The sequence below is a fragment of the Protomyctophum parallelum genome, assembly GCF_964188405.1.
Source record: "Protomyctophum parallelum genome assembly, chromosome: 10".
Taxonomy (NCBI): domain Eukaryota; kingdom Metazoa; phylum Chordata; class Actinopteri; order Myctophiformes; family Myctophidae; genus Protomyctophum; species Protomyctophum parallelum.
Window position 1 is genome coordinate 3,548,455 of NC_139704.1, and position 144,179 is coordinate 3,692,633.

A 144,179-nucleotide genomic window follows, 5' to 3' on the forward strand; every position below is an offset into this window, starting at 1 on the left:
GAGCCACAGGTTGTGGGTTCATGTCCTTCTGCTCAACACATGTTTTAAAGAGTGACATCCAGAAGAACACCCTGAAACTGTTGTATGTTACAGAGAGCATGGTGGCTCCCTCTGTTAAGACACTGTGTATTATGATCCTCAGCCAGATTGTGGGTTAAAAACTGAGCTTTCCCTGTGGCATAAAAGCAACATGTATGTAGTTTGGGGTGTCAGGGGCCACTTTGGACGCAAATAACATGGCAGCCAACTTCATTACCCAAGTCTCTGCAAGCATGTCCGGCAATGACGTGCCAGTCTTTGCTTTGACTGGCAATTAAACTCTGTCTCTCCTATCAAAAGTACCATTATCTAATCTTTGACTGAAGAGCACAAAAGAGTACAGATTATGTATGAACCATGGTGGTGCAGAGGTTAAAATATAGAGATTAGGTGCCAGGCTACTGTTCAAAAGATACTTTATTGGTCACCAAGACATAAAACACAAGAACTTCTACTGAGCATGCTCACAACTCAGCCGGTGACATTACAATATTATCAGTATTCAGTACAGAGGAGAAAGAGAACACGGGGGGGCTGGAATGTGCGCCCCAAGTTGGCACCCCAAGGCTAACTTGTATTTCTATTAATTTGTGCTGTACAATTCATAATAGTTTAAGCAAAGGAAAGCCACTGTTCTTGGCTTGAACACTTTTTTTTTAAATACACTAGTTTGTCTGGACAGGTTTAAAAAAAAATCATAATTAGTGCCAGTATGTTTTTTTGGGCATAGAATTTATAATCTCATCGGATCTCAAATGAACGACAATCAGAATAAAGGCCGTTACACACCAAGAGCGTTGTGAATAAATTATCTGAAAATGTGTATGGGGATATATAGAACACTTTTCATGAATTGAAAGCTTGTAGATTAGCCGTTTTGGCATTTTAAGAATTGTGAACAATTTAGAACAGTGGTTTTCAACCAGTACGTGAGGGGGTTCCAGGTGGTCCCCAGAAAAATGAAGAGTTGGTAAACAAATGGACCCTTAATAGATCTTTAACTCTTGCGTTTAAAATCAAGCTATTTTTAAGCTCTCAATTGTTAAACATCTGCATTACTGCTCAATTTACTACACAATAGAGCACCGAAGGCTGACGTCAATATCGAGGGCACAAATCCACGGGTTCATGTACTTTTTATTTACATTGTAATCCCGTCCCATAGGGGGATTTTAGACCGCCTCATAAGAACTGTGTTTGAAAAATAACCATGTCATCCCAGCCGTTACACTCATATGGATATGAAGAATCAACTGACTGAGAGAAAACGCTATTGTTACTGCTACTGAATTAGTTACATTTTCGCTAGAAACAGACTATCATATATGAGTGACTGACAATAACTCATATATGAGTGACGCATAACGCAGAGACAGCTTGTTTATTTTTGGACCACAATGCTTATATGAAACGATTTTAATTAAAAAAATGAGTTTTCTGAAAAACCTAAGTTTCTATGTCAGTGGTGCTCAACCTTTCTCATGCCCCCATAATTATCTGTATTTAGCTGCGGAACACAACAAGTTGGCTAGCCAACAGTGACGATATAAGATGTTTGCAAGGAAAACATTTTTAAAATCTTGGGGGAGCCAACTTCGCACACAATCCCAGTGGTTCTCTAACGTTTTAACTTAGAAGACCGTCAATTTGGTATGCATGGATTAGGCCACGGTGTAGCCCCATAACAGAGTATGCAAATGGTACCAAATGTACCCCGTTCCATTTGCACACTCTCTGGAATTACAAACCTGGAAGTGTCCATTTGATTCCTACCCATCAATCGTTTCACTGGGGACCCCCTGGATCCCTTCAAGGGCCCCTGGGGGTCCTCCAGACCCCACTTTGAGAACCACCGAACACTGAAAGTGTTCTGTGTGATCAGCGTTTGTACATAAAATAAAAACCCAAATAAACGGTTGAATTATCTATCATATCACTGTCACATATCACATGAGTGAGTTTGTATGTTTGCTGTCGTTGCTGTCGAGCAGAAACCTTTAACCTGCATATTTCAAATCTTTGCAAATGAACGTCACACTTCGTCACATCACAACTTTGTCTTAGAAACTTTAATGTGAAAATGAAACATTTATCGGACCAATGAAAAGTATTAACACCAGATTGTGACTAAATAATAACTACATTGGATCCATTGGAACACAAGGATCTTTCTTCCGGAAAGTAACGTTTCTTTGGACATACAAGATTTCCGCCCGACAGCGACGCTATATTTATGTGGATGTAGTTGACGCGTGTGCATCATCGTTATGTTTCTCATCGTCACAGTTTCTCGGCGGGAGTGGCGTTGAGAAGAGTCTCTTTGTCCAGCAGAAGCTCTCCGAATCTCTGCTGTAGCTCTTTCTCTCTCTGGCTCTGTCTCTCCACGTCCTCACGCAGAGCCTGTGAGAGACACACACGTTGATGCTTAACATAAACAAATCCCCCCCAGCCCCCGCTCCCACAGTGAGGGGGGGATGAAATCATGTATTGCATGAGATGCATCTGTATTGAATTTACAATCGAAGCCCTCTGAAAGCCTTTACACAAGAACAGTGTTCATAGAAAACGGCAAAATAAAGTATCGTTTGCTGGGGTCCCTTTAGACGAGAACTGCGCAACAAAGTGAAAACACCTTCCAGGGTGGAAATCTTTGAAAACACGGTTTCCTCCCGTCTCCATGTAAACGGGCAAAACGATGAATCCGCAAAACTTGTGACATGGCTCACGTGCGTTCACAACGCACATTTTTATTTCATAGATGCAGATGTAGGTGATATATGGATTTATTAAAATGAGCAAGCACGCCCAGGCCGTAGCGTAACGGTCTGGGCACCGGACTGGTGATCCAGTCGCGGTGTGCCGCGGGTTCGACTCCCGAACCCGACACGGCCTTTACCGCATGTCATCCCCCTATCTCTCTCCCGTTTCCTGTCAGCCTACTATCTGTCCCTTAAAAAATCAATAAAAGGCGTAAGCCGCAAAAAATATCTTAAAAAATAAAAAATAAATGAGCAAGCACTCCCTCGCCCCGGTCATCCTATACAAATGTAGCGACTAGTGATGGTGAATGTTAAACAAACAGTATGATAGGAAGTGAACGGTGCTGTTCTTCTTGTACATGGGTGACTGGTCTATCTGGCCGTCCGTCACCGCCACATGCCAGCGACGTGGCATGTTGATGAACACTACAGCGTGTTCATCAATGTTGGGTTCCCATGTAAAAGGTGAATACAAAAATGAGACCGCAAGGGGACTTTACCGTTTTCTCTGGCGACCATTCTCGTGCAACGGTGGCCTGAATCGAATCATCAGGTACCTACAGATTTCCACCCCTACGATGTCATAGCTCTTGTCTCCTGGGTATAAAGTAATGTATATAGTATGAGGTCATACCTCCTTTCTCCTGGGTATAGCGGTATCTTCTTGTTTCTTCAGCTGACTGAAGGTCTGGAGCTCAGTCGCTGCTTGTTCAACCTATTGAGACAAAAGGAGAAGCTTCTAAATAACAGCTGTATTTCTTCTGTAGAGCAGCAGCAGGGGTTGACACCAAGGTCTCACTTGCTCAAAAATCATGCCCACTTGCCCAAAAAGTTCATTATTATAGTGTTATAAGTAATTGAACACTTTTTAGTTTTAGTTTTTTACTTTCTGGGGGTGTGCGATAACATGTGATACGTACATCTTTCACACTTATTTCCTATTTTTAAATGTAGCAACAGTGAAAACAGCGAATAGGTAAACAGTGCTTTGATTTTACATTCCACAGACCAGAAGAGCTCTCTGGCCACTTTCAGCTGTTATCTCGTGTTGTCATTATAGACTGTTGCGTCCCCTCTCAAAACGAGCACTTGCCCGGTCGGGCAAACTGAAAACAAACTCCACCTGCCCGAAAGTTTTATTTACCTGCAAGTGCCAGGGGCAGGTGGGCAACGCTTGGTGTCAACGCCTGCGCAGATATATCACACGATAACATAATGTAACATACAGTTCTGAACCCGCATGCATTTTATCTGACGTGTCCTAAACCAGTCCTCCTTGAGAAGCAGTAGTACAGGTAGTGGCACAGTGTGTGTTCTACCAACCTGCTCCCACAGCTCGCTGTGCTGCTTCAGAAGGCCCAGCGCTCTGGACTGGAAACCTCCCAGGAGGACCTTGAGTTTCTTCTCCAGCTTAGCGGCTCTACGAGCTTCTGCCGTCATGTGACCACGGTTCACCTGCAACGGACGACGAGCACACGCACGGATGTTAATGCTTTTAGGACAGTTCCAGACTCCACAACTCAGGCTTTTGAATTTGAATCCACGTAGGGCATAATTTACAGAAAAACACACAAAATGTTGGAATAATGATGGTGTGTACTCTCTCTCACCTCTAGCTTTTTCTCCAGGCTTTCAATGCGGTCTTTCTTGGAGGCCAAGTTCGCTCTGGTGTACCTGGCCTGACCTGCTAGATACAGCACCTACACACATGACATGGGGAGAGAGAGCAGGGGGGGGGGTCATCACCGTGCTGGCTTGTGGTGGACATTTTGGTCCAAATTCAAACTGAGTGGACAATAATATGACCAAAGCGGGGCCTGCGTGTAATTCAGAGCTAACCCTGAATGACCACGACAGGTCTGTAACCCCGAGTGTACAAATGGAACCAAATGGACCCTTATGGCCCCTCAAGAGTTGGTACACTCAAGAGTTAAGGGGATCCTAGCAAATAAAACAATTGAGAACCACTAGTACTAGTTGGACTCCTAAAATGCCATATTAGTGGCATAGTAAATCAGTGTCATACATATTCTGAAGTAAAGCCTAGAGAGTAGAGACTTGACATTCAGTAATTGAGTCTATGATCAAAATAGAAACATTGTAATAGTTTTGTTAATGGTGTAACAAAATCTGCCACAGACACAACCAATTCTTTGCCTCCTCTCCTCTCGTCCCATTTCCCCTTCTCGTCCCATCTCCCCTCTCCTCCTCTCCAATGTCTGAATGTTGTTAGGCTAATACATCCTTGTGAAACGTCGTGAAAAGAAAACCCCCACACACACACACTAGTGTATAAAACATTGGCAAAAAAATAGTAGCGAACCAGTTGAATAAATCACAGATTGACACTTCAAACCTTTGCCTTGATGAAATATTAAGAGATATTTCTGGGAGGGTCTTCTGGGAGATTGAACGTGTCTTCTATCGCTACTTTGATCACCTATTTTCGGTGCTTGACATGCTTCCATCAAATACATTAATATAAAGTCATCCAAGTGACTGAAGAACTGTACCTGTCCGTAGCATTCTTCCCAGACTTGGCAGTACGCCTCCATGCTGAGGTCACCGTGTCCCATTCCAGCCTTGACCACGTCCATCTCTGCCGTCAGCAGCGCCGAGGCCTGCAGTCAAATTGTAGGCGCTTGCTCAATGTGCATGTACAGTACACCACCGTTAATGTATCATATTCATAACTGCATCTACACACAGTGTACACCATCACCCACCATCAACATGGCGAGGGGGGGGAGGGGTTTACCCAGGCTAGGCAGTCCCCGCCCCCTCAAGAGACCCGGAAAATAAATCCAGGCCTGACCTCAAAATTAAAAAAGGTTCTTCTAAATCCTCCAGTTTTCTGAAATAAATATTTCCACGATTTTTCAAAAATAGCAGACCTACAAGCTCGTAGCGCGCCACTCGGTGGCGCGCTATGAGCTTGTAGATCTGCTATTTTTCAATAGCTAAATTATAACAATGTTTAAAACACCAAAAGGGGTTCCCGCCCAAAATGAGTTAAAGACGTTTACGCCGCGGACAAAGCCAACTCTTGTTGTGACAAATCATGACAATAAACACAATGTTTTGGGCCAAACAAAGAATTATAAAGTAGAACAAAACGGCAGGTTACACTTTTTTTTGTATTTCTTCTTTGTAATTATTTGTTTGGTCCAAAATATTGTGTTTGTTGTCATGATTTGTCACGATTCGAGTTCGTACGACGACGCTTAACCCATTTTGGGCTGGAACCCCTTTTGGTGTTAGCATTATGTTATGCTTTAGCTATTGAAAAATCCTTTTGCTTTTTTGAAAAATCGAAGTGACTGACATAGAAACATAGCTTTTTAAGAAAACTGTAAGGATGTAGAAGACATTTTTTTAATCTGATCTTCAAAATGGGTTAAAAGGTATTTAAATAAATACTTTTTTAAATGTCTATGGGAAAAATGCATTGGGAAACATTTCCTGGGCCTGGCGTCGTCATGAAAGGGGGCGGGACTGGACTAATAAATAAACAACATCAGTGTGTCACCTGTTCCATCTCCTCGGTGCTGATTGGTTGGTAGGCGTGCGAGTCCAGGTAGGCTATGTGAGAAGCGTTGTTGGACGTGGAGGCGGGCCCCCGGGCCTTGCCGCGCTGCAATTGGCAGGCGGCGCTGAGTGACGGGTGATGCAGGCAGTCGTGGTGCAGCATGGTGATCATCTCCTGTTTGATCATCTCCTCGGCCACTTGGAGGTCAGAGAGAGGCTCCAAGGAGGCGGGGCGAAGGATGGACTCATTCACCTAGACACAAAATAAAAGATGCCTCATTGGTCGCTACAGTTGGTTGGAGCGATGTGTGTGTAAACGTAGACTACATTTTATTTTGGCCATAATGCCCGATTTTAACCCATTTTGATCTGAGATCAGATTCTAAAAATGTCTTCTACATCCTGACAGTTTTCTGAAAAAGCTACGTTTCTAACTTTCTATGTCAGTCGTTCTTTCGATTTTTCAAAAATAGCAGACCTACAAGCTCGTAGCGCGCCACTCGGTGGCGCGCTATGAGCTTGTAGATCTGCTATTTTTCAATAGCTAAAGCACAACATGATGGGTACCCGCCCCAAAACGTGTTAAACTTGGTTGTATGCTGAAAATAGCCAATCTACAATCTCATCGCTGCAAAGACTTCTCTTTTAGTTCTACTGGATCTCTTCTCCACTAGTCTAGTTTTTATTTGACAAAATTGTTAATAAAAACTAAGCTGATGATGAATAAATACAGTACGTTTTTATTGTTTGTCATCGGGAAAAAAAGTTAGTCGCCGAACATTTATCGTTGACGAAATCGACACTAAAACACATTCACGATTAAAGCAAAAATATTTGCGCGGCCAACAAGTCCTAACAGTGTGAAAGGAACCTCCAAAACACTACCACTGCTTCCTAAACTATTAACACAATATGTAAAATGATGCTTTAGTAATACTAGAGCGCTGCCCGTTGGGCAAGTTAGAACTGAATGCCCCACCCAGTTATTATGTTCTTTGTCAGGCATGCCCAAAAATATGGAGTCTATGCGCATGTCAGAACATCAGAACAGGCCAGCTCCATATATGGAGACCAAGGGTTGATCAATCGGCAGATTTGGGGCCCTGTCCAGGGCCTGGGGCTTTTGTGCCGGTTCTGGACAACCATGTGTCCGACCGACTCAAGGCTGGGCACTGCACTCCCCTGTGGTGGTGTTGAATTTGAAGTCGTGAGGCGAAGGGTTCTCGAGTTACAGTATGTGGATTACAGACGTACAGTATGTGGGTTACAGACCTACACACACACACAGAGACATGGTGCATTTATAGATAGATTGTTCCTGCTGTTCTAAATACTGCCAATGAAATCATCAATCATTGAAGCTTTAAACTTTTGCTATTATGAAATATCCGACACAATTGCGGTTGTATGGAAGAGGTTTCTGATCATATTGCTAGTTTGACCACTTCAAATGCTGATGTTAAAATAATAAAAACGGAAAATAGCCCATCTACACACTCTTCCATAGAAGTGTGTTCGCTGTGATGACTAAAACTATGACAAAATATATATCGACAATTTCCTCAACAAATACAAACTAGACTAAAATGTCAGGGAGGAACTAGTGGAGAAGAGATTCAGTAGAAATAAGACATTATGCTGGGATGTGTGTGTGTGTGTTGCCTCCAAAAATAGCATTTGTATCCTATGTCCTATTTTAACAGGTCGAAAAATGTATACAAACTTTTCAAAAATGGTATGCTGCTATATACTGTTGTATGGCAACAAGAATGATAAATGATGATGAAGAACCCCCAAAGGGGTTCCCGTCCTGAATGGGAAAAGTGACTAAGCTCACCTCAGTAGGTCTTGGTAGACTCCTCTGAACAGCAGTGTGCCTCAGCCTCAGTTCCTTCTCTTTTTCCAAGTCACGAACAGCCTGTAAAAACACGCGCACACTAGGGTTGGGTGACGATACGAATACATCGTCAATCGCGAATATACGAATCCAATCGCCGAATATTTTTATTAGGCGATTTCTCGGGACGATTTAGCCCAATTAACATGTAAAGTGTGAGCAACATGTGAATCAATTTGGCCCAGCAAAGTAGTAACTTGGGGGGGGAATAAAAAAACTGTCTACTAGTGTAAGTGTATAGGCTCGGGGATCATAAGTTAGCTTAAAGTTAGCTTAGCGTGTAGCCCCTACTGGTGCTGCAGCCTGCAACCCACTGATTGAACTTCATATCCGCCTGTAATCTAAGTTATTTTTATTGACAACGCTGCAAAAATAGACAGATCTACAAGCTCTCAACGCGTAGCGAACAGCACTGCAAAAACAGGCAGGAAGCGATGCCTTGAGAGCTTGTAGATCAGCAGCAGCCAGGCCGCAGCAGCTTGTGGGCTCCGCTGCTCCTCTCCGAGCCTCCGACGGACCGCCGTTGCGGGGTAGCAAGGGAGCAAGTTACCCTGGCTGCGCAGCTGCGCTGCAGTCTGCAGAAACAGACTGATCTACAAGCTCTCAACGCCTAGCGAACAGAGCTGCAAAAACAGGCAGGACGCGGCGCCTTGAGAGCTTGTAGATCTGGCTTTTTTGCGACCTGCAGTGAGCTGTTCTCACTTTACTTTTATGACACGAATACATCGTTAATCGGCGAATATTTGTCAGACGATGGGCGGTTGAAAAAAATTGGCATATCGCCCAACCTTAGCGCACACACACAGTAAGTTAATTTCCTTTCGATACTCCAACACCAGACAGGTTATGTAGCACAACATCCGTACAAGTATGTGTGAAAGGTGTTTTGTAAGTCGTCTACCTGCTTGCGGCACTCGATCTCAGAGGCGTCCTCTACGAAGCCCGACTCCATGTCAGTCTCCTCCATCTCGCTCTCGGCGTTTTCGGGAAGCACGATCTCAAAGTCGTTCTTGGGGAGTGGCAGCGACAGAAGGCCCTGTTTGAGCTGCTGCAGGCTCTCTCTCTGCTGCAGGGGGGGACAGACAGACCAGAGGGAATCATTTGACCAACTCAGGAACTAAAGAAGTGTTTAATAACAGGTGCAGTGGCAGACAAAGTACTCAAACACCAGTACTTCTATACGTTCTTCTACAAGCCTGTATCACATTGCAGCGGGACGCATTGTGAGCTTGTAGATCAGCTATTTTTGAAGAAAATATTTAGTGCAGTGGGGGGGGGGGGGGGGGGGGGGGGACAAAAAGAGCACACCAAGTACAGAGGCAACTCAAATGTAGGGCAGATGACGTGTGCATTGTCAAGGAATAAATCAAAATAAAAAACTCAAAACAGGCTGACCAGCTGAAGAAATCATGACATTTCTGAGACCATTCATGGTCTCTGGAAGATGCTTCTAAAGACTTGTATTTCTATTGCTAGTTTGACCACTTTCATCTTAAAATAACAGATAATTAGCAGTCTACAAGCTCACGTCACGCTGCGATGTGTTGTTATTTTCGGTGTAGGGACACGCTGGCTCCTGATAACTTTAATCCATGATTCCGTGCGTAATGTTACCAGGTGTAAGGTTACCAGGTGTAATGTTACCAGGTGATTCCATGCGTAATGTTACCAGGTGTAAGGTTACCAGGTGTAATGTTACCAGGTGATTCCATGCGTAATGTTACCAGGTGTTTGGCGTATGCCGGGTCCGCTAGTTGCTCCTCAGAGTTGATGTTCAGCTTGTCCCGCAGTGGCGTGCGCACAGGGGTCAACCCAGGGGTTGACGCGGGGCCGCGCGGGGTCAACGCGCCTCCCGGGGGTTGAGGGGTCATGCCCCCCTCTGCCCCCTGACCTGCTGTGGGGGTCCTACAGGAAACGACCAGTCAAGACACAAATCAATAAATCCATTATGGTGAAGTATTTAGACAAAACAGGGGCACACACAGATCAAAGACTGTGTGCCCACCAAAGTTAAGCTCTCTGCAAGCATATGAACAGTTTCCAAAAATGTCCACCACTGGAGCCCATAAATCACATCAAATAAATCCATGCAAGAGTTGTATAGAGTAGAGCCGTATTAATCCAAACCCCACAAGGATTTAATGAAAAGTGAAATGTTTGGCTGACCAACAGCCAAACTTTTTGGAGAGAAAAAAAACATGTAACACAGGACGTTATATCAAAGCAAATAATGTATTTCTGCAAAGATTACATTTTGTTGTTATCGTCTGTACGTCGAAACAGGGCTCCACTGTTATCTGTGAACCTTGACCCACCTGAACGGAGTGGTGAGGACTGTGTTGGGTGTTTGGACCTGCTGCCGTGTAGGTGTGACTCCACTGAAGTCACTCTGGTGCAGAGGGGTGTTGAGACCACCTTTCAGGGGTGTGTCGATGTTGGTCAGAGCCATTAGGTTCTGAGCTTCCTGCACACACACACACACAGACACACACACGGTTAAACTCTTCATAAGGCTGAATTAACAGCAGCAGCGTCACAACATTGGTACGCTCTGCATAACCATAGAGTTACGAGGCAAAGTCTATGGTCTGTTGACTCAATGCTTTTCACAACCGGATGCTCGACAGCATAAAGCGTGGCGTCTCATTTCTGAAAAACTGATTAAGGCTGTAGACGAATATTCCATATTAGAATATTAAAAAAACCTTTTAACGGCAGCTGGTCTTGTGAGATAAGAGAACAGTCAGTCGAAACAGAAGAGAGAAGTCTCGAATCTTTCTTTTACTTAAGGTTGTGCGTTTTTTGGGGGTTTTACGTTTAAATACATTTTATGAAATCTTGGCAGCCTTGACAGCCAAACCGTTGGTTTAGACAACCAGTAGAGAGAATGGCAGTGCGTCCAATAACAGCTTTTAGACTGAGTCTAAAAGTAATGATGGACCGCAAGGACCTTTTTTTTGGTGCTATTCCTTTTGGACTAAGTGTTTGACTGTACTCTGTTGCCGTTTTTACATTTCTGTCTAATAAACTATTCAATCAATCAATTTCTACTAAGGTTGGGTGATAGATCTACAAGCTCACAACATGCCGCAAGCTTGAAGGTCGGCTATTTTCAGCATGCAACGAAGTGTAAAATCTAGAATTACGAATATATAGTGCATTTTCTTTATAATAATAAAAAAAAATTAATAGTTCTGTTCCGTCTGTGTATTTATCTATTATGAAGATGGTGCTGACTGGCGTTTCACTTTTACTCTGTGTAGAGTTCTCAGTTTTAGTGCCGGGCCGGGCCTAAACATCCATGCTAATTAGACGTGCCGAGCCTCGGGCCTGATCAGTTAGGGCCCAGATAGGTTCGGGCCTTAATTTTCAGGCCCGTTGAGAACTTTAGCGTGTGCATGTGTGTGCGTGTGTGTGCTCACCTGCAGTATCTTGTCCTGGACAGCAGGGGTCCGAGGCGTGCGCAGGCCCGTTCCCATGGCGTTGGTGACGCTGTACTCCGACAGCAGCGTGGAGGAGGCGGAGTCAGTCAGGTCGTTCTCCTCCGCTGCCTGGCGGGCCACCTCGCTAGCCACGCCCAGTTTCACCACTTCCTCCAGCTCCGCGTCGCTGATCTACCCAAGAAACGATTTAAAAAAGAATGAAAACGTAGAGTCAAAACACCCGCTGGTGTACCATCATGACAAATAGGCCGGTCACAAACTTGTAAATGAACTACTTGATCATACTACAGCATCACACACACACACAATAGTCTAAAGTAAAGTTCTCAAACTCTGCCCGAACCCGACCAGGCCCGACCAGGCCTGCGTTTCTGCATTTTTTTTATTTTTTTTTTAATATATTTTTTGTTTTGTTTCATTATTTTGTATATCATAATAATAATAAAAAAAACATTTTGTTCTGTCTGACTCTGTAAGTAGTAAGTACTCTGTATTTATTTATTATGAAGCACTTAGTGCATTAGTGCATTTCACTTTCATTTCATTTGTTTGTGCGAGAGAGAGAGAGTCAGTCGGAGAGTTTGTGTGCGCTGTGCGGCTGGCAGACACAGCAGGGTGCTGCTTTGTTATTGGACCAGCCAGTAATGAGCAATTGAGTATACAACTTCATTGTAAGCTGGTGTTGCGCACCAAATAGCCAAGCCATTCAATCTACAAGACCACTGAAGTCTACAAAGCATCACGATCAGACACGTTTAGAACTTGCAGATCAGTTCTTTACACAGGGCCATAAATCAGACAGTAGCAGAGAATGTGATGGTGGGCGTGTATCGGACAGGTTAACAACAGGTCAGTGTCCGAAACAAAACAGAATACAGATGCACACAGATGCAAAGAGACTATGATTAATGAGCATTGCAATGGATATCGCTAATATTAAAAGAAAACTTGCAGCCGGTGAATATGGTGTGATCGCTAAGGAGGGAGCGAAGGCAGCGGTATGGACAACTTTTAAATTAGTTGTAGACTCTGCAGGGAAGGTCTTAGAATATGTTCAATGCATTAAATGCAAAACAGTGCTGTCCTATGACAGTAAAAGGACCGGAACATCCACGATGGGCCGTCACAAAGATAAAGTCTGTGCATCGATGCCACAGCAGAGCACCTCAGGTCAGTCATCAATGGCCACATTTGTGAAGAAGAGTGCAGAAAGTGTCCCGCTGAGAGTAAAGCAGGCAGTGACCGCAAAATGTGTGTTATTTTGCGCCATGGACATTAGGCCGTTTAATGTGGTGGAAGGCGATGGTTTCATGCTATTGGCCCAAGAGCTAATAGACGTCGGAGCGACTCACGGAAGGGTACCTGCTAGCTCCGTTATTCCATGCGCCAACACGGTGACAACCCACTGCAAGGCCTCAGCAACAGTCAAAAGAGAAGCCTTCACTGCCCAGATTAAGGCCCACCTCAAAAACGGAGGCACAGTGGGAATGACGACGGACATTGTGGACTGACGATTACAGGAAGGTCGCCTATCTTGCAATCACTTGCCATTTTATTGGGGAAGACTTTGATTTGGTGGGAAAGAATCTGGCCACCGTGCAGTTTCCAGCGGAAGAAAAAAAAACGGGTGATAACATTAGAAGGGAAATCATCAAGCTCCTGGTGACGAAATTCAACTTCGAGGCACTGTCACTTAAAAACATTGTTTGGGTCACTGACCAAGGCGCAAACATCATTAAAGCCCTTGAGCCCTACCGTAGACTTGACTGTCTGGATCATGTGCTAAATACAGTGCTCAAGCACGGCCTGGACAACGACGGTGCACTTAAAGAACATGCCGCCGGCATCGCAGCAACAATAACAGCAGCGAAGGCCCTCGTAAGGTATATATTGTTTGTTTAGTGTTAATGTTATTATAATTATATACAAATAGTATGATACTATAATTAGGCAATTATATTATATCTAGTTTTAGTATTTTTCTTATAGTTATAGTAATAACACTTTATTATTATTATTATTTCATGGAGTCTGGTTTTAATTGTTTATTTTTTACATTGTTAGGTATGTCAAGCAGTCGGGAGTGGCATCGCAGCTGACCAAGACCCTGCTGCCGATGGTGGACACCAGGTTCAGCACTGTGTATCTGTCACTGAAATCTATTCAGGACATTTACGCAGAGCTGCAGGAGAAGATGGAGGCTCGTGGAGAAGGTGTGAAAGTGGATTGTGTGGCCCCTGACGCGCTAGCGTTTCTGGTGTCATTCCTGACAATATTTTGGGACGCACAGCGTGAGCTGGAGGGGGACAAATATCCCACTCTGCAACTCGTCTGCCCATGGACAGCCAAACTGCTGCTACACTGCAAGCCGAATGTGGATGACACAAACCAACAGGCCTTTGTGCGTCAGCGCCATGCCCAATGGAAGGAGAAGAAAATAAAGAAGGAAGATCTGCACATGGCGGCAACGTTTTTATGGCCAAAATACAATCAGCTGCGCATGCTGGACGCGACTCAAAGGGCACATGTGCATGACTACATAAAGAGGCGTGTGGCAGCAGCAGCCGCTGTTGTTGGAGAAGACGGGAGTGGGGGGGAGGAGGAGGAGGAGGATGGCCAAGAAGAAGAAGGTGCTGGTGGCGCTGCTGCTGGGGCACCCCCCCCACCGGTGCCACCACCAGCTAAGAGAGCGCGTCCATTTGACGAGTGGGAGAATGTGTTTGAGCCAGAGCAGGAAACTGACGATGATGAGGTGGAGCGATACATTCGGGACGGGCAGAGGCCATTAATGGGTAATGATGAGGATGTGCTGGGCTGGTGGAAGAAAAACATTGTCACCTATCCCAAACTCGCTCAGTTGGCTAGGCAAATTCTTTCAATCCCAGCCAGCAGCAGCAGCAGCGAGAGGGTGTTTAGCGCAGCAGGGCGCATTATTGAGGAGAGGCGAACACGCCTGAAACCAGACACCGTGGACGCACTTTTATTTCTTCATGCGTATGGTCAAGGTGAATAGAATAGGGCAGCTATAAGACCTTTGTGAAGAACTTGTGTTTGCACCTTTCTTGTGTTTGTTTATGTAAATTTATTAAAATAGTAGTGTTTATTTTTTAGATGTGTTTATTTGCAATCAGAACTCGGTCTCTATTGCTTAATTTGCTTGCTTTTATTCTTAATCTTAATTCACTTTATTGCTGCTGTTTTTAAAGCACTGTGCATAACAAGAAACGCGGTTTCTGTTATTTATTTTTGCACCTTAAATTGCTGCTGTTTTCAAAGCACTGACTGACTGCACAACAAGAAACACGGTTTCTGTTATTTTGTTAAAGTTTAGCCCTATATATTTGTGTGTGTGTGGAGTTTGTGGACCTGTGTGTGTGTTTAGTATTTCATATTTAGTATAGTTTATGTGTGTGCACTGCTGCGTGGCCTATTCTTTGTCAATAAAGTGTTAAAGTATTGTTTGCTTTTGCTGTGTTTGTGTTACATTTTATGAATATTATAAATAACTTATGGTCAATCATGAAATAGGAAGGAAGAACAAACGGATTCAAAGCTTTTATTTGTCCCAAAATGATTGATGAGTGTATATAATTAGAAACGAGTGCCGACTGAGTCTGCCAAGTGCCAACTGCTGCAGAAGAGTTCCTCTCGTCATGATAAGGTAATGCGATGCGAGAGCAGTGAGAAGACGCATCATGACATATATGCGCTTCAAATTACACTATCTGACTGTGAGTGTGACTGTCTCACGTCGAGGCGGGGGGCCTGCAGGGGAGGCGGAGAGAGAGATGCAGGATAATAGGATTTAACAACTTCCAGCATCTCTCTCCGCCTCCCCAGGCCCCCCGCCCCGACAAGAGAGACTATCACAGTCAGATAGTGTTATTTGAAGCGCATAACATATACAGTATGGTGCGTCACTGCGTCTTCTCTGTAGCCTATAACCTATATACCCCTATAGTGTATACTGTAACTATTACTATACTATAGGCCTGCCGCCTAATAACAATTTACAATGTGAAGTTTCCATTTTAAGCGACTAATACTATTAGTCCGTTCTGCAATTAAAATCAATTCAGGGCTTTTTTTTTGCACTGCAGCGTCAAAAGGAAGCCAAATGAAGCGCGGTGGCCCCGCCTAGTGGCTATCTTCTTTTTTTTCACAGTCGGGCTTTTGTCGGGCTTCGGGCCCAACATTATGGTAATCTTTAGGGCCGGGCCGAGCCTCTGGCCCACCCAGTTAGGGTAGGGTCGGGCTGGGCCTCAATATTTGGGCCCGTTGAGAACTTTAGTCTAAAGTAGCACATCCAGAGGCTCGCAAGCTTGAAGATCTAGTAACCATTTTGGACAGTTTTTCACCCGACAAGAGACGAACCCATTTAGACCCGAGACCGGTTCCAAAAACACCTTCTACCCCATTCTGACCTGAGATCAGATTCTAAAAATGTCTATTACATCCTGACAGTTTCATTATTAACCCATTCTGACCTGAGATCAGATTCTAAAAGTGTCTTTGATTTTTCAAAAACAGCAGACCTACAAGCTCGTATCGCGCCACTCGGTGGCGCGATATGAGCTTGTAGATCTGCTATTTTTAAATAGCTAAAGCACAACATGATGCCGACACCAAAATGGGTGCCCGGTCATAATGGGCTAAAACCACGTTTTCTGAAAACCTTCAAATTCGTAGTGTTTTGCTACATGTATAGCAAAGGCTAATGAGACACAGAGGTAGCTCCTGGATTGAAAGGTATAACAACGTATAGGTTACAGCAGGTCTGTCTGTATTTCGACTGGGCCTTTTGACTCAAAGGCTTTCAGCTTTCAGGAAGGAACCAAAAATACACAGGGAAGGCATATTTTAATATTATAACCATACCCGGGGGTCTATTAACCCATTCTGACCTGAGATCAGATTCACACGAGGTTTCCACTGGACACACACTGGTCTGATGAACCCATTCTGACCTGAGATCAGATTCTAAAAATGTCAGTCGTTCTTCGATTTTTCTAAAAATAGCAGACCTACAAGCTCGTATCGCGCCACTCGGTGGCGCGATATGAGCTTGTAGATCTGCTATTTTTCAATAGCTAAAGCATAACATGATGCCAACACCAAAATGGGTTCCCGTTCAGAATGGGTTAAGAGTAAGAGCAATCTTTAACCCATTAAGACCTGGAACGCATCTAGTTTTTAACGCACTGTTGTGCTTGTACAAATTTTTGTACAAGCTGTAGATCTGTTATTTTTGAAAAATCGTAAAATGTGTGCAAATCTTTGAATATAATTATATTTTCCACAACAATCTCCAAATTTCCACAATTTTTAAACTCACAACCGTGCTTCTGGGAGGTCCCTGGAACTAGTAAATATTTTGAGATGAATGTCAGCGGCCAAATACAGATAATTCCATAGGTGTTCTTGGCATGAAAAAGCTTGAGTACCACTGATATAGTAACGTGGGTTCTTTTTCAGAAAACTGCCATGAATTAGAAGATATTTTGTAGAATCTGGACTCAGAACATAATGGACAATGGGCAGGTCTGAGCGGAACTAACCTGAGGGGCGGGCAGCACCAGCTTGGATCTCTAACTAACCTGAGGGGCGGGCAGCACCGGCTTGGATCTCTAACTAACCTGAGGGGCGGGCAGCACCGGCTTGGATCTCTAACTAACCTGAGGGGCGGGCAGCACCGGCTTGGATCTCTAACTAACCTGAGGGGCGGGCAGCACCGGCTTGGATCTCTAACTAACCTGAGGGGCGGGCAGCACCAGCTTGGATCTCTTCTTGGTGAACTCAGCCACGCCGCTAGTCTGCAGGATGGCCGACGGCAGGTCACTCTCCTTCTTCTTCTTGATCTTGGACTTGTCCTTCTTCCTGTCCCTCTCCTCACGCTCACTGGGGGCACACACACACTTTTTAACCCATTCTGACCTGAGATCAGATTCATACGAGGTTTCCGCTGGACACACACTGGTCTGATTAACCCATTCTGACCTGAGATCAGATTTAAAAAAATGTCAGTCGTTTGATTTTTCAAAAAAAGCAGACCTACAAGCTAGCGCCACTCGGTGGCGCGCTATGAGCTTGTAGATCTGCTATTTTTCAATAGCTAAAGCACAACATGATGCTAACACCAAAATAGGTTCCCGTTCAGAATGGGTTAACCATGTGAAATGTGCATGAAAATCCTTTTCATGCTGCACAAACTGGTCTTTTAAACGGCACCTTAAGAAACAATGTACCTCCACCTTCATATGACGCTAAGGTTTCAAAATAACATACATGCACGCCACACAACTGCTTTCACGACATACAATCTAAATGTATAGATCATTATTTGTTCCATTTAACCCATTTTCTCTCTTTTTCATGTTGCTCTCACTCCACCTGTATCTTCTCACTCATTGTGTGTGTGTGTGTGTGTGTGTGTGTGTGTGTGTGTGTGTGTGTGTGTGTGTGTGTGTGTGTGTGTGTGTGTGTGTCACTCACTTGCGCAGCTCTCCATCTAGGTGCTGCTGTCGGAGGCGTTTGAAGTTTGGCTCCAGAGGGTTGTACTGCTCCATGCTGGTGTCATAGAATCCCTGCAGAAAACAAACACAAATGGTGCATATATAGATTTGTTCTCAAAGTGGAGACCCAGCAAAAGCAGTTAACATAGCATCACAATCATTTTAACAACTTTATCCATTTATACATTTGATATTAAAGAATAAGCGGATGTACAAGCTCAAAGTGTGCCACCTTGTGCAGAGCTGCGAGCTTGTACATCTGCTATTTATGAATATTTTCTTTTTGAAATCTTGGATTTGAAGTATTGGATTTTTTAAATTTCAGACGGGGATCCGCGGTGAAATAAATGTCATATTTCATGGGGGTCCATGAAAATGTTTTGGAACCACTGATACCCCAGGGAAGGGAATGTTTTGACGCCTGGTGTCAAAAACACGCCTGGCTTTTGTGTTCCGCCCGTGACGCGATGTGATGTGTGTGGTCAAGTCTATGGACTTTGTATGATGAAACTTCAAACGAGTGTGAATTTTATTATAATCAATTGAATTGATTAGTTTGATTTAACCGTTAGTCGTTAGCGGTGGGAACTCTGTACCGTAGGACCTGCTCGTTACCTGAGATGGTTTCTTCTCGAAGGGGATTTCGGCGTTGTAATCGACACCTCGCTTCTTCTTCCTCTTCTTCTGGATGTCTATTCCTGCCGCTCGCAACTCCCGGCGCTTCTGCAGCGCTGCCAAACGCCTGGTAGAGAGAGAGAGCATGAGAGTAGCGTCTTATCGATTGTGTGTGTGTGTGTGTGTGTGTGTGTGTGTGTGTGTGAGAGAGACGATACTTCCCCACAAGTATAGAAGAATTTGAGAAATAGACTAAGGATTATATTCCTGGTACTTACAAAAACAATGGTTGAATCATTCAAAAAAAGATGTTAAAAGATGGGTTTACAATTGGACAAAGATTCATTCAGGTTGGTCTTAGGGTCAGGATCAGGCATTTAGAAGTTAGGTGTGTGTTGTGTGCGATACCCTAAAAACGTTAAAAAGTTTGCAAAGAACTGGTGAAGCAGAGACAACAGTACCTGGCTTCCTCCAGCTGTTTCTCTCTGGCCTTCCTCTTTGCCTTCTTGCCCTGAGTGTTGGCCAGTCTGGCCCTGGCCTCTGACAGCATCTCCAGCTCATCTGTAGTACGTACACGCACACACGGAGACCATTATTCAGCTAACATTCCCACCGTCAGATGAAATATATTTCTAGACGCTTGAATCACTTCACGTTGGTCCGGACGCTGGCTATTGTGACGGGACAAGAGTGTTAACGTGCAAGTGTTCAATAGATAACTCCTGTCTTAGCTGCGCTGCATGGGTTCCATTTCAGAATAAATGCCAATGGTCATCTAAATGAGAACTTTAATGTTTTTCCTCTTTCCCAGACAGCAGTAGCCTACTGCCCGGCACGATTGAGCAGGCCCTCCCGCAAATTCCATTTGTTGACTCAAATACCAATTCAGGGGCTTGATTTGATAGCTATAAAATTGTACATAGGGACCCCTCCCATCTTATTTCCCGGTGTTAATTTAACTCTGGGAGTGTAACCAAATAGACCAGTCCAGTTATTAAAGGTTTAAATTATCGTCATGTTGATTTAAGTGATGTGGCCCTGTCCTTATGCTCAGGTACCTTCGTCCATGTCAACAGGGTCAGGTCTGGCAGGCTTGGTTTCAGGGTTGGGGTCAATCTCTCCTGGCTTTAACTTTCTGGGGTCATCTCCAGCTTCCTCCTCGTTGTCCTTCTGAGCAGCCTTGTCTCTGGACACACGGACACGGGCACACACATTTTAGTCAACTGAAATAAAAATGCTCGTAGTGTGAGTGCCGCGAAAATGTGGCGCAAATCTTTGAAAAAATATATATATGCTTTCACAGCGTTAAATGTTCCGTACAGCAGGAACTCGTAGTGCTCCAGGCACTGTGCGGCCGTGCGTCCTATGATGGGAGCGATGGTCCTCCACTGGGTGGGCATCAGCTTGGCCAGGTGGAGCAGCTTCTCCTCCTCCTCCCTGGACCACTCCGTCTTCTTGATGCTGGGGTCCAGCCATTCATACCTGCACAGTACACACACACAACATACTGTAAGCTTCCACTCTGACTCACAGTATTTATGGATTCAAGTACAATAAAAAAATATTACGACTTACCATCTGGCTTTACATTGTTTGGCAGACTTGCGATGCAGCAGAGAGGCAATACGAGACCATTGGTTTTTGCCATATTTCATCACAGCCGCCTTCAAGATCTCATCCTGGATAAAGAAGACAGAATTTGGAAGTTAGTCAGTCACACGCCGGTCAGTATCATGGTATCTTTATAGGACAGTGATTCACAACTGAGCCTTTTAACCCATTCTGACCTGAGATCAGATTCATACGAGGTTTCCGACTGGACACACACTGGTCTGATGAACCCATTCTGACCCGAGATCAGATTCTAAAAATGTCAGTCGTTCTTCGATTTTTCAAAAATAGCAGAACTACAAGCTCGTATCGCGCCACTCGGTGGCGCGATATGAGCTTGTAGATCTGCTATTTTTAAATAGCTAAAGCATAACATGATGCCAACACCAAAATGGGTGCCCGGTCAGAATGGGTTATAGGACAGTGATTCACAACAGTGATTCACAACTGAGCCTTTTAAACGTGCTCATTTTTAAAGGTTTTTAACCCTAGGACCACAATATAATAACAAGTGTATTGTTAGACGTGATTTGGTCCGTCATTGGGTCCACGATTCCTTTACTGACATGATGCACACTAAAGCAGTGGTTCTCAAAAGTGGGTGCTGTGGCACCGTAGTAGCCTGGTTAATAAACCAGACCGAATCAGCCGTTGGCAAAAAAAAAATTGCCTACCGGCGGATTTCGGTCTGGAGAGGCTCAATTGTACGCCCATTTTCTACACACGAGAACGTGTGCGCTCAATAGGGACACGGTATGCAATATGGGCGGGCTTTGGTACAGTGACGTTCAATGCTTGAGACCTTTGACTGACAGTAGCTCTGACCAATTGCGTCAAAGAGAAAATGTTTCCCTGGAAATGAAATCCAAGCTGAGCCTCCCCAGACTAATATCCCGCGGATCCGTGCGATATTAGTCTGGTTTATTAACCAGGCTAGCACCGTAGGGTGCCTTGGCGCAAGTCCAGGGGTGCCTTAGAAAGAACACTTTGATCATATTTGGAATCCATCAATATCCCTTAAGTTTAACCATCAATACTCAGTCAAACGGACCTGTGTTGCATGTTCTTTTTTCAATCTACACCAGGGGTGGGCAACTGGCGGCCCGGGGGCCACATGCGGCCCCCACCTTCACTTAATGTGGCCCTCAGGTTAATGTCAGAATGCTGATATAATGTTGGTTTCAGCATGTTTACAATTCCACAACATGCAAACATGACCCGCTTTATTTACTTCAGTCTAAATTAGTAGCTCAATGCTCAACACACGTATAATTAAAGGCATTTGAAATTACATAAAAATGTAAATTTTCAGGATTCCAATTAGAATATAGCAAAAATAGACGCGTTTTGAGCTTGTAGATCGGCTATTTTTGCTACGACAGTAATATATGGCCCTAGGGAGTGAGTGTGGAAATATAGTGGCCCTCTCCATCGTCAAAGTTGCCCACCCCTGATCTACACCAAAAGATTAGCCATCAGTCAGCTGACACACCTCTGCCCGGGCCACATGTTGAGAAACACCAATGTGTTTTGATGAATTGAATATTAAGGACACTCTAGCCTAAGATTTAGACTCTCGTAGATTTATTTGTCGATTCTGACATCTTCACTATGTCAGAATCGATAAATACATCTACGAGAGTCTAAATCTGAGGCTAATGACACTTAACTCCACCTCAATGGAAATAAGCCATGATAGGCTTTCTTCTTGCGTTTAAATCCACTTAGCAGACCTCTTATTAAACTCTACTTTCTTGTGCTTTTTTCCCCTGCAAACTGTAAATAAAGTATTCAACCAATCAATACCACTGCATTAGCACATAGTGCAATGCTGCTAAGTGAAGTACCACTGACTGACATGACGTACGAGTAGCTCTGGTCCATAGCTCTATGCAACGCATTAGAGCTATGGACCAGAGCTAATGTACGAGATGCATACAGGCTCCAGAAGCTAACGTATTAGCTTTACTGCATGGTTTTCTGTGGTATTTTTTGTTGTTGCAATAATAGCATTTGTATTATAATAAAGCATGTCAATACAACGTGTAAAAGTAAACGAAACTGTTAATGGGTCATTCAATAGCAGCCAAACACTGTTAGCCAAGTTGGCTATTATTCTGGAAGTAGCGGCTACATGCTAATTAAACCCCGTTGACTTTAGTTGCTGCTGGTTAGCTTCGCAGCTAACCTGTGTTAGCTGCTAACCATGTAAACACGTACCTCCGTGTTGCGCCAAACGCCTCCTTTAATCATAATTCGCGGCATTCTTGCGGCGGTTTATTCCTCTCCTCCGTTCAGTAAAACAAAAATAAATAAACACTGGACCTCAGTTAATCCAGATATTTAATGTAAAGACGTTGACAAAACGACCGGGCAGACAAACAAACCCCAAACTACATGAAATGAATAAAGCAGCGCTGCGCTCGAGCGTGTATCACCACACCGGAAACAGGAACAATTTCTAACGCAATGCAATCCGGTTCTTCTTCTTGGGATTTCCGGCAGACTCCGGATGCCTTTCGACACAATGCTGCCTCCTACTGGTCGGGAGTACCTCCTTTCTGTCAGTGTTGCTGCCATGAAATTAAGCACCGCTTTTACAGTCTTTGCCTGGTTAATGCATCATGGTTACAAACGCTTGTTATTTATTTATTCTTCTTTTTCCTTTTTATATTTTATGTGAGGGGTGACTTCTTTTTTTAAGTAATAATTAATGCCACAATTAAAAAAATGAGAATGGCAATGAAATTAACAAAAGACATAATGAAATAAAATTAATAAAAGAAAGATAATGATTTCATTGTCGTGTTTATTTATTTAGTTATAGTAGGCCTACGTAGCCTATTTATTAGTATTTATTATTAGTATTATGTCATCATTATCTTCAGAAATGTAGCCTATGATTGTGGAAAGGTAGGACATCTACTGGTTGACAAGTGGTATTGCATGAAGGTCAAATCAAGAGTTTTATGCTAAAACTATATTTAATCAGAGATGGAGAAGTACCAACATTTTTTTTATACTTAAGTAAAAGTATCAATAGGCTATCCTATTATAGAAATAGTCTGTGACAAGTAAAATTTGATATTCAATACTTTAAAGTAAAAGTAATCATATGCAGAAGGTCCCATTTCACACGTTTTCAATAAATGTATACAATGTATAAAAACTAAATTCTTTGTCTGGGCTACTCTTGAACTAATTATGTCATCAATGGGGTGTGGCATGGAGGTGGTCAGCCTGTGGCACTGGCACTGTGGGCAGTGTCAAGGAAATCATAAAGTTTGTCAACATATGGAAGCACACAGTGCTCCAAGTCTAAAACAGGGGTAGGATCAATTGACTATCTGCTTCTGAACTGACTTGTAAACACAGAAACAACAGCTGGTCGTCGGGAGTGCGATCATTTTTTTTATACTTTTTTATTTTTTATTTTTTTATTTTTTTGTATACCGAGATACATCATATGATTACTGACATTTGCACAAAATGATACCAGGCTACATGTACAGTATGTTCAAAACACATTTACCACAACACAGACACACGTAGATCAACACGACAAGAGACATGCAGAAGCAAAGGCCCCGGAGTCTGAGGACAGGGTGAGGGTTAGCTAACAACTGTACACCGTCACTGACCAATGGCTGGCCAGAACACAAAGAAGTGTAACCAATCACGTTATCACGATGAGCGACGTCACAGATTGACCAGGTCCAAGTGATTAGGATCAGGGAGAGATGGAGAGGAGAGAGGTAATACCGAACATATTAGCACAAATTATTAACACTGAGCACCATAACAAATAAGTTCCTCATAAATAATGTGTCTTCAATTACATATAGATATTTAACTCTGATAGAAGTTGCACATCATCCCATATAATATTGTTTTATAATTTTCCATACACCCCCCCACCCCCCGCCCACACACACACACGCACGCACGCACGCACGCACGCACACACACACACACACACACACACACACACACACACACACACACACACACACACACACACACTCTCTCACTCTCACACACTCTCTCTCTCTACACCTTTGTACAGTTTTATTTTCGGTCAACAAAGAAGTAATACTTCTGGACACAGTAGGGTCACAGCAGGGTTAGTTGAAGGTCATGTCAAGGTCTGGGGAGGTTTGGGGGGGGGGGGGGGGTGATTGGGGTCAAGCTTGGGGTGGGGTGGGGGGTGGGGTGGGGGGTGGGGTCACATGCAGACTGATATGTACACCGTTTTATTCCCCCTGTCCTTCATCCACCCCCATCCCCCTCCTTCCCTCCCTCCCTCTCTTATTCTGTTCATCTCTCATGCAGTGAGTTCACACTGGTAGGTACAAAGCTATACAGTCTACCATTCCTTTTCGATGGAAGCCAGCGACATCATGAAGATACAAAGCCACAGTTCGCCCGACGTCCGTAGCTGCTACAGAAAAAGCGACAACAAACACCAAAGCTACAAATCCAAGTTGTGCTGGCTTGAACAACTTCAGCTACAAAGCTAATTTACAAAACGACAAACTGTTGTTCGACCATTTGCTCGCAACACAATATTCTTGCGTGTCCGACGCACACCAGGCGAAGTCAACGAGCTCGTTGTGCGACAGATAAAACAGCAGCTCCGTGACAGGTTATGCTGCTTTGCTTCGTATCTCTGCGTCTTTCGTATATGCCAGTGTGAACGCAGCAGCAATTATACTTTGTTGTACAGCGGTGTGAGCATGACTATAGGCATGCCGCTTCCTTTGTCCCCCTCTCTCTTCCCCTCCCTCCCTCCCTCCCTCCCTCCCTCCCTCCCTCTCTCCGCCCGTCTCCCTCTATTTCAGGTCGCCGGCGTCCCCTGCGATGGTCTTCTTGATGCGCAGCAGCATGGTGGTGAGCCACTGGTCCAGGCGAGACACCGAGTCAAAGTCCTTCACCGCCTCCGTGAACGCCTCTGCGTTCTGCTCCTCGTGTGCATCCAGAAGTTTCTGCATCGACAAAAAAACGTGAACTTATTTTACTTTCTCTTTAAAATAAGCCACTCCCGACTCACATCAGAGTTGGGACACCCCCCCGCCACGTCCGAAAGCACACTCAAAACCCACCTTTTCATAATTGCATTCCCTACATAAATCCCAACGCCCTTTTTTGTTTACAGTTCTTTTCTTTATTTTAGTTTTTAACCATTTTAACTAGTATCTTCTAATACAGTTGGTTTTATTCTTTTGTCCTGTAAAGTGACTTTGAGTACCTAGAAAAGCGCTATATAAATGTATTATTATTGTATTATTAAATATATTATTATAAAATAACGTTGAGCTAGAAGATGAGCTACAGTATATGGTTTGTATATAAGTAACTGTCAGACTGCTGAATTATGCCTGACGGAGGTCATTAGTGCCTCTCCTTCAACAAATGCACTCTTGTACCGTGCAGTTTGGCAGTGTGTGACCGTATTCTTTTATTATTAATATGCACTTGTTTGCCTACGCACCTGCACTTTATGCTTTTATTCTAGGTGTGCAAACGTCTTTCTCAACACTTGACATGAGCTATCACAAAGGTGAATGAAATCATGATTCATATTCGCGTTTGACAGGAAGTAATTAAGGTTGGACTTTTAGGTACCTTTGACATTACACGCGTATGCTCTAGTAGTCTAATTGTGTCTCTTTAATGTCTTTAACTCCTTTTTCTGTATTTACCTTTGACCTTTTGAGGGAGACGGGACACAACACTACACCTGCTCTGAAGGGCATGGGACAACACATGTTTTCAGACAGAGGCATTGACAAACACAGATACAGCCACAGAAAACAAATACAACTACTGACAATGATGATTTACTGGTTACTGATGGTAAATACATGGCCAATGTTCTGCCTAAAATGATATCAGAAGCTCTTTGCACGCATACATTTGCACTCAAAACATCCACAATAGAAATACGAGTGTTTGTGTTTTATCCTTTTGTAAGTTACGTACAAATGTACAGCATGTTCATGTGTGCATTTTATCAATAATATGTCTGTGTCTCTCTCTGAGAGACACAGACAGACAGCAGGAGAGAGACAGAGACAGAGAGAGAGAGACCATTACCTTTAAAAGTTTAAGTTCTCTGGAATCTGAAAATGCTGGGAACATCTCTTCATACTTCTCAATGGCCAGCTGGAGTGGACGCATACACACACACACACACACACACACACAAACACGCACACACGCACGCACGCACACGCACACATCTTATTAAATAAATCTTCGCCTAGTCATTTATTAGAGTTCCCCAGCTCACACTGGGTAGGGGTCAGAATAGTGAAAAATAGCAGATCTACACTTCACAATGCATTGCAGATGATGCAATGTGAGTGAGCGTGTGTAGAACTAGATTAGCTAACTGTCACTAGTTTAGTTCTGGGCTTATGTGGCTAATCAGCACACGAAAAAGGTAATTGATGGAATAGTCGCTATTAATAATTGAAGTAAGTAATACCTTTGCATTGAGTTCATCCACGATGAAGTGGCACAGCGACGCTTTGAAGAAATATTCTTTAGCGTTGTACTTCAACAGAGGATTGTCCATCGTGTTGGTAGCCACCTGTTGTGAGAGCAAGCACATAGGGCTGTCACAATTACAATTTAGTTATTATATTTAGTAGACGCTCTCGTCCAGTATCTTACGAAGTGCAAGAAGATCAGACTAAATGGCTTGAATCCCGAGTCAACAAGGATAAATCACATAAGTAGAGAAGAAGAAACAATTAGCGTTATGGCCACCATGTAAACATCAAACCTAATGAAAAGGTGAAAAGTATATAGTATAGTTAGTATAATATAACTAACATCTATCAAAATAGGCATCTTGATGACATCATCAAGATGTACTTCACCATGTTAATGATTTTTTTCAGACCTCCAGTTCTAGGCAACACATCATGGGGGGACTTTTATTTAATTATTTCCACACAACAGCTCTAAGGTATAGAAATGACATAGTCAAAAGTGGGTGTCCTACTTGATCATACTACAGCGTCACACGAAAGCATCAAAAGTAGCAGATACACAAACTCAACACGCGTCGACTTTCTAGCTGGTAGAAAACGTTTCTAGCTTGTAGATCTGCTACTTTTGACGTTTTCGAATTTGAACCCTGAAAGGTACCGTAAGTTTAGTACATACAGTATGAGGTTTCCACCTGACAGAGACGAAATACAGTGTACACACACACACACACACACACACACACACACACGCGCACGCGCATGCGCACACACACACAGGTGCACGAGCGCACACACAGATTTTACCTGTTCGTAGATCTCGATAGCTTTCGGGTACTGTTCTAACTGGGCACTGTAGTGGCCCACTTTCAGAAGACACTTGTTGGCTGAGCTGAAACGCAAACATACATGTTTGTGAAGCTTGTGAAGCTTGCACTAGACCATACTTGCACTAGGCCCTACTTATGAAATTAAATCACTTTTCCAGAAGTTTCCCAGACTTTCCAAAACAGTGAACACGCTACAAGCTCACAATGCATTGAAATGCAACGCCTTGTGAGCTTGAGATACAGAATTGTCCCATAACTGGAAACAAAAACACGCGTCCCTTATTGAACTGATAATGGACACACTTTGTTCCTGATTTCTGGCAATCAATCAATGACACACATCTTAAAAATTCAAACAGCTCATAAAATACTATAATACATTGGTTTATTAACCATGGTCTGGGGACCAACACCTGTTATCTCTCCCCAATACAGCAAGGAATTGTGGACAAAATCTTATCCAACGATAACAAAATATTCTAAGTCTGGAGTCTGAGAGGCAAAATCTCATCAAAATGGTCCATGGCTTAAATACCGAATACAAAATGGACCTTCTAGACTTGGTAAACTTGACCTGGAGATGGATTGGACCGGTTATTTCTGTTTTCACACCAAAACATAGCAGATCTGCAAGCTCACAGCGCATTGGCTAATGTTCCCCCCAGAATATGGATGCTTTGGTTCAGCGTCTACGTTAGCAGATTTGTGGAGACTCTGTCAAATCATTGTCTTAGGAATGCAAAAAAAACTAAAAATGGGATTACAAATAACAACACTTACTATTGACCCAGACAGAAAACTCACCTGTTGGATTCTTCTCCCTTATAGTAGTCTGCTGCTTGCTCATAGTGGGCAATGGCCTGCACGCACGCACGCACGCACACACACACACACACACACACGCACACAAGCACACAAGCACACACACACACACACACACACACACACACACACACAGTGAACAGCTGTGGCATGAAATTCAAACGCAAATTACAAAGTTCTAATCTAAACGTACGGTATAGAGCACAGCATCAAAACATGCAATTGGTGGGATCACACAAAAAAGCAGAACGCTCTCCCTCTTTACCTTCTCAATGTCGACCAGCTCAGACTCGTACACCTCTGCTATGGTGATGTGGTGCTTGGCTGCAATGGTAAACCGACCCTGTGAACACACACACACACACACACACGTGCGCATGTGCACACACAGTGTTAGTGATAAACATGTTACGTACTGTACAGGACTACAGGTACAGTATATGAAGTCCAGTAGTTAGTGGAGTAAATGTTTCATTGAAGTCATTGAAGGTCTCACCAACTAGAGATACCATGTTATACAGCAGTGGATCTCAAAGTGGGGTCCGGGGACCCCCAGGGGTCCTTGAGGGAGTGCCAGGTGGTCCCCACTCCCCAGCTAAATGATAGATAGTTGCGAACGCAGTGAGCCACTTACTATGACAGCAAGGGCTGAATGTCTGTGTGTGTGTGTGTGTCCCGCTGTTACACCACCCGCCCGCCACCAGAGGGCGCAGCTGTAGCACACACACACACACACACACACACACACACACAGGGCGCAGCTGTAGCACACACACACACACACACACACACACACACACACACACACAACCACACACACACGAGCTGCGTTCGCTTCCCGCGTTTGCGCGTCTTACTTGTTAGGAACCAAATTAACCCTCATGGGTCTGACCCTTATGGACCCTTATGGACCAAATGGTCCCTGATCGGTCCATTTGTTTCCATTTTGTACACTCTTAGGGTTAAATTAACATTGCTTTTGCAATATAAATTGGGGTCCCAGTGATAGTTAATGCCATTAAATAGGGGTCCGTAGCCTAATGCATGTCAAACTGGGGGGTCTTTGAAATAAAAATGGTTGAAAATCACCGCTAGAGCCGTACACATCTTGTATCTCGTAAAATCTCTTACGGGGGTGATCCTGGGCATAGGTTTTCAAATGCGGGTCAATTTGGGGGTCCTTAACACATTCTGACCGGGCACCCATTTTGGTGTCGGCATCATGTCATGCTTTAGCTATTGAATAATAGCAGATCTACAAGCTCATATCGCGCCACCGAGTGGCGCGATACGAGCTTGTAGGTCTGCTATTTTTGAATAATCGAAGAGCGACTGACATTTCTAGAATCTGATCTCGGGTCAGAATGGGTTAATCAGACCAGTGTGTGTCCAGTGGGAAACCTCGTATGAATCTGATCTCAGGTCAGAATGGGATATATATATCTCATCTCACCATGTCAGTGTAGATGTCGATAGCCTGGTTGAGACAGTTGATGGCCTCTGCAGGGAGAGATTCAAGAGAAAACATGTTGAAAACAGTGTTGCCAGATTTTTGACTTGTGTATGTTTCATATTAATATAATACATATTAATTTGGGGTACTTCATGTGAAAATGTTTGAGAAACACATCTGTCATGCGTGTGCGTGTGCCTGTGTGTGTGCATGTGTGTCTCACCCTGTGGGTCAGCCTTCTTGTAAGCGTTTCCTGCGTCTACGAAGCTGGTGGCAGAGTCCAGTTTGTTCTGCAGCTGCATGTGGAGCCTCGCCGCCTGACAGAACGCACTCCCTGCAGCTGCACGCACGCACGCACGCACGCACGCACGCACGCACGCACGCACGCACGCACGCACGCACGCACGCACGCACACACACACACACACACACACACACACACACACACACACACACACACACACACACACACACAATTTAGACCATTGGTTCTCAAAGTGGGGTCTGGGGACCTCCAGGGACCCATGAGGGGTGTTTCAAGGGGTCCCCAGCAAAATGTGTTAATATATACAGCATCACATCATTTGAACAACTTTATCCATAGCTTGCAGCGTACATTTGCTATTTTTGAGCATTTAAAACGTGTCAGGGGTTCCTGGCACTAAACATTTTCAGATGGGGGGGGGGGGGGGGGGGGGGGGGCGCGTCCAAATATCAATTTGGGGGCCATTGGCACAAAAAGTTTGACGGCATTTAGTTGCCATACATACATACACTAGAATGCAGAGTGTTAGTTAACCCAAGATGTTGAAAGAGCCATTTTCGACCAAAAATAAATTCAAAATCTATCTGGAGCCGGAAAGAAAATTACGCATTATAATGCAGCTTGCCAAGCTTTATTATCTCCCAGGTTGCAACGAAACTAGCAGAATTTAGCATGCTTTCCCTGGAAATGTCTTTTTCAACGTTACTTTTTTAGTTGTTTGATAGCTTCTCACTGCAGATTAAACATACAGGCAGTCAATCTGCATTGGCTGTGAAGGCAAAAGCCTCTGTCCACGAACTGTTAAATCCTCTGTTTTTCGTCGGCTATCTTTATTTCTCTCCCTGTAGAAGCCATAGCGTAGCAGGCAGCAGCCTCACACACCCACCGGTTTGTTTATAATAGACACCTGGCTGGCACGGCACTGAGTGTGTCGCATGCTATGACGCAAATTTTAGTTTAGTTAAGTTTTCCAATTTTGTAAAAATGTGTAGAATAAATATTAAGAATGCTTGTCACGTTTACCTGTGATCCTAGACGGTCTAGGATAACAGGTAAACAAGAACGAATTATTATGAAAAATATCATCTGTACATTGAACTGTAAGCAATCACCAGGTAAGCAATCACCCTAGCATCAGTCTAAACTCTAAACGAAACAATATACTATCAAAAATAATAATCTATACTGTACATTGAATTATTAGGATAGCAGGTAAACTATGCGTGACCTACCACTCCAGTTCTTGGCCATCTTGAACATGTTGGCAGCTCTGGCGTACATCTCACAGGCATCCTCCACCTTGTGGTTCCCACTAACATGCACACGCACACACACACACACACACACACACACACACACACACACATACACGCACATTAAAGTTACATCTGCAAAGTCACAGCATGTGTTTTCATGTTACAACAGGCATGTCACTCAGTACTCTATATGGGTATAAGTAACAGCGTCTCCGCCATATATGACGGCTGCCAATTATAGCAGAGACACCACGATACTTTTCCAGCCTTTTTGCCTCCACGTTGTTGGAACCCTCTAACAACCAGTCTGTGCGGATGCCCTAGGCTGCCAAATATAAAGACAAATAGTCTGCACCTATAGCCCAGCTCTGAGATGTTGTGTAGAAGTGGTTGGTATTTTAAGGCTTCCTCTAGGCTGTGGTCAAAGGTGCAGGCTATCTCTAATACAGACACTTCTCTGGACTCTTCATCAACCACAACAATATCTGGTGTATTAGCTGCTAGAGATGTAAAGGTATCTGAGTTATCACAGAGTTGGAACATGGATGGAATGACCCTGGAATGTTTGTACATTCTCACTGAAGAAGATGCATGATATTTTCATATGTCCTTTGCTACGAGTTCCACTATTCTATCATGGCGTGCTACAGTATGTACATTCTTTTGTATGCATAACATCCATTCAAGATGCGTGACAGCGTTTCAGACAGTGATCTGTTCTGTGGTGTGGTGCAAGTGTAGCCCCCCAGCCAAGACCCAGCCTGCAGCAGCCCTGCCAATCGGGCTCAGCCCTATTGGCACGACGTGGGAGAGCCCGGGGTTCAATCCCCGCTTTCTGCGCAATGCTACACAAGCAATGAGGGACCTGAGTGGTGGGGAACCAGATGGAAAGATTGAGTCTGGTGGGAAGGCCTTGTAGTCTGGCCTTAACCCATTCTGACCTGAGATCAGATTCATACGAGGTTTCCGCCGGACACACACTGGTCCTGATGAACCCATTCTGACCTGAGATCAGATTCTAAAAATGTCAGTCGCTCTTCGATTTTTCAAAAATAGCAGACCTACAAGCTCATGTGTCCTCATTGAGTGCAGTGTTCTTAATGAATGCGTGTGAGACGGAGTGATCAGCATAGGGAAGACATGCAAGCTTCCCTTGGACACACACACACACACACACACACACACACACACACACACACACACACACACACACACACACACACACACACGCACGCATAAATGAATAGCAGATCTACAAGTTTGAAGGTCAGCTATATCAGCTATTTCAACCTTTGGGACCCCCACATGATTTGTAAATCAAAAACATCCCAGTGCAGTAACTGCAGAGGGGAGGGGCGCCATAAACAAGTAAAGCAGGCCAGTTCAGTCTAATTGAAACTGAGGGTGGGACAGGCTCATTAAAACACATTGATTGGGTCGGTCTTGGTGCTGAATGAATGGTGTCTCTCACCTTGGGACCCCAGACTCATTAACCCATTCTGACCGGGCACCCATTTTGGTGTCGGCATCGTGTCGTGCTTTAGCTATTGAAAAATAGCAGATCTACAAGCTCATATCGCGCCACCGAGTGGCGCGATACGAGCTTGTAGGTCTGCTATTTTTGAAAAATCGAAGAGCGACTGACATTTCTAGAATCTGATCTCAGGTCAGAATGGGTTTAATCAGACCAGTGTGTGTCCGGCGGAAACCTCGTGTGAATCTGATCTCAGGTCAGAATGGGTTAAAACATGAGGTCAGAAGAACGGAGGTACTGAAATCTCTTCCCCTGAGACCGAGGCACATTATACAATATTCCATTTTGTTTACAGATCTGTTTGTCCCAGAGCTACAGACTCCCAAGGGAACGCCCTGTAGGAATTGTTAACCCATTCTGACCTGAGATCAGATTCTAAAAATGTCAGTCGTTCTTCGATTTTTCAAAAATAGCAGACCTACAAGCTCGTAGCGCGCCACTCGGTGGCGCGCTATGAGCTTGTAGATCTGCTATTTTTCAATAGCTAAAGCATAACACGATGCTGACACCAAAATGGGTGCCCGGTCAGAATGGGTTAAGAGGGAATCGCAAGGGAACCGGAATTGCTCAAATCCTAAAGGATCCCATTCCCAACGCGTCACAGATAGGGATTGGAGACCCCATTTGAAGGTTTGAGACTTCAGAGCTCCCAATAAATCTTTTGACCCTTTTGCTCTCCCAAATCAGTTGTTGTTATGCCAATGGTCCCCACACACATTGTAAGACAATATGGACGAGGGGAGCTGTGAGGTCACCCATTGCTTTCTAGTGGTTCCCTATCCGGAACGCTTTGCTTTTTTTTAAGGGTCCCAGATATAAAGGGCATCAAATGGGGTCTTGCCCTGAAAATGAATTTTCAGGGCAAGACCTCGACCTCGCGCGTGCAGACTCGGCCCCCAGCCTGGTACGCTAGTCAAAATATGGCCCTTGAGGAAAATTAATTGGGGAACCCTGAGATAAAGCATAACATGATGCCGACACCAAAATGGGTGCCCGGTCAGAATGGGTTAAACAGAAAATGAATTTTCAGGTCAGAATTCCAATTTTTATCCAATCAGGATAGAGAACTCAGTCAGGATACAGAAGTGACGACACCAAATAAATGAGCAGAGACATTTTCAACTGGAACGATATGAAATTAAGCCGTACTGGTAGGACTGATTTCAAGAAATCAGACGACGTGTGACGAAGAGAAGATGACAACAATGTGTGAAACGTGTCCCCAGACGATTAGCTTATTTTACTTCTTATTATTTTCATTCTTTATTTACCCAGGGTAATAGCTGAGCACGAGCGCTCATTTTCAGCAACGCCCTGCTCATAGAAACACAGACAGAAAAACCTGGGAGCTGACCAGTACTGTTGTACTGGTCAGCTCCCAGTACAACAGTACTGGGAGTCTGATACCAGTCTGATACTGGTCTGATACTGTTGTACTGGGACCTGACGAGTACCACCACAGTCTGATACTGTTGTTGTAAGAGCCATTTGAGCCACCATATTGTTTTCCATGATTCCTGTCAATTTGCCAATCTATGTTGCCATGGTTACAGGGAGGGAGGGTATTTAAACCCTGGCCCTAATCAGTCTCGGGTGTTGCCAGTGGCAGAGGTAAAGCAGTTTTTGACTGTGTTCATGAGGGCTGGTGATCTGTATCCTATCCTGTGCGTTTGATGGTTTACGTTATGTTTATTTTGTATTACATAGTATAGGACTTTGAGCGGCTAATAAACATAATTACATTTCTACTCGACGGACACTTTTTGGACATCGGTTATTTTGATCAAACGTCTGAACTTCCTCGGCAACCAGCATCACCCAAGTATAGGGACTTGGGCGTTACATTAGGTCAAAAACTGCCTCAGTTCAAGTGTTGACTGCTTTTAGGGAACTACAAGCGAGGTTCGTTTTTGGAGACGCACGGACAAGGCGTGCGTGACTGTGTGTTGGCGTGGAGCGGACTGATCGTCCACTGCTCTACAGACAAGTTCTGCTGACTGCTGCTGTTACCTGAAGCAAGCGATTGATTTCCACCCGGAGCTACAGGGTGCCACCGGGGACGCCATCACTTCAGCAGGCCGGGCCGAGATCGGGTCGGTACTGGACCGAGCCGCAAAGACACAGAACGAGGAACATCTTTTGCGCTGACCACCGTCGGCGCCGTGGTCAGTGTTTATCCAGTGGCGCACACAGTACACACAGACAGGGTGTGTGTGTGTGTTTGGTGAGAAACGGACGGATCTGCAGAGATGGCAGCAGCGATCGTCTCTACAAGTTGCTGTGAGGTGGTGGTGATCGATTGCAACTCGGAGCTATAGGGGTGCACTTTTAACTGACTTTTTGTTAATTTGAACATGGATTACTGGTTGGATGATGAACCTCCAGTAGTCACTCAGAAAACAATTCATGACTATCTGCATGAACAAGTATTTTCAAGGTCAAAAGTGCCATGATGATGATGTCACATTTGATATAGAGTATTCTGTTGCCGCCGATGACTGTGATGTCATATTTCGTATTATTGGGGCTCATGAGTGTGACAATGGTGATGAGGCTCTGCAGGGAACACAGGAAATGCAGGCAGGTCTACAAGATGGTACGATCAGCAGCCCAGCTGTTGGTGAGAGGCCCAAGCTGAGCAGAGTGGTGGAAGAGCCACTCATACAAAAGCATCCATCCTTCTCTCCAGCCCCGGCCAATGAAGGCAGCAGCTCCACCACCAAAGAAGACCAGCCCCAGCGTCGCTGAGCAGGTCGTCGAGGCCATGTCCGCCCCTAAGGAACGGAGCAACAGCATGTCCCCGACTGTGGTCAAGAACATGGCAGCTAAAAGCTCAAAGGAGAGAAAGAAGGGGAAATGGCAGAGCCAAAGAAGAGAAAGAAAATATGGCAAAGCTCAAGAAACGGGAGGAAAAGAAGATGGGAGAGCTCAAGAAAGAAAGACTCGAGTTTAAGCAGGTGACAGGTCTGACTCAGTCATTCGTCCCCTCTCTGAAAATCTGCTTTTTTTGTAAAACTGTTTGAGTTTTGAAATGAATATGAGTTATTGCCTTAAATGATTTGTATTTTGAGTTTGTATTTATGGCTCTTTGTATTTTTTGTTTTTTAGAATTGCTCTGTCTTGTATGCCAGTAGCAATTAGGGGTGGGTGGGTGTGTAAGAGCCATTTGAGCCACCATATTGTTTTCCATGATTCCTGTCAATTTGCCAATCTATGTTGCCATGGTTACAGGGAGGGAGGGTATTTAAACCCTGGCCCTAATCAGGCACGGGTGTTGCCAGTGGCAGAGGTAAACCAGTTTTTGACTGTGTTCATGAGGGCTGGTGATCTGTATCCTATCCTGTGCGTTTGATGGTTTACGTTATGTTTATTTTGTATTACAAAGTATAGGACTTTGAGCGGCTAATAAATATAATTACATTTCTACTCAACGGACACTTTTTGGACATCAGTTATTTTGATCACCCGTCTGAACTTCCTCGGCAACCAGCATCACCCAAGTATAGGGACTTGGGCGTTACAGTTGTACTGGGACCTGACCAGTACAACCACAGTCTGGTACTGTTGTACTGGGAGTTGACCAGTACCACCACAGTCTGATACTGTTGTACTGGGACCTGACCAGTACAACCACAGTCTGTTACTGTTGTACTGGGACCTGACCAGTACAACCACAGTCTGTTACTGTTGTACTGGGAGCTGACCAGTACCACCAGTCTGTTACTGTTGTACTGGGAGCTGACCAGTACAACCACAGTCTGATACTGTTGTACTGGGACTCTGGGAGTTGACCAGTACCACCACAGTCTGTTACTGTTGTACTGGGAGCTGACCAGTACCACCACAGTCTGATACTGTTGTACTGGGAGCTGACCAGTACAACCACAGTCTGATACTGTTGTACTGGGAGCTGACCAGTACAACCACAGTCTGATACTGTTGTACTGGGACTCTGGGAGCTGACCAGTACAACCACAGTCTGATACTGTTGTACTGGGAGCTGACCAGTACAACCACAGTCTGATACTGTTGTACTGGGACTCTGGGAGCTGACCAGTACAACCACAGTCTGGTGCTGTTGTACTGGGAGCTGACCAGTACCATCACAGTCTGGTGCTGTTGTACTGGGAGCTGACCAGTACCACCACAGTCTGATACTGTTGTACTGGGAGCTGACCAGTACCACCACAGTCTGGTGCTGTTGTACTGGGAGCTGACCAGTACAACCACAGTCTGATACTGTTGTACTGGGACTCTGGGAGTTGACCAGTACCACCACAGTCTGGTGCTGTTGTACTGGGAGCTGACCAGTACAACCACAGTCTGATGCTGTTGTACTGGGAGCTGACCAGTACAACCACAGTCTGATACTGTTGTACTGGGAGCTGACCAGTACAACCACAGTCTGATACTGTTGTACTGGGACTCTGGGAGTTGACCAGTACCACCACAGTCTGGTGCTGTTGTACTGGGAGCTGACCAGTACAACCACAGTCTGATACTGTTAGCCACTGAGGCAGCTCCACTGGAGCAGTTGCTTGGGGATTCCGTGCTTTCCTCAAGGGCACTTCAGCGGCGTCGGGGCAGAGGTGACCATTCCATTCCCTAACCCAGATTCTCCCTGCGGGTCAGGGGAATCGAACCGGCAACCTTCCCGGAAACAAATATGCAGCATTGTTTGCTCACTCAACAACAGTACACAAATGAAATTAGTTATTGTATTGAGTTGTACTTGAAATGTACTGTAATTCTGCAAACTGTAAACCCATTCTGAACGGGAACCCATTTTGTTGTTAGCACCATGTTATGCTTTAGCTATTGAAAAATAGCAGATCTACAAGCTCATAGCGCGCCACCGAGTGGCGCGCTACGAGCTTGTAGGTCTGCTATTTTTGAAAAATCAAAGAACCACTGACATAGAAACATAGCTTTTTCAGAAAACTGTCAGGATGTAGAAGACATTTTTAGAATCTGATCTCAGGTCAGAATGGGTTAATAAATCACACACTGGTCTGATGAACCCATTCTGACCCGAGATCAGATTCTAGAAATGTCAGTCATTCTTGTCGATTTTTCAAAAATAGCAGACCTACAAGCTCGTATCGCGCCACTCGGTGGCGCGATATGAGCTTGTAGATCTGCTATTTTTCAATAGCTAAAGCATAACGTAATGCCAACACCAAAATGTGTTCCCGTATAGAATGGGTTAACACTGTCTGCCTACATTCAAAATGTTAGGGGTGCATATACTTAGTTTAGACTAGTCATTGGTTGTTGGATTGGCTCCAATGGGACCGCTCCCGCATAGCCTATATGGCAAACAACGGGGTCCGGGGTCCCTCCTGGCCCATTGGTCCCAGCTGTATGATTGATAGTTAATTAACCAAATGTATTAACTACAGAAGAGAACATACAAGAATGTCTATTTTGCTCAGTTTCACTGTTATCTCTATCTACTGTATACATAATATGACAGACAGACAGACAGACAGACAGACAGACAGACAGACAGACAGACAGACAGACAGACAGACGTTATCTTTATAGTAACAGTTCATTCATTGACCAAATGACAGACCATAATCAGACCAATTCAATCAGTCCAGTCCAACAATATAATCAATGTTCATCTTACAGATTGTGGTTCCAGCTGATATGAATTAAATCAAATGGAAGGTTAATTCTTTGATCTTCTTGACACAAAAGGTTAAAGAATCACAGTGGCTATAGGCATATACTTACACAGCATATAGGCTATAGGAACCCTCTATCACACGCACACGCGCACGCACTCTGCCCCCGCACCGCCGCACGGCAGGGCAGACTGCGCCACCACCAGTAGCCTCGAATCGATAGCCAGGGCTTTCATTTCCACCACCAGTAACACACACACACACACACACACACACACACACACACACGCAGCGTCCCAAGCTCGGCCTTATAATTCCTTTCGGCATTTAGGCAATTTATGTAATTATATACGGGGCTATTAGGCCTATTACGTTAATTAATTACCCCGCGCGTGGCAATAACACCACGACGCTTTCCAGTTGCATAACAAACGTGTCTGTCAAAACATGAATTCACGTGTCTTCATTCATGCGTGACAACCCCGTTGATTAGGAGACGTGACTCGGTCCTCCCCGCATCAACCACCACCATCAACAATCGGAGGAGGAAAAAAAAATCCCGAAAATCTGTAAACTCACGACCCGTCGCGGATGCGACGCGTTGTGAGCTTACAGATCGGCGATTTTTTCGACCCGCGACATAAAATAAAATTAGGCTTTTTATGTTTTATTTGTTGTTGTGTTTTTTTTTACCCGAACATGCCGCCTAGGAAGGAGCCGGAATTCTTGACCTTCTTGTCGGCCTCGGCCATCAGCTGGATGGCCTCCTTCTCCTTGCCGGAGTTGTCCATGTTTGCGTGTGGATGGTGCAGACAGACAGAGGGAGGGAGGAGAGAACGGGAGGCCGATGAGGGTTGCTTCTCTGCAGTGGCTGGAAGGACGGCTGGAAGAGGACTGACTGAGAGAGAGAGAGAGACTGCTGCTGGTTGTGGTGCTGATGCTGCGTGACGTGATGATGATGCTCTCTGAGCACCGCCTCTTCCTGCCTGCCTGGTGGCTGCCTAATGTTGACTCAATACTGCCGCCGGGTGGCCGGGAGAGGAATCCCAGAATGTGTTCGATTGATTGATTGATTGATTGATTGAAAATGTTATTAACAGTTAGAATGGGTATACAGTTGGGGCACAGTCGGTATAGTGCTGTCGCCATCTCTCATGGGTACGATTGCCGCTGGGGACGTTGTGGGCGCTGGGGGCGTGTTCTCTCCTCCGCATCATCAGTGCCCATATCCGAGGCGGGGTTGACGAAAGGGCCTTTCTGTGAGAGTTTGCATGTTCTCCCCGTGTCCCCTAGGCCTAGGGTAGAGGTACCCTCACAAAAAACATGCAGTAATCCTGGTCTAAACTATACCTCCCCCTGGCCAGCCGGGGCGCCTGATGGAGGGGAAAGGAACTGGTCGGAATAACGTGTTCCTTCCACGCGCTACGTCCAGGCGGGGAAACTCCCCCCCTGTTAGGTGAAAAGAAGCAGCTTGGACTCCTCACGCATATAAGGAAGCATGAGTGGATGAAAAAATGGGTTGCAAAATCATAGGATAACTAGAAAAAGTGCCCTTCTGGGCACAGGTCTCCACCAGGAGGATAGGAGTGTTTGTAAATAATTACTTGAGTAAGCATAAGAAAGTATGTAGTAGAGTTAATATTAATACAATCTGAATTATTATTTAAACTAGAGAGACTGTGTACCAATTTGCGCGATGTTTGGACAAAATCTGTAGGTGTACTGTGCAAAAACTTGTTTTGCACAAAGCGGCCTCCTGGTGGCGCTATAACAGGCCGTTCTGGAAATTGGGGCAGAGGTTCATCGTTGGCATCCAGGGAGTGTGTGTGCAGAGGCCAAGATGTCAATACAAAATCTGCTAAGAGGATAAAAGCACAAAAAGCACAATAAGACTTGTCATTCACTGCCAGTTTTTTATGTTTTGACTTTGCTCTTTATAGGCCTATAGTGTTTTGTATTTGTTGATTAAATGTAGGCCTATTGTGTAATTGTTTTGATGAAATACTGATTAATTGAATACACAGGATCACAATGGAAATGTTGGTTTAATCTTTCTGTTTTTAATCAATCTTTGACCTTCATGAAATACCACTTGTCAACCAGTAGATGTCCTACCAGACTACCTGACCACAGGATACATTTCTCAGCGCAGGTAGAGTCTATATACTCTCCTATTTATTATATTAAGTATATTTCATGGAAAAGCCATTTGTGTCGAATGTTGTGATCCAAGTCATAAATGACATTGTGAAGCATATTGAACATCACGTACAAAAATCACGTACAAACATCACAAGCAAAAGTCATGTACAAAAATAAATTTTTGTACGTGATTTTTAAAATATGGATACGTATCCATATTTGGGCAAAGGTTTGTGCTATACGTCCGTGCTTACTTCACGCCCCTAAGGCATGATATAATCCTGCGACAGCAAGAATCACAACATTCTCAGCAGCATTTAGTGCAGCTTTGTATAGTTTAGGGGTGAGAGCAGTTTATAGGTTCTGTATTTTTTTGAGATAACAATTTACAACCATGGGGGACGAGGAGAAGAATCGCACGACTACAGCCATGGAGGACCTGACACTAGTAGAGAGCATGGTTGTGGAAGACCTCCAGAAACAAATGGTCACAAAGTATACATTCCTGATCTAAGTCGCAAAATAGGCTACACGCCACACACAGAGATCTGCATAATTTATAGTAGGATGTTATATATCTTGTTCATTATGACTGGCATTTTTGCTCCGCTCCAATCGAATCGTCAGCGGTCTGTTATGCTAGAAAGACTAGAAGATTTTGTCTGCAAAATAGGCCGTGTTGGGACCCATGAAAAAGTGCTTAGAAAATGAGTTTCGTTCCCATGTCAAGCGAACTACGCATTCAATGCATTTTTTCATAGATAATACCCTTCTAGACTTTGGGTAAAAAGTTCTACTCATAAAAACCTGCTGTTTTTTTTTATAGCCATAAATGTATAAACAGTTTATAACCAAAAAACGAAAATCGTGTGCTGCTGTTTTTGCTTGTAAAATGTGTTTTTGGCAACAATTTTTTTTTCTCAAATGTCAAATGCATATACATAACATCTGACATAAGTATTGGTGCCTTTAGTTTACTCAGTCATATGTGAATTTATATCATGAAATGTAGCATATTTGTTAAAGAATATGCTTCAACTTAAGTGTTTGCCACACAGTACAATGAAACCTACACAGTAAATTGTGTCAAGAGCTTATGTTTCATACATAGAAAATGTCTCATCCTAATGTGTAATGAAAGGTAGAAAAGAAAATCAGGGCACCTTGGACCAACATGGCAGAAAATCTATCAAAATGTTACCACGCCCCCTAAATTGGAATAATGCAACAAATGGACAAGACTAAGAATTAAAGTAGTAGAGGTCAGAATTATTACAACATATGGTATGAAACATTTATTTATTTACAAGTGGGTCACAGCAAAGGGTCACAGCATCTGTCATCTGTACATCCACCCCCCCGGCCAAGGAAATATATGAAAATTGAAAATACAAAATAACATACAAATGCATAATAATTGTTGAAAAAAAAAAGTAGTAGGCCTACATGGTAACATGTTGGGTTACTCATCCCTATCACTTTCATCAGAGTCATCATCCCATGTAGGCCTACCTCTTTCTTCTGTTTCCTTTGACACATTTTCACAGTCCTGGCAGTGACATAAATCAGTGCAAAACAGTTTTGCAGACATACATGAACATCTTTCAGTCTCACATTTGCTTTTTTTGCAATTACAGTGGACTACCTGCAACACACTATCAGGGGCAGGATTTCTAGTCATCCATTGTACTGTTAACTCCCCATCCTCCATGACCCATCCACTGCCAATGGGTGAAGGAGCACACATCCTACTAGTCAGAGAACGTCTCATCACTGCTGCTTGGTAGTTTGCCCTTTTGCAATGTTGGTGGAGAGCATCACTTGTTGGGGGAATGTACAGTTCTGGCAAAGCTGATGATGCCGTACAGAATGATTTGTACCTTGCATCATTCACGTTTTTGGCAGATGATTGGCCATACAGGTAGCACACATATTTGCTCAGTGTGTTGAAAGTTGACTGGTCAAGGTTAAAACTGCTGCCAAGATGAACCTGCTTGGCTTACCTCAGTTGACTCAAAGAATGCCAAAGAGGTAACCTAAAAGTTCCTCAGACAGATTGAGGCGCAGCTTCCTCAGTGTAAGCAGAAGTCTCTGAGTATCACTAAGTGACTGTTTTGCAGGAGGTGGTAAACTTGGTGACACAAAATTGAACAACAACATGAAAGTCCTGTGAAGAATTTCATTTTGCTGTCATCAAATTCTGAAGGATCAAGAGTACGATGTTTCAACTCACTTTCTAATTTGTTGACTTTATCCCTAAGTGATTGACATTCAGCATTTAAAGATTTAATCTGTTCATGTAATGAGGCAATGTCATTTTGTGTTTCCTCTGTCTGGACCCCAATGCCTGGGACTTCAACAACAGTCTGTACCTCTGCTGTACTTCGATCAGTGATGGAGGTGAAACCAAATAACCTTGGCACGTAGTCAGGATGTAGAGGATCATCACTCTTTTCCCCTTAAATAACAAAAACATTTACTAGAAATATGATATTAATTTGTTTACATATATGGGGTGTTTTCACATATGTCCTGTTTCAGACATCAGCCTCAAAACAAACTCATCCGGGACGGGGCTGCCAAATCATTGTGAGATTATTTTTTTACATTAACCACTGGAACAATAGCATCCCTATTCTGGAGGGAACATTTGCAGAAAATAGCAGATCTACAAGCTCACAACATTGTTGGTGTAGAGCAGGGGTAGGCAGCTTTAACCACGGGTGCTAAGGGTGACCACTGGCACACACTGGAAATGCCAGTGTCTCACTCTAATGCCAGTCTGGCATTAGAGTGAGAGAGGATTAGCCTGCATGTCTGTAACTGTGTACAAATGGAACCAATGGACCCCATTGGACCCCAAATGGACCCTTCTTAGGAACCAAATGGACCTTACAGGTCTGTAACTCTGAGAGATGGAACCAAATGGACCCTTACAGCCTGAGTGTACAAATGGACACATGCAGGTCTGTAACTCTGACACTATGGGTCCATTTGGTTCCATTCGTACACTCTCAGAGTAAGTCCATTTGTGCAATAACAATCAAACGTTATGTGGGTCCTTGAAAAAAACAAACAAAAAAAGTTTGATATTAAACCACTGTAGTGGTTATCAGTGGACTCTTAATGTGTCATATAAATCAGTGTCATACGATATTCTGAGGGAAACCATGGAGACTTAACATTCAGTAACTGCAGGGTGTGTTGATCAATAAGAACATTAACATTAAAGTCTTTCCACGGACTCACGTAACATGTTGATGAGTAATTACTCCTGACCAGATCTCTTTCCGGGTAACGGACTATGTTAATCCACTAATTGGTCCACAAGAAGAGAACTCCGTTAGGTTCGTTTAAAACGGGACATTGTGTGAAAAGGCCCTTTTACATTGAACGTATGGTTTTACAAAAAAAGCAACATACCTGACACAAAGTGAAAGTGGCACCCCCAAATCCATGTAGCCCTGAAACATGACTACATCGGCGAAGTGCAGCGATCCATTTACTTCTTTTTTCTTTACATTTCGGCAGTCTGTAAAAGGATAGCTCCGAGTTCTTTTTTAATCTGTTTGTACAGTCAATCGCACAACGGCTCTTTCCCATTTTCCCAGTTTAGAGAATGAAAACAGCGTCGCAACAGTGAGTTGCTAGGTTGCTATGGACAACAAAAAGTTCTTCCGCATACGAAGACGTTACGCGCATACTCAAGGGAATAAAGCGGCTACGCGATTGGTCCACGTGACCAAAACCACACCACTCCCCTTGCACATATTATTACGCCTTGTAAGAAATAGTCCCGTTTTAGATCGCGGATTATAAAATAACTGCAGCGTCGGACGAGTAGAACTTTTTTATTTAGACTGTCTACCTATAAATCTCTTTTATGGAGAAAAAATTGTGTAGTCCCCCTTCCGTGGGAACGGACCTGAACGAAAAGGGACCTCACAACACGGCCTAAAAAGACAAAACTAAGAATGTATTCTTGGCCCAGGCCGTAGCGTAACGGTCTGGGCACCGGACTGGTAATCCAGTCGCAGTGTGCCGCGGGTTCGACTCCCGGACCCGACACGGCCCTTACTGCATGTCATCCCCCCATCTCTCTCCCGTTTCCTGTCAGCCTACTGTCTGTCCCTTCAAAAATCAATAAAAGGCGTAAGCCGCAAAAAAATATCTTAAAAAAAAAAAGAATGTATTCTCTCCATCTCCTATGTGGTCTTCATCAGAGTCATGACTCTGATGAAGACCACATACAGTAGCTCGAAACGTTAGTCGTTCTGTATACTAGCACTTAGCACCTAATAAAAGGCTTTAAATGTCTGTGCTGTTCCAGTGTCTTATATCCTCCTTTTGCAACTTATGTCCTTGTTCCTGTGATGCAAGGGACCAGCCGTTCCAGGCTTGAGGTGCGTTGGTAGACTCCCTTTGTGGATATACGTACAATCGGTATCCCATTCCCAGTTTCAATTTAATTTATGCATTTTCTGTTTAATAAAAAGCTATAGAGACATGGAATACTGAACAATACATATACTGAACAAAGTCAACAAACAGTGTAGCGCTGTCACATATTTCACAATATATAGAGCTTTTTAACACTTATTTTAACCAAAGCAAATCACTTACACTACCTTTCTGAACGGGCACCCATTTTGGTGTCAGCATCATGTTATGCTTTAGCTATTGAAAAATAGCAGATCTACAAGCTCATATCGCGCCACAGAGTGGCGCGATACGAGCTTGTAGGTCTGCTATTTTTGAAAAATCGAAGAACGACTGACATTTTTAGAATCTGATCTCAGGTCAGAATGGGTTAATCAGACCAGTGTGTGTCCAGCGGAAACCTCGTATGAATCTGATCTCAGGTCAGAATGGGTTAAGGTCCTTGCAAATAAAACATTAAAGAGAGCCGCTAGCACTAGTGGACTTAGCTCTGGTCCATAGCCTTAATTCTGACCAGGGCTATAGTGGACTCATATTATGCCATAGCGGCATAGTAGTGTCATACTAGACTTGACATTCATTAATTGGGTAATAATTCTGAAAATTATAATGAAGTCAAATCAAAAACTTCCCACAGACAATTATGTCCGTGTACGGGCATATTGATGAGCACTAAATTAGATTGCTGGGTGACCAAAATGTAGGGCTCATCTCCCCACACCCCCTCCAAAAAAACCCCACTCACAGTCACAGTCACACCTTTGAAGTGTTAATAGTTCATTGCAAGTTCCATTATGGGCAATGGTTTGTGCTTACATCACACTAGAGGCATAGGCCTATTATATATAATCAAACAACCTAGGCAGAATTTAAAACAGCATTAGCTATTTTTTCATGTAATTTGGATGATAAAATACAAACGTGCAATTCATATTTGGTGCTAGCTGGCCTGTTCTGACATCACTCTGACGTCTGCATAGACTCCATATTTGGGCATGCCTGACAAAGAACTCCATTTATGGGCATAAAAGGGGCACAGACATAATATCTGGGTGGGGCATTCATTTCCAACTTGCATCGTTCGAAGTACTTTCGCTATAGATGGGCGGAACAAACTGGCGCTGGAAACCGACGCAGACTTCCTATTGGTTCACCAGCCTATGAGGCCGCCTGACGCCTCCCCTCCCCTCCCCAGTAGAATGCAGTGGAGAACACTGATGTTGACCCCTCCCCTCCCCCCGCTCCCCTCCCCAGTAGAATGCAGTGGAGAACACTGATGTTGACCCCTCCCCTCCCCCCGCTCCCCTCCCCAGTAGAATGCAGTGGAGAACACTGATGTTGACCCCTCCCCTCCCCCCGCTCCCCTCCCCAGTAGAATGCAGTGGAGAACACTGATGTTGACGCCTCCCCTCCCCCCGCTCCCCTCCCCAGTAGAATGCAGTGGAGAACACTGATGTTGCCAAATGTAGAGCGACGACACTCTGCAGTTCTTCGTTTAGCAAAATACAAGGTTCACTCCCACTCCTATTCCACTTTTCCTGCCTGGCCCTTTGAAAACAAAACACCTGCGGTTTCCGAGGCTATACTTTGGCTATAGTTCCAGAGAACTCACAGACACCTTTTAAGGTCAAGTGGCTGCAGTGTAAGAGGTGATATTGGTGACTGCTAATAGTTCAAGCCTAGAGATGGATATGCATTAGGCCGTGGACCCCCATGATACCATTTGTTGAATCTCAGGGACTCCATCTCCAATCTAGGCTGTAAAGAACAAGGACCCATTCCAATCGGTATACCTTCTTATGAATCATTTAGCTGGGGAAGTTAAGAACCACTGGTTTAAGATGTGTATCACATATAAGTACATTTCTTTAATCCAAATGTATCTTACATAATCACGCATGCATGCATGCACGCACGCAGCCACACACACACACACACACACACACACACACACACACACACACACACACACACACACACACACACACACACACACACACACACACACACACACACACACACACACACACACACAGAAAGAGAGATTAGGTATAGTGCAGCCAACAGCCGGTGGAAAAGGACAGCACGCTATGTTGTTTAGTTTTTTTCTTGCATCCAATTTAGGCCTACCACTGCTAAAAGAGTTACCGTATGCATTTTGGATGAACACAAAACATCCTCACAGGCATGGAGGATTAACCCATTCAAACTGGCATCTGCTGTCATTTTAGATCTTAGAACATTCGTTTTTTCAGAACAGTGGTTCTCAAGAATAACAGGTGTACACAAGCTCACGGCCCTCAGGTCTTAATGGGTTAAAGAGTACAAGTACTTAGGCCTACTTAAAGAGTAAAATTACTTACGTCATGTGACAGGCAAGTCTATGGACTTTTAATGGCGTGAAAAACAGCACCACTCAAGACGTCATGTGGCAGCCAAGTCTGTGGACTTTTAATGTTTGTTTAGAGTACGGTGTTTGTTTAAAGAAGTGAGGTGCCGCTCACTTCACACAAGTGAGATTTATTTTACTCAAGTAAAAGTATCAATACTGCAAAAGTGAAAAAAATACTGCAAAAGTACAATAATTTACATTATAATACATGTAGTGGAGTAGAAGTAAAAGTATTGAAAATTAGAAATACTCCAGTAAAGTAAAAGTACCTCAAAATTGTAAGTACAGTACTTGAGTAAATGTACTTGGTATAAGGACCTTTTGAACTGCAGCAGGCAGTCAATGGACCGCTATAACTTAGATCAGTGATTCTCAAACTTCTTCCCCAAATCGTACTGTATTCATTTGGCCCACCGTCTGACAATATTTTGGGCCAGGGAGCCCCTAAAGTTTATACAAGATTTGAGTTCTTATACAATATATTCCAACACTTCCAAGCAATTAATTGTAAGCTTGTAGCTCAAACATGGGCTACTGCTACTGCTTGGACCTTTGAAAACGTGTGAAAATATGTGCACAGCAATAAAGGGATGCAGATTGTCTTTTTTTGAGACGGTCAAGGAAAGACAACTAATCACATTGTGTATCCAATAATGTTGAAATGTTTAATTGTTTTAAAATGACATTCATTAAAACAATTCATTTGAAAGGGTAATCTACTTAAAGTAGCGGAGAGACCCACCACATATCATGCTCAGATTCACAAGTTAATTTGTTGGGGACAATACATGCCACTGTATGCCAACATTCGCTAAAGCAGTGGTTTTCAACCATTTTCATGGTCTACCATTTGACCCAAAACTTAGAATGTTTTGTTCTCGTTGAATAAAATGTTGTCCACAATTCCATTCTGCATTGATGTTTATAACATTAGGAGAGATAACAGGCAACCGTTGATCAAAATAACAATTATTGTACGTTCTCTAATTGTGTAGTCTTCTTGTAAATTAAGTAATGCAGATGTTTAACAATCATATAACTCTTGAGAGGCCGAGCGCCCAAATGAAATCATTTTACATTCTCAAGGGTTAAAGAAGGGTTGGTTACCAACTCTCCATCATTTAGCCGGGGACCACCTGGAACCCCCTCAAGGTCCACTGGTGGTCCTCGGACCACTGGTTGAGAATCACTGCGCTAAAGGAGAAGGGAAGTGGCATATTCTATATGGTAACAGTGATAATTTTAACATAAAATGTACAAATAAACAACAACATGCCAATACTTGACATCAAATATAAATATAGACGACTAGCTATATTTTAGAATATTGTCTTAAAGTCACATCATTAAAAGGTCGGCTACAAATCGATGCATTCAGTGCGTATTAAAGATCATTCAGTGGCTTATCATTCAGTGGAAGCAAATTGAGTTCCTCGATATAAAGGCTTGTTGCACACGGCAGCACGCGCCTTGTTATGTTGCATAAACCCAGAGGGGGGCGCTGTCGGGTGACAAAATATAAATCAGGTGTAACACTTTGGAATACATTCTGTCAACCAACCAACTGGAACCACAATCAACTGGAAGAGTGTTGTAAAAAAGAGCAACAAGCTGCATTCATTTTACATAATTATGTTACAAGTGAGTCAGGCAAAAGTGAGAAACCTCGACGAACAAAATAACTGGCGCAGGCAATATATACAGTAGGCTAGTGTAGTGTGTAGCTATTTACAGTGATGAAAAGTGCATAAATGAACAGGACCAGAGGCAGAGAGTGGCGCCAAAACAAGGGTTGAAACCAAAACAACATGACTCCCTATCAGTCCAAATAAAACCCTGAATTTGTCCATCTAATAACATAATATACTGTAACTAAAGCTCTACTATATAAACTATAACAACACCATAGCCTACAAACACTGGCAGTGGCAACTACTGTCTTAGCTAGTGTGTCGGGACCCAGGGAGGTCCCCAAATGCGGTGGTTCAAATATGATCATTTTGGGCAGCTGTTCATTGGAGTGATGCATCAACGTGGTTGCCAGGAGACAGCGGCAAGCCATGCCTCCTAAAGGGCCTTTCATACGGGTAGCGACACTGTCCATTATGGAAGATATCGTTGCTGTCGGGTATAGTTTTAACACTGTATACTTGTATATCATTTCTATGTATTATACTGGCAAGGGGGAGCTATGATTGGCCGGTCGGTCATGGGAGGTAGGAAGTAGGAACCAATGCAGGAGGGACCACCGAGCAGATCAATTACAAATGCTCCAATTAGACCCTCCAATCGCGGACAAAGATCTTGAATTTGCGGGCTTAATGTGATTTTTATCCAGTGAAATTGTGGGATGTGGAAAGTTGCGGAATATCTGAAATATGCGAAATACGCAGGGTTTTATGTGATTTTATGCGGTGAAATATGCAGGAAGTTGCGAAACATGCACAAAAATGCGAAATATGTGAAAAGTTGTGAAATACGATCGCATTATCACATTTTTCTGGAGGGTCTATGACCATCATCTGCACAATGCACGCTCAGGCAGAGCCTATACAACAACGTCGCTAACAATGTATGTACATATTATATATATTATTTATTTTACTAAAAGTAGACTTTGCACATTAAAACATTATATAAACTCATTATTAATTATTATTACCATAAATTAACATTTCAATATATAAATAACATATTTTGAATTGTAATGATGCCACCATGGCGTTCACATTAGAACAATCATGTTCAGTCATGCAGTTGCAAATAGCAGCCAACATCATTTCAACTTTCAGGGGGTTTTTTTAGGGGTGGGTGGCGGGGTGGACTATCATTCGGGGGTACGAGTTGAACCCTGCATACAGCTTAAAACACAATGGCCGCCAGGATCTATTCATCTTTTTTATCATGCATTGCATCAAGGTTTTCCGCTTGCAACCCTTATTTTGAAGAGCCAAATATCCGTAACCGGGTGTTACGATGACATCATGCTGTATGTGGCGTCTTGACTCTTGACCGGTTGTTCTCGCGCTCGGTGCAGAAAAAAGCAGACTGCGAGTATCACAACGTACTACGACTACGGTTCTGGCGGGCTGCCAGACAAAAGTCATTCTACGCTTACTACGGTTCTGGTGGGCTCCGTGTTAAACAGTCAATCTGTCCATCAAGGCCATGACTACATTGAAAGCTCCCCAGCTACGTAGGGTGCTCCAGTCTGCAGCAAACTAGGACTCAAAGGAGGAAGAAACGCGATGAAAGAATCAGAACTATGGTTAGAGCAGTGGTTTTCAAACGCTTTTATATCAAGGTCCATTATTTATTAAGCATTTGACCCACATAGCACCATTTGATGAGATTTAGCCTATCAGACCCAGAACTTAGAATATTTTGTTGGTGTATTGATGTGGTACCATAGGAGACATAACAGACCAACATTGCTCAAACATATAACAATTCTTCTACATTCTCTAATTGTGTAGAAATTAACTAATGCAGATGTTTAACAGTAATTTAACTCTTGAGCGAGTAAAATGGAACCAAATGGACCCACAAGGGACCATTTGGTTTCATTTTACGTTAACAAGAGTTAAAGATCTACAATAATAAGGGTCCATTTGGTTACCAACTCTCCATCAGCTGGGGAGCACCTTGAACCCCGGCCCTCAAGGACCGGACCACTGGTTGAAAACCACTGGGTTAGAAGACAGACAGACAGAGAGATCAGGCTTGCTGGGTTTCTGTTTGGAAAAGAGAGAGAAAGAAAAGAAAAGGATAACTATTCCACTTAAATACTATAGTTACTTATCAAAACACTTCCGCCAAAAATGACTAGACTAGACATTTTCCACTTTCAATGTCCGAACGTAAATCATTGCACTTTGTTTATTAGCAGAGTTCGACCTAGCGTTATTTAGGCCACATATAAGACCTCCATGTAATTGTAAAAGTCCACAAGATGGTCACATATTTTGGCAGGTCACCAATTTCACCGTAACACCGCCATGCTGGAGTGACCAATTGTGAGTGAGCAGGTGGCCAAGATTGGGTATTTGAATTTGGCTTCTCTCTCTCTCTCTCTCTCTCTCTCTTCAGTCCTCCTCTGACAGTGGGTCATGTGGGGTGAGTGGGCGGGGCATGCTGTGACCTCTGATCCACTTCCCATCCTGCAGGAAGTCTCGTATGTCGCCGGGCAATCGGTCAAACTTCTCCTGAAACTCTGCCTCCAAGGTCCCCTGCAACTGGACAAGAGAGAGAGAGAGAGAGGTTTGGGCAAATCTGACCGTCTGACCACTTCAATTCCTCGCCGTTGACGTCATTTAAAATACCAAACTTAACCGTCCGCCATTGACGCTCAAGGGTTTTAAGGGTTTAAGGGTTTGTTTATTGAGTAAGTGGTCAGATGGGTCATGCTATTGTGCAATATCCTCACGTTGAGAACCACTGGTGTACAGAGTGTGTGTGTGTGTGTGTGTGTGTGTGTGTGTGTGTGTGTGTGTGTGTGTGTGTGTGTGTGTGTGTGTGTGTGTGTGTGTGTGTGTGTGTGTGTGTGCGTGTGCGCGCGCGTGTGTGTGTGTGTGTGTGTGTGTGTGCGTGTGTGTGTGTGCTGTGCGCACGTGCGCGTGTGCAGGTGTGTTGTAATTATGTTTGTACTTTTGGTTTGTGGTCCAGGATATCTTGAAGCAGCTTGTTGTGCTGTTCCACCAGCTGGTCATGACGCTTCGCCTGAGCATCCTCTAGCTACATTAGGACGGACAGACAGACAGACAGACAGACAGACAGACAGACAGACAGACAGACAGACAGACCTTTTTTTTAGAGACACTTGACACTCGAGCAGACATTTCTTTTATATCAAATGTCAAAAGTGCACACATTGTCTAAATGTATCACCTCTAAATGTACATAAACAATATTAGGATTTGAGTACATATACTTGACAATATAGAGTTTGTTTCTTTTAGCTACACCTAGCTCCCCCGTCTCACCCGCTTGATATTCTGGACCACTTCGTTGACGTAAGACTTGTTGATCTCCATCTTCTCCCTGCAACACAGCAGGGTTAGGGCATAATACTCATGTAACGTACAGGACTCATTTAAGGACATGTTTTGTGTTATCCTTTTAGCCTTAACCCATTTTGGGGGCGGGAACCCCTTTTGGTGATAGCATTGTGTTATGCTTTAGCTATTGAAAAATAGCAGATCTACAAGCTCATAGTGGCGCGCTACGAGCTTGTAGGTCTGCTATTTTTGAAAGATCGAAGAACGACTGACATAGAAACATAGCTTTTTCAGAAAACTGTCATTTTCAAGCAGACATTTTTTTAATCTGATCTCAGGTCAAAATGGGTTAAAGGGACAGTTCACCATTTTTGAACTGTATGAAATACTTGCCATTAATATCCCATGGTGGGAGTTCTGCTCATGGTTTTGGTGAATATTAAGTAGTTCCGGTCATTTTGTGGGAGGAATGGGGCCACGCATTAAAAGTAAATTAATCCACAAAACTAGCATAATTTGTATTGTTGACCTATTTCTAAAATATTAGCGCAACTTTCGTTCAACTTTGACCCCTCTATCACATGGGACTATGTTTTTGGCGTAGTGATATGGACACAAAAAACATAGTTCCGTGTGATATGTATGGTAGAAATAGGTCAACAATACAAATTACGCTAGTTTTGTGACTTGATTTACTTTTAATGCGTGGACCCCAGTGCCCCCCACAAAATGACCGGAACTACTTATTATTCACCAAAACCAGAGCAGAACTCCCACCACGGGACTCTGTCAATGAATTAATACAGTTGCAACCACTATATGAACGGCAAGTATTTCATACAGCGTAAGTTCAAAAATGCTGAACTATCCCTTTAATGTCTTGCCGTATCACGTGTGCCGTTTACAATTCTGACGAAGAAAGTATTCAACACAGTGAGAATAGATGAACAGAGAGCGATTGTTTGTTGACATGCAGAGTGAGTAGATGATAGTGGCACAAGATTATAATGGCCATTAACAAGGACCAATTATATGAAGGCATGGTCGAAAATGCGTGAACTCTCCATTTAACCCATTCTGACCGGGCACCCATTTTGGTGTCGGCATCATGTTATGCTTTAGCTATTTAAAAATAGCAGATCTACAAGCTCATATCGCGCCACCGAGTGGCGCGATACGAGCTTGTAGGTCTGCTATTTTTTGAAAAATCGAAGAACGACTGACATTTTTAGAATCTGATCTCAGGTCAGAATGGGTTCATCAGACCAGTGTGTGTCCGGCGGAAACCTCGTATGAATCTGATCTCAGGTCAGAATGGGTTAAATGGACCTGTGTACTGTGTGTGCACAGTACACAGGTACACAGGCAGATGTGGCGAGCTACATAAACAGATGTGTGCCTGTGTCGTACTCTTCAGCCAGATGTTTCTCTTTGGTCCTGGCCTGGTTGATCTTTTCTGTTCTCCGTCGGTCCATCAGTCGCTTCATCTCTTTCTTCTCCCTTGGCAGTGACAGTAAAACATTGACAGGCAGAACATCCTCAGTGTTAGTTAACAACACAAACGTTCATTTGTCCATTTCCGGTAAAAAGAGATTAGGGTAGACCATATAATACTGCTAAGAGTGGGGTCAGGTGACCATTATTAGCGCTCCATTTGTGACTGGCTAGACAGACACGGATTCACAAACTGCATTAAAATTGAGCACGGTCCATAATGCTTCTGCATTTGGCATGTTGAACGATTCATATGAATGCTTGTTAAGAGTTCTTGTTTAGTAATGTAAGTAAGCCTTGTCGAGCTGAGGCCCATAGGGCAGGATCCTATATCTTCTGTTTCTGTAGCGTGAGGCAGTTTGACATGACCCCCTTGACATACTAATAATAATAATAATAGATCAAATGTAGCGCTTCACATAAAACACTATAGGAACAAACTTTATTCAAGAAAACAAAAAACTAAGCAAAACAAGTAAAATATCAGTGCTAGGTTTAAAACATAAAAGGCTAAGCAAGGGATGGGGGGACATCTTAACCAGACCTCAGCTGGGGAAAGCTATCTTGAAGAGGTGGGTTTTGAGTGAGGTTTTAATAATAGATCAAATGTATGTAGCGCTTTTCTAAATACCCAAAGCATAACATGATGCTGACACCAAAATGGGTGCCCGTTCAGAATGGGTTAAAGGAGAAGAGGGAGGGGGCAGCTCTGAGATGGTTGGGGAGATCATTCCAGAGGTTGGGGGGCCAAAACATAGAAGGCCCTGTCCCCCCCAGATGCGGTACTTGGCCTTGCGGACCTTCAGGAGGTTGGCTTCACTAGACCTGAGGGGGTGGGAGGGGACGTAGGGTTCGAGAAGATCGGAGAGGTAGGGGGGAGCCAGGTTGGTGAGCGCTTTGTAGGTGGTGAGCAGGATTTTGTAGTGAATCATTTGTTTGACGGGGAGCCAGTGTAGGTCGTGGAGGACAGATGTGATGTGGTCTCTGGAACGTGTACTGGTGAGCAGACGGGCAGCTGAGTTTTGGAGGTGTTCTAGTATATTGAGGACTTTGGAGGTGGTGCCGTTAAGTCTGCATGGCGCTATAGTATGTCGTCACAGGGACTTATCCAACCCTTGATGCTGAGTGCCAAGCAGGGGCGCTGGATTACAACTTTAGAATCTTTGGTATGACCGGGCTGCGGTTTTTGCAAGACTTTTAAGAGCAGTTAAACACTTAACAATAATAATTTAAAAAAAAGGCTCATCTTACTTGTCACAGATGTCTTTCAGTTTCTTCATCTGGGCACTGTGACTCTCCTCTGCCACTGTGCTCAGTCTCTCTGTCAGCTACATAGAAGAAATCACACCCGTGTGAACTGAGTGGTGCAACCCCCCACGTGGCCACATAGGTAGTCACAGGCATAGTCACATATAGGCACAGGCATAGGCACGGACATTGCTGGTTGTGGGAGTGGTTGCACCACTCAAAAATGAAACAGTATATTGACACACATGTCCACAATCATTATGTCAAGTTGAAAGGACCTAAAACGTTGATGCCAGAGACATACAGTACCTACCATTTTAATATGCTCTCTCTCTCTCACAGCCACAGTACTAGAAGGAGCGAGAACAACCATCTGGTACCACCCACTAATAACACAAACATGGGTAAACTATCCTTCTAATCTACAGCAGTGTGGAATGCTCTGACCCCTTTGAAATAAGGACTGCTATCCAAACAAGTGTTTGACTGTACTCTGTTGCTGTTTACATTTCTGTCAATCAATCAATCAAGGTACTGACTGTTGACGGTATAGAGACCTACCTACCATTTTAATGTGCTCTCCCTGTAGATATCTCTGACTGTAGTATTGTTGACGGTATAGAGACCTACCATTTTAATGTGTTCTCCCTGTAGATATCTCTGACTGTAGTATTGTTGACGGTATAGAGACCATTTTAATGTGCTCTCCCTGTAGATATCTCTGACTGTAGTATTGTTGACGGTATAGAGACCATTTTAATGTGCTCTCCCTGTAGATATCTCTGACTGTAGTATTGTTGACGGTATAGAGACCATTTTAATGTGTTCTCCCTGTAGATATCTCTGACTGTAGTATTGTTGACGGCATAGAGACCATTTTAATGTGTTCTCCCTGTAGATATCTCTGACTGTAGTATTGTTGACGGTATAGAGACCTACCTACCATTTTAATGTGCTCTCCCTGTAGATATCTCTGACTGTAGTATTGTTGACGGTATAGAGACCTACCATTTTAATGTGTTCTCTCTGTAGATATCTCTGACTGTAGTATTGTTGACGGTATAGAGACCTGCCTACCATTTTAATGTGTTCTCTCTGTAGATATCTCTGACTGTAGTCTTGTTGACGGTATAGAGACCTACCATTTTAATGTGTTCTCTCTGCAGGTACTTCTGACTGTAGTGTTGCTCCTGTCGTAGAGCCAGTAGCTGCTGCTCCTGCTCGTCTCTCAGCAGCTGAAGACGCTCGTCCCTCCCGCTGTCGGACTGTGCATGAACACTCCTAGATAACATAAGATTTCCATTTACTTAAGTACTGTAATTAAGTACTACTTTTGAGGTACTTTCACTGTACCGGAGTACATCCAATTGTCAGTACCTTTACTTCTACTCCACTACATCTCAGTGGCAAACATTAAAAATCACACCCGTGTGAAGTGAGGATCATACATCACCGTCATCTCATTCTCAACCAATGGCACATCTCCCATCCAATCATGCCGGCCAATCACAATTCTTGTCCTCACTTTTGCCTTCAATGTTTCAGCGTTTGTGTTCACACACCTTTGTCTTCAACGTTAGTGTCAGTAAGTGTACAATACTGGCGTTTACACAAACCATCAAAGCTTAGTCACCAGAGGCAGCAGCGGCAAAGATACAAATATATACACATCACACTCGTGTGAAGTGAGGGGGCGCCCACTGTGGCTGCCACATGACGTCACTGTATGAAACAAAGATGTATTTATATCAGCCACATGACGTCTTATGTTGTCATTATACTGCCCTAAATAAACATTAAAGTCCAAACAAATTACATCATAACTGGCCTACTTTAACCCATTCTGAACGGGAACCCATTTTGGTGTTAGCATCATGTTATGCTTTAGCTATTGAAAAATAGCAGATCTACAAGCTCGTAGCACGCCACCGAGTGGCGCGCTACGAGCTTGTAGGTCTGCTATTTTTGAAAAATCGAAGAACGACTGACATTTTTAGAATCTGATCTCAGGTCAGAATGGGTTCATCAGACCAGTGTGTGTCCAGTGGAAACCTCATATGAATCTGATCTCAGGTCAGAATGAAAGTATAGACTTGGCTGCCACGTGACGTAAATTTGGAAAGCCATGCATAGGAGAGGGGCTAGCGCCTCTCCAAAAGGTACTGTAGATAAGGCAGGGTATACTATAGACACATCACACACATGAGTTGACCTGGTCTTGCTCTGTTGTCTGGAGCTCTTCTTGTATCTGCTGTTGAAGTCTTTGAGGAGCTCCGAGGTCTTCTTCTGGTGTCTCCTCACCAGCTCCTTCAGCTCCTTGAACTGCCGTCTCTGCTGCTTCTGGTAGCTCTTGGTCTGCTGCAGACTCTCTATGGTGGCCACGCCCACGTCTGCTCAACACATTCACATAGAATGTATAGAACAATACTAGTGTAAAATGGTAAATGGTGCATTTATATTAGCGCCTTTATCCAAGGCGCTTTACATATAGATCGTGCATTACATTCACCCATTCACACAGACATTCGCACACCGATGGCATCGGAAACCATGCAAGGCACCGACCAGCACATCGGGAGCAATTAGTGGGTTCAGTGTCTTGCTCAAGGACACTTCGACACTAACTCTGGGGGGAGCCCGGATTCGACCTGGCAACCTTGCGGTTACCATCCGGCCACTCTCTACCCCCTGAGCCACCGGCGCCCTAGTATCGATTTAAATGGAATGATATAATCCTCAGCTCAGCAGATGTATGATGTTGACCGTGACTGACCCAGCAGCACACTTAGCACCAGGTCTTCAGTCTTGGCTGCTTGCTTCGTCGCTTCTGAAACACAAAGACAGTGACAATAACGAGGCGCTCGGGTGTAGTGCTGATTTCGGCTACTAAAACTACCGTATGACGTTATTTTTGTTCTCCTTATACGACTACTGTTTTCACAAAGAAAAACTCAATGAAAGCGAAATAGACATTAACCCATGGCGACTAAAACTGAGACTAAATATAGGACTACTGACAATTTCATCGACAAATAAAAACTAGACAAATATTTTCTGTCACTCCATGCTGGGTTTGCACGCATGTGTCACGTTCCAAAAGTATCATTACGACACCATTTACGGCCTCCCAAAGACGTTCTTCAAAACAACGACAGGGCCTTAACCCATTCTGACCTGAGATCAGATTAAAAAAATGTCTATTACATCCTGACAGTTTCATTATTAACCCATTCTGACCTGAGATCAGATTAAAAAAATGTCAGTCGTTCTTCGATTTTTCAAAAATAGCAGACCTACAAGCTCGTAGCGCGCCACTCGGTGGCGCGCTATGAGCTTGTAGATCTGCTATTTTTCAATAGCTAAAGCATAATATGATGCCAACACCAAAATGGGTGCCCGGTCAGAATGGGTTAATTTGAACCACCAGGGGGATTCCCCCTTGACCGGAGGAGATATTAAGGCTTTTGGTAGTCAGACAGAGGAGGAGATATTAAGGCTTTAGGTAGTCAGACAGAGGAGATATTAAGGCTTTTGGTAGTCAGACAGAGGAGATATTAAGGCTTCTGGTAGTCAGACAGAGGAGATATTAAGGCTTTTGGTAGTCAGACAGAGGAGATATTAAGGCTTTTGGTAGTCAGACAGAGGAGATATTAAGGCTTCTGGTAGTCAGACAGGGGAGGAGATATTAAGGCTTTTGGTAGTCAGACAGAGGAGATATTAAGGCTTTTGGTAGTCAGACAGAGGAGATATTAAGGCTTTTGGTAGTCAGACAGAGGAGATATTAAGGCTTTTGGTAGTCAGACAGGGGAGGAGATATTAAGGCTTTTGGTAGTCAGACAGGGGAGGAGATATTAAGGCTTTTGGTAGTCAGACAGAGGAGGAGATATTAAGGCTTTAGGTAGTCAGACAGAGGAGATATTAAGGCTTTTGGTAGTCAGACAGGGGAGGAGATATTAAGGCTTTTGGTAGTCAGACAGAGGAGGAGATATTAAGGCTTTTGGTAGTCAGACAGAGGAGATATTAAGGCTTTTGGTAGTCAGACAGAGGAGATATTAAGGCTTCTGGTAGTCAGACAGAGGAGATATTAAGGCTTTTGGTAGTCAGACAGAGGAGGAGATATTAAGGCTTCTGGTAGTCAGACAGAGGAGATATTAAGGCTTTAGGTAGTCAGACAGAGGAGGAGATATTAAGGCTTTTGGTAGTCAGACAGAGGAGGAGATATTAAGGCTTTTGGTAGTCAGACAGAGGAGGAGATATTAAGGCTTTTGGTAGTCAGACAGAGGAGATATTAAGGCTTTTGGTAGTCAGACAGAGGAGGAGATATTAAGGCTTTTGGTAGTCAGACAGAGGAGGAGATATTAAGGCTTTTGGTAGTCAGACAGAGGAGATATTAAGGCTTTTGGTAGTCAGACAGAGGAGATATTAAGGCTTTTGGTAGTCAGACAGAGGAGGAGATATTAAGGCTTTTGGTAGTCAGACAGAGGAGATATTAAGGCTTTTGGTAGTCAGACAGAGGAGATATTAAGGCTTTTGGTAGTCAGACAGAGGAGATATTAAGGCTTTTGGTAGTCAGACAGAGGAGATATTAAGGCTTTTGGTAGTCAGACAGAGGAGATATTAAGGCTTTTGGTAGTCAGACAGAGGAGGAGATATTAAGGCTTTTGGTAGTCAGACAGAGGAGATATTAAGGCTTTTGGTAGTCAGACAGAGGAGGAGATATTAAGGCTTTTGGTAGTCAGACAGAGGAGATATTAAGGCTTTTGGTAGTCAGACAGAGGAGATATTAAGGCTTTTGGTAGTCAGACAGAGGAGGAGATATTAAGGCTTTTGGTAGTCAGACAGAGGAGGAGATATTAAGGCTTTTGGTAGTCAGACAGAGGAGGAGATATTAAGGCTTTTGGTAGTCAGACAGAGGAGGAGATATTAAGGCTTTTGGTAGTCAGACAGAGGAGGAGATATTAAGGCTTCTGGTAGTCAGACAGAGGAGGAGATATTAAGGCTTTTGGTAGTCAGACAGAGGAGATATTAAGGCTTTTGGTAGTCAGACAGGGGAGGAGATATTAAGGCTTTTGGTAGTCAGACAGAGGAGGAGATATTAAGGCTTTTGGTAGTCAGACAGAGGAGATATTAAGGCTTTTGGTAGTCAGACAGGGGAGGAGATATTAAGGCTTTTGGTAGTCAGACAGAGGAGGAGATATTAAGGCTTTAGGTAGTCAGACAGGGGAGATATTAAGGCTTTTGGTAGTCAGACAGAGGAGATATTAAGGCTTTTGGTAGTCAGACAGAGGAGATATTAAGGCTTTTGGTAGTCAGACAGAGGAGATATTAAGGCTTTTGGTAGTCAGACAGAGGAGATATTAAGGCTTTTGGTAGTCAGACAGAGGAGGAGATATTAAGGCTTTAGGTAGTCAGACAGAGGCTCTGTTACTCCTACCTGTGACGGCTGCTTGGTGATTGGCCGCAGAAGCCAATCTCGGTGTGGTGGCGATGGGGGTGTGACCTGCGGGGCAAGAGGCGGGGCTAAGGCCATTCTCCACTGGAGCGGTTCGTAGATCCTTCTGACGCTCAGCGGAGCTGTCAGCCTGGTCCTACATACAGTATGAACAGTCGTAACAGTATGAAACGTGTGTTCCTGTGGGCTACTATACGTACAGGTTTGCAACGTGAAGCGAAACAAAAAAATCACACCAGTGTGAACCAAGTGGTGCAACTCCCGTGCGTCCAGCAGGTGGCAGCCATGTCACATACTTCTCTCGTTCCATGCTCACACAGACACACACACAAACACGTACAGGGCATTGTAAGCTGGATGTAGAAGTGGTTTGCACCACTTAAAAAGAAAAGAACAATGTTGTATTAGGGGCCCTAATATAGAGCCCTGGGGGACAAGTAGCGGAAGTTTACTAGTGTTTGAACCGGAACTGATTGTCGACCATATTAGGACTTTTTTTTTTTTAAACGTCTGGCACTGCCGCGCTAGCGGCCACTACAGCACTGGTGCTGATCCAGTTAACAATAAAGAGACAATATGACGTACATTTCCCCGTCATTGTCAATGGCTTTAAAAAAAAACCTTTACATTAAACCTGTATATATAGGAGGGGCTAGCGTCCCTCAAAAATGAACAAACAAAATGTACCTCAGTGTGAGTGTCCTCGTCAGCATCCTCCAGAGTCAGAGCTGCCAGCTGATTGGCTCGCTGCTCCAACAGGTTCACGTAGCGGATTGGATTGGACAGCGCCTCGATCACATCTACATAAGACACGTATGATATAAATGATACGTAGAGTTAGTTCAGTGAGATATACTCGAGGGGTTTCACCTTAGAGTATATATGAATAGAGACGGCACCCGGAGGAAACCCTGAGGCCAAATGGACATAGTGGCCGAATTTGGTATTGCAGCTCGAGCCAGCGCTGGTCCGTTGACTATCATTGCGCGCGTTCATGTGTTTGAGGCCGTGACACGTGAACGAATGTTTCATACGTGAACGCGCACAAACGGCACAATGATAGTCAACGGACCAGCGCGTTCATGTGTTTGGGGCAAATCCATCCCAGAATGCACTCTGTTCCTACACGGAAGGAGGAGTGAAATCGCCTCATGCGCTTTTGAGCAACTCAATGCAAGTGGATGGGAGGAGGAATCCGGTGCCGTCTCTATTCATATATATACTCTAAGGGTTTCATGCTGTGCTCAAGGGCGCACACATATACTCAAGGGGTTGTTGCGTGTGGCCATGACATCACTCACACACACACACACACACTCAGTCATTCAATCATTGTCTGTGCTAATTCTCTGTCTCTCCTCCCTACTCAGACTGACACACCCAGACTGGCATACCTGCAGCAGATTCCCCTAATTGTCCTCTGCTGCAGCCCTCTGCTATAAAAGCCAGCCAGCTTCAGGGTCATGGCAGACACAGACCCAGCAACAACTCAGTCCACACTATGTCAATCCTTGTTTTGAGTTTATCTTAATTTACTTTAGTTTGGCCTGGGGATGGCCGGCAGTCTTTGTTTTCGTTATTAGTTAGTTGGTTGTAAGTTAGGGGAGGGGGGAAACAGCTTCGACGTCCCTACAGGGGGTGGCCTGGGCCCCCCCTCATTCTCCTGTTTTGGCCGGCATCTCCAGGTCTTCCTTTGTTCTAAGTTGGTAAAGTACCACTGAAATCTATATTGTTTGATATTTTGGTTGCTCACATGTACCCAGTGATTTGATCCCTCTGTGGGGAAGTTGGTTAATAAAAACCGTTAAACTTGTGATTTTGTGATGTCCTTCCTTTATGTTGGGGTCTCCAATTCGAGCCACTTGTTGTACTTGCATACTTTGTTTGGAGACCGTAACATGATGGGGGCTCGTCGAAACTATAGATCTGTTTAATTTCCCTAACTTTGAAATTAATTGAATTTGTTGGTGTGCATATTTGAATTTTTTTTTTAAGGTTTGGATTTATTTTATCCACCTTAATCAATTAATTGGCTTTAGGCTATCTCTTGTTTGCAAATTATTTTCAGTAATTCATTTCAGTATTTAACTTTTTACTGAGTTCTGAATTTTGTAACTTGCCTAAGTTGGTGCACACCCCTAATTAGGACATCACTTGTTGAGAACTGGTTTGAGCAGGTTTTCTTTTCTTGCTGGTCTGTGTCTCATCGTTTTGGCTCATTTGCCTTACATTGTAATTTTGCGAGTGTTTTGTGGTGGTCTTTGACCTTAAGCCTACACTGCTTTTTGCAATCTTATTTTGCGCTTTTGTCGCTTTGCGGTAAAGTTTCCATATAATTGGTAAAAGCCATAATCCAAAATGGAGTTTAAGTTGGAGGATTTTGTTAAGCAGCCTTCCCTTGATGTTTTCCATATTTGCACAAAGGGGGATTTACTTGATATTGCTGATCACTACAATATCAAAGTCCCAAGTACTAGAGCAAAAAAGACAATAAAGCCTGAGTTATGGGCAGCATTGTTTGACCAAGGGTTTTTGCCTGACCCTAGTATTGCTGCTTCGCCAGGAAAACTAACTGAGTCTGATGAAAGCATTAGGAGGTTGGAATTGGAGCTAGAAGGGCGCCGCCTAGACCTGCAGTTTAAGGAGCAGGAAAATGCAGTTAGAATTAGGCAGATGGAGTTGGAGGAGCAGACCAAACGAGAAATACGGTTGAAAGAGTTAGAGCTTAACCATGCCTCTCCTCGTGTCATTGGTGCCCCTGATTTTGATGTTAACAAATGCATCGGTATGATTCCTCCATTTAATGTTAAAGATGTGGACAAGTACTTTACTCTTTTTGAACGTACAGCTGATACTTTGAAGTGGCCCAAGAAGGTTTGGCCATTATTGTTGCAGTGCGTGCTAACTGGGAAAGCCCAGGAGGCCTATGCCTCGTTATCACCAGATGACTCTCTCGATTATGAGAAGGTTAAAAGTGCGGTACTCAGGGCTTTCGAGTTGGTTCCCGAAGCCTACAGGCAGAAGTTCCGCAGATTTAAAAAAACTGACAATCAAACATTTGCAGAGTTTGGCAGAGAGAAGGAGGCCCTATTTGACCGCTGGTGTCAGTCATCAAAGGCCACAGAATTTGATCAGCTGCGTGAGCTCATCCTACTAGAAGAGTTTAAGAACTGCCTATCAGATAGGATTGCAACCTATGTTAATGAGCAAAAGGCTACAACTCTCTCTGCTGCAACTGTCCTTGCGGATGAGTATGTGCTCACCCACAAGGACAGTTTTGACAAGACTAATGTGTCTTCTGAGCGTGGTTACAATACTCCATGGCGGAAGCCTAACTCTTCCCACTCAGACAAATCAGACTCTTCTCACACAGCCTCAGCAAAATCCTTTGCTAAACGGGAGAGTGAGGGGAAGCCAGAAAAGTCAGAGGGGGGGGAGGGGGCTACAGAAAGGCCTACTTGTAACTATTGCAAAAAAGTTGGCCACACCATAAATAAATGCTATGCTCTCAAAAACAAGAATCAGCCACCTAAAACTGTTGCTTTGATTAAAAGTCAGTCTTCCTCAGTGCCACCTGTTGCAGTAGGGCCGGTGCGCATTCCTGATCCTGAATTTCAGCCATTTCTGATGAAAGGTTTTGTCTCTCTGACAGAGGGGGGCCCTAAGGTACCTGTTGATATCATCAGGGACACTGCGTCCAATCAGTCTGTAATTCTAGAGCATGTGTTACCGTTTTCAGAAATGTCTGCAGTTAAATCTGATGTGCTAGTGAGGGGGTTTGATATGCAGTATGTGGGCCTGCCGCTCCATGATTCTGATTTGGTCAAGGGGTGTGTTAAGGTGGGGCTCCGTGCTCAACTCCCGATCGAGGGGGTGACTCTTCTCTTGGGCAATGATTTGGCTGGTGGTAAAATGCTCATTAATCCAGAGGTAATTGCTGTTCCTCTGCCGGCGAACAATGACGATTTGGCGTTAAAATTTCCAAAAGTGTTTTCAGTCTGTGCCATGACACGGGCGATGGCTGAGCGTCAGAAGCTGGAGGCTGAGGTGGAGCTGTCTGACAGTTTTCTGGTTGACTATTCAGCTGCTCCACCTGCCTCTCCAGGGGCCCCTACCCATTCAGTTGTGTTGCCTCAAATTGATTCGAGAATATGCATGTCACGTGAGCAGCTAGTTGCTGACCAGAAACGGGATGCGACACTAGCTCCTCTCTTTGAAAGTGTTGTTTCAGGAGAGGCGTTGGAAGATTTGTCAACAGGGCTTTTCCTGAAAAGTGATGTGCTCATGCGTAAATGGACACCTCCGCGGCTGTCTGGCCATGATGTTTGGGGGGTGGTGGAACAAATTGTTATCCCTCAGTCATACCGAAGTGAGGTGTTGAAACTGGCTCATGATAACCCACTTTCTGGTCACCTGGGGATTAACAAGACTTTTGATCGTATCTTGCGGTACTTTTTCTGGCCAGGCCTAAAGGGTGATGTGCGTCATCATTGCAAAACGTGTCATGTATGCCAGGTTGCTAAAAAGCAGTTCATCTCTCCTTATCCACTTTATCCAATCCCTGTTATTGGTGAACCGTTCGAGCATGTGCAAATTGATTGTGTTGGGCCTTTGCCTCGCACTAAGAGTGGTAACAAATTCCTCTTAACTATAATGTGCACAGCGACTCGTTTTCCTGAGGCCATCCCATTGCGTTCCATTACAGCCCCAGCTGTTGTTAAGGCCTTGGTTAAGTTCTTCTCTATTTTCGGTTTACCTAGGGTGGCCCAATCTGATCAGGGCTCGAACTTCATGTCACGGGTCTTTGCGCAGGTCATGAAACAACTTAACATCACTCATGTGTGCTCGAGTGCTTATCACCCACAAAGTCAGGGAGCCATCGAGCGTTTCCATAGGACATTAAAGTCTATGTTGCGTACCTACTGCTTTGAATTCGACAAGGACTGGGACGAGGGTGTCCATCTCCTCCTCTTTGCCGCTCGTGAGGTGGTACAAGAATCCCTCGGCTTCAGTCCCGCCGAACTGGTGTTTGCACACACAGTCAGAGGGCCCCTGAGGCTTTTGCAGGAGAAGTGGCTGGGCGACAGCAAACCTCAAAATCTGCTCGACTATGTGTCCAAATTCCGTTTCAAACTTCACCGTGCTTGTGAATTGGCTAAAGAAAACATGACCGTTGCACAGGGAAAAATGAAAAGGTGGTTTGACAAAGATGCAAAAAGCAGGAGTTTTAGTCCAGGTGATAAAGTTCTGGTTTTGTTGCCCATTCCTGGCTCTGCTTTGCAGGCACGTTATGGTGGCCCTTATCTGGTCAAAAAGAAGGTTGGCGATCGAGACTACATCATTGACACCCCTGAACGTCGGCGACGGAGTAGGCTGTGTCATATTAATATGTTGAAGCCTTATTTTGACAGAGTCTCTCAGCCTGATTCCAACCCTTCTGATGGCACAGAGGTCAGTGTGCCACCTGAGCTGTCCAGTGGAAACGGTGATCCTGACAAGGTAACTCTGGCACTGTCTAGCAATGCCAGTGTTCCTCCCTCTGAATCTCAGGACGACCAAGATGATATTGTAGGTATCTCCACTGATGTTACTCATGGGCGACTTAGGAATTCAGAAATGCTTGCTAATCTTCATAATTGTCTTCCAAATTTGGTTCAGTCTCAACGTGAGGATGTGATCGGCTTAATTGGCTCTAATGCAAATCTCTTTTCAGACGTGCCGACCCGTACGCATGTGTTGCAACATGACATTGATGTCGGTAGTTCCCCGCCAATTAAACAACACGCATATCGCGTTAATCCTGAAAAAAGGCAACGTCTCCAAAAGCAGGTGAACTACATGCTGGAAAATGGCATAGCTGTACCTAGCATAAGTGCTTGGAGTTCACCCTGCCTTTTGGCCGCTAAGTCTGATGGCTCGGATCGGTTTTGTACCGATTATCGAAAAGTTTACCTAGGATCGATGATTGTGTTGATAAAGTTGGCTGTGCCAAATATGTCACGAAACTCGATCTACTAAAAGGATATTGGCAGGTGCCATTAACACCTAGGGCTCAAGCTATATCCGCCTTTGTGACCCCTGACGCTTTTCTAGAGTACACGGTAATGCCGTTTGGTGTTCGAAACGCTCCAGCAACGTTCCAGCGTTTGGTCAACACCGTTTTGTCGGGTTTATCGGGTGTCGAGGCTTATTTGGATGACATTTGCATTTATTCCACTACGTGGGATGAACACATCCAACAACTTCGTGAAGTATTTGGCAGGTGGAGTGAGGCAAATCTCACTTTAAATCTTGCCAAATGTGAGTTCGGGCAGGCTACAGTGACATACCTCGGCAAAATTGTGGGTCGGGGTCAAGTTAGGCCTGTACATTCTAAAGTGGAAGCCATCCTCTCGTTTCCTCATCCTGTCACTCGCCGTGGTCTAATGCGGTTTCTAGGAATGGCAGGATATTATCGAAGTTTCTGCAAAAACTTTTCTGCCGTTGCAGCCCCGTTAACCGACTTGTTGAGCCCGAAAGTACGCTACAAATGGTCTCCGAGCTGTCAGCATTCGTTTGATTGTATTAAAGCCTTGCTAACTAGTGCTCCAGTTCTTGCAGCACCGGCGTTCGAGCGGCCATTTAAACTCGCTGTGGATGCATGTGATGCAGGGGCGGGTGCGGTCCTACTACAAGATGGGGATGATGGGATTGAGCACCCGGTCTCGTATTACTCCAAGAAATTCAATCGGCATCAACGTGTGTATTCCACAGTGGAGAAAGAAGCGCTAGCGCTTATTTTGGCCCTAAAGCATTTCGAGGTTTATGTGGGTTCCTCCAGTGAGCCTACCCTCGTCTTTACTGATCACAACCCTCTCGTTTTCCCTGAACCAAATGCGGAACACAAACCGAAGGTTAATGAGGTGGTCTATCTTTATGCAGTATTTCAATGTGGAGATCAGGCATATCCGTGGCAAGGATAATGTCCTGGCCGACACATTGTCACGCTCTTTCTCTGATGAGTGAATGACCTCACGTTGCACTCCCGGTATTCACCATCATATGGTGGGGGTGTTGCGTGTGGCCATGACATCACTCACACACACACACACACACTCAGTCATTCAATCATTGTCTGTGCTAATTCTCTGTCTCTCCTCCCTACTCAGACTGACACACCCAGACTGGCATACCTGCAGCAGATTCCCCTAATTGTCCTCTGCTGCAGCCCTCTGCTATAAAAGCCAGCCAGCTCAGGGTCATGGCAGACACAGACCCAGCAACAACTCAGTCCACACTATGTCAATCCTTGTTTTGAGTTTATCTTAATTTACTTTAGTTTGGCCTGGGGATGGCCGGCAGTCTTTGTTTTCGTTATTAGTTAGTTGGTTGTAAGTTAGGGGAGGGGGGAAACAGCTTCGACGTCCCTACAGGGGGTGGCCTGGGCCCCCCCTCATTCTCCTGTTTTGGCCGGCATCTCCAGGTCTTCCTTTGTTCTAAGTTGGTAAAGTACCACTGAAATCTATATTGTTTGATATTTTGGTTGCTCACATGTACCCAGTGATTTGATCCCTCTGTGGGGAAGTTGGTTAATAAAAACCGTTAAACTTGTGATTTTGTGATGTCCTTCCTTTATGTTGGGGTCTCCAATTCGAGCCACTTGTTGTACTTGCATACTTTGTTTGGAGACCGTAACAGGGTTAATATGCTGCATTACTATGTGGGTGTATTCAGTGTGTCATTCGCTGACGTGTCAGTCAGCTGACCAATTGGCCGGGGTATTTAAGCTCACTAGACCTCATGCTTCTTCCTGCCTTCCTTCTGCATATGGTTCCTGGTTCCTGGTCCTGGTTTGCTCCCACCGCCACCCCAGCACCACCGGTGGGCTCTGTTATTTATGTTCCCCATGGGGGGGTTGTTATTGTTTAAAGTCTGCATACTGTATGCGCGGTTTGCGTATCCGTGTGCCTGGTGTAGCCGGTGTCATTGATATCAATTGGATCTTTCCAAATGCGATGTATGCGTGCAACATACGTGCACTTTGTAAAGCCTGGTGTAGCTGTGCGACTTACTGTAAGCAAGCTATAACACAAGTTGTTACCTCAAATGCATATAGTATCATCCTATATCATCAGTCTAAACAGTATGATACAATATCAAATTAAATCAAATCTGTACATGTACTACACACACTATAGGATGCCAGTTCAACAAATGAACCTGGCACAGCTGTTTTACAGTCCATACAATGCAATTTAAATGACATCTTAACCCATTCTGAACGGGAACCCACTTTGGTGTTAGCATCATGTTATGCTTTAGCTATTGAAAAATCGAAGACATTTTTAGAATCTGATCTCAGGTCAGAATGGGTTAATCAGACCAGTTTGTGTCCAGCGGAAACCTCGTATGAATCTGATCTCTGGTCAGAATGGGTTAATCAGACCAGTGTGTGTCCAGTGGAAACCTCGTATGAATCTGATCTCAGGTCAGAATGGGTTAACCGTTGCAAAAGCCTTCATGTTCATAGAGGCGCCGCTAAGGCAAGTGCTACGGTGTGTTTGTGTGTGTGTGTGTGTGTGTGTGTGTGTGTGTGTGTGTGTGTGTGTGTGTGTGTGTGGGATTGATTGGGGTGATGGGGAATGCATTCCTCTGCATTTGATATTCCAATGGTCATTAATTTTTATGGCCACTGGGGCCATTATTTTAATCTTTTTGACACAGAGAGAGAGAGAGAGAGAGAGAGAGAGAGAGAGAGAGAGACAGACAGACAGACAGAGAGATACCTGCGAAGGTGTCCGGGACATAGTCTTTGACCTCTATGTAGACAAACACAGCGGGAAGAATCAGGGATTGGTTCTTCTCGCTCCTCAACCCGATGTAGCGATAGCCTACGGCAAGGAAATAAATAGCACAAACATTATGCATGGTGCATACTGTACTGTGTGGGTGGTGGTGGCATGTCAGAGAACTGATGGAGATAAACAAGAATATTCAGTACACAATATTTTCATGGTAGAATGTGTTTCAAGGACCTCTTCTTCACACCCATTTTTAACCCATTTTGGTGTTATGTTATGCTTTAGCTATTGAAAAATAGCAGATCGACAAGCACAGAGTAGCGCGCTACGAGCTTGTGGGTCTGCTATTTTAGAAAAATCGAAGAACGACTGACAGAAACATTTTTCAGAAAACTGATTTTTTTTCCCCCGACGTCAAGCCTAAATGGGTTAACCCATTCTGAACGGGCACCCATTTTGGTGTTAGCATCATGTTATGCTTTAGCTATTGAAAAATAGCAGATCTACAAGCTCATATCGCGCCACCGAGTGGCGCGATACGAGCTTGTAGGTCTGCTATTTTTGAATGATCGAAGAACGACTGACATTTTTTAGAATCTGATCTCAGGCCAGAATGGGTTAATCAGACCAGTGTGTGTCCAGTGGAAACCTCGTATGAATCTGATCTCAGGTCAGAATGGGTTAACCTGTCTTCATAATAAATGGTCCTCGCTGATGCTCGTGATAACATGGCACCATTTCTGTCTATTTATGTCTCAGAGGAGGGCTGTCGACAGTTCAGAAACATCTCTACCAGAGACGTCGTCGCTAGGCCGGTTTCAACATTTCAAACAACGATTTCAACGTTTTGTTTTTCATTTAGCGCAAGAGCATTACTAATAATAACACAACATTACATTGTGTTTGTGCGTGTTTATTTAACTTTCTTTTATATACCGGTAGTCTAAATACAGTGTAAATACTGCCAGAAGTCACCTATACAGTATTTGCGTCTCTTGTTAGGTACAGTCTCAAACGTCCCTAGAGCCATCGCCATGTTCTTACATGCAAACATGCCCTGTCCCAGCATGATAGAGCATATTCACAATCATTAGTACTGCAATGCATTATGCATTTTAGCAATGTTGTTATCCCATTCTGACCTGAGATCAGATTCATACGAGGTTTCCACTGGACACACACTGGTCTGATTGACCCATTCTGACCTGAGATCAGATTCTAAAAAACGTCAGTCGTTCTTCGATTTTTCAAAAATAGCAGACCTACAAGCCACCGAGTGGCGCGCTATGAGCTTGTAGATCTGCTATTTTTCAATAGATAAAGCATAACATGATGCTGACACCAAAATGGGTGCCCGCCCAGAATGGGTTAAAGTCATATCTAACCCTGCAGTGCAGATACACTGTTACGTGTATTTTTCAGAATGGACAAAATGATGATATATTTTTAATACAGAATGAGATCATATCAACATCGGCAATGTCGGATATCGGCACGTCACTTTGTGCCGCGCTGCAGGAAGCGGCCTCAGGTCTTACTGGGTTAACCCATTCTGACCTGAGATCAGATTCATACGAGGTTTCCACTGGACACACACTGGTCTGATGAACCCATTCTGACCTGAGATCAGATTCTAGAAATGTCAGTCGCTCTTAGATTTTTCAAAAATAGCAGACCTACAAGCTCATATCGCGCCACTCGGTGGCGCGATATGAGCTTGTAGGTCTGCTATTTTTCAATAGGTAAAGCACGACATGATGCTAACACCAAAACGGGTGCCCGGTCAGAATGGGTTAAAGCTGAGCTTTTCATTTCGTTGTACCTTAAGGTATACAATGACAATGAATTCAGATGCTGGGTCAGAGTCTGGATTTAGTGGGCTTTACTCCTCACTTTAACAGAATAAATCGTCACTGGTGTTCAAGGGTTACGCGTCCCACAGATAAATTAACAGATATATTAACCACCTGGTCGTCACACAGATAAATTAACAGATACATTAACAGATACATTAACTACCTGGTCTAATGGCCGACACTGGAATGATTCTATGACCGATGAACTTCCCCCCTTCTTCAAAAGCTGCAATTCTCAGAGACGCCAAGGTTGGGAGAATCACCTGGCAAAGACATGACATCAGCACTTACAGTAACAGGGTTAATGTAGTACAGTCATGTGTAAGAAAGGAGGGCTCTGAGGAAAACAAGGTTGGGAGAATCACCAGGCAAAGACATGACATTAGCACTTTAATGTAGTAAGTCATGTGTAAGAAGGGAGGGCTTTGAGGAAAACATACATACCATACAGTTATTTTGTGTGGTGGAAAAACGGCTTGATATTAAAATGTTTCAACGGTTCATATTTTGTCAATACTTTTTGACGGTGTAAACATTTTCATCAGTTAAATATTTCTAAAATCCACGGAACACTTTCGACCTGACCTCCCAATTTAGGCATTTCATCATCCCATATTAAAATGACCTTGAGGCTGGTTCGACCGCAGAGCACGGACGTCACAAAAGAAACATCCGGACATGTGATGAGGCACATGTCTGGATCCCTGTTGCTATCACAACACCAGGGACCACAGGCCCCTTGGTGGACAGCAGCTGCAGTGACAGCTAGTTAACTGCAGAACTACGGACAGCAATAACGTTACTTCAGGACCATGGACAGCAGCTACACTTACTTCAGGACCACGGACAGCAGCTACACTTACTTCAGGACCATGGACAGAAGCTACACTTACTTCAGGACCACGGACAGAAGCTACACTTACTTCAGGACCACGGACAGCAGCTACACATACTTCAGGACCACGGACAGAAGCTACACTTACTTCAGGACCACGGACAGAAGCTACACTTACTTCAGGACCATGGACAGCAGCTACACTTACTTCAGGACCACGGACAGAAGCTACACTTACTTCAGGACCACGGACAGCAGCTACACTTACTTCAGGACCACGGACAGCAGCTACACTTACTTCAGGACCATGGACAGAAGCTACACTTACTTCAGGACCACGGACAGAAGCTACACTTACTTCAGGACCACGGACAGCAGCTACACTTACTTCAGGTCCACGGACAGAAGCTACACTTACTTCAGGACCATGGACAGAAGCTACAGTTACTTCAGGACCATGGACAGAAGCTACACTTACTTCAGGACCATGGACAGCAGCTACACTTACTTCAGGACCACGAGCAGGTGTGAGCATTCGATCTGCATGCAACTTGGCACAAACATGGCCACAGGTGCACTGTTATTTCATTCCGCATCAAACGTGGCACAAACACTGTTGCACAACATGTGTGATGAATAATACAGTGCGGAAGTGATCGTTTTCAATAACGCAACGTGCTGCTGCCTTCTGCAGTGCATGTGCAATTTAGAAACAGGTGCTACGCAGGACCGGTGAGTGATTTCCAACGAGCGCTTCCAAACGCCAACGCTACATGCTGCTCAATGTTTTGCCACTCAGTCTAGATGAGGGGGCGTGTGCCTGTGGAAAAGTGATGCTCGTGTATTCTCTCTATACATGTACATCACAATGAAAACTGTTAAGGTTCAAAACACATAGACACTATGCCCATTTGCTCAGACATTAGGTAGTAATGTAACATCCTCCATTGATTGTCAATGGGAATTTTAAAAGTTTGTGAGCATACAATAAAAGCTGGATATAGGAGGGGCTATGGCGCCTCTCAAAAAGAAAGAAAAACAGTTACCTTTTTGAAGACGATGTGCTCCTCGTCCCAGACGGGGTTGATGGCGTTGCTGTTCTGAGAGGTCTTGGTCTTCAGGGCTTTCCTCCTGGTGTCGACAGGCAGTCCAAACATCTCCACCTCCACGTAGACGCCCACCCTGCGCTCGCTCAGGAGCTGCCCCGAGATCACCTGCCAGGTGCCGCGCACATGCACACACGCACACACGCACACATGCACACACGTGTTTCAGAAATCGCTTGCGCTGCCAGCCTGTGTAATATCTGCTATTATTGAACAGCCAACATATAAATGGATGAAAAGGTTAAAATGAGACGACTAAAATTAGAGGACTCTTCTGGTTAAACCCATTCTGACCGGGAACCCATTTTGGTGTTGGCATCATGTTATGCTTTAGCTATTGAAAAATAGCAGATCTACAAGCTCATATCGCGCCACCGAGTGGCGCGATACGAGCTTGTAGGTCTGCTATTTTTTAGAGCGATTTGAGAGCGACTGACATTTCTAGAATCTGATCTCAGGTCAGAATGGGTTCATCAGACCAGTGTGTGTCCGGCGGAAACCTCGTATGAATCTGATCTCAGGTCAGAATGGGATAAATAAAGTTCACATACTGTACATGCATGTATGCATACATGCAAACATACCGATGCACGCACGCACGCACGCACGCACGCACGCACGCACGCACGCACGCACGCACGCACGCACGCACGCACGCACATACCTTAACAGACAGAGTGTTGGCCACAATGCCGTCCACCGTGGTCTCTGTGAAGGGGTCAAAGTGTTTGTCCGGTCGTCTCATGAACTCGGGTTTGAGTCTGTAGCCACTGCGACCGTTGTACTCGTACATGAAGAGGTTGAACTGCATGGACAGATCTGGTGCAACAAGTACATGATTAGCACCGCTGAACTAAAGTACTCAAACAAAACAAGTACATTATTAGCACTGCTGAACTAAAGTACTCAAACAAAACAAGTACATACTGTATAGCACCGCTGCACTCAACCTCAGTACTTTCGTTAAGTCAGTGGTTCCCAGACGTTTTAGCTCAGGACCCAAAAGAGAAATTAGACGTTTGCCCAGGACCAAAAAATAATAATATTCGTGAAAAGAAAAAACGTTTTTTTGGGGGAACGTTTTTTGCCCAGGTCCCGGCCCAGTGTTTTGGAACCAGTGATTTAAGTCAAAGTACAGATACCCTGCTCACTCTACTTAATACTACAAACAAGCGACATATTTATACTCTAGTTCCGGTGTTCTCAATGTTTTTGGCTGGAGACCCCCGGAAAATGCTTTGGCCATGTCTGGTAGTTAACCCATTCTGACCTGAGATCAGATTCATACGAGGTTTCCACTGGACAACACACTGGTCTGATTAACCCATTCTGACCTGAGATCAGATTCTAAAAAATGTCAGTCGTTCTTGGATTTTTCAAAAAATAGCAGACCTACAAGCTCGTATCGCGCCACTCGGTGGCGCGATATGAGCTTGTAGATCTGCTATTTTTCAATAGCTAAAGCATAACATGACACCAAAATGGGTGCCCGTTCAGAATGGGTTAAGTAACTAACTTCCTACCTATAGTCTGGTAGTTAAGTGACTAACTTCCTACCTATAGTCTGGTAGTTAAGTGACTAACTTCCTACCTATAGTCTGGCAGTTAAGTGACTAACTTCCTACCTATAGTCTGGTAGTTAAGTGTCTAGCTTCATACCTATAGTCTGGTAGTTAAGTGACTAGCTTCCTACCTATAGTCTGGTAGTTAAGTGACTAACTTCCTACCTATAGTCTGGTAGTTAAGTGTCTAGCTTCCTACCTATAGTCTGGTAGTTAAGTGTCTAGCTTCCTACCTATAGTCTGGTAGTTAAGTGACTAACTTCATACCTATAGTCTGGTAGTTAAGTGACTAACTTCCTACCTATAGTCTGGTAGTTAAGTGTCTAGCTTCATACCTATAGTCTGGTAGTTAAGTGACTAGCTTCCTACCTATAGTCTGGTAGTTAAGTGTCTAGCTTCATACCTATAGTCTGGTAGTTAAGTGACTAGCTTCCTACCTATAGTCTGGTAGTTAAGTGTCTAGCTTCCTACCTATAGTCTGGTAGTTAAGTGTCTAGCTTCCTACCTATAGTCTGGTAGTTAAGTGACTAACTTCCTACCTATAGTCTGGTAGTTAAGTGTCTAACTTCCTACCTATAGTCTGGTAGTTAAGTGACTAACTTCCTACCTATAGTCTGGTAGTTAAGTGTCTAGCTTCCTACCTATAGTCTGGTAGTTAAGTGACTAGCTTCCTACCTATAGTCTGGTAGTTAAGTGTCTAGCTTCCTACCTATAGTCTGGTAGTTAAGTGACTAACTTCCTACCTATAGTCTGGTAGTTAAGTGACTAACTTCCTACCTATAGTCTGGTAGTTAAGTGACTAACTTCCTACCTATAGTCTGGTAGTTAAGTGACTAACTTCCTACCTATAGTCTGGTAGTTAAGTGACTAACTTCCTACCTATAGTCTGGTAGTTAAGTGTCTAGCTTCCTACCTATAGTCTGGTAGTTAAGTGACTAACTTCCTACCTATAGTCTGGTAGTTAAGTGACTAACTTCCTACCTATAGTCTGGTAGTTAAGTGACTAACTTCCTACCTATAGTCTGGTAGTTAAGTGACTAACTTCCTACCTATAGTCTGGTAGTTAAGTGACTAACTTCCTACCTATAGTCTGGTAGTTAAGTGACTAACTTCCTACCTATAGTCTGGTAGTTAAGTGACTAACTTCCTACCTATAGTCTGGTAGTTAAGTGACTAACTTCCTACCTATAGTCTGGTAGTTAAGTGACTAGCTTCCTACCTATAGTCTGGTAGTTAAGTGACTAACTTCCTACCTATAGTCTGGTAGTTAAGTGACTAGCTTCCTACCTATAGTCTGGTAGTTAAGTGACTAACTTCCTACCTATAGTCTGGTAGTTAAGTGACTAACTTCCTACCTATAGTCTGGTAGTTAAGTGTCTAGCTTCCTACCTATAGTCTGGTAGTTAAGTGACTAACTTCCTACCTATAGTCTGGTAGTTAAGTGACTAACTTCCTACCTATAGTCTGGTAGTTAAGTGACTAGCTTCCTACCTATAGTCTGGTAGTTAAGTGACTAACTTCCTACCTATAGTCTGGTAGTTAAGTGACTAACTTCCTACCTATAGTCTGGTAGTTAAGTGACTAACTTCCTACCTATAGTCTGGTAGTTAAGTGACTAACTTCCTACCTATAGTCTGGTAGTTAAGTGACTAACTTCCTACCTATAGTCTGGTAGTTAAGTGACTAACTTCCTACCTATAGTCTGGTAGTTAAGTGACTAGCTTCCTACCTATAGTCTGGTAGTTAAGTGACTAACTTCCTACCTATAGTCTGGTAGTTAAGTGACTAGCTTCCTACCTATAGTCTGGTAGTTAAGTGACTAACTTCCTACCTATAGTCTGGTAGTTAAGTGTCTAGCTTCCTACCTATAGTCTGGTAGTTAAGTGACTAACTTCCTACCTATAGTCTGGTAGTTAAGTGACTAACTTCCTACCTATAGTCTGGTAGTTAAGTGACTAGCTTCCTACCTATAGTCTGGTAGTTAAGCGCCACCAGCTGGCAGCCAGCGTTCCAGAAGAGTTGAGGCATGTAGTTGGAGGAGTCCACTCTGGTTCCTTTGGGGTAAATACGACTCAGCTGGGACTTATTATATCTGGTGGAGAAAAGGTCAAGGAACGTGTACTGATACCATTCATGCTGCTAACGCTGTGAGCGATTCCCAACCCGAGGGCTGTGAAGACAAGGCTAGTCGGTACACAATAGTATTGATTTTGACAGCAAACTTTGATTAGATTTTGGTTTTAGTCAGTCTTTTGAATACAATTCCATATTCTATATTTAATATTTTAGTCATCTGAAATAAGTCATAGTTTTAGTCATCATAGCTTAGTTTTTATTTCGTTTTTGTTTAGTTTCGGTCACCGAAATAGTTGGCCAAATTTAGAGCACTCAGTAGCCAAAAGTAAAACCAAATCTATTCTGTGTACTTCCACTGGCTGTTTGAATGACGCTCATCAAGCTGATTGATGTCAAGACAGAGGACCGGAACCTTGCACGGTGTGCAAATGACCTAAACGAGTGAAGAGGAGGCAGTTGCCATGGTACATGATAGTTGCCGAGGCAACAGTTGTCAAGGATACTCCACAAACTCCACCGGTGACTTGGTGAGATGCTCCAGAGCTTTGGTCTCCACAAAGGACGACATGTGGTGATAGCGGACAGCCTCTACACGCACGCACGCACGCACGCATGCACGTGTGCACACAAACACACACACACACACACACACACACACACACACACACACACACACACACACACACACACACACACACACACACACACACACACACGATTGTCAGTGCATTGCCATTATACCATGTGTGTGTGTGTGTGTGTGTGTGTGTGTGTGTGTGTGTGTGTGTGTGTGTGTGTGTGTGTGTGTGTGTGTGTGTGTGTGTGTGTGTGTGTGTGTGTGTGTGTGTGTGTGCGCGCGCGTGTGCGTGTGTGTCTCCTCCTGGCTCCCCTGCTCAGGTTTGGCTCCAAAACGATGGAATCAGAACTGACCGTCGTAGATGAAAACCCACCTCTTCAGATGTTACTTAGATGGATGTACATTTTATGTAATCATATAGTACTCTATAGTGTATACACATACCGGTATAGTTTAATATTCCACGGTTCTTATTTTATGTATGATTCTTGATGACTATTTTTATGTATTTGATGTATTACCATGATTTTGTCTTGCTTACTGTAAAATCGCTCTGGATTAACCCATTCTGACCGGGCACCCATTTTGGTGTTGGCATCATGTTATGCTTTAGCTATTGAAAAATAGCAGATCTACAAGCTCATATCGCGCCACCGAGTGGTCGCGATACGAGCTTGTAGGTCTGCTATTTTTTTTTTTATCGAAGAATGACTGACATTTTTTTAGAATCTGATCTCAGGTCAGAATGGGTTCATCAGACCCAGTGTGTGTCCAGTGGAAACCTCGTGTGAATCTGATCTCAGGTCAGAATGGGTTAAGAAGTAAGAACGTTTGCTAAATGACTACATTGTAAATTGTGTGAGGCCGTGACGTGATGTTTCTTACTCTTGGAAGCTTCAAAGGAGTTGAACTTGGTCGGCTGCACATAGTTGACCAGCGTGGACATCTCTTCTGTGGCCACGGCTTCACGCTCTGCAGAGCCCTGCGCTCAACAGCATCGACAACAACAACAAGATGAACTCTCCGCAGAGCCCCGTGCATGGTCAACAACATTACAACAAACATTCTACAAATGCCTTCTAAATTATAAAAACAGTAAACGATAAAAAAAATCACATTCAGACTGATTCACTGATTTATACGGGACAACGATGTTAGGGATGTGGTCATGATGGGGATCGGGAATCTGTCTCGTCTGAACTGTGCTTGTAGATCTGCTACTTTTGCTGTTTTTGACAGGGGTTGACACTAAGGTCACAGACGGATCCGTCTCCTCTCAAACGAGCAATTGCCCGTCGGTCAACCTGAAAGCAGACTCCACCTGCCCAACCGTTATATTGACCTGCCAGGGGCAGGTGGGCAACCCTCAGTGAGTCAAATGAATGCCAGCTGAACAAATGGAATCACACAAACCAGGGTGCCATGACGCCATTAACTCCATCTCTACCGCTAGCTGTTAGCATAAACCCCAGTTCCATTAACTCCATCTCTACCGCTAGCTGTTAGCATAAACCCCAGTTCCAGGGGCCAGCATACGCATTCACTTTAACCCATTCTGGGCGGGCACCCATTTTGGTGTTAGCATCATGTTATGCTTTAAGCTATTGAAAAATAGCAGATCTACAAGCTCATAGCGCTCCACCGAGTGGCGCGCTACGAGCTTGTAGGTCTGCTATTTTTGAAAATAATCGAAGAACGACTGACATTTTTAGAATCTGATCTCAGGTCAGAATGGGTTGATCAGACCAGTGTGTGTCCAGTGGAAACCTCGTATGAATCTGATCTCAGGTCAGAATGGGTTAAAAAGTCAGAGTTTGTCCACCCCCCCGCCCCCCTCTAGTATCATTGGAACACATGGCACACATTCTTTACCTCTCGTCAGAAGCGTTTACATGGCGGCAGCGTCGCGGCACAAAGGGACAAAATTTAATCCGAAACGTGGACGGCAGAAAATCCACCACAAGGACAGCGATCCAAGAATCCGAGTTATGGCTGGTTTGAAAATCATCTTTTCAACTGCTTTGCCCTGTGGATATATTTGCAATCCCATAGTAGGAACAGTGGGGCGTTGCTATATGAACCGGACCAATGTTAAAGGCTTCCTTCCGTAGGCCTCAACCATTATATACTTTGGGGTACGTATATATACATTTTTTTCTTTTTCAAAATGTCTTGAAAATAGCAGATCACAAGACGTGTGCGTTGTGAGCTTGTATATAGATCAAATCTAGATCCAATAAAAATGTAATCAATATAATAACCAAGGTCTAAACACGAACGACAAGAGTATAAAAACACAATAGAGAGAAGATGAGCCTGTATACAGAATCGCCACTGACCTTTTTACCATCGTCATCTTCATCGTCATCTTCTTCGTCACTCTCAGCCTCTATTTCTGTGTGAACAAAAATAAGCAAATGAACAATTCTTCCTGTATGCTGTCGTAGAAATTTAGATGTAAACATTTAACCCATTCTGAACGGGCACCCATTTTGGTGTCAGCATCATGTTATGCTTTAGCTATTTAAAAATAGCAGATCTACAAGCTCGTATCGCGCCACCGAGTGGCGCGATACGAGCTTGTAGGTCTGCTATTTTTGAATAATCGAAGATCGACTGACATTTCTAGAATGTGATCTCTGGTCAGAATGGGTTAATCAGACCAGTGTGTGTCCCAGTGGAAACCTCGTATGAATCTGATCTCAGGTCAGAATGGGTTAATAATACCCCTTTATAAAAGAGTATCTCCTCTAAGTCACTGTTTCACTCTGTTACTGTCCCATTTGTTGAACTGATAAGGCTCATGTCTTGAGGCTATGTTGGGGGGCTGGCTGTTGTGCGAGTGAAAGCTATAAAGGCTGTGATCCTATATGTAACTCTGGGAGTCAGACTGGGGTTTCCATGCGTGAACAGGTCGTGTGAGTCTTGGCTCTTTACTCGAGTAAAATCCTCATACTTCCAAACTCTGAATTCTTGTGTTGCCTCATTATTACGTGTATTGTCTTTCTGAGCATGTGTCCTACAGACTGCCTTAACCCATTCTGACCTGAGATCAGATTCATACGAGGTTTCCGCCGGACACACACTGGTCCTGATGAACCCATTCTGACCTGAGATCGGATTCTAGAAATGTCAGTCGTTCTTCGATTTTTCAAAAAATAGCAGACCTACAAGCTCGTATCGCGCCACTCGGTGGCGCGATATGAGCTTGTAGATCTGCTATTTTTCAATAGCTAAAGCATATCATAATGCTAACACCAAAATGGGTTCCCTATAGAATGGGTTAACAATACTCCAAATGTGTCTGTGTTCAAGCCTGCAGGCTTAGACACTCACACAGATGAAACCACGCAGCCTTTCCCGAAAAGAAAGGCAGGAAAGACACCATCGATAGTAAATACATTCAATTTCAACGTGCATGAATTGTGGGGGTAATGAAAGGAACGCTATCTAATCAACACTCACATTACTGTACATTGATTATAGGTATTATGTCTCTGAGGAAGACCGCGAGATGGAAAACGTCAGTGATTTCTTGTACTAGCGCGGCAGCGCCTGACAGAAAAAGGCTTTAACCCATTCTGAACGGGCACCCATTTTGGTGTCAGCATCATGTTATGCTTTATCTATTGAAAAATAGCAGATCTACAAGCTCATATCGCGCCACCGAGTGGCGCGATACGAGCTTGTAGGTCTGCTATTTTTGAAAAAAATCGAAGAACGACTGACATTTTTAGAATCTGATCTCAGGTCAGAATTGGTTCGTCAGACCAGTGTGTGTCCAGTGGAAACCTCGTATGAATCTGATCTCAGGTCAGAATGGGTTAACTGTCCGAGCTGCTCCAGTGTGTATCCCTTCTGTATAGTTTGTATGTCTTTGTGGGGAAATTAGCCTCGCATTGTCTCGCACTATACTGTACAGTACACAAAACAAATCAATGATTGATATTAATCCATATAGGCCTGACGTCGAAATAAATAAAAAGTCTCCTGAAAGAATATTATATTCAAAGATTTGTGCAACATTTTCACGATCTTTCATCTTCCACTCGGTGGCGCGCTACGAGCTTACGTAGATCTGCAAATTTTCAATAGCTAAAGTATTACGTAATGCTTAGTTAAAACACCAAAAGGGGTTCTCGCCCAAAAATGGGTTAAAGGTAGGGTAAGTGGTTTTCTTTGGTTAAAATAAGTGTTAAAAAGCTCTATATTGTGATAGTATTAAACAGAAAATGCATTTTCAGGTCGGAATGGCAATTTTGTCCAATCGGGATGCAGTCAGGATACAGATTAACTGACCGGGCTCAGATTAATTCTGACCGGGCACCCATTTTGGTGTTGGCATCATGTTATGCTTTATCTATTGAAAAATAGCAGATCTACAAGCTCATATCGCGCCACCGAGTGGCGCGATACGAGCTTGTAGGTCTGCTATTTTTTGAAAAATCGAAGAACGACTGACATTTTTAGAATCTGATCTCAGGTCAGAATGGGTTCATCAGGACCAGTGTGTGTCCAGCGGAAACCTCGTATGAAACTGATCTCAGGTCAGAATGGGTTAAACACACGGAATTGTAAGTGACGACACAAATAAATGAGCAGACACAATTGGAACTGGAACACTATGCAAATTAAGCTGATATGGAGCTACTCTCTCCTGATTGGCTGAAATTTTGTCACCTACCATATAGTTACTGAACAAACACTGTATAGCAATCATTACTATCAAAATATAGTGATTTAACCTTTTAACAAACAACTTTTAGTTTTAACCAAAAAATATCAATTACCCTACCTTTACGTTTGCGTGCGCGCAATCGCACATACACATGTGTGTGTGTGTGTGGGGTTAGAGTTCTGTGAGTCTTACCTCCTGGGTTGTTGCTAGGAGACGAGGAGTCGTTGCTCTGATTGGCCGCCTGGTCTGTCAGTCTCCTGGTGTCCGGGGCGGCAGGGGGCTTGTGGGATTTCTTGTTCTTGATCAGAATCTTACCCATGAGCTCCTGAGGGCTGGGCAGTGGAACACCTGACTCCAACTGCACATATGCACGCACACACACACACGCACAAATACACATGCACGCACATTTAACCCATTCTGACCTGAGATCAGATTCATACGAGGTTTCCGCTGGACACACACTCGTCTGATTAACCCATTCTGACCTGAGATCAGATTCAAAAAATGTCAGTCGTTCTTCGATTTTTCAAAAAATAACAGACCTACAAGCTTGGTGGCGCGCTACGAGCTTGTAGATCTGCTATTTTTCAATAGCTAAAGCATAACATGATGCTAACACCAAAATGGGTTAACCCATTTAGGCCTGGAAAAAAAAAAGACTTCTGAAAGAATATATATTGAAAGATTTATGCCACATTTTCACGATTTTTCAAAAATAGCTAAAGTGTAACATAATGCTTAGTTAAAACACCAAAAGGGGTTCCTCCCGCCCAGAATGGGTTAAGGATAAATCAATTGTAACTCCAACCCTAACCCCTAAACATATCCTCTAAATCAGTTTTCAACCAGCGGTCCTTGAGGGGGTTCCAGGTGGTCCCCAGCTAACTGAGGTAGAGTTGGTACCTACAGTAAGTGGATCTTTATACATCTTAAGGGCACATTTGGTTTCAGTTTACACTGCATTACTTCTTTAGTTCTTTCTACACAACAGAGAACGTAGAAGACATTGTATTCTGATACGTTTGCTTGTTATCTCTTCGATGGTACCACATCAGTACAGCATGGACTTGTGGGCAAAAGACACATTCTTACATTTTCGTCTGAGAGGTTAAATAAATACCATCAAATGGTGATCCGTGGCTCAAATGGCAAATAAATGATGGGCCTTGATATGAAAACGGTTGAAAACCACTGCTCTGAACGCCTGAACCTAAACTCCAATACCTTCCTCAATCTGTTTCCCCTAAAATGGGTTTTAACTATAAAACAACCGTTGCTCTTGTGAGGTGAGGACCAGGAAAATTGTCCTCACAATGTCTAGTTCTCAAATTCTACAATACACACACACACACACACACACACACACACACACACACACACACACACACACACACACACACACACACACACACACACAATGGCGGGCTGGAGCCGTGGGCGTGGAAACGTGGGTGGAATCCAATCGACCCCTTTGGTTAGCATCTGCTGCTTTTTCACTTGTGCAACCAGAAAGGTGGCAGGCATTAACGGCTTAATGAAATGGCCTTTGAATTCCATGCCCCACTGAGCAGAATAATCTCTATTATAATGATGATTATACAGTATGTATATTCACGTATTTATCTAAACACTGTATCCCAGTGATTCTCAACCTCTTTTCAGTTTGACGTTGTCGCTGTCGGGGAAGCAGCACGTGTCGAGCTTGTACATCTGCTACTTTTACTTTAGCTTTTATTATTTTAACCCATTCTGACCGGGCCACCGAGTGGCGCGATACGAGCTTGTAGGTCTGCTATTTTTGAAAAATCGAAGAGCGACTGACATTTTTAGAATCTGATCTCAGGTCAGAATGGGTTCATCAGACCAGTGTGTGTCCGGCGGAAACCGCGTATGAATCTGATCTCAGGTCAGAATGGGTTAATCCTGAAAAGTAGCAGTTTTGGACATACAGTTCCACCCGACTGAGACCATATCTATCCACATGCCTATTGTACTGTACTGCCCCCCCCGAGTTTAGTCTTAGTCGACTAAATATACTGTACTTACAGGGTATTTGTCCAGTGGATCTATCAACAGAGCCTCTCCGAAGATGGAGCGGCAGTATTCAGCCATCTTAGCCTGCTGCTTCAGACTGACAGACAGACATAAATGTATCATGTCTTAGCCTGCTGCTTCAGACTGACAGACAGACATACATGTATCATGTTTTAGCCTGCTGCTTCAGACTGACAGACAGACATAAATGTATCATGTTTTTTTGTTCAAAACCTTTAAATAATAGTTTACACAGTGATATTGACAAACAGTAATTTAAAGTACACCAACAGAACACAATTGATTGATTGATTGTTAAAATGTGCTCTGAAAATGCACCTGGCAGGCAGTCAGGCAGGCACTAGGTAGCAGGCAAGCAGGCAGGCAGGCAGGCAGACAGGCAGGCAGGCAGGCAGGCAGGCAGACAGACAGACAGACAGACAGACAGACAGACAGACAGACAGACAGACAGACAGACAGACAGACAGACAGACAGACAGACAGACAGACAGACAGACAGACAGACAGACAGACAGACAGACAGACAGACAGACAGACAGGCAGGCAGGCAGACAGACAGACAGACAGACAGACAGACAGACAGACAGACAGACAGACAGACAGACAGACAGACAGACAGACAGACAGGCAGGCAGGCAGGCAGGCAGGCAGGCAGGCAGGCAGGCAGGCATGTAGGTAGGTACTCACGAATCCACATGGTTTTCAAAAGACAGTATGACAGGGAAGGGAGACGTCTTGAAAGCACATATCGCGATGGCTTCAATCACTTCCTGAAAGAAAAAAAACATGCGATGAACATGAGCATTTAAAACAACACTAAAACTAAAACATTTCAAATGACTAAACCTCACCTGTGGAATCAACTTCCAATGGAAGTTAGACATGCTACCTCACTGGGCACTTTTAACCCATTCTGACCGGGCACCCATTTTGGTGTCGGCATCATGTTAGGCTTTAGCTATTTAAAAATAGCAGATCTACAAGCTCATATCGCGCCACCGAGTGGCGCGATACGAGCTTGTAGGTCTGCTATTTTTGAAAAATCGAAGAGCGACTGACATTTTTAGAATCTGATCTCAGGTCAGAATGGGTTCATCAGACCAGTGTGTGTCCGGCGGAAACCTCGTATGAATCTGATCTCAGGTCAGAATGGGTTAAAACTATAGGATGGCTTTGGCTAATGTTTGTGCTCATTTGATTGCTTTAATTTGTTCTAAATTGTAATTGGTTTTGCTGTTTTGTATTTTATACTCATGTGTTTTTTGCTTTTGTGATTTGTTGTCATTTGTGTTTGAAGCACTTTGTAAACTTGCTTTTGAAAGGTGCTATATAAATAAAGTTTATTATTATTATTATTATTAAAATGAAATGGAATTTTATTCAAAAGACCGTGACCAAACATAAATCAAAATGTGCTCTAGAAATCGTCGAAAACCGAAATGTCATGACAGCGTGTCAGCCCCCCCTGGGCTCACCTTGAAGGAGATCTCAGAGGTCGTGGGCTCACCTTGAAGGGGATCTCAGAGGTCGTGGGCTCACCTTGAAGGAGATCTGGGAGGTCGTGGGCTCACCTTGAAGGAGATCTCGGAGGTCGTGGGCTCACCTTGAAGGAGATCTCGGAGGTCGTGGGGCTCACCTTGAAGGAGATCTCGGAGGTCGTGGGGCTCACCTTGAAGGAGATCTCAGAGGTCGTGGGCTCACCTTGAAGGAGATCTCAGAGGTCATGGGCTCACCTTGAAGGAGATCTCAGAGGTCGTGGGCTCACCTTGAAGGAGATCTCGGAGGTCGTGGGCTCACCTTGAAGGAGATCTGGGAGGTCGTGGGCTCACCTTGAAGGAGATCTCAGAGGTCGTGGGCTCACCTTGAAGGAGATCTCGGAGGTCGTGGGCTCACCTTGAAGGAGATCTGGGAGGTCGTGGGCTCACCTTGAAGGGGATCTCAGAGGTCATGGGCTCACCTTGAAGGAGATCTCAGAGGTCGTGGGCTCACCTTGAAGGAGATCTCGGAGGTCGTGGGCTCACCTTGAAGGAGATCTGGGAGGTCGTGGGCTCACCTTGAAGGAGATCTCAGAGGTCATGGGCTCACCTTGAAGGAGATCTCAGAGGTCATGGGCTCACCTTGAAGGAGATCTGGGAGGTCGTGGGCTCACCTTGAAGGAGATCTCAGAGGTCATGGGCTCACCTTGAAGGAGATCTCAGAGGTCGTGGGCTCACCTTGAAGGAGATCTCAGAGGTCGTGGGCTCACCTTGAAGGAGATCTCGGAGGTCGTGGGCTCACCTTGAAGGAGATCTCGGAGGTCGTGGGCTCACCTTGAAGGAGATCTCAGAGGTCGTGGGCTCACCTTGAAGGAGATCTCAGAGGTCATGGGCTCACCTTGAAGGAGATCTGGGAGGTCGTGGGCTCACCTTGAAGGAGATCTCAGAGGTCGTGGGCTCACCTTGAAGGAGATCTCGGAGGTCGTGGGCTCACCTTGAAGGAGATCTGGGAGGTCGTGGGCTCACCTTGAAGGAGATCTGGGAGGTCGTGGGCTCACCTTGAAGGAGATCTCAGAGGTCGTGGGCTCACCTTGAAGGAGATCTGGGAGGTCGTGGGCTCACCTTGAAGGAGATCTCAGAGGTCGTGGGCTCACCTTGAAGGAGATCTGGGAGGTCGTGGGCTCACCTTGAAGGATATCTCAGAGGTTGTGGGCTCACCTTGAAGGAGATCTCAGAGGTCATGGGCTCACCTTGAAGGAGATCTCGGAGGTCGTGGGCTCACCTTGAAGGAGATCTGGGAGGTCCTGGGCTCACCTTGAAGGAGATCTGGGAGGTCGTGGGCTCACCTTGAAGGAGATCTCGGAGGTCGTGGGCTCACCTTGAAGGGGATCTCAGAGGTCGTGGGCTCACCTTGAAGGAGATCTCGGAGGTCATGGTGAAGCCGTGCGTGATGACGGGCTCCTCCTCGGCGGTGCGTCCTTTCCAGACGTCCAGCTCCACACAGCGACAGCCGGCCAGCAGCACCTGTCTGTACATCTCCACCGACGAGCTCCCGGCCAGCTGGCCCGCTGAAAGACACGGACGGCGTTCAGTTCCAAGGGGGTCGTCGATCAAGCTTTATCCCATTCTGACCGGGCACCCATTTTGGTGTTAGCATCATGTTATGCTTTAGCTTTTGAAAAATAGCAGATCTACAAGCTCATATCGCGCCACCGAGTGGCGCGATATGAGCTTGTAGGTCTGCTATTTTTTTTAAATCGAAGAACGACTGACATTTTTTTAATCTGATCTCAGGTCAGAATGGGTTTAATCAGACCAGTGTGTGTCCAGTGGAAACCTCGTATAAATCTGATCTCAGGTCAGAATGGGTTATTCATAGAGCACATTTCAAACAATGGAGATTGACCAACGTTCTGTCTGTATAGTAAAATCTAAAGCATCAGAAATAAAAGTCAAAAGGGAGACATCAAAGAGGAAGGACGGACGGACGGGTGGGGAGGGATTAATGGGCTAGCTCCATATATGGAGATCTAAGGGTCTGAGGTTTGAGGTCAGATGTAGAGTTGCTGGCCAATATTGATGACATCAGGGATCTCCATATAATGGGCTTAATATTGATGACATCAGGGATTTCCATCCCTGACGACGTCACGTGATGTCACATGCTCCATCACCTGGGGTGTGACCAACACACTGACGGGAAATGCAGCAGTTCCATAGTTAACTGCGACCTTCGGTCGCAACAGTTACAAATAAGGAACGATCAAAAGCCATAGAAAAGAGATGAGTTTGAGAGGACACCATGTGGTTCTGAAACATTTTTGATCAGTATATGTACCTGTCAGATAGGTATTGATCAGTATGTACCTGTCAGATAGGTATTGATCAGTATGTACCTGTCAGATAGGTATTGATCAGTATGTACCTGTCAGATAGGTATTGATCAGTATGTACCTGTCAGATAGGTATTGATCAGTATGTACCTGTCAGATAGGTATTGATCAGTATGTACCTGTCAGATAGGTATTGATCAGTACGTACCTGTCAGATAGGTATTGATCAGTATGTACCTGTCAGATAGGTATTGATCAGTATGTACCTGTCAGATAGGTATTGATCAGTATGTACCTGTCAGATAGGTATTGATCAGTATGTACCTGTCAGATAGGTGTTGTGTGAAGAGTTGATGAAGTAGTGGGATAGGGGGAAGCTCATGTCTTCAGACTGGTCCAGCTTCTCAGGGGGGATCACTCCGTTCTCGTCACTGGACAGGTAGCTAGAGAATGCCTGGAGAGAGATGACACCTACACACACACGCACGCACACGCACACGCACACACAGAGCTTCATAAGTATTGAAAACTCTTTTTTAACCCATTCTGAACGGGCACCCATTTTGGTGTCGGCATCATGTCATGCTTTAGCTATTGAAAAATAGCAGATCTACAAGCTCGTAGCGCGCCACCGAGTGGCGCGCTACGAGCTTGTAGGTCTGCCATTTTTGAAAAATGTAAGAACGACTGACATTTTTTGGAATCTGATCTCAGGTCAGAATGGGTTAATCAGACCAGTGTGTGTCCCAGTGAAAACCTCGTATGAATCTGATCTCAGGTCAGAATGGGTTCATTTTGGATTCAATGTCCATAGGTTCCCAGGATGTCCGTAGCCCTACTGCAATACAGAAATCCTCAGCATCAAGGGTAAAATTCGGGATAAGCCTCTGTGCGTGTGTAGTGTGTGTGTGTGTGTGTGTGTGTGTGTGTGTGTGTGTGTGTAGTGTGTGTGTGTGTGTGTGTGTGTGTGTGTGTGTGTGTGTGTGTGTGTGTGTGTGTAGTGTGTGTGTGTGCGTGCGTGCGTGTGTGTGTGTGCGTGCGTGCGTGTGCACCTTGCTTCAACAGTGCTGTGTCCTGCTGGTGTCTCTCCATCAGAGCGTGGGTCTGCGCAGGTCTCAGGGGAGGGTAGAGTATCTCGTTCAGACGAGGGTCTCTCTGTTTACAGTTGATGAACTCTGTCATCTGGTCTATTGACAGCATGCCGTCGTCACCTCCCCTGCAGGACACAACACAACCAACCACAATGGAGCATAGAGGTCATGCTGTCTCCTATGGAAGCATGTCATGCACCTGAAGAAGCTTCATGTACATTGGCTATTTCCGGTTATTCGTTATTTTAAGATTAAAGATTTTGTTTTCCTTTAATCCATGACTGCACGAGAACAGGACAGGACAGAACAGGACAGAACAGGACAGAACAGGACAGCACGGGTCAATAAATACTACAATCCTATGATGAAGATCTTCACTCAACCAGAACTGACAATTCCACTGAATCTATTCCACAAAACTGAAGAAAAAAAACATAGGACGAAGAATCCTAGAGAAGAGAGGAGAGGAGAGGGGAGGGGAGAGGAGAGGAGAGGAGAGGAGAGGAGAGGAGAGGAGAGGAGAGGAGAGGAGAGGAGAGGAGAGGAGAGGAGAGGAGAGGAGAGGAGAGGAGAGGAGAGGAGAGGAGAGGAGAGGAGAGGAGAGGAGAGGAGAGAAGAGAAGAGAAGAGAAGAGAAGAGAAGAGAAGAGAAGAGAAGAGAAGAGAAGAGAAGAGAAGAGAAGAGAAGAGAAGAGAAGAGAAGAGAAGAGAAGAGAAGAGAAGAGAAGAGAAGAGAAGAGAAGAGAAGAGAAGGTAGTCAAAGTACTCAACCCCAGTACTTGAGTCAAAATATAAAAGATATACACAGCTTAAACAATAGGAAGTAGAGACACACACACACACACACACACACACACACACACACACACACACACACACACACACACACACACACACACACACAGCCCTAACAAAATGAACTTACTGCAGCTTAAAGACGCCGTTGAGCTCAGGTCGAGGACACAGACAGTCCAGAAAGCTCCTGTAGGCCTCCGGAGAGAAGTCTTCAACTTTAATACTGTCACCCTGTCACATACACAACATGTCAACTACAGTAAGAAACATAGGGAATAATACGATAAAAAAATAATGAAATACTGTTGTTCTAGGGCTAATGTTCCCCCCAGAATAGGGATGCTAGGGTTCAAATGTTGTGACATCTAAGTAACAATGTAACTCAGATGACGTAGATGAAAAGGTTATTTACAGGGATGACCTGAGCCAAAAAATGTTTGAGAGGGTTTATAATGCTAACATACCCGTCCGTGGGGCAGTCTACAGCTCTCCAGGGTTAGGGTTTATAATGCTAACATACCCGTCCGTATGGCAGTCTACTGCTCTCCAGGGTTAGCGTTAGGGTTTATAATGCTAACATACCCGTCCGTAGGGCAGTCTACAGCTCTCCAGTGTTAGCGTTAGGGTTTATAATGCTAACATACCCGTCCGTAGGGCAGTCTACAGCTCTCCAGTGTTAGCGTTAGGGTTTATAATGCTAACATACCCGTCCGTAGGGCAGTCTACAGCTCTCCAGTGTTAGCGTTAGGGTTTATAATGCTAACATACCCGTCCGTAGGGCAGTCTACAGCTCTCCAGGGCAGTCTCCACTCTCTTCCTGTCTGAGGAGAACAGACGAACGATGCTGCAACGAGTCATAATGAGCACACAGCGTTACTAACGAACCAGTGTCCATTTTTCGACTAAAACTATGACAAAGAATGTTAGTCGACTACTTTTTCACAGACGAAAACTAAACAAAAAAAGCTACAATGACTAAAAGTGTGACTAAATATACTGACAATTCTGTCAATACAAAGAATATATAGACTAAATGTTAGGGAGGGACCAGTGGAGAAGAGATGCAGTAGAACTAAAAGACAAGTGATTGTATACTTGGGTGCACTCCCATGTTGCGCAAAACTAAATGGTATTTCATTTTATTATTCAAAAGACTATGACTAAAACTAAATCAAAATGTGCTGTCACTGGGCTAAATACATAGAACATGGGGCCCTTTCACATGAAAATGTTGTGCTCTAGGAGGCAGTGGTGAACACAAACTTACTTCTTGACTGGAATCTTCCCCTCTGGGTTTGGCTGGAGAGTTAACTTCACATACCTGGAATACAAACAAAATTTGTTAAGTTGTCATAAGAATAACAATTAATTTCAACATGGGAACAGATAAATTAAAAAATACATTTCCGTTTGCCTTTTAGGCCATGTAACAAAAATCATAAAAGTATAAAGTAAAGCCCCGTACAAGTATCCATAATTCAGATCATTTGATAATAATAAACATTGCATTATAATTATTGTAGTTATTTGGAGGAATGGATATTATATATAATATAATACTTTATATAATAAAATAATTTATTTGTTGAATATATTTTATCCTATTTAACCCATTTTGGGCGGGCACCCATTTTGGTGTTAGCATTACGTTATGCTTTAGCTATTAAAAAACAGCAGATCTACAAGCTCATAGCGCGCCACCGAGTGGCGCGCTACGAGCTTGTAGGTCTGCTATTTTTTTTTAATCGAAGAACGACTGACATAGAAACATAGCTTTTTCAGAAAACCGTCAGGATGTAGAAGACATTTTTAGAATCTGATCTCAGGTCAGAATGGGATAAAGAGGGTGGGTCCACTGTGGACCGTTTCTCTGATCTGTAACAAGCCTGGCACAAACGTTCAAGGGACTGACATCAACGGGTATTATTAGGTTCTCAAGTCGCATGGCGGCCGAGGGGCACATACAGGTCTATCAATATAACTACGAGGGACCACAGGCCCCCTAGTGGGCAGCAGCTGCAGCTACACTTACTTCAGGACCATGGACAGAAGCTACACTTACTATGGAACCATGGACAGCAGCTCTCTCTCTCTCTCTCTCTCTCTCTCTCTCTCTCTCTCTCTCCCTCTTTGAGTAGCCAATTATTTTTACCCCTTTTTCTCCCCAATTTTGTCTTCATGACAATTAACCCATTCTGACCTGAGATCAGATTCATACGAGGTTTCCACTGGACACACACTGGTCTGATTAACCCATTCTGACCTGAGATCAGATTCATACGAGGTTTCCACTGGACACACACTGGTCTGATTTAACCCATTCTGACCTGAGATCAGATTCTAAAAAATGTCAGTCGTTCTTCGATTTAAAAAAAAAAAGCAGACCTACAACCTCGTAGCGCGCCAAGATTACGGCTGGCGTAATCCAGTCTGGCAGTGTGCCGCGGGTTCGACTCCCGACCCCGACGGCCTTTCCTGCGTGTCCCCCCCCCGTCCCCCCCCGTCCCCCCCCATCTCTCTCCCCATTTCCTGTCAGCCTACTTTCATCTATCCCTCTATCAATAAAAATAAAAAAGTCAGTAGGTGTGTGGGTGTGTGTGTGTGTGTGTGTGTGTGTGTGTGTGTGTGTGTGTGTGTGTGCATGCGTACTCACGCTTTGAGCAGACTCTGGTCTCTGTTCAGATTGTGGCTCAGAAGGTTAGAAGCCAGCGAGAACAGCTCTTCACACCACACCTACAATACACAATGATAACACACACACACACACACCACACACACACACACACACACACACACACACACACACACACACACACACACACACACACACACAGTGAGCTTGTAGATCAGCTATTGGCCCGAAATGTATATTCTATGTATATTCTATAGAGCTGAAGTAGTAATGGTTATGGTGGTGTTCGTGTACAGTATGTTTTGTAATAATAATCAAAATCTACAAACTAACTAGTACGTTTTTGCATAAATTGTACTGTAATAAAAGTACAATATTTGCTAGTGGAGTAGAAGTAAAACTGTAAAACTAAAAATGATTGGAAATGGAAAGCAGTCGAGTAAAATACAAATGCCTCACAATAGTACTTAAGTACACGACTTAAGTACAGCACTTAACCCATTCTGAACGGGAACCCATTTTGGTGTCAGCATCATGTTATGCTTTAGCTATTGACAAAATAGCAGATCTACAAGCTCATATCGCGCCACCGAGTGGCGCGCTACGAGCTGACATTTTTTTAATCTGATCTCAGGTCAGAATGGGTTAATCAGACCAGTGTGTGTCCGGCGGAAACCTCGTATGAATCTGATCTCAGGTCAGAATGGGTTAAGTAAATGTAACTTGACCTTGGCCTCGTCCTCCTGTGTTATAGTAAATGTAACTTGACCTTGGCGTCGTCCTCCTGTGTTATAGTAAATGTAACTTGACCTTGGCCTCGTCCTCCTGTGTTATAGTAAATGTAACTTGACCTTGGCGTCGTCATCCTGTGTTATAGTAAATGTTACTTGACCTTGGCCTCGTCCTCCTGTGTTATAGTAAATGTAACTTGACCTTGGCGTCGTCATCCTGTGTTATAGTAAATGTTACTTGACCTTGGCCTCGTCCTCCTGTGTTATAGTAAATGTTACTTGACCTTGGCGTCGTCCTCCTGTGCAGCGATGAAGTTGATCAGGGTGACGTTGACCAGGTCCGAGGCCGTAACCACGGTGACCATGCGGTTCTCCAGACGACCAACCAGGCTGCCCGCATCCAGAAGCTCCCGCAGCTTGGCTTCCTATTGGACAAGAGGAGAGTCAAGCGAGACAGCAGCTTGGCTTCCTATTGGACGAGAGGGGAGTCAGTGATTAGCAGCTTGGCTTCCTAATTCCTATTGGATGAGGTCGAGAGTCAGAAGCTTCCTATTGGATGAGAGGAGAGTCAGAAGCTTCCTATTGGATGAGAGGAGAGTCAGAGTGATACATCCATAGACATAGACGACAAAGTAGAGGTCAGGTAGACCTTAACCCATTGGTAAATGGTGCGTTTATATTAGCGTCTTTATCCAAGGCGCTTTACATAGATTGTGCATTACATTCACCCATTCACACACACACACATTCACACACCAATGCCGGAGGAACCCATGCAAGGCACCAACCAGCACATCGGGAGCAATTAGGGGTTCAGTGTCTTGGTAAATGGTAAATGGTGCATTTATATAGTGCCTTTATCCAAGGCGCTTTACATAGATTGTGCATTACATTCACCCATTCATACACCGATTGCGGCGGAAGCCATGCAAGGTACCAACCAGCACATCGGGAGCAATTTGGGGTTCAGAGTCTTGCCCAAGGACAATTCGACATGTAGACAGGAGGAGCCGGGATTCGAAACGCCGACCCATGGATCATTGGACGACCTGCTCTACCTCCTGAGCCACAGTCGCCCACGTCTTGCTCAAGGACACTTTGACAGTGACACTGGGGGAGCCCGGGTTCGAACTGGCAACCTTGCGGTTCCCATCCGGTCACTCTACCCCTGAGGGGGCCCTATGCTGTTCCAGGGACCGCCCAGAAGCAAAGATAGGAGTTAAAAACGTTCGCTGTGCAAGAATATACATTAAAAGATTTGAGACACATTTTCGTTATTTTTTAAGGACAAACAGACCTTTTGTGCTTGGGGTGTGTGGCAGTGGCAGATGTACTGCCTCATGTACTGATACTAGACTGAGACACATTTACAATACTAAACCATGCAAGAGTTATACTTGGATCGATGGTGTTATTATAATTATACTGTAATAATTAGGGGTTACATTCGATCGGCGGACTGGACTTACGGTTTACTTATTCTTTGTTATTCATCTATTTTTTGAAAGAATAGATCGGAAGCCGATTGGGGAGGAAGAGTTGATATATCGCTGCATTAACCCATTCTGAACGGGAACCCATTTTGGTGTTAGCATCATGTTATGCTTTAGCTGTTGAAAAATAGCAGATCTACAAGCTCATATCCGCCACCGAGTGGCGCGATACGAGCTTGTAGGTCTGCTATTTTTGAAAAAAATCGAAGAACGACTGACATTTTTTAGAATCTGATCTCAGGTCAGAATGGGTTAATCAGACCAGTGTGTGTCCCAGTGGAAACCTCGTATGAATCTGATCTCAGGTCAGTGTACCTCCACATGCTTTATGGCCCCCTAGTGAGACCCTTCACTGTCAGGTGGAAAGATGCTGGTGAGGCTATATTCACCCTCCCAATGACCTACTGTGGGGATTATCAGGGATCACTCGTAGACACAGGCAGGGGAATTGGCTAATAATCAAATTGGGATATGAAGGAGAACATATCTATTTTATTATCTGGGTGGGGCTTGGGGTGTTCAGCAGCATAGTCTCCTCAGTATTTATGTGTTTTGTGCCTTTTACATGCAAACAACAGACCTCAGGTCTTATGTTGCATTTCCTTTAACCCATTCTGACCTGAGATCAGATTCATACGAGGTTTCCACTGGACACACACTGGTCTGATGAACCCATTCTGACCTGAGATCAGATTCATACGAGGTTTCCACTGGACACACACTGGTCTGATTAACCCATTCTGACCCGAGATCAGATTCTAAAAATGTCAGTCGTTCTTCGATTTTTCAAAAAATGGACCGAACTCGTATCAGGGACTTCTATGCCCAGCACCCTGACAAGCCTGGTCGTGCGCCAGGTGGCGCCCGTAGAGGAGGGGGTGCTGTTACATTGGCTCACATGCCAGTGCCATCCACATAATGCCTAATCCTGTTGTGATTGGGAGACTGTAGACAGGGGTGCGGCTCCTCAGCTGCAGCCCTTTAGTAATCTGGTGGAGCCCTAATTAAGCTCTGCTCTGCACTTCAGTGTTTGTCAGATCCTCAAGTAACCTGCTGTGTTTCTCTTGCTCCAGAACCTGTGCCTTGGACTTTGCCTCATCACTACCAGCCTACGCCTACATAAAGTTTGCCTATACTTTGTTTGGACCTTTTGCCTGCTTTTGCTTTTTTGTTGTGCTCTGGGCTGGAAATAAATCTTTTGTCTTTGAACTTTGAACGTGCCTCTGTGTTTGAGTCTGCAATTGGGTTCACCTAGACTTTCATACACCGCAGGTGTGTCGTCTCCGCCTACAGGAAATACGTAGGCTGCGACCATGAGACCCTGGCTCCGAGGTTTCCGAACTAATGAGAGCGTCGCGTCCCTCCAGGCTATGGGGTTTTAAATCCGTGACTTCCTCTCACGTGCAGTGTCGTTTGTAAACAAAGTGACAGAGCCAGGGGATTATTTCTAACATATACACAACCTATATACATTATTTTAGCGTGATGGTTGAATTTAAAACGAGTAATACACCGTCTGGATGTCATCTTGAATGAGATTTAAAACGGAGTAGTTCTTTAATCAAAACCAGCTGTGTTGGAGGACAATGAAGCAATGGGAATTAAACTGGTGAGCTTCATTTTCATTGGCTTTCATTGACGTGGGCCTCGACACGTCATCACGCAGCACGTTTTCCTTTTCAGGAGGTGATTAAAAAATATATTTGTATGGACTTTTGAATTTTGCCCATTTTCTTTGGCGTCCATTCATTGTTGTCCATATGATGACCACGGATATGGTCTAAAAGTGTGAAAGTGGGAACCCATTTTGGTGTTAGCATCATGTTATGCTTTAGCTATTGAAAAATAGCAGATCTACAAGCTCATAGCGCGCCACCGAGTGGCGCGCTACGAGCTTGTAGGTCTGCTATTTTTAGAAAAATCGAAGAACGACTGACATTTTTTTAGAATCTGATCTCAGGTCAGAATGGGTTAATCAGACCAGTGTGTGTCCAGTGGAAACCTCGTATGAATCTGATCTCGGGTCAGAATGGGTTAATTGATGCATAAAGGTCACATTGAGGAATACCTTGGGTGGCCGGGTGCTCCTTCCAGTTCTGACATCTTTCACCAGAGTCAGGTCCAACAGTTCTGTCTCCTGAATCACGCACGCGCGCACGCGCACACACACACACACACACACACACACACACACACACACACACACACACACACACACAGAAAGTGTTTCATGAGCGGAGGAGGCGCTTTTTTGACTAAATTTAGTTTTATTAATATTGAATTAGTCATAAGAAAAGTTTTTTAGTCTAGTTTTAGTCGACTAAATAGTAAATGCCTTTTTTTTGGTGGTGCCTTGATGGCATCGTAATGCGTGATTTTACCCTTGGTTTGCATGCTGAAGTTCACACATTGTGAACTTGTAGATCTGCTATTGGAACACCCCGAGCGCAACCAAACATAACCCATTCTATACGGGAACCCATTTTGGTGTTAGAATTACGTTATGCTTTAGCTATTTAAAAATAGCAGATCTACAAGCTCATATCGCGCCACCGAGTGGCGCGATACGAGCTTGTAGGTCTGCTATTTTTTGAAAAATCGAAGAACGACTGACATTTTTAGAATCTGATCTCAGGTCAGAATGGGTTCATCAGACCAGTGTGTGTCCAGTGGAAACCTCGTATGAATCTGATCTCAGGTCAGAATGGGATAAAATGACGTGTCTTTTAGTTCTACTGCGCCTCTTTGTCCACTAGTCCCCCCTGTTCATCTGTTGACGAAATTGTCAGTACATTTAGTACATATAGTTTTAGTCCTCACAACCTGGTTTTTATTTATTTTTCATTCAGTTTTCATCACGCACTTATTTCCAACTGTAAAATAATGTGACAATAAATGCTGATTCTGATCAGAAGCGCTTCCTTCCACCATGCCTTTTGCAACTCGAGGAGTTGCATTAGGACGGGTGGTCTGTGTATTTTGCGAATAATTGAAAATAAAAACAAAATATATATATATATATATATTAAAAAAAAGGAGTTGCATTAGTGTGGTTGACCTTAAAATGGTTTTGTTGCAAGGAGTTGCAACTGGTGTGGTTTGGGCTTAATTAGTGCATGTGCGCTTAAATGCACACACCGTGCCGAGCGAGCACTCACTCACTCGGCTGGAAGTGAATTAATGGTGGGGGTTAAATGCTACATCCCGTTTCCTGCTGGGGATTTTGAGCCCACCTGGACGGAGACAGGAGGTGTGTGTGCGTGAGGGTGTGTGTGTGTGTGTGTGTGTGTGTGTGTGTGTGTGTGTGTGTGTGTGTGTGTGTGTGTGTGTGTGTGTGTGTGTGTGTGTGTGTGTGTGTGTGCGCGTGCGTGCGTGCGTAGTGTGTTTAGAGTAAAGTGGGCCAGCTGTCTAGGTCAGGACATAGTGGGTTGTCAACAGTGGGTCCGGTACCCCCCGGGGGGGTCCTCAGAGTAACTGCAGGGGTCCGCCAAATATTTGTGTGATGCAGGGGAACATTATCCGAAAAATGGCAGTCTCAATAATAGTAAAAATTGTCTCAATGTTGCTTAATACAATCAGATATAGGATAGTTAGTGTGCTTGTGCATGCATGCATGCATGTGTGTGTGTGTGTGTGTGTGTGTGTGTGTGTGTGTGTGTGTGTGTGTGTGTGTGTGTGTGTGTGTGTGTGTGTGTGTGTGTGTGTGTGTGTGTGTGTGTGTGTGTGTGTGTGTGTGTGTGTGTGTGTGTGTGTGTGTGTGTGTGTGTGTGTGTGTGTGTAACCTTGTTCTGGTCTGTCCAGTACAGGTAGAATCCATGTGGATCCACACACAGCGTGACTGGAGTCACTGTAGAGAGATCCTAGAGAGAGAGCAAAGAAAGACATGCCAAAGAGATTAACCCAATCTGACCTGAGATCAGATTCACACGAGGTTTCCGCCGGACACACACTGGTCTGATGAACCCATTCTGACCTGAGATCAGATTCTAGAAATGTCAGTCGCTCTTCGATTTTTCAAAAAATAGCAGACCTACAAGCTCGTATCGCGCCACTCGGTGGCGCGATACGAGCTTGTAGATCTGCTATTTTTCAATAGCTAAAGCATAACATGATGCCGACACCAAAATGGGTGCCCGGTCAGAATGGGTTAAAATATGACCATAATGACTCACAAGCATGAACACACGCACGCACAGTAACTTCTGTCCAGTTGTCATGACGACTTCAAACTGTTACATTGTTGCCACGGTAACCAGCCATGGGTGAAATCAGGACTTTGCCGTGATGTGCAGAATAGATAGAATAGATAATATAGATTACTTTACTGGCGGCTTAAAATGATTTAAACTGACAACAATGTCATCATAGGGCCCAGGCCGTAGCGTAACGGTCTGGGCACCGGACTGGTAATCCAGTCGCAGTGTGCCGCAGGTTCGACTCCCGGACCCGACACGGCCTTTACTGCATGTCATCCCCCCATCTCTCTCCCGTGTCAGCCTACTGTCTGTCCCTTCAAAAATCAATAAAAGGCGTAAGCCGCAAAAAAAAAAAAAAAACAATGTCATCATAGAAAACGTTGCCAATGTAATAAAGATGTGGATTAAAGGACCCAATGCCAGAGTGTAATTGGTTTTCGATGGTGACGTAATGACGATATGTTTTAGTGTTGGGAGGATTAAAGGTAATGCTCCTGTGTATACATGTATGTAATCTGGCACCACTGCCGTATCAGGCACAAGTAGTCATTACTGAGATTTGACAGTTGGTAGCGGTCGAAAGTACTTGCACGCTCTGCTTGCGCACTAGTAGGCCATTTATGGCCTACTAGTGTGCAACAAGCAAGTATGCACTCGACAGAGTGCAGTTCTAGTTTCCACTGTGGTTCGACCTTGAGCCGTGAGTGGAGCGGGCTCTCCGGGGTAGGGATCGAACCATGACCACTTACTGTCGAGTCACATTTCAGCCGTGAGGTCCTCCCACAATTGAGAGGGGCCAGACTTACACAAATCGCTGTATGGTAGCTTTCCAAGAAAATGAGGATCCATCAATGGATGGATCACACATTAAGGAAGTTAAAAAGCAACTTCTGGAAAATTCATCTAACCAAAGAGCAGATCTATGGTGAACTGATCCAGCCTCATACATATCCTGACACAATCACCCGGGACACTTGTGGACTGACATTCCAAGAACTTCAATGGCCGACGGGACCCGATGGAAAGACGTGGCATCGAGGATCTGGACGACAGTGGAAGGATGATGATGTTTTGGTTTATTTCAACCTGGGTATAGTATGGGGGATATGAGGATATCCAGTGGCGTGCACAGATAGACACTAGGGGGTGCTAGAGCACCCCCTGCCCTTTTTGGCAATGTGCTCTTAAAAAAAAAGAAAAAGAAAAAAAGGTTTATTTTTTTTCTTAATTTGTAGTGTGTGGACCATGGTGACATTGATCAAATCTTGATAAAAAAACGCTTCTACTATATTATTTAGGACCCCACAATCTAAAGTTATGTTTCTATGTCAGTGGTTCTTCGATAAAAAAAAAATAGCAGACCTACAAGCTCATAGCTTCTACAAGCTATGAGCTTGTAGATCTGCTATTTTTCAATAGCTTAAGCACCAAAATGCGCTGCACAAGGTGCCCTTTTTTTCACTTGAGCACCTGCCCCTCTAAATGTCTGTGCACGCCACTGATTGCACTATTATGCTTGTAATGTTTACCCGTGGGTGCTACACTTTTCTGAAATAAAAAGTGTTGAGAAGGAAAAGCGAATTAAGCCAAGCATAAAAACAATTACATTACAGGCTCCAGAGAACACTGTAATCGAATCCAAACAGAGGAAAAGTCACTCGGCTCAATAAAGGAGGACTCAGTAATTATGAACCCATGTGGGACCCTTTAACAAATTGTCTCTGTCGGGTGGAAACCACAGATGTCCAAAACGGTAAAGGTCCCTGTGCACACTGGACACATTTTCGGAGTTTTTTTAGCTGCGTTTTTCCGTCGGTTTTCCGAAAAACGCGTCCAGGGTACAACCACCAAGTAGCAGATACAATCATACACAAGCTTTAGATCTGCTACTTTTGATGCTTTTGTTGTTTTGCGAAGCAGTGAGCACTAACTATGAGACCCTGCAGATCATGTCTGTCTGTCTGTGTGTGTGTGTCTGTCTGTCCCGCTGTTACACCACCCGCCCGCCACCAGAGGGCGCAGCTGTATCACACAAAACACACACACGCACGCACGCACGCACGCACTCACACACACACACACACACACACACACACAACTTTAAAAAAAACTTCACTTAAAAAAAAACTTCACTTAAAATGAGAAAGAAAAAACTTAACTTAAAAAAAAAAACTTTAAAAACACTTAACTTCAAAAAAACTTAACTTAAAAATAAAACTTTAAAAACACTTAACTTCAAAAAACTTAACTTAAAAATAAAATCTTAAAAACTTAAAACACAAAAAAACTTAACTTAAAAAAAACTTTAAAAACACTTAACTTCAAAAAACTTAACATAAAAATAAAATCTTAAAAAAACACAAAAAACTTAACTTAAAAAAATAACTTTAAAAACACTTAACTTCAAAAAAACTTAACTTCAAAATAAAATCTTAAAAACTTTAAAAAACACAAAAAAACTGAACTTTAAAAAAAACTTTAAAAACACTTAACTTCCAAAAACTTAACTTAAAAATAAAATCTTAAAAAAACACAAAAAAGAGAACTTTAAAAAGAAAACCATAAAAAAGTATGTAATTTATTCTAATTGTTGTTATTGCCATTTACGAGCTGCGTTCGCTTCCCGCGTTTGCGCGTCTTACTTGTAGTTAGTATGGTAAGTAAGTACGGCAAGTATAGGGCATTCATTTACCAAACAAAAGAGGTTTCTGCCAGACAGCAACGATAATAGTCGCTTTCTGTCGTGTGGAATGGTTACTTTAAGTGGATCCAATGTAGTTATAATTTAGACGAAAGCTCTTGGTAATACATTTCATTGCAATATTTATATAACCCACATTTATCCCAAAAATAGCTGAGCAACAAGTGAACTGCTATTTTGGGCTACTTTTGTGTTTAGTATGATGTAAAGCATTTAAATTACAAAAAAAACATAACAAGTTGAAATGGAGATGAGAGGTTTCTGCCCGCATGCAAATACGACAATAATGAAAGCAATAACAAGGCTTTGGTTAGAGGCATGATTGAAAAAATATAATGGGGATTTGTTTTCTTATTCGAGTCATTAAAGAAGATACTGAGTTTAGGGATCATGTTTTCTCTAATGGGCTGTTACAAAGTTTCAGGCCCACCTGATTGCAAAGAATGCTTTATTAGAGAATTAGATAACTGAATAGAGCTACAATATATGTATTTCCCGATCTATATACACGCTCACAACGTGTCCCATCTCGACACGTTGTGAGCGTGTAGATCTGCCTATTTCACCAGTTTGGTTCTCAGGAAGACATCCAATTTCTCCTTTGGGTCTCGGGGCTAAAAAAGGTCTGGGATCAACTTAAAACGTTTAAAACGATCTGGCTCGTATAGTATGTACTGTATATGAGCCAGGATTTGAGATATTCAGTATTTGTATTTGCAGACTATGAATCTGCTTTGTTTACATAACTATATAATAAAGGAAACCTATGCGTAAAGCTGCTGCGAGATATGACAAAATCAATTAATATTGAATTAAGTCTGTGATTCCCACTATACAGGTGATGTGATTAACTGTAACAAAGGCAGAACTAATCTAGCACCATGTACCCATTCTGACCTGAGATCAGATTCATACGAGGTTTTCCACTGGACACACACTGGTCTGATGAACCCATTCTGACCCGAGATCAGATTCTAAAAATGTCAGTCGTTCTTCGATTTTTTTCAAAAATAGCAGACCTACAAGCTCGTATCGCGCCACTCGGTGGCGCGATATGAGCTTGTAGATCTGCTATTTTTCAATAGCTAAAGCATAACATGATGCCAACACCAAAATGGGTGCCCGGTCAGAATGGGTTTAAGAATGCAACCTGGAGCACACAAGTAACAATTTTGTCGAAATTCAATTATTACCCAAAGACACACAAAATGAGTACACAAACACATAATAAAGCAGTCTGCGATTGCAGCTGGTGCAAAATGCGGCATGTGCAGCCCGCCTACTCACTGGCACAGAAACGTGTGACCATAAATAACTCCCGCTCCATTGGCTCCCCTGCTGTCTATATTTTAGAGTTCACTTTAAGGTCCTTTGATTTGTTTTTAAATCTTTACGTGCATGCGGCTTGCTCCTCCTTTTTCGGAACTTTGTGGAACCTTACTCCCCAGTTAGGGCTCTGAGAGGGAGAGAGGTCCGCTGACAATTAAGGCACTCTTGGAGGTTAACAAAACGAGACTATAAGATCCAGGGGTGACCCCCACGCTCTGGAACAGCTTGGTTTCATTTTACGCTCTCTCAAGAGTTAAATTATTGATAAACATCTGCATTGCTTAATTTGCAAGACGTCTACACAATGACACAATTCAGAAGAGCAGAAGAGCCTGCTGGTTAGTCAGTCAGAGACCAATCAGAAGGCTGAAAAAGGGTGAATTGGCCGCATGCACGCACGCACACGCGCACACACATACACACACACACACACACACACACACACACACAGTCACACACACACGCACACACACACACAAATATGATGTGCTGCGATGGCATTCCATGCACACGCTGGAATGTCACTCACAAATATTGTATAGTGCTCTGTACACTCTTGCAAACACACTTCTAAAATGACAATGACACACACACAAGTTCATCACACACGCACGCACGCACGCACGCACGCACGCACGCCTCATCTGTTTAGGTGGTGATAACCAGACCAGTTACCATAGCAACTTGACAGCACGTTTCTTATCAATGCTCTGTGAGCACACGCACGCACACACGCACACGCACACGCACACACGCACACGCACACGCACACACGCACACGCACACGCACACGCACACACACACACACACACACACACACACACACCTCCAATAAAACGTGTATTTTTGTATTATTATTATTATTATTAAAACAAAGAATACACTTTTACAAGCTCCTTGAATCATTGCTTTATACCATAAGAACAGCTGTGATGTTAGTGATCTTTGGGATTCACATGCTTGCCACTTCTTCTTTGTATCTTTGATGTTTGTATAATGATATTGCCTTTAGCTTGATAATGGTTGTACCAAGTCTGTGATCGCATCAATGTCCGGAGATGTTTGAAAATGCATGAACATTTTTCAACATGGAAACTACTACTGTAGGTGTTACCCATGATAGGCCTACTAATTAAGGCTCTGTTCCATTTAGTGTACAGTGGTTCTCAAACGTTTTAATTTCATGGACCCCCATAACTCTGAGAGTGTACAAATTTGTTGTACACTCTCAAGAGTTACACACCCGTACAGGGCAATTTGGAACCCACTCAAGGACACCTTTGAGACCCACTGGTGTAGCAGAGTGTTTCCAGTGAGCAAACATGCACATTAGCAGCACCCTGACTCTGTTTGACCAGAATGGAACAGAGCCTTCATTAGTGTCATCTGTAAGACATAATGAAGGAATTAGGGAAGGGGCCTGGAAGTAGGAAGAGTTATTCTGTAGAGCCTATTGCTATTATCTCAAATAATTTAGATAATTGCGATTAGGGAGATTATGTAATCCTTAAACGGACCTGAGTTGGAACTAGGTTGGTCAGTTGTCGTTTCCTTCTGGACCCGATTTCTGAATGCGAATGCTCCAGAACGTTCCCTCCAGAATAGTTGGTGTTCTAACATATACAATAGCTACATTTCGGTGGTGAGGTGACCACCGCTCCGGTGGTGAGCTGACCACCGGAGCTGAAATAACGTTGAGCGGTGGTGAGTAAAAACAGAGAGAAGGGCTGGAGCGGTGGCGGTGGTTGGAGTTGCTTGTCAAATTCTTGTGCAGACACACCACAGCGGCTTGTGACGTCATGTTGTAGTTCGGTGGTCACTTAACCACCGAAAATCCAGACTATGTATGAGCCTTAAGCCGCGGAGCGCGGGCCACCATTTCATGAGAATTAGCATCTCAAAGATAGAATATTTTGTTTCCATGCGGTATTGGTGTGGTACCATAGGAGAGATTACAGGCAAACGTTGAACAAAATAATAATTCTTCTACATTCTTTAATTGTGTAGACATTGTAAATTAAGTAATGCAGATATTTAACAATAATTGTTTAATTTTACACTCTCAAGTGTTAAATATCTACAGTATAAGGAACTCTTCCATCATTTAGCTGGGGACCACCTGGAACCTTTATTTTGTTTAAGCTGAGCATCTACAGACAAAAGAGGCAAAGCAGAGGAAGCTCAACTCCCTCCATAGACAAATCACATTGTCAGAGTTAATGGAACCCTCAGGATTCCATAATGAATTGCATTTTTATAGCGCTTTTCCAAGTGCTCAAAGCGCTTTACAATGGTTCATTCATTCATACATTGGGAGGTGACGCGGCAAACAGTCGGCCTAGGATTACATATATAAACACTACCAACTACCTGTTGACCTTCCTGACCAACCTGTTACGACAGACAAGAAACAATACTACTATTGTAGAACAAACTGTAAAAGGCTAGTCTGACTCCACACCGACCATTCATGGTGTTGGCAAATTGGTCGAACCACATCAAATATGTAGTCACATCTGTAATTAACCCATTCTGAACGGGCACCCATTTTGGTATTAGCATCATGTTATGCTTTAGCTATTGAAAAATAGCAGATCTACAAGCTCATATCGCGCCACCGAGTGGCGCGATACGAGCTTGTAGGTCTGCTATTTTTGAAAAATCGACTGACATTTTTAGAATCTGATCTCAGGTCAGAATGGGTTAAAGTGTTCTATATGATGACAGCTTTACAGGATAAGGAAAGCAACCATCAAACAGAATATAGACCATGTCTTCTTTCATTCCTCTTGCCTCACTATTCCTGAATTACTGCTGGCATTTCAGTATTTATATCTCTCTCTCTCACTCACACTCACACTCACACTCACACTCACACTCACACTCACACTCACACTCACACTCACACTCACACTCACACACACACACACACACACACACACACACACACACACACACAGACACATAATATAGACCCTTCCTCATTTTCCTCTGCAAATCAATAAAAGCAGGAAAAACCTACAGTATGTACAGTATACAGGAAATGGAAATAAGGAGTGGTAGGACTTTAGCAAATAGGACGCAGCAGGACTATATGAGACATAAGAAGTTTTAGACTTTAGAAAAATAGGAAGTATACCTCGTCCCATTTGATGAAGTTGCTGCCGCTCTTCAGCGTGGAGGAGACGTCAGGAGGCTGCAGCTTCAAGGCATGGACCCCTGGCTGCCCGCTGGCCATGGCTGCACGCACACACACACACACACACACACACACACACACACACACACACACACACACACACACACACACACACACACACACACACACACACACACACAGGTGCTCAAACGCAAAGCGCAGCGGGCATGTGGATCATCGTCTCCGGTGAACACCACCAACTCCGCAGAAGTCCAGCAGGAACGGCAGAGACGTGCAGGTTGTCAGGGTGGATCTGCAGCCTCTCACATCTTCCCACTTGTTGTCTGGAAATAGAAGAACTCATGTCTGCACTTTTCTTTATTTTTTAAATTATTGTCTTCACTCTGTCCGTCGCCTCAGTCTTCTCTCTCTCTCTCTCTCCCTTTCTCTCTCTGTCTCTTGTCTCTCTCTTTTTCTTCTCTATCACCTTCTTATTCTTGTCTACTCTGCTCACCTCCGTTGGTGCTGCGTCTCGCAGAGGCAGGCTGAATAAGGATGGACATGCATGCATGTGTGTGTGTGTGTGTGTGTGTGTGTGCGTGCGTGCATGTGTTTGCGTGCGCGTGTCTGTGTGAATGTGTGTGTGTGTGTGTGTGTGTGTGTGTGCGCACGCTCCTCCACAAATTGACTCATCGACGACATGCGCACAACGGGCACGGCAGCATCTCACAGATGGGGGGGATGGAAAGACGGAGAGGAGGAAGTACAGAGTAAAAAGAGAGAGATGGAGAGAGAGTGGGAGAGAGACAGAGAGATAGACAGAGAGAGGCAGAGAGACAGACAGACAGACAGACAGACAGACAGACAGACAGACAGACAGACAGACAGACAGACAGACAGACAGACAGACAGACAGACAGACAGACAGACAGACAGACAGACAGAGACAGATCTGCCAATTAGAGCGTGGGAGGATGAATAATGTAAAGCCCGTCAGATTAAGGCTAAATGGATGCAGTTAAAGGTTTATGTCGGTGTCAAAACCTCAGAGCTGACATTTACCACGTTGTGTTTATTTTACCACTTAAAAAAAGACCCTGCGTTCTGACCCAGGAAAAACCTTGGCAGCTTAATTAACTGTATCATTTTTGACATAGCGTTGACACTGTGTCCTTTTTGACATCTCCGACGTACAAGCCGGCAGCACGCCACAAATCAGTCCATGGCACAAATCAGTCCATGGCACAAATCAGTCCATGGCACAAATCAGTCCATGGCACAAATCAGTCTATGGCACAAATCAGTCCATGGCACAAATCAGTCTATGCCAGTCCATGGCACAAATCAGTCCATGGCACAAATCAGTCCATGGCACAAATCACTCTATGGCACAAATCAGTCAATGGCACAAATCAGTCCTGCATGGCACAAATCAGTCCATGGCACAAATCAGTCCATGGCACAAATCAGTCTGTGGCACAAATCAGTCCACGGCACAAATCAGTCCATGGCACAAATCAGTCCATGGCACAAATCAGTCTATGGCACAAATCAGTCCATGGCACAAATCAGTCCATGGCACAAATCAGTCCATGGCACAAATCAGTCCGTGGCACAAATCAGTCCATGGCACAAATCAGTCTGTGGCACAAATCAGTCCATGGCACAAATCAGTCCATGGCACAAATCAGTCCATGGCACAAATCAGTCCGTGGCACAAATCAGTCCATGGCACAAATCAGTCCATGGCACAAATCAGTCCATGGCACAAATCAGTCCATGGCACAAATCAGTCCATGGCACAAATCAGTCCATGGTACAAATCAGTCCATGGCACAAATCAGTCCATGGCACAAATCAGTCCATGGCACAAATCAGTCTATGGCACAAATCAGTCCATGGCACAAATCAGTCTATGGCACAAATCAGTCCATGGCACAAATCAGTCTATGGCACAAATCAGTCCATGGCACAAATCAGTCTATGGCACAAATCAGTCTATGGCACAAATCAGTCTATGGCACAAATCAGTCCATGGCACAAATCAGTCTATGGCACAAATCAGTCTATGGCACAAATCAGTCTATGGCACAAATCAGTCTATGGCACAAATCAGTCTATGGCACAAATCAGTCCATGGCACAAATCAGTCCATGGCACAAATCAGTCTATGGCACAAATCAGTCCATGGCACAAATCAGTCTATGGCACAAATCACTCTATGGCACAAATCAGTCCATGGCACAAATCAGTCTATGGCACAAATCAGTCTATGGCACAAATCAGTCCATGGCACAAATCAGTCTATGGCACAAATCAGTCTATGGCACAAATCAGTCCATGGCACAAATCAGTCTATGGCACAAAACACTTTCAGGTGGGGGTCTCCGTCGACAAATACATATCTGGGCCCTTGGCACGAAGAAAGTTTGAGAACTACTGATTTAGAAGGCATTTGTACAATTGTACAATTGGTTGTATTTTGTCATCCTGCTGTTCAATTAGGACATTTAGATTGTGTCAAAGCCAAGGTCATGCCTCGCCTAGACACAGGAGGATCTCACAAGGATTTTGACCTGAGGATGATCACTTCATCCCCCGAGCAAGCAGGCAAGGCTCTATTCGCTCAATGGTGAAAAAGCTAAAGTAGGGTAAAAAAAAAAACCTTCCTTCCGTGCAAATTGATAAGAGGCTTTTAAAGCTAGCTAAATATTGTCTAATGTTGACCGTTAAGACCCTGATGAAGCGTTGGCGCCTGTGCTTATTATTTCTATTTTTTTTTTCAGACACGCTCGCCTGCAAATCTCCACAGCGAAAAAAAGAGAGGAACTTTAACATCTGTATGCCCTTTGATAACCCTCTCTGCAAAGAGCATCTGTTCTCCGCTGGCTATAATTATTGGACCCACGCAACCGCTCCTACAATACCTCTTTTATGTGATTTTCGACTAGCTTGAAAGTATATTTTCACAGGTTTTTCTCATATCTGGGTTGTCTGCAAATAATGATGCAGCTTTGATTGCATGGCTTCATAATATTATATTTGTTTGACAGCGCTATATCGTCAAGCGCTGTGTAAATTATTATCATAATCTTTTTAATGTCTCAAATTCTCTCTTTTAACCCATTCTGACCGGGCACCCATTTTGGTGTTGGCATCATGTTATGCTTTATCTATTGAAAAATAGCAGATCTACAAGCTCATATCGCGCCACCGAGTGGCGCGATACGAGCTTGTAGGTCTGCTATTTTTGAAAAATCGAAGAGCGACTGACATTTTTAGAATCTGATCTCAGGTCAGAATGGGTTCATCAGACCAGTGTGTGTCCAGTCGGAAACCTCGTATGAATCTGATCTCAAACACTAGTTTGTGAGTCCGTGGCGGCACCACATTAATTCGGGGGTCCTTGACAAGCTCCTAGGCGTGGTGTGAGTAGGTACTGTAGTTTATACTGCATAATGAATACCTTGCACACAGAGGAGCATAAAGAGCATGGCACGTTTGTATAAGATGTACTTAACGCTTCCCCCCTGCCCACACAACTGTCTTTATATAGCTACTTTATTATCGGAAACAAGAACACACTCTCACTGACTGAAACACATTTACACACACACACACACACACACACACACACACACACACACGTGTGCGTGCACAGCGCACACACACACACGCGCGCACGCTTAATTGGACATGTACGTGAACAAACACATGCACGCACAAAGACACACAAGTATTGCACACACAGGAAGATAGTTCATGCACACTTCCTCACTGTCCAGCCTAGCGATCCTCCTCCTACACACACACACACACACACACACACACACACACACACACACACACACACACACACACACACACACACACACACACACTTAATGGTATACTATGACAAAGAATTAAAGGGTACTTTATTGTTGAGATAAATCTGTTGAGAATTAACCTAGAGACCTCTTTGGGTAGAGCCAACATGAAGCATGAAACATGAAGCATATCTTAGCTTTGCTGTCAGGCAGACACCTCGTATCTCCATAGTTAACCTGTACCTATACTCACAAATAGCAGATCTACAAGCTCAGAGCGAGTTATTTCGTGCCACTCTGGGCTGGTAGATCTGCTATTTTTGAAAGATCTTGCAAAAATGCAAATCTTTATATATTTTTTCTTTGTTCCAGGGGGGGGGGGGGTCCCTGAAAATCAAATATCTTGAGATTGGGGGCACACAGCCAAATACATTTTGGCGGTCCTTGACATGAGGTTTGAGAACAACTGACATAGAAACATTATGCGTTTTTCGGAAACCTGTTAGGATCTAGGTCGGAGACATCCGTAGAATCGGCTAATGGGTTAAGCTTTTTATGTGTTTTTTTTCCCCTTCCTCCTGTAAATTAAGGCCCAATTTCAGTGTTGCACAAAGCTAGTTAAAATAGCAGATCTACAGAAGCGACGGATTGTGAGCTTGTGCAGATCAACTATTTCCACGTTTTTTTTTAAAGGGAACAGTTTAGCTGAGCACATACAAGGTTTCCACCCCGCAGTGATGACATGATGCTCATTACCCAGAAGGTCTCTAGGTTAATATTACTGCTAAAGGAGTTCTCCTTTCATTTTTTTTAAGATCATTTTTTGGGGCCGTTCTATTTAGACTGCAGTGAGACGGAGGACGAGAGAGAGAGAGTGAAAGAGAGGGGAGACATGCAAGACATAATGGCAGTCAGATTGAAACTCACAAACAGCATGTACACAATGTACACAATACACAATGTACGCGCACGCACGCACAGACATAAGAAAGACTCTTACTGCCGGCACATGTGCATTATGCTTACACACACGCACGCGCATGCACACGCACACACACACCGTGCTGGGGAGCTTACATAAGGCAGAGTGGGAGGCTGCTACTATTTCAAGACGTTTTTTTATGTAGGCCTCTATGGGATCCATAAGGACACTTACTCAGTGTGTTTCATAACCACACGGAGGTCTGAAGTCTCCAAGTTTTTTTACACTGCATACTCTTTTTACAAGTAAAAATCCAGAATTAGAAAATGTACAAAGGACTCGTCATCAAAAGTAAATGTCCCGTTTCAAGTTTTCTAATGTATAATAATCTCTGCATTATTTTCGAATGGTCGGAATATAGTACTGAATTGTTTAATGTACAGTATGCTTTGTAATAATGATCATCTACAATCTACAAAGTATCTACAGTAGTAACTAAAGTGTTCAAATAAATGTAGTGGAGTAAAAGTACAATATTTGGATACGAGATGTAGTGGAGCAGAAGTAAGTATTGGAATGGAAATTGTAAATACTCAAGTAATATACAAATAAGGTACCTCCAAATTGTACATTACTTAAGAAGTGAATGTACTTTCACGCGCTACGTCCAACCAGGGAAACTCCCCCCTGTCAGGTGTAAAGGAGCAACTTGGACACTCGGGCATGAAGGAAGCATGAGTTAAAGTCTGTTGCTCTCCCCTTGTCCCCCATATATGGGGACTAGGTTGGTGGAGGGTGTGTAGAGCCCAGGATCACATTAGATGATTGGCACAGGGGTGAAAAATGGGTTACAAAATCGTGGGATAAAAAATATTAAAGTGAATGTACTTTCTACCACTGCATGGTGGTTGGGTTGGTTTGCCTCCAGCGTGACCGGGGAATCGATCTCTCTTTTGCATTTGAGTTTTTTGCATTACCAACTCCTACAGGTTTTGTTCAGGGGGTTGGATGAGTGTTCCTCCCCACGCGTTGCTTACTGTCTGTACGTCCTCCTGGTGTTGAGACCCGAGACCAGAAAACCTACGTTTCTGTGTCAGTGCTTCTCAAACTACTTCATGTCACGGTTCCCCCAAGATGATTATGTTATTGGCCGCCGACCACCATCTGAAAATATGTTGTTCCAGGGACACCCAGAAGCAACATTTGAGTTAAAAACGTTTGCTGTGAAAAAAAATATATATACAAAGATTGGCAAACATTTTCACGAGAAGAAATAGCATGCTATTTTTCCCAACAGATTACATTTAAAATAATAGTTCATCTTTCATTCAACGGGGCAAACTTTTGTCGCAAGTTAACCATGTCCTTTTAAATGCTTTACTGCGCTTTACTGTACAGTAAACGTGCATTACATTGGGATCCGCTCGTAATAATTAGTCCGACAACATGGCTTCGCATGCGGTTTGCTCCATAGTCTGGTGGAACGACTATTGATGCATATGTAACCCTAGTTACGAACTAGTAATAGAGAACCGGTAGGAGTGATCAACAGTGTTTGTCTATACCTGGACTAGCATCAGAAGCACTTAAGTTTTTAAGAGCCAGTGCAATGCACATCAATAATGACACAGACACAAGTAATTTAATTTGTTATGTGGCCACTTGTTATTATTGCCAATTATGCACATAGGAAATATTACAACAACTGCAGTATATGAAAAATAATAAACAAAAAGAAAAGCCGGCAAAATATGAAACCCTATATAGTTCCCAAAATAATAATAATAAACTTTATTTATATAACACCTTTCATACATAAATGTAGCTCAAAGTGCTTTACAGAGCAGAAAAGATAATAAAAGCAAAACAAAACAGCATTAAAACAGGCAAGCAGTTAAACCAATAGGACAATGGTACAAAGATAAGAACAGATAAAATAAGGCAACGACATTAAAAACAAGCAGTAATAAAAATAATACATAAAAATAAAAGATCACTTAAAAGCAATGTTGTAGAGGTGGGTCTTAAGCTGAGCTTTAAAAATGTCTACAGAGGCTGCCTGACGAAGGTACAGTGGGAGCTTGTTCCATGCCGACGGCCCGTAGAAGCAAAAAGCTGCTTCCCCGTATTTTTTAGTTGCAAAGCGAGCAGGCCAGCAGTGGAAGACCTTAGGGGCCGGTTTGGGACATATTTAGGCAGGCAGTCAAGTAGGTAGGGAGGTGCGAGACCATTGAGAGCTTTATAGACAAGTAAAATAATTTTAAAATCAATCCTAAAAACAACAGGAAGCCAGTGCAGTGATGCCAAAACTGGAGTAATATGTTCTCTCATCTTAGTTCTAGTTACAACTCTAGCTGCTGCATTTTGGACAAGTTGTAGTCTGTCAGTTGTTTTCTTAGGCAGTCCTGACAAGAGCGCATTGCAGTAGTCAAGCCGAGAAAAAACAAAGGCGTGGATTAGCGTTTTTGCATTGTCCAAGGACAAATGGGCTCTGATTCGTGCAATATTTCTAAGGTGAAAAAAGGCAAAAGTGTTTGCTTGGTTTGTTCGTTGGGGCCCTTTACTCTGTATCGATAGTGTTCTGATTGGTCCTACCACACGATCAGTGAGGGAGGGGAGAACACCACCAGCATCCAGACTGGGATCTGTAGCTCACCACCCAGTATGCACTGGGAATCTGGGGAATGGTTGCTGTTGGAGACTATGGAGTCTCACATGCACCTGGGTCCATCAGTGAATGGGAAGGGATGCGTTGTCCTCTTCTCCACATGACACTCCAGGGGATGAGGATGGGAATATGAATCACCCAATCTATAAAAACCTGACGTATAGTAGATCAGACAAGATCCGATGGCATGTGTTATTCACACACACACACTGTGTAAACCATGTTTTTATATTCCCATGAATTAGTATACATTAATCACTTTTTTAACTTGCATTAATTAACTTAATCGTGTTCTCATCTCTTTACATTTTCATGTATGTCAAATACATTGAAAACATTCAAAATGTTTAAAGGGCTTATTTTCTTTAACAGTTTCAATTATTCAATGAACCATTTCCTTTCTTTACAACAAATAAAAATACATGAAATGCTCCTTTAATATCACAAATGAAATGAGGTTGGGCAATTTACCTCTCATGCACTCTCAGTAACCTACAGGGTGTTTTGTGCTGTAACTTGGGAGGTATGTATGGCTCAAACGTGCTTAATATCTCTCCCTGGCTAGCAACAGGTGAGAGATGCACTAAAAATGTACCTTCAATTACTAGAACACAAAAATACTCATGTACACAAATTATATATCCTTCAGTAACAACAAAATAAATATCAGATTGTTTCAACATGTAACATGTACACACAATGACTAGTTGGCACCTTGTGGCTAAACTAACCATCCACTGTTATACATTCTCACTCACCGCTGATCAATGAATGATCTGGCTCAGACTGCAATCACCTGGCTGGGCGGTGATTGGCAACATTCGGTCAATACTGCTCTACAAAAGTTAAAATTACACAATATACAGATCAAGAGCTCTCCAACAACATTTAGAATGTGGAATGTTGGTTTGGAAGATTATTCTGTAATCTTACCGAGCGGATTGCAAAGGATTCTCTCTCTGTGTTTGTGTAACTACAGCAGAGGAAGAACCACCGTGTGTTTCATTGAACAGGAAAAGGAAGTTTTCCTGATTAAGTACTGACAGGAAGTAGCATCACTGGTAGGCTGGACATAGACTCTTACAGGCTCACTGATTGGCCAACTAGGGTGGCAGTCACAGAGCCAGGTCATTTTAACCTTTTGGTGAAATATGCTAGACACCCTGGTTTGTATGTTTTGTCCTTTCATGTACCGGTATATAGCTTGTTTTACATTCTCAACACTTTTAAATCAACTGAAAATGAACTTATTTATTCATCCATCCCATTAATTATTTTAAATACAGGCTGCTGTATTTCAAGCCTGGGTTACACATAGGTGTTGCTTACACACGACTGTAGTTCCTTTTGTCTTCCCTTTCTCTTTTTATGGAAACAACAAAAACACACCAGTGTTAATTAAGTCTTTTGAACAACACACCATTTAGTTTTAGTCCAAGTGCAGTCATCTGATATTGTTTAGACTTGAGTCCAAACCACACTACCGTAATTCCCGGACTATAAGGCGCTACTTTTTTCCCATGCTTTGAATCCTGCGGCCTATACAACGGTGCGGCTAATCTATGGATTTTTACAGCTAACGGCCACTAGGGGACTTTCTAAATCTGTCTCTACGGCCGGTCCACACAACACCTGCAGCTTATAGTCCAGTGCGGCTTGTGTATATGTACACATTTGTTCTTTTCCCTAATTTTAGTGGGTGCGGCTTATATTCAGGTGCGCTTTATAGTCCGGAGATTACGGTAGTTGCCGTTTTAAGGTCAATCACACCAATGGAACTCCTTGAGTTGCAAGGAGTTGCATTGGTGTGGGTTGACCTTCAAGCCTCGTCTTAGTCGACTAAATATCCCAATCTTAGTCTTTGGTGTCTTATTTGACAAGCAAATTCTGGTTTAGTCTCTTGTACACCTGTAAAAGCAGCTCGCCTGTCAGATGGTGCGGTGCAGTAGGTCGTCCTCACCACCCTCTGCATCGCTGGACGGTCAAGATGGCCGCCGCCACCACCCTCTGCATCGTTGTACAGTCAAGATGGCCATCCTACCCACCCTCTGCACCGCTGGAGGGGCGTGCAGTGGGCAGTCCACACCACCCTGTTCAGCCTCACACTCAGCTGGTGACGCAGCTCATTGGGATGCAGTTGCAACCTATATGAGGATGCATGTTTCTTCAGCCACCTGACTCCACCCAACACTTTGAAGATGAACACTAGCTGTGTCAACATAGCTCTCAATATCAGCAATGATCACAGGCCCCTCCCGCAAACGTTGTAAGCCAATAATAGACAGAATATTCGCACTGATACGTTTATCGCATTCATACAGAGATTATGTGTACTGAATGGATTTGCGTGAAATTTGGACAAAGTATGCAGGAGTTATAGCAAAAGGTGTGTTTTTTTTTAATGGCATAATAATATGGAGAAATGCGTTTTTATGACGCAAGGAATTATGGGGAAATAATGTTTTGATTGTACAAAATGGTTCAAGTTATATGCCAAAATGCAGCCGGGTAACGGCGGGTATAGGACGACAATGATGCCGATTTGAAAACACTGGTGTGGAGTGTCATGTCCTTGGCCTATTGTCATAAGATGTACAGTTTCACATCGAATGGTCTAGCGGTGAATACACAGACTCACACATGGGGATAAGGGAGAAATATAGCATTCGCCTCTCGACCCAGCAAAGACAATTACAATTTAACTCACCCAGAGCGATTCCCACAGGCCCCTGGCCTGTTCCACCTGTATTGAACCGCTTCCGTTCGTTTTTTGCTCCCCAGGCAGACTATCTGACCATTCAGCTATGCTGTCCGTCCCTAATTAAACCCATTTTGACCTGAGATCATATTTTAAAAATGTCTTCTACATCCTGACAGTTTTCTGAAAAAGCTATGTTTCTATGTCAGTGGTTCTTCAAATTTTCAAAATTAACAGACCTACAACTCGTAGCACGCCACTCTGTGGCACGCTACGTTAATGACATAGTAAAGTGTTGAAAATGAGTGGTATTCCCCTTTAACGTTGTTTAATGCAATCAGACGGGACTTTAACCTGTTTGGATGTATGGGCTGAAAGTATTTTTTTGCCACTCAGTAGGCGTATAACTTGCGGGTATGATGATGTCATGCACAAAACCTCTAACTTTTAGTTGTTTGTTTTTCCGTAAAATTAACGCCCTACAGCTTCACACAAAAACATTAAAAGTAGCAGATCTCTACAAGCTCTAAATGCTCTGATGCTTTTGAGCTTGTAGATCTGCTACTTTTGCTATTTTTGAATTTCCACCCGACAGAGAGGATATGGTATTTTATTTGTGAACGTGCCCAACAGTAAGTGGATCTCAGCCCTGTGGTATTTTGCTCATCAACAGCAACCGGCACATTTGCATGTAGACAAAAATCACACCCGTGTGAAGTAAGTGGTGCAACTCTGTGTGGGGGTCCCCGGAACTTCCAGACCCGTTAGGAACGCACACAGGGTGCCGGTCTGGTTCCGGCGAGCCGCCCCGCATCCGAAACGGTCGATAAATGACAATGACCGTGTGGGGGTCCCCGGTGGTCCCCGGAACATCCAGACCTCCAGGAACGTGCCCAGGGGGCCGGGCTTGTTTCCGCCCGCGTCCGAAACGAACGACAGAGTTACCGTGTGGGGGTCCCTCTACTGTACTGATACACCTGAAATCATCATATATACAGTTTATATGCATGTGTGTGTTAGGCTGCACAACATAAGACACTTGGTTTTGAAAACCAACCAAATGCTATTTCCGTGCTCAGACACGGCCATCTAGCCAGCCAGCCAGGCAGGCAGCCAGGCACACACAAAGCTACTTAATGAAGTGGTTGCACCACTTGCATAATACTTAAAAGGTAGTCAGGGGCAGCCATGAGCACTCTGCCTCCATCCTTACCGGAAACCACAGACCTACAGATCAATTCAGAACCACAGATGTATTCTCTAAACCTCCGCCTCATCTCCTCCTCGCCCCGTTTGAAGCGAGCTGTTCAAAAATAAATCTCCCTCGCTTAATAAGCGGGCGGGGGCAGCCCACTCCTCTTTTGAACATGTTTTTTTTTCCTTCCTTTGTGACAAACGGTATATAGGAAAGCAGAGAGGGAGACCGCGTAGGGGGGAGACAAGAGGAAAGGCGGTCTGGTGGGACTGGATTCTAGGCCAGTCATGTAGCGCGCAGTCCTGAACGGATCTGCAGGTGAGCAACAACGCACTTTAATAGGCGTGAATAGGAAGCTTGGGTTCATGGAGCAAACTAAATCTTAAAGCAGCACTATGTAACTTTTTTTTTAAATAAAAACTATAATAAAATGGGTATGTTAAGACAATATAATAACATATACAATTGGGGTGGTTATCTTTTGTCTCCTCTTCTATCAACATATTTGGATACTGTCAAAGGTCATGTCTCACCTAGACACAGGATCTGACACAAATTCAATGTATCCCTGCCTAAGCAAGCAGGCAGGCTCTATTAGCTCGATGGTGAAACATGTCAGCACATGCGCCCGAAACCAGGTTCAAATCCGGGGTGGAAGAGGAAAGTCACAGAGTGCAGCTTTAACCACTTAACCCGTATGCACTTTGTCGTAGGAAGAATAGTGCAGACAGCGTGTCACAGCCTATGCCACGCAAATTTGCATATATTGCAATATATGCTTATTTGCGTGGCATAGGCTGTGACACACGCACACACATCATCGTCTTCATTTATGCTGGGGGAAAAGGGATTATGGAGACTGTTTGCTAGAGAAAAGAAAGAAAGAAAACTAACTTTGACAACGAGGCATTGCCGTATTGCCGTAAAAGATGTTTGGAAACCTCTCAAAAGTTTGCTTGCCAGGGGTGTAATCTCTGGTGTTTTCCCATTACGTGAGCACGCACGCACGCACACACTCTCTCTCTCTTCCGGCTCTGTTGCAAACTGATGATGATACCCCTATCTCTCTCTCTCTGCGCTGTCAGGCCAGGCCTCACCTGTGACAGGTGATCATTAGCGGCGTGCCGCGCAGCTTGGAAAACACACCCCAGGAAGCGCCCAGCAGCTCCTCACATCTGCTGGGGCAGGTACAGTATACACACTAGTTGTTACGGGGTTTCCGAGATCTAATTTCAGGGCGAATTATTTTGTTGTTACTCTTCCTCTGCGTTATGCGCGTGTCAGTCTCTTCCTCTGTGGTATGCGTGTGTCAGTCCTGCGAGACCGATTGTGCGAGACCGAAGTGCGATAAACCGATTGTGCGAGACCGAAGTGCGATAGACCGATTGTGCGAGACCGAAGTGCGATAAACCGATTGTGCGAGACCGAAATGCGATAGACCGAAGTGCGATAGACCGATTGTGCGAGACCGAAGTGCGATAGACCGATTGTGCGAGACCGATTGTTCGAGACCGATTGTGATAGACCGATTGTTCTAGACCGATTGTGCGAGACCGAAGTGCGATAGACCGATTGTGCGAGACCGATTGTTCGAGACCGATTGTGATAGACCGATTGTTCTAGACCGATTGTGCGAGACCGAAGTGCGATAGACCGATTGTGCGAGACCGAAGTGCGATAGACCGATTGTTCGAGACCGATTGTGCTAGACCGATTGTGCTAGACCGATTGTTCTAGACCGATTGTGCGAGACCGAAGTGCGATAGACCGATTGTGATAGTCTTGGTCTTCATCAAGTAGCCTACACCAAAGTTGTATAAGCTACTGTAGTCACTATTCATTGATTCACTACACCAAAATAACAAAATCCATTTGAAAATAAATATCAGTTCTCAGGTCGAATATTGATATGCGATTAAAATGTGATTAATTTAGATTAATGAATTACAAAGCCTCTGATTAATTTGACATTTTTAACCAAGCCCTATTTTTCATCTGGGAGCATTTTGACTAAATCAGTGTATCAGAAGAAACATGAAGCCAAACAATTTGTTTGGCTTAATTGTATTTCTATTACAATAGGAATACAGTTATTAATTTCACAATTTGAGTGGTGTTTTTTTTGTACTTTTTTTTCCCGGGACGGTATACATTCACTTTGGGACCGGTCAAATTGAAGCCCCCTTCTGTATATCTCATTATCTTTACTAATCTATTCAAGACTTACTGATACAAGGACTTAAGCTTCTAAAATAAATACTGCTGCTGTAATTAAAGAGAGAACATACTCTCAATAGTGGATAGACTGAATGATTAACTACCCCAAAAATATAGTTTACATTTTACCACTACTATTAACTTAAAACAGAATTCCTAATATTGTAAGCATAATGATATTGTCGCATTGTGATATTTGGCCATAACTCCCTCCTCTGAGGGAGCTACCTTTGGGGAAGGGGGTTGTTGCCCAGACAGGGGACAGACTGGTGAGGGTCATGGGTTCATGTAGCATGCCAAAGTTTGTGCTATTGCCATTGAGAATGCATTGGGCGTTTAAGTTAAGTAACTCACATTTCAAGTAAAAAGTAAAAAGTTCCAGCATGTGTCTCCACAGTAATCTGAATTTTACAAAGTGTGAATGGAGTTTCTAGGTGAAAGTGATTTTTTTAAGTGCCACTATCTGCCTATAAATGTCTCAAATTTGAAAGCACCATATTTCTAAAACTATGAAACATTTCAAAGATTCCTTTTCAGGCACACATGTCCACCGTAGGATGAACCTAAATAGGTTTGAATGGGGTTTCTAGGTGTAAGTATGTAGGACTAGTAGTGGGTGAAACGTTACAATGGTAATATGTTGTAAAACAATGAGTAATGGTAATATTTAGTGGTTTTACAACAAAAAATAAATAATATAATATAATAATTCTTCTTATCCGTGCACTTGCACGACAGCAAACCTATTCATGGGGAACATTCACCAAAAGCAGCTGATCTACAAGCTCACAAGCTGTCATGATGTTGTGCAGCCTATATATTTTGGTTATTTGATTTTATATAGTGCTTAAATTAGTCCTTTAATGCAGACCGATACAAATAAGGCAACATAAACCCATAATAATTGAATAAATCTGGAAAACATCATTGGTTTGGGATCAGTTTGACTGCTTAATGAACAGTAAACACATCAGGATTAGGTTAAACCTGGCTGTTAGCCTGGTCCGGAGCAGGCTAAGGGCCGATTCATACTATATATTTCGGCTCGTCAGAAATTTTCAGTAGCACCGAAGAGCCGACTTTAGAACGGTACCCGCCCCCCCCCCGAACCTCAAATGACGTCAAATTGTAGGCTTTACAGCGCCGAACCGACTTTTATTCGGCTCTAAAATAGGAGTATGAATCGGCCCTAAGTCCAAAGCATTAGTTTCCATGGTAACTAATGTAGCATCACTTTCATGAAACCGAATCAAGCCTCAACATATCCAGGTTAACTGGTTAAGTTAATCTGGCAAGATCAACCAGCTTTCATGAAACCGGTTAATCACTGATCCAGGATATATTAAACCAGGATATGTGTTAAAGCCCGGCTTAATCTCTAATCCAAGTTTGGTGGAACGGGACCCTGGTCACAGGTTCCTTTGCTGCGGGTCACTCCCCATCTCTCTCCCGACTTCCTGTCAGTCTACAGTCCTATCAAATAAAGGCATGAAAAGCCTCAAAATATAAAACAATATATAATTAAAAACATAATAATAAAACAATCTGTGGCATGTCGTTGTTTTTCGATTCGTTTCATAACTACTAGGTCATAAAACAGCGTCACAGCGAAAGTATCAAAAGTTCCAGATATGCGACACGCTTTGAGCTTGTAGATCTGCAAATTCCTGGAAATTAACAGTTTGGGACATAATGAGGTTTCCACCAAACCTCATTGAGTGGATATATAGCATACGCACATTGGCCCTCATTTATCAATCGAGTGTAAAATCTGCCCCAAATTCGAGTGTAGGTTTTGTAGTACACTCACGTCGCCACGGCATTTATAAAGTGATTGCAAACAGCTGATCCTACCTTAATTCCATTCCTAGCTGTGATAAATGTGACGGCTGAAATCAATCTGGCACGCCCTATGAAATCAAGCCTCGCCCTCATTTTTGCGACATCCACAACTGCAATACGACCACACAACATATGGAAACCATAGTTACACAATGGAGAAAGACAATTAAAAAAAGTTTCCCCCGCTTCCCCCTATAGCCTACAATTGCAAATAAGCAAGTTGTATGCTTGTCATTGTCACTTGGAAATAAAGGCGTGCAGTCCATTTATAATATCACAGTGATTATATAGGCATCTGATGTCATGCTCATGCACTCCCAAATCATCTCACAAGTGCGCTTGCATATATATGTTTAATAAGGCCAGTAAAGCACTGTTTGATTAAGCACAAACTAGTACATTGTAAACATGTTATAGTTTTTAATTGCGCCATTTTAAGTGTTTGTAAAGTTGGAAATCTCTCGTTTTCATTTTTTTACAGTTTTATATTAACGTTTTAGGAGTGAATACATGCTTAGATGCCTGTGACAGCATGTCAGCAGTTCAGACAATGCTGCTCAGCTTTTCTACGAGAGAAAAAAGGACAAAGAGGACAAAGCCTACGACAGCTCCCAGTTTTATATATATAATATATATATAATATAAACTAGGGCCAATGACTATAGCAGCTCCACAGCGGTATAGTGACTAACAGCTACCTACCACAATAACAGCGAGTCCCTGCGTGGGCCACTGTCTCCTTGATGTCTTTCCACTGGGTAATTAGCAGCAGTGCCACAAGGAGTTTCAAATACGATTAAAAATAAATCTCATCCCTTTGTTTTACCCTTGTGCTTTACACATACACATTTGACACATACAATCCTATGTGTATGTTATTTGACACATATTTACCTCTTGAACTTGGTGTATAACTCCCCTCCTTGACTCAAATATGGACTTTTTGACCGTTTTTGACCCAGGCAAAAAGGGTGCAAACCTCACATCTCCAAACATTTTACTTTTCAGGATTCAAATTCAAAACAGCTAAATTTGCAGATTGGATGGAGATAAGAGGTTTCTGCCTGCAAAGACGATAAGAAATCCAACACAACAACTGGAAAACGTCTCTGTACAAGCTGTAGGGGTTTGGTTGAAACTTTTGGGATAATTTTAGTTCGGTGTGACAGTACCATAATACATTATTGAAGGTGGAATCCATTCAATAATATGTTTGTGCTGGTTCCTGCTCATGCTAACAATGCATGTCCATTACCATGTTGACTTAACGCTGCTGATCTGCTGAAAAACCCAGTTTCAACCATATCCATGTGAGTCTGACACACACACACACACACACACACACACACACACACACACACACACACACAAAGAACCTTTTTGTTTTTTACTTTTAATCATCGCTTTACAAAACCGTTAATCACATGACAATGATTTTGCTTGGCATGATAACCATGGTAAACTCTGGGTTTAAAAACAAAACAAAACTCCAGCCAGAGGACTTATAGGTATGCGTGTGTGTGTGTGTGCGTGCGTGTGTGCACTGTGCATATCCACACAGCTTTAACTGTGGCTATGTCTCTTAAGTCCACAGCCAGTCAAGTCATTAGTCCCCTGTCATCGTTGATGGCGTGCACGTCACTGTCATGGATTCTCAGCGTACGGGTGACAGTTACATTTCCACTTCGGTTCAGACTTATTCCGACCTACTGTTCCGGTCGTTTTTGGGCGTTCAGCACCTCGACCGTCTTGCGCCCGTAGTGCCAGTAGCTGTAGCCCGACGTAGCCGTGGTCACCGCTGTGATGTACCTACAATACAAGACACTGTAGTCAGTCACCACTGTGATGTACCTACAATACAAGACACTGTAGTCAGTCACCACTGTGATGTACCTACAATACAAGACACTGTAGTCAGTCACCACTGTGATGTACCTACAATACAAGACACTGTAGTCAGTCACCGCTGTGATGTACCTACAATACAAGACACTGTAGTCAGTCACCACTGTGATGTACCTACAATACAAGACACTTTAGTCAGTCACCGCTGTGATATACCTACAATACAAGACACTGTAGTCAGTCACCGCTGTGATATACCTACAATACAAGACACTGTAGTCAGTCACCGCTGTGATGTACCTACAATACAAGACACTGTAGTCAGTCACCGCTGTGATGTACCTACAATACAAGACACTGTAGTCAGTCACCACTGTGAGGTACCTACAATACAAGACACTGTAGTCAGTCACCACTGTGATGTACCTACAATACAAGACACTGTAGTCAGTCACCACTGTGATGTACCTACAATACAAGACACTAGTCAGTCACCACTGTGATGTACCTACAATACAAGACACTGTAGTCAGTCACCACTGTGATGTACCTACAATACAAGACACTGTAGTCAGTCACCACTGTGATGTACCTACAATACAAGACACTGTAGTCAGTCACCACTGTGATGTACCTACAATACAAGACACTGTAGTCAGTCACCGCTGTGATGTACCTACAATACAAGACACTGTAGTCAGTCACCACTGTGATGTACCTACAATACAAGACACTGTAGTCAGTCACCGCTGTGATGTACCTACAATACAAGACACTGTAGTCAGTCACCGCTGTGATGTACCTACAATACAAGACACTGTAGTCAGTCACCACTGTGAGGTACCTACAATACAAGACACTGTAGTCAGTCACCACTGTGATGTACCTACAATACAAGACACTGTAGTCAGTCACCACTGTGATGTACCTACAATACAAGACACTAGTCAGTCACCACTGTGATGTACCTACAATACAAGACACTGTAGTCAGTCACCACTGTGATGTACCTACAATACAAGACACTGTAGTCAGTCACCACTGTGATGTACCTACAATACAAGACACTGTAGTCAGTCACCACTGTGATGTACCTACAATACAAGACACTGTAGTCAGTCACCGCTGTGATGTACCTACAATACAAGACACTGTAGTCAGTCACCACTGTGATGTACCTACAATACAAGACACTGTAGTCAGTCACCACTGTGATGTACCTACAATACAAGACACTGTAGTCAGTCACCACTGTGATGTACCTACAATACAAGACACTGTAGTCAGTCACCGCTGTGATGTACCTACAATACAAGACACTGTAGTCAGTCACCACTGTGATGTACCTACAATACAAGACACTTTAGTCAGTCACCGCTGTGATATACCTACAATACAAGACACTGTAGTCAGTCACCGCTGTGATATACCTACAATACAAGACACTGTAGTCAGTCACCGCTGTGATGTACCTACAATACAAGACACTGTAGTCAGTCACCACTGTGATGTACCTACAATACAAGACACTGTAGTCAGTCACCACTGTGAGGTACCTACAATACAAGACACTGTAGTCAGTCACCACTGTGATGTACCTACAATACAAGACACTGTAGTCAGTCACCGCTGTGATGTACCTACAATACAAGACACTGTAGTCAGTCACCGCTGTGATGTACCTACAATACAAGACACTGTAGTCAGTCACCGCTGTGATGTACCTACAATACAAGACACTGTAGTCAGTCACCGCTGTGATGTACCTACAATACAAGACACTGTAGTCAGTCACCGCTGTGATGTACCTACAATACAAGACACTGTAGTCAGTCACCGCTGTGATGTACCTACAATACAAGACACTGTAGTCAGTCACCACTGTGATGTACCTACAATACAAGACACTGTAGTCAGTCACCGCTGTGATGTACCTACAATACAAGACACTAGTCAGTCACCGCTGTGATGTGCCTACAATACAAGACACTGTAGTCAGTCACCGCTGTGATGTACCTACAATACAAGACACTGTAGTCAGTCACCGCTGTGATGTACCTACAATACAAGACACTGTAGTCAGTCACCGCTGTGATGTACCTACAATACAAGACACTGTAGTCAGTCACCACTGTGATGTACCTACAATACAAGACACTGTAGTCAGTCACCGCTGTGATGTACCTACAATACAAGACACTGTAGTCAGTCACCACTGTGAGGTACCTACAATACAAGACACTGTAGTCAGTCACCACTGTGAGGTACCTACAATACAAGACACTGTAGTCAGTCACCGCTGTGATGTACCTACAATACAAGACACTGTAGTCAGTCACCACTGTGATGTACCTACAATACAAGACACTGTAGTCAGTCACCACTGTGATGTACCTACAATACAAGACACTGTAGTCAGTCACCACTGTGATGTACCTACAATACAAGACACTGTAGTCAGTCACCACTGTGAGGTACCTACAATACAAGACACTGTAGTCAGTCACCACTGCCGAAACTGATTCCTGATTGTTGCCTCTTTACCTTCCAAGTTAATTAACCCATTCTGACCTGAGATCAGATTCACACGAGGTTTCCACTGGACACACACTGGTCTGATTAACCCATTCTGACCTGAGATCAGATTCTAAAAATGTCAGTCGTTTTTTTAGATTTTTCAAAAATAGCAGACCTACAAGCTCGTATCGCGCCACTCGGTGGCGCGATATGAGCTTGTAGATCTGCTATTTTTAAATAGCTAAAGCATAACATGATGCCAACACCAAAATGGGTGCGCAGTCAGAATGGGTTAAAATAAAATAAGTATTACAATTACATGAGGCTTGAGGGACACAACGTGGGTAGGGCTGTCAAGATTACAAATTTAGGCTGACGATTAATTGTCACACAAATAATTGTGATTTAACGATTTAATTGTGTTTGTGGCATTGAACATTGGAACATATGAATAAAGAATACATTTCTGTTTTCCTGGTAATCCACAAATCCACAGGGCAGATATGACAAATAAATGAAATATGCATTATTTTATATATTTTTCTTTTTAAAACGTAAAAACCTTGTTTTCACCAGAAACGACATTCATTGTGCCAATTTGGAGATACATGCCATTGAAAGCAGCACATAAGAGTGCAAGTGGATGCTCGCGCATCTTCAAAATGGCCACTGTCCCACTTTGACTGCTATGCTAACGAGCGGCAGCTAACAATTTGATTGGATCAAAACATGGATTAACCAATTCTGACCTGAGATCAGATTCATACGAGGTTTCCACTGGACACACGCTGGGTCTGATTAACCCATTCTGACCTGAGATCAGATTCTAAAAATCGTTCTTCGATTTTTCAAAAATAGCAGACCTACAAGCTCGTATCGCGCCACTCGGTGGCGCGATATGAGCTTGTAGATCTGCTATTTTTCAATAGCTAAAGCATAACATGATGCCAACACCAAAATGGGTTCCCGTTCAGAATGGGTTAAAGAACGATCTGATCTACGGTTCTGGCAGGCTAGACGATTAACTTAATCCTATGGTTGCTACGGTTCTGGTGGGATCCGTGTTAAAACGAAATAATTTGCGATTATCTCAAATAATTGCGATTAGACGAGTATGTAATAATTGTGACAGGCCTACACAACGTGGGCGCTGGCAGCAACCGTTAGGCATTAGTATCAAACTACTGTCTAATGACTGCTTACAGTATAAGGAACCTTTCGAGTGTGGAAAAAAGGGAAAGAACTCCAACGTTGAGACTAAAAGCATGGTATGTAATGTGTGTGTTATGAGTGTGTTGTTAGTTACCATAGCGACTGCAGCAGCATACTGTCTGTGTAGTGGAAGACCGGAGAGGCCAGCGACGCTGCCACCAGAAGGAGCTGGATGGCTGTGTTCACCTGCACACACACACACACACACACACACACACACACGCACGCACATGTCATGTTTATTATTTATTCACCCCAGAAGAACTAAAGGCAAAAAATTGCAGATCAACAAGCTCTGTGACACGTTGTGAACTTGTAGATGAGCTATTTTTAGTGCACAACACCAGCACAAATATTCAGCCATAACCCTCGCGCTAACCCCCAACACCTACAACTAAGTGACTAATCCTAGCCTCTACACAACACAATCCTAATCCCAGCCAGAATGTTGTACCTAATTGTAAGCCTAACCCTAAAACGTTTTTTAATCATAAAACAACCATTCCATTGTGAATACCAGGTCTATTTATCAAGTTCTACCATACTTGAAGGAGATTTGGTCCTCACAAGTATAGTGACAAAAGTAAGCACACGTATGCATGTGCACACAGTTAACACAACGGTGCCACCTAGTGGCAGAATACAATCTAAATCAAAGCTTGGTTGTTGATGTTTCTATTTTTTAATCACTCTCTGCCTGTCATACTAATCTAAAGTAGAGAGACTTCAGTCTAAACTAGCTCAGACTAACTGTTCTGTCTATCTGACTTGTTGCTACATATTCACTTCTGTTCTGTTATGAGTTGCAGTGTCCAGTGGAAACCTCATGAGTCCAAAACTGTTACTTGTAATGCTTTTGTGTGACGCAATGCTTTTGTATGATCATATATAGTGTTGATTTACGAAATAACACACACTCTGTGTGTGAGTGAGTGAGTGAGTGAGTGTGTGTGTGTGTGTGTGTGTGTGTGTGTGTGTGTGTGTGTGTGTGTGTGTGTGTGTGTGTGTGTGTGTGTGTGTGTGTGTGTGTGTGTGTGTGTGTGTGTGTGTGTGTGTGTGTGTGTGTGTGTGTGTGTGTGTGTGTGTGTGTGTGTGTGTGCCTCACCTTGCTAAACAACGTGGGTTTGAGCTGGGCTGTGGCATAGCAGGGATTAAAAAACTTGCTCAAGGTCACCTAGAGAAAGAGAGAGGTGAAATAACAGTACTTAAAAGTGTATATTTAACAGAGAGGTGAAATAACAGTACTTAAAAGTGTATATTTAACAGAGAGGTGAAATAACAGTATTTAAAAGTGTATATTTAACAGAGAAGGAAAACACAGAGTAAAGCTGCACTATGTAACTTCCTCTTCTACCCCGGATTGTGTTGACATTTAGTGTTGACATTTATACCATCGAGCTGTGTGTGTGTGTGTGTGTGTGTGTGTGTGTGTGTGCATCTAATGTGTAAAAGACGTGTCCATAATTGTATTTTGTACCACTAAATAATTTGAATTATAAATACAGTATGTTTTACCGGTGCGGGTACAGTCTTGTATCGGACCCAGAACACTGCAGCTATCAAACCAACGTCTCTGAAGATCACCAGAGCTGTCAGGGGAGCTGGGAGACGTACGAAGATTATTATTGTTTTCTATTTCTATTTATTTATTTAGTTAGTCAGGACAATGAACATTTCAGTTTCCACATCCATGCAAATGTGCCACAGTTAGCCAAGAGCTCATTTTCCATCTGTAGGCTGTTAAAAATAGTGAAAATACATAAAGCGAAAAACACCACCACAAAACAAGTACAAAAGATAAAACAGTACAGTAACAGTATAATGTCAACTTATAAGAAACACGACAACAATGAAAATTGAGGTGATGATAATTATCGTGCATGTGCACACACACACACACACACACTCACACACACACACACAGGTCATACCTGGTATAAGCTGAGCGTAGGTGAGGCTGACATATAAAAAGCTGATGAGGATCTTGTCAGCCAGCGGGTCCAGAGCACTGCCCATAGCCGATTTCTGACTGGGCCACGTCCTGGCGATGTAGCCATCTAACTGTGAGACACAGAGAACCAACAAGAGATGTAGCCTAGGGATATCATTCACGATTACACATTTAAGTTAATTGTCACACAAATAATTGCGATTAACGATTTAATTGTGTTTACAATTTGCATTTCTGTTTGGCCTTTTAGGCTTCATAATCAAATTGCACAGGGCAGATATGACAAAAAAACTTAACCCATTCTGACCGGGCACCCATTTTGGTGTTGGCATCATGTTATGCTTTAGCTATTGAAAAATAGCAGATCTACAAGCTCATATCGCGCCACCGAGTGGCGCGATACGAGCTTGTAGGTCTGCTATTTTTTGAAAAATCGAAGAACGACTGACATTTTTAGAATCTGATCTCAGGTCAGAATGGGTTAATCAGAACAGTGTTTGTCCAGTGGAAACCTCGTATGAATCTGATCTCAGGTCAGAATGGGTTAAATATACAAAGAAAACACTGACATACAATACATGTTTCTTTCCAAAAAAAACAATAGTGGAGGAAGTGGAAATAGTTGATCTACAAGCTTACATGTCACAAAGTGACGTGTTGTTAAGCTTGTAGATCTGATATTTTGTTGAAATGTGTGAAAATGTATGGACATTCCTCTCTACTACTGCACAAGATCACAGTGTGACGCATTGTGATATTGTGCAGTAGATATTGTAGATCTCTCTACTTTTTGGTATATTGGAACCTTTTGGCGTTTGGCCCCAACCTACCTGAAAGACGGTTGGCTATTTCCACTATTACAAAGATATAGGGCTTAAAGGTAGGGCACGTGATTTTCTCTTGTTAAAATCGTTAAAATAGCTCTATTGTGATAGTAATCATAATCATTGCTAAATATAATAGTATAGAGTGTTTGTTCAGTAACAGTAATGAGTTTGGCGTTTTGTTTTAACCAATAATTATCTCTTACTCTACCTTTAAGTGGTCAAATAATTTTGTTGATTCCAGGCATTTACAGGTTGTGTGAGGTAACATATCTACACTGTCCTTTAAAAAAGGAATTAGACGCCGCCTTTTTATAACACGCCCCAAAATAGGGTTAAATCAAATGACTGGTGAAATGTTTTAGTTGTTAACGTTAGTTCAACTTAGAGCTGTAATGCTCCATCATCCGTCTGCTCCAATCAGATCTGCGTTACCTTGTCCGCACCCCTTTATAAACGGTCCTCACTTCCCTTCGCTCATCTGTGCTTCCGTTCAGGTAGCACACAGACACGTTCGAGAGCTCACAGCTCACCTTCTTCATTCGTCATTCCCATCCAAGTTCAAGAGTCAACAAACTCCTCCACGGCTGCAGCTTTCATCCCAGGACACACCGTCGGGTGTTTCGCCAGCGTCCCAGGCCCTGCATGCCTCCATCAGATACAGTATCATTCTAATTGCTCGTCACTGCTATTTATCGTAACTGCTAACAGCCTAATTTCGATTCCGTTCCGATGCTGCCTCCGCACTAGCCACTTTTACCCTGCTTGCTTGCTGCTGCTCAGTGCTTTGTATGTCGTGCGTTGCCGTTACAAGGCTGCTTATGCTGTATAGTGTATACTGCTGCTAATGCCTCATGCCACCAGTCTCGCACTGCTTCAGGTGGCGTCTGGGCGATCATGCATTAAACGTTGCTTCACGGCAGTAAGCTACTGGTCATCCTGTGAACGTAGCATAGATCAGGCTGCAGGTCTAAAATCATACACGACGTTTTAGTTCGTCCACAGTGTAGAGTGGCGACACGCTTTGTCTAGTTCCAAACTTTTGTTCCTTGGCGGAACTTTCCCCCGAGATAGAACGAGCACTTCCGCATTCCATTGTTGCCACGAGAGTCAACACTAGCGTAGGCTCGAGGATCGTTTGCTTTTGCCTGAAGGCTGGCGTGCTTTGATGACGCAGTGTTGTGATGCGCCAGTGTTGGCTGTGATGAGCTGTTGGATGGAATAATAATAAACGGAGCGACCGGTGGCGTTCCAATGATAAACTCCTCGTCATCTATCCTTATAAAGAGAGTCTAAAGCCTGCATTTTCTTCTAGCTGCGGCCGGCGCTACACTAGCGTCACCACTATCGTATCTTAGACTCCTAGACTACTCTGAGCATGTCCGGTGCCGTCAGGTTGCCACGTCCGCTCACTATAAGCGTCTCAGGCTTGTTTTATTTAATCACTTACCAGGTGGACGCCGTTGTTTAAACCCACGGTTCATTCGAAGCACCCTCAGTGTTACATGTTGGTAAATTATCTGACGCTGTCGGATCGTTTTCATAATGATTCAAGTTAGTTTTCGTGACTTGTTTTCGCGGACCTGGCGCTTGTCTCCTCCAACATGGCAACTCGGTGCCCCATTCATTCATGCCCTGGCAATCTACTAGTGCTCCAGATTCATGCTTCAATCATGTGGATTGTGATGAGATGTTGAGCGTAATCGTAGGAAAAAGAAAAAGAGAGAAGAGAGAAAGGGAGAAAGAGAAGGAGGAGGAAAAGAAACAAAGTAAAAAGAGGAGAAGAAGAGAGAAAAGAGAGGCGTGCGTGTGTCAGTGTGAACACGTTCAAATAGCTGATCTACAAGCCGTGAGCTTCACAGGTCGGAGCTCCCACTATCAGCTCAATAAGTCACATTTTGCTGTGGTTTATTCCCGGGTTTTCATTCCATGTCTAACCCCCTGATCGACGTTAGACCCTCAAGAACGCTCCATTATTACATTGTCAATGAAGGGAAAATGCTTGCCATATTGTCCCTCTTTACGCCACTCTGTTCCTATCATTCACGGCATTTAATGTTCATGCCGGCACCGCTCGTTCACTTGACCTTTCACCACCTAGTTAATTGAGCTAGCCCCCTTTTCACCAGCACCCCTCATTTCTCACAGGTGTGATTATCACATCGCGTTTGCTCAGGAATCGGCTCAAGTGCGCGGATCGGCTTCCCGCTGTCCCCCTAAATCGTTCATTTATATATAGTATAGTGCAAACATACAAATGGCTTGTCTTCAGGGCGGCCGTGTTCCATCTGGTATTCCTCTCCTTTCACAGCAAATCTCAAATCTGCTGCCGCGTTTGCACATTGTCGTACCTCGTCCAGCAGATATGGGAGTTTTCGCCACGGGTCACGTTCTCAATCTCCAGTTGTAATCCGTGGGAAGTACGTGTCTCTGATGTCTCGGTTCAACACATGGTTAGAAAGCGTAGCTCGCTTTCCACTTCATTCACGCGCAGTGGGCGCATAGTCTGTCTTCTCTCAGGATTCAGGTCCGCCTATGTCGACCTTCTCGATGGCGAGACCGTGCTCACCGAGCCGTACCTAATTAAGATTTTCTCTGTTACTCACCCGTCAACTGCATTGTTTCTCCCGTCAATTAAGTCTTAATATTCTACTCTCACTCCAACTGCCACGTCGGTCCGACCATACTAACTCCATGCTTGTGCCCCTCCTGTCCAGCTACCTGCTCGGCGATCATCAGGGAAACGAGCACTGTTCACGCATGCCTGGAAGGCCAGGTTCCCGGCTAGGCCTCAACACGGACCCCCACCGAGCTGAACTCGTCAGCCATCCACCGCAGCCTAATCCCATCAGCAGCCACGCACTGCAGCAGCCAAACCCAGCCGGCAGCCATGCACTGCAACAGCTAAACTCAGTCGGCAGCCACGCACTGCAACAGCTAAACTCTCTGGCAGCCATGCACTGCACCAGCTAAGCTCGACAGCCACGCACCGCAACGTCTCAACTGCGCCGTAATGTCTAAACTCATAGGTAACCACCCACTCAACGTCTCAAACCACTCACCTCAACCCATTTCCGAGCGGGAACCCCTATCGGTATCTTACCCCCTCAGGCCGGGAACCCATACAGTACGTACAGTATTCAAATGTAAAATTTCGATGCTGCTTTATAAATATTTGAAGTTTTTCAGAAACCTTAGGTCAGGATTCAGAGGCGTTTTAGAATCCGCCTTAGGCCTAAATGGATTAAGCCATAACCTATTCACAGCCTCCGTTGCTCGGAGAGCTCAGGCCACCGTGCTACGCTCCCACTTCAGTTTTGGGGGGGAATTCCAAGCGGAATAGTTTCCCGCAGTCGGCCATATCACTATTAATAATTTCGGTTCCACGTCCACTGCGTCAGCCATAGCCCAAGAACCCATGTTCGTCAAACCTTTCCCCTCGGGTCTGCCGCGTTCGTCAAACATCACGACGCCCAGTTTTCGCTCGATGCCCAGAGATCCATGGCGTCTACTAGTCCGGCACCGTGGTCAGGTACCTCTCCTCCGTGCTCCTCCCCCTCCACGTTAAGACCAGTTTCTTCCCTGCTACTGCGGAGACCGGCCTCCTCCTCGGCCGTGAATGCCGGACACTTCCGCCCCACGGAAATCCCTGGACGGGTGCTGCACCAGGATGTCTCCGTGGTACTTGACATCAACCAGGATGAGCACATCACCAACGAGCATCCGTACGGGCCATTACCAAGTATAACAGAGAAGATAGCAGTGAGGAGACTAGCTGGTCACTGCCACCGCCATCGAGAACTCCCGGCCAAGGCCGCACCGCGGGAACCAACGCTGGGCGTCGATCGAGAGGACGTCCCACACCTTCCTAGGCAGACGCACTAAAGAAAGATACCGGCGCGGAAGCACAAAGGAGCTGGCCAGATGTACGAAGGACCGAGATGACCGGAGTCGTCGTGATGACCGGAGTCGTCGTTGGAGGGCTCGTCTGAGGTCGTCGTAGAGAGTTCGCCTCCCATCTCCGCTCGCTGCTCCTAAGATGTGGTCTCCCTCCTGACCGCTATACTCCAGCCACTCCCTGAGAATCGGAGCCGCCACCACCGCTGCTGCCAGCGGCGTCTCCGTCCTGATCCTGCAAGCCTCGGGCCACTGGTCGTCCTCCGCCTTCTCCTCCTACGTCAGACCTTCCTCCGCCTCCGTGCTCGATGCCCAGAAGTCCATGGCGTCTTCCAGCGCGGTACCTACATTGACTGGTGGATGTGTCGGGTGGTGGGTACCTCCTCCTCTGCCCTCTTCTAAACATGTTCTCCCTCTCCAGGACGCCCACTCACTTCCTCCAAAACGACGGTCGACCCGTCCTCCGGCCACGCAGGCCTCCTCCGTCGGGAGTCTCCCTGTCCCGCCAGGCGAATCAAATTCTCACTCACTGCCCTCTGTCGAGAGGACGCCTGCTAATCAAATTCTCACTCACTGCCCTCTGTCGAGAGGACGCCTGCTAAACAATCATTCCATTCACGTTTCATTCATGCCATGCTAATCAACCTTACTCTCATCCCAAACAGACTCCGCCGGCAAACGATTTCCGGCCAACCATCCAGAGGCTCGCTAACCATCGGGCTGTTCGCCTACCAACCATACCTACTAACCATTCTCCCACAAGCCCCTTCCGCGAAGGCTCCCATGTCGGCGGAACCAGCCGTCGTGAGGCTCCAATGGCGCGGGGCCTTCCTCACTCTCCCACGGATCCCTTCTCGCTAAAGGCCCCGGCTCGTCGAGGGAATCTCTCCAACATCGTTTGTATAGTCCCTTCCAGGTAAACCTTAATTTACTCCTTCCTCCAGAAGTTTGCACCATTCCTCCAGGCGCGCACTATTTAATTCCTTTTGGGGGGCAGGCTCAAGAGCCCCCTGCCTCCGCCAGGCAGGATCCGAGCCGAGGCTCTGGCCCGTCTCCAGGGGGCCTGCGCCAAAGCCCTTCCACTGTCACCTCCTCATCATACTGTCATCATTCCGTTATCATTCTGTTATCATACTGTCAGTCACTTCTCTGTCATTCACTCAATCCCAGCTCCAAACTGTAATCAATTCATCTGCAATAAATCTCACCTCCAACCTCCGCCCTCCGTCTTAAGTGTAAGCTCGTTAAGAGTTGAAGTGTGCTCTAGGGCATTAACCAAACGTGATTTTTGATAGTCGACTCGACTACCATCAAAATCGATTTATAGTCGATTAGTCGGCGGTAAAATATGATATTTATTCCATCCAATCAAGCATTAAAACATCGCGTTCTGAAACAGCCAGCGAGTGAAGCAAAACAGAGCCGGTGAATGCACTCAATGCAGGCCGTGTGGAATAGTACTAAGAGAGTGGCGACACCTATGGGCTATAGTTCCAAACATTGGAACTATATCCCATTGAGATAGAATGAGCACTTCCGCATTCCATTGTTACAGTGGGAGTCAACGCGAGTGTCGCCACTCTTACTAGATTACGCTGAATGCCGCTCTGATTGGCCGAAATTAGCTCAGCTGTTTCAAGTCAAAGTTGCAAGTCCACAATGACTCACGGATGGACGCGTTGTGAGCTTGTAGATCTGCTATTTTTTATGCGCAAGACCGTTCTACGGAGCATCATAGCATGTTACGTTGTTCACAATGTTTGGAGAGACTGGAGCGGGGAGGAGGAGGAGGAATTAACCATGCGATGTTTTTCATACAACCCTAAATGTTCAACAACAAGTTACAACCACAGTTCCTTTGGTTTTTAGAAGGAGCTACAAGCTAGGGGGAGGTTTGCTAGCTAGCAGGCTGCCAGGCTATGAATCAGATGATCAACTACTTAACTCCATCGCGAGTCTTTTGCGACTATTAGAACTATGATCGTGCGCCGTGCGGCATAGCTGTTTGTTTTTAATAATGCCACACGCGGCACGCCTGGACTTTTGTTGGATAAGCATGAAGAAACATGAAATCACGGCAAGAGCTACTGTAGTTTGACTGTCACCAAACTGGATAATATTGGGCAGAGCGAGGAGGAACTCCTGCTATACTTTACTGTACCGGACGACGACACGTCTCCAATCTAACTTGTGGAAACAAACTACAGTAATAAACTCGCCAATAGTAAAAGTATTTACACACTGCAGTTGTCCCCATTGATCTTATGAGCCTATGAGGCATATCGCATATGCTTTTCCCAAAGAAAATCTGTCTTGAATGCTGCTAGTGCCACCGCCGCCCACCGCACCTACACAAGTGAGGGTGACGGCAAACCCACGTACAGTAGGCTTGTATATGATATGAAAACAATCAGCCAAGAATGGATTAGTACTGAAGTTGGCGAACTACCAACAAAACAACCGAGCTCACAGCTGCATGACTGCATGTCTGCTGTAGAAAAGCAAAAAAAAAAAAAAAAAAAATCATAAAAAATATTAAAATTAATATTAGCGAATAATCGGATGTCAATTAACAGTGTCGACTAGTGTTTTGCTAGTCGACTAGTCGACTATTCGATTATTATGTTAATGCCCTAGTGTGCTCACAGTCGCACACATGCACAGCTTTACTAGAGTAGTAAACACTAGTGTGTGTGTGTGTGTGTGTGTGTGTGTGTGTGTGTGTGTGTGTGTGTGTGCGTGTGTTTGTTTGAGGTGAGATATTTACCAGGTCCGTGGCTCCGGCCAACGTGAACAGAACAAGGCTCAAATGAAAGTGCTGTTCGATAATCAGGTAGCCCAGGTACGGCGCCAAAACGATCCGACACACACACAACAGGTTTGGGATTGTCCAGGGATTCTCATACTGCAGAAACACAACGAGCTCACGTCAAGAATAAATGGATACAGATGAATAGGTATTCATTCACATATTAACCCATTCTGACCTGAGATCAGATTCATACGAGGTTTCCACTGGACACACACTGGTCTGATTAACCCAATCTGACCTGAGATCAGATTCTAAAAAAAAAAAAGTCGTCTTCTACATCCTGACAGTTTTCCATTCTGACCTGAGATCAGATTCTAAAAGTGTCTTCTACGTCAGTCGTTCTTCGATTTTTCAAAAATAGCAGACCTACAAGCTCGTAGCGCGCCACTCGGTGGCGCGCTATGAGCTTGTAGATCTGCTATTTTTCAATAGCTAAAGCATAACATGATGCTAACACCAAAATGGGTTCCCATTCAGAATGGGTTAAATATTCAGAGTCTAGTCCCTACTAGAGGCCAATTCTACAAATGGCTTCTTAAATCAGTCTCGATTGAAAATGTTTTGATTTCGCAAGTGTGTGTCGCTGGGACAAAGAAAGGTCGATTACGTTTATTTTCTCCCGTTTGTCACCCTGAAAAATGCCATTATAGGGTCAGAATTTTGGGAAGATTGTGGGGCTTGTGACGATCAGGTTGGTTCCTAAGTGTACAGCCTACTATTGGTCTTCTAAAGAGGCAAGAGCCACCTATGTGATGTCATATGGATATCCCATTCTGAACGGGCACCCATTTTGGTGTTGGCATCATGTTATGCTTTAGCTATTGAAAAATAGCAGATCTACAAGCTCATATCGCGCCACCGAGTGGCGCGATACGAGCTTGTAGGTCTGCTATTTTTGAAAAATCGAAGAACGACTGACGTAGAAGACACTTTTAGAATCTGATCTCAGGTCAGAATGGAAAACTGTCAGGATGTAGAAGACGTTTATAGAATCTGATCTCAGGTCAGAATGGGATATGGGAAGAAAAAGCGAGACCGGCTGTCCTTTCCTTTTGTCCTAGTTTTCCAGGTGGTATAGATTAGATAGTAAGATACCCATTTCTTGTTCCAGTTCATTTTGGGACGTCATATGACGTGACATGTCAACAACCAAATGGACCCTAATGTAAGTTATTAATCTGCAACCCTGTGTACAAATTGAACCAAATGGAGCCTTACAGGTCTATAACTCTGACAGTGCAGAAATGGAACTTGTATGGTATTTGTATCTACCCAGGGTAGTAGCATGAGCACAAGTGCTCATTTTCAGCAACGCCCTGCACTCACACAAAGCCTGGGAGCTGACCACCAGTACAACCAGTCTTATACTGTTGGCCACTGGAGCAGTTTGGGGTTCAATGTCTGGCTCAATGGCACTTCGGCTGCAACAAAAACTGTCCCGTGGATCTTATGATACATAACAAACTGGGGGGGACAGTTCATTCCTGTATCATGGAGTGTACAATATTGTTCTATGTGATTGTGAACTTTTCTTTAATGGCATTCTATTTTTCTAGATCATGCACACGTTTTGTAACTTTTGTAGGTGAACTACAAGTCTATCTGTTGTGCGTAAAGTAAAGTTTGAGAACCACCAATGGGACTAGCCGCAATTTGCAACTCTAGATTTTTTTACAATGGGTTGAATCTAGAGTTGCAACAAGCTCCATCCACTTCCTATTCATCATTTTTTGAGTGGTGCAACCACTCCTACAACCAGCTTGCAATGTCCTCGTACGTGTTTGTGTGTCTGTGTGTCTGTGTGTCTGTGTGTCTCGTACTTGTTTGTGTGTCTGTGTGAGCATGAGTATGTGACTTAAAAATAGCAGTAGGGGGCGCCAGAAACAGTGAGAGGGGTAGTGACTCTAATGAGAGAGAGTGAGAGAGGTAGTGACTCTAATGAGAGAGAGAGATAGAGAGAGAGAGAGAGAGAGGGGGGGGGGGGGGGGGGAATTGCACCACTCAGTTCACACGTGTGTGATTTTTGTTTTGTGATCGGCTTGTCTTAAATGACGTTAAACTCACCAACATTGCAGCTGTAGTCCAAGCTTGAAGTATCCTCTTTCAATCTGCCGAGATTTATAAAAATCCACCGTAGAGATGTTATGAGCTACTTTCTGTCAAGACATCCTCTGCAAGTGATTATTTTTTTAAGTGCTGGAGTTTGGAAGCACTCGTCGTACGTCACTGAACGGCCCTGCGTTCCACCCGTTTAGAATTTGCACATAATGCAGGAGGCAGCAGCGCGACCCGTTAACAGAAACGAGTGCTTCCAAATTGCAACACTTAAAAAAATAATCATTTGCAGAGGATGTCTTGACAGAAAGTAGCTCATAACATCTCTACGGTGGATTTTTATGAAAAACAAGCTCGGCAGATTGAAAGAGGATAATTCAAGCTTGGACTGCAGCTGCAATGTTGGTGAGTTTAACGTCATTTAAGACAAGCAGATCACAAACCAAAAATGATGAATAGGAAGTGGATGGAGCTTGTTGCAACTCTAGATTCAACCTAGCCCCTTTCGGGACCCTACGTAAAACTTTTCTGATATTTTGTTGAGTATTACGTTGGGTCCCTGCTCACTACTGTATTTTCGTATGGAAATTCCTATATGCGGAAGTGGAGATTCTCTCTAAAATAGGACCCGCGGCATGTGACGCCATTATTTTCCTTGAGTTATTCTGAATTCGGTAACTTTAAGTAGCTATACATCCAGCTGCGAATATCTCCTGTGGCGCGGAAGCCGTTAAGTATTTTTAATCTTTGTTTGACCGATTTGGTCGCTTTATTTCTTCTTGTTTGTTTACCGTTTATTGTACCGCCTCCCGGTGTGCGGTTGGCTTGTGAGGCTACGTCCCTGCCTCTGATCTGCTGTGTCATAGCTATAGCGCCACTAGCTAGCCAGATAGGCGGTACAATGAGGTGTCAATAAACAAGGAAGGAAAAGGAGAATCCAAGCTTCCAAATCGGGCAAACATATATTAAAAATACTTAACGGCTTCCGCGCCACAGGAGATATTCGCAGCGGCATGTATGGGTACTTATACTTTACATATTCAGAAAGCCTCATACTGAAGAATATCGTCAAAGAGCGCGGGGAGGCGGTAAACATGTAAACATGAGCCAGTAAATGTTTTAATCAGGTGGCATGGACGACGTGGAACAGGACCCAATGCACTGGGTCGAACAAATGTCAGAAACTTCAGTAGCATTTGGGTTCTGCTTGGAGGGCTAGATTCAACCCATTGTAAAAGAAATCTAGAGTTGCAAATTGCGGCTACAATGGGACATATCACATATTCATAATGTCCTTCCCTCCCAGTCAGTCAGTACTCAGTCATACCACTTTTACTTACAAGTTGTTTGAATTTGAACAGGCCTTGTCCCGCGTCTGTTGTTGTGGTGGTGGTGGTGGAATCCTCCCGGGGCTCGTGGGGTTGTTTACCACCGGGGGCCTGGCTGCACAGAGCCCGTGTTGTTGTCACCTGAGACCGGCGTAGGCCACCATGATGACCTCCTCCAAGTCCTCCCCCTCCTTCCCAGTAGAGCTGCCGATGGTGGAGCGACCACCGGTGTCCAGCAGCAGCGCGCCGCAAGGACGACCTCCACGGGTCCGACCCGTGGAAGTTCCAGTCCGTGCGCGCTGGTGGAAACGCCGTGGGAGTCGAAGCACCGCAGTGGCTCCGTCTGGTGACCGTGACGGGTGCGCGTCTCGCGGCCTCCTCCTCCAGCAGACAGCGGACTCCTCGCCTGCATAGCAGCACGCTGCCGGGACTCCTTCGAGCGCACAAGAACAACACCTCGAGCCCCATTGTTTGCTTGTTTGTTTGTTTGTTTTAGCGAGCGGACGACTGAGGTCTCTCGCTGTCCGTCGATGTTGTTAATGTCTTCATGTTTATATATTTTTATTTTTATTTTATTAAACACTAAACTTTGTTTCCTGGCCGTTCTTCTTCTTCACGAGCGGACGGACGACGCCATGTTGTTGCCGTATATGTATGACGGAGATGTGTTTTACTTTACGGAAGCGTCGTGAAGCTGTCATTATGACGGTGGAACTTTAGTCGTGGAGCTGTCATCATGACGGTGGAACTTTATTCATCCAGTTTTTTTTTGCACTGGCTCCATTAACAGCCCTTACATCCTACATAGACGTTCATAATTTCAAATGTAAAATGCTCACCTTAGGGCCACGGATGTTACAATTCTCATCGGCGGGTATAAGTTCCGTAATGTTGAATAAAAATCATTTTTTTTCTCCGATCGGTGGCGATTTCCTCAAAAGGTTATAATGTATCAGAGTGCAACACACCTTCCAACCGATAGGGCCGCGTAGTTGAAAGCATGGTGAAAACTCAGAATCTGATGTAAATGCCTCGTGTGTGTGTGTGTGTGTGTGTGTGTGTGTGTGTGTGTGTGTGTGTGTGTGTGTGTGTGTGTGTGTGTGTGTGTGTGTGTGTGTGTGTGTGTGTGTGTGTGTGTGTGTGTGTGTGTGTGTGTGAGAATGAGACACACGTGACATCATCAGGGATGGAGATGTGGAGACCCTGATGTCATAAATCATAAATGTGACCTGCTGTTGCAGTTAAGCCCATATATGGAGATCGCTGATGTCATCAATATTGGCCAGCAACTCTACATCTGACCTCAAACCTCAAACCCTTAGATCTCCTTATGGATATTGTCAGAACCTGTTCTGACATTCCATATGTTGATCCTTCCCCATCCATCCTTCCTCTTCAATGTCTCCCTTTTGTCCATTCAAATTTCAAACTCTTGACGGGCCTGTCCCAAATCAAATGTATTAGTGCAGCCGCGCCCGGCAGCTGGCGAAAACGTATAGAGTTAACTATGAAACCACTACATCAGTCTTATTGACCTTTGTAAGTGTGGGAGTTGAACCCAACCCTCCCTGCAAGACAAAAGCATTTTTGGTGCGATCGAAGAAGGCCTGGTGTGACCTTATCCGACGAGGAACAAGAACTCAATAATTTTCGGATCAGTATATAATGCAAATGATAATGAAATGGTGTTTGTGAAACTTGGCTATGCTTAATTTAGTAATGCTTTATGATCCATCGCATGATGTGAAGAGCCATTCGGCGCATTGTGAGCTTGTAGATCATCTATTTGGGACGCGTGACTCGCCGTAGCCTATATGACTAAGCATAAATTGAGCATGAAGTGGATGCAGAGCTGTAAACTCTCGTTCTACACATGATGTTATGAAAGTTGTGAACCACACTGAACCAGGTGGGTGTAAACGGTAGATAAGTTGGAGTTGAAGCTTCATTCCAGGGGAATCATTTGGACATCAGGGGATAGTGTTCACATTTAACCTTAAATTCAGTTATTTTATGCCCCCCAATCGATGCCTTTGATCGATTTGCCATTTTGATAAGCATTTTATTGTATGCAACCATTCATTTATTAACCACTTTCAACGTGGCATATCCCTATCTTGGGAAGGTGATTATAGGCAAACATTTTCTCTTTTCGGCCCCAAACAAATAAAAATAGTTGATCTACAAGCTCTCAACGCACATTATATCCTCTATTTACGCTATTTAAGAAATGATATGGTAACTTATTTTTTGCCACCCCGTATTTCTTTCTGAAATGATGCCAGGCTCTGCAACATTCACCAGGGTTTGTCCACAATTTGAAACATGCAGGAAACCACACTGAGCGATCAAGGAGGAAGGGGTGCACAGCCTCGCCCTGAGTTCTTTCACATTGAGCCAGCCGTGTGGTTACGAACAGTGACAGGTGTCAGAGTACGTGCAGTCAAATTTGTCGAGTTATAAGCTGTTTCTGTAAATAAATACACCTATGTTAAACTACAGTGAGAAGCAAGAAGAGGCGCACAAATGATTATAATGACGCTTGGTGGCCAGGCATCATATTGGGGAACCTTATCTCCCCTGTCAACACGGTCACTAAATGACTCAGACATAAACCACATAGGCTATAGAGGCCGGCCGTCAGACGTAATAACCCTGTGTCACTCCCGCATATGGGCATAAAGGGGACAACGGCTGACACATACAGAGATCTCCATACATGGTACAGACACATGCAGAGGGGGTTGCTTTGGGTGCTTCGGCACCTGCCCCTTTACTTCTGATGCCCAAAGCGCCCATTAAAAAAAAAGACAAATTGAATATTTATTATACTCTATACTAAATTTAATAGGTACCCTTTTTTACGGTTTTCAATTATCTTTTGACGCAGAATCAAATGTTTTATGGTCATGATTCACCAGGAGCCGGGTGGCTGGCATCTCCCTTATAGATAGGGTGAGAAGTTCAGTCACGTGAGAGAGACTTGGAGTAGACCTGCTGCTTCTTCGCTTGGAAAGGAGCCAGCTTAGGTGGTTCGGGCATCTAGTAAGGATGCCTCTCGAGCGTCTCCCTAGGGACGACCTTGTTGCCCATCCCACTGGAAGGAGACCCCCAGGCAGACCAAGGACCAGATGGGAGGATTATATCTCCAAACTGGCCTTTGAACTCCTCGAAATGTAAGTCTGGAGCTCTCTGCTGGAGCTGTTGCGTCACACGTTGTGAGCTTGTAGATCAGCTGTTTTTGGTGAACGTTCCCCCCGGGATAGAGATGCTGGGTTTCAAGTGGTTAAACGTCAAGTATAAAAGTTATTTTCAGTCTATCCTATAATGGAAACTGATATCCTCTCAAGTTTTACTCCATGACACAGTGTATTTTAGGGGGAAAGATTTGCATATTTATGTATACCGTAATATAACATAAGAGTCTAAAGATTAACAATGTAATTCAGGGGTGCCGTGAGTGCCCTGAGTCAAAAAAGTTTGAATCTATTGAATTATATTGAAACTTTGTTTTCTGCATGAATGGCAAAATGTAGAAACGAATTGAAAATACATTAATAATCAATAGTATATTTTCTTTGATTGGCACCATACTATGTGCTAACACAAGAACAAACAATTACTAATTGTACTATTTGGTTAGATTTGAACAAAAAGGTAGCCTACAATTGATAATTTAGGCATTTGGCAGAGGCTCTTTATCCAGATGGATTTACAGTAAGCAAGGTACAGTAAACACAAAGTAAAACATCGAATGCATAGAGACAGTGTAGTCAGTGCCTCGGTAATCTATAGGATCATAGTTCATAGGTAAACCAAACTAAACCTTAATAATATTAAAAAATATATAGGCCTATATATATTAAAACTATAGGATGCCAGGTTAAGAAATGAACCTGCCATCTGTGTACATAACATAACAAATAAGATAACATAACATTACAAATTACATACAAAGTTCTATGGCAAGTGCTAAAGTGTCTGAAGAGGTGAGTCTTCAGATTACGGTAAAAAATTGGGAGTGAGTCTGCAGTTCTAGCTGCAAATGTACTTTTTACTCCGCTACATTTGTTTGCTTTAATTTTA

General features: G+C 44.0%; 4 protein-coding genes across 4 annotated transcripts; all 4 read right to left on the minus strand.

Moving 5' to 3' along the window:
* Positions 1-438: 438 nt before the first annotated feature.
* Positions 439-22,838, minus strand: cdc5l (CDC5 cell division cycle 5-like (S. pombe)). The gene is made up of 19 exons (XM_083774796.1): positions 22,625-22,838; positions 20,369-20,472; positions 20,114-20,275; positions 19,852-19,979; positions 19,255-19,354; positions 18,794-18,920; positions 18,159-18,250; positions 17,420-17,564; positions 11,646-11,837; positions 10,539-10,687; positions 9,948-10,128; positions 9,125-9,289; positions 8,164-8,244; positions 6,328-6,579; positions 5,312-5,419; positions 4,409-4,498; positions 4,122-4,253; positions 3,433-3,513; positions 439-2,439 (listed from the first exon to the last, which is right to left on the minus strand). The coding sequence occupies exons 1-19, from the start codon at positions 22,667-22,669 to the stop codon at positions 2,320-2,322; spliced, it is 2,454 nt and encodes an 817-aa protein (XP_083630922.1). The 5' UTR covers positions 22,670-22,838; the 3' UTR covers positions 439-2,319.
* A 2,398-nt stretch (positions 22,839-25,236) lies between these two features.
* napba (N-ethylmaleimide-sensitive factor attachment protein, beta a) lies at positions 25,237-39,540 on the minus strand (the record flags this gene model as incomplete). The annotated part of the gene is made up of 10 exons (XM_083774489.1): positions 39,388-39,540; positions 31,504-31,583; positions 30,230-30,346; positions 30,007-30,053; positions 28,819-28,896; positions 28,536-28,591; positions 27,709-27,793; positions 26,895-26,999; positions 26,501-26,569; positions 25,237-25,389 (listed from the first exon to the last, which is right to left on the minus strand). Exons 1-10 carry the CDS (start codon positions 39,483-39,485, stop codon positions 25,237-25,239), a joined length of 888 nt encoding a protein of 295 aa, XP_083630615.1. The 5' UTR covers positions 39,486-39,540.
* An 11,665-nt stretch (positions 39,541-51,205) lies between these two features.
* LOC310865294 (1-phosphatidylinositol 4,5-bisphosphate phosphodiesterase beta-1-like) lies at positions 51,206-106,400 on the minus strand (the record flags this gene model as incomplete). The annotated part of the gene is made up of 33 exons (XM_083774319.1): positions 51,206-51,402; positions 51,655-51,903; positions 52,316-52,402; positions 52,651-52,708; positions 54,076-54,165; positions 55,411-55,487; positions 56,550-56,688; positions 57,620-57,797; positions 58,181-58,234; positions 60,842-60,995; positions 61,547-61,659; positions 69,625-69,729; positions 71,659-71,758; positions 73,377-73,544; positions 74,101-74,255; positions 76,966-77,090; positions 77,578-77,662; positions 78,537-78,633; positions 79,991-80,046; positions 82,522-82,687; positions 84,379-84,463; positions 85,075-85,157; positions 87,273-87,430; positions 88,520-88,666; positions 89,248-89,411; positions 90,211-90,311; positions 90,849-90,924; positions 91,348-91,401; positions 92,734-92,813; positions 93,728-93,868; positions 97,005-97,073; positions 98,719-98,796; positions 106,302-106,400. 32 exons carry the CDS (start codon positions 106,398-106,400, stop codon positions 51,754-51,756), a joined length of 3,492 nt encoding a protein of 1,163 aa, XP_083630445.1. The 3' UTR covers positions 51,206-51,402; positions 51,655-51,753.
* Positions 106,401-123,029: 16,629 nt separating this feature from the next.
* On the minus strand, positions 123,030-140,739 carry crls1 (cardiolipin synthase 1). Its single transcript, XM_083774811.1, has 7 exons — positions 140,106-140,739; positions 136,666-136,803; positions 129,158-129,287; positions 128,742-128,827; positions 128,332-128,400; positions 127,321-127,412; positions 123,030-123,461 (listed from the first exon to the last, which is right to left on the minus strand). The coding sequence occupies exons 1-7, from the start codon at positions 140,559-140,561 to the stop codon at positions 123,359-123,361; spliced, it is 1,074 nt and encodes a 357-aa protein (XP_083630937.1). The 5' UTR covers positions 140,562-140,739; the 3' UTR covers positions 123,030-123,358.
* Between the last annotated feature and the right edge of the window lie 3,440 nt (positions 140,740-144,179).

Coding starts and splice junctions, on each gene's coding strand:
- cdc5l (XM_083774796.1), bottom strand. CDS start 22,669: ATGCCGCGAATTATGATTAAAGGAGGCGTTTGGCGCAACACGGAG. Junction 11,838..17,419: donor TGGTGCTGCCCGCCCCTCAG/GTTAGTTAGAGA, acceptor TTTCTTGGGTAG/ATCAGCGACGCGGAGCTGGA. Junction 10,688..11,645: donor TCCAGGACAAGATACTGCAG/GTGAGCACACAC, acceptor GTGTGTGTGCAG/GAAGCTCAGAACCTAATGGC.
- crls1 (XM_083774811.1), bottom strand. CDS start 140,561: ATGGGGCTCGAGGTGTTGTTCTTGTGCGCTCGAAGGAGTCCCGGCAGC. Junction 129,288..136,665: donor TGGCCGGAGCCACGGACCTG/GTAAATATCTCA, acceptor TGTGTCTCACAG/TTAGATGGCTACATCGCCAG. Junction 127,413..128,331: donor AACCCACGTTGTTTAGCAAG/GTGAGGCACACA, acceptor GTGTGTGTGCAG/GTGAACACAGCCATCCAGCT.